Below are 125669 nucleotides of genomic sequence, written 5' to 3' on the forward strand. Positions count from 1 at the left end.
CTAGACATTGGAATGGACAGATTTTCATTAGAGTTCAAAAATGTATCCTTATAGTCTCAACATAAGATCTGATAGCCTGAGGGAACAGTTGAGCAGTAGTGACTAGGAAGGACAGAGTGTTCCTGGAAGACAAATTATAGTTGCCACCTCCACATTGCCTAAAAACAGTTTAACCATATTAAAATGACAGAAATGTTTGCCCAAGAAAAATGCCATGCAGTTCAAGCTACTGTTTTCCTTAAAAAAGTGGAGAAGGGTGATTACTCTTTGGAAACATAGGGATATTAAGAGGTGAATTGAAGTGTTGTGTGCTGTTCACTTTCAAGAAACAACCAACAATTTCATCTGTTCAGTCTTTGAAAGGAAGCATTACCCAGCAAGCTAACTTCCAAAAGCAGCTTTCAAACTACTCCCATTCACAAGCTCTGATAGTGTTGATAGTGAAATAGAAATTCTGTGGAACGGTGAATGTTAGAATTGTTCTGAGTGTGGAAAACATCTTTTAAAAAAAAAAAACTGCATTGTCGGAGAATATAATTATCCACTGAATTAATCTATGATAAGAGTGACACATCTTATCATCCTTCTCTAACTTAGTTACAAATAGACTGGATAAGATAGTTTCTTTTATTTAATGTAAGACTCTTCTATTTTAAATTTAAATTTGTTTAGTATGGAAAATTCTCATTTTAAAAAATTAAAATAGCTTTTATTTTAAAATATTAATACTTATTGTTAATAGTTTAAACAGTTCAGTAAAATATAAGGAAGAAAATAACTATCAGAAATATCACCCCAGGAGATCCACACTGCTAGCAACTTACTGAACTTCATTCTGATATTTTTCCATTCCGCCAAGTATATCGTACACACATAGTGATCAGTGTAAGTTTACCCCGTGGATCTTGGAGCTTCATAACCTGTCTTTACTTGGCAAGGTGCTAAGGACCTCTTTCTAAGTATTGGGGAACTTAGTTATGTTCACATAGAAGACATGCTCAGACCATGAACCTACAGAGCCAATTATCCACAAATATAGATAAATAATGGATATGTTCAGTCTTACACTGTTCAAGCTGAATAAAAATTTTTTCTCAGCCTTATTGAGATATAACTGACATATAACATTGTGTAAGTTTAAGATGTACAATGTGATGATTTGATACACATACGTATTGTGAAATAATTATCACAATAAGATTAATTAACAACTCCATCACCTCAAAAAATCTTAAGTTGAATATATTCAGATGTGTCTTGTTGTATTGATGCCTTCATCTGTGTTTTTACCACCTGGAATGACTTCTCCAGGTTCTTCAAACCCTCTGGCTCCATAGAAGAGCACAATGCTCAGGAGGATATACAGGAGAGCCTTGAGACGCTGATTAGCATACCCAACTTGTCTACTGGGTTTGAATATTTATATCCTTTAAGTTAATAAGCAATTTGTTTGATTATGCCCATAACATATGAAGACAAAATTTCTTTGCTTTGTGACCGTAATTATTTAACCTTTCAGCCCTCCTATCACTCCTCAGTTCCAACTATCATCAATTCCAGCCTGAGCCTCTGCCACAGCCTGTGGACCACCTATAGTCTTGGCTCTTTGGTCCATCCACACAGCCACGGGGGTGATCTTTCTAAAGTGTAAATTTGATCATATCTCTTTAAAATCTTTGTCATCTAGGCATTCAACATCCTACATAATTAAGTTTTTATCCTCCCCTGCAAACTCATCCCTGCCACATCCTCCAAATCACACCTTATCTTTATTTTATGAACTATGAAATACACTTTCTCACACCTTCCTACATTTTCATGTAGTTCCTTCAACATAGTGAGATTATCATTTTCCAAGACTCAGTTCAGGTAGCACTTTCTTTATGAAGAGTTGTCCTGTCTGTGCCAGTTGGGAGGCTCCCTCGTCTCTGGTGCCATCCTCTGTTGTAGAACTTGCCACACTACAGCATAATCAATTGCCTGTCTCCTCCCTCACCAGACTGCTAACTTAAGGTTAGGAACTTATATCCCCAAGAATGAACAAATGCAAATTGCTTCATATTAGTCAGAAGTTATACTTGGAAAAATTTTTATCTTGGAATAATAAAATATGAGAAACAAATTGTTAGAAAATGTTATTTATTGAATAAAATATGAGAAATAAATCATTAGAAAATGTTATTTATTGAATAATAAAATATGAGAAATAAATTGTTGGAAAATGTTATTTATTGTACGAAATCTTTCAAAACAATATCTTTAGAGAAAAAAGATAATTAAGAAGCCTTCAGTGGAGAAAACTGTGAACATGTATACAATAAGTATTCATTAAATACTTGTCAAATGAGCAATTGTTCCTTGTTTAGATTATAATCTTTCTAAGGGAGGGATCTGTATTATACTTTTTTGTTTGTTCTGTTTTGTTTTATTTTGTTTTGTGAGGAAGATTTGCCCTGAGCTAACATCCATTGCCAATCTTCCTCTTTTTTTGCTTGAGGAAGATTAGCCCTGAGCTAACATCTGTGCCAATCTTCCTCTACTTTGCATGTGGGACACCGCCACAGCAGGGCTAATGAGCGGACTATGTCCGCATCCAGAATCCGAGCCTATAAACCATGGGCCGCCAAAATGGAGCATGCAGAACTTTAACCACTTGGCCACTGGGGCCTTATACTTTTTTTTCTTTATCATTTCAATGCCTACAAGAGTACTATGTTCTTAGAATAATGTAAAGTTCATTTTTACTGATTAAATGAGTGAATCCATTCATTATGTCAAAACTAAATCTCAACAGGAATTTGTAAGCCTTGCCTCTTTGAATCTCTATGTATATTGAAATATCTTGTGAGCTGTTTGAGGACAGGGGCTCTACCTTATTGATCTCAGGGCCTAACAGAGAGCACAGAACACAGTGGAAGTTTGATAAACCTGTGTTATCAAGATCACATCAGTGAAATACACATTTGTTTTGCTCATCATTGCATCCCTGTGACCTAAAGCAACGTCTTATCCACAGTAGAAACCTAGTAAACATTTGCTAGATAAACATGATTTGGAAATCTGGCTACTGGAAAGTACAACAACTTTTTCTTGGTCCCTTGGATTCAGAAATAAATTCAGATTAGAATAAGCATAATTCTGAAAGATATTTTACTTAATACTATGAAATAGCTCAACCCCACAGAAGTGGGGAGGGGAGAGTGAAGGAAGAGACGTTGGAAACAAACAAGTGAGACTCACAGGAGAAAATAGCTCCTCCGAGGGGAGCCACATGCTCTGATACCCATGGCAGCCACATGAGGAAGCAGCCTAAAATTAGCAAGATGGGCAAGCCCAGGAAGGGAAAGCCACGGCAGTTTTCCCTGCCCTCAACAAGCAAGGTGAGGGGCCGGGAGCCCCGGGGGAACTCTCCTTAGTCTGTGGAGCTCCACTGCAGTTCGTGCCAGGTAAGGCCCTCCCCCAGAACTCCCCTTGGGAGATAAAGCAAGAGATTTCTTTAGGGGATGTCCGGATGATTGAAAGATTTAATATTGCCTAGTAACGAGGTATCTAATGATTAAGAGAGCAATTTTATGTCCATCCTCACTCAAGATATTCATCTGAACCACCCCTTTTCACCTTGTTGAATTGGGGATCTCTGGGTGTATAGGTACTGTTTTGTTTTATTTTTTTCCCAAGTGTTCGAGTAAAAGGAGGAGGCTGTCCTAGAAAATTGCAAAACCATGTGGAAGAGGAATGAGGAAAGGGTACCTCCAAGTGACATAAAAAAATGGATAAGATACTGCAGAGCCAAAAAAGAAAGATTAGAGATAACATAATTAGGACTCAATGGGCAACAGTGTGCTTTTTTCATGGGTGAAGTACAGAGTTGTTGAAGACAGACAACAGAATCCTGGAGGGGGCAGGATTTTCTCAGTATTATTGTTTCATAAAGAACTAGACCGGTGATTTATTTTGCCATGCACATGAGTTATTCCCAGTTGGGGTATTTATCTATCACTCTCCATGGTTTCTCTAAGTTCCTGTCTTCTGTACTGGAATTCATTTTTATATTACCTATTGCTTTTTGAAGTTACAACTCGTTAATGGTAAAACCCTCCAGTGCTGTGAAGAGGGTGTCTCACAGGGTTGATCTGAAGGGACTGTGCATTCGGTCAGCAGAAATTCAAAACTTCATAAAAATTACAGCTGTGTTGAGATGCAATTCACACACCATACAATTCACCTATTTAAAGTCTACAATTCAGAGCCAGCCCTGATGGCCTGGTGGTTAAAGTTCAGTGCTCACTGATTCAGCAGCCCAGGTTCACTTCCCATTCGCAGAACCACACTACCCATTTGTCAGTAGACATGCTGTGGCAGCAGCCCACATAGAAGAACTAGAAGGACTTACAACCAGGATATACAACCGAGCACTGGAGCTTTGGGGAGGAAAAAAAAGAGGAAGATTGGCAAGAGATGTTAGCTCAGGGTGAATCTTTCCCTGAAAAATAAAAACATAAATAAATAAAGTGTACACTTCAGTGGTTTTTACTATATTTATGGAGGTTTGCTACTGATGCCACAATCAGTTTTAGAACATTTCATCACCTTCCCCACAAAAAACCCATACCAAATAGTAGTCACCCCTCTTTTCCTCCAACACTCCCCTCACCCACAGCCCTAGGCAGCCATGAATCTACTTTCTGTTCCTATAGATTTGCCTATACTGGGCATATCACACAATATATGATCTTTTGTGAGGTTTTTTTAAAAAAAAAATTTTAGGGGAATACTTAAGTGTGTAGAAAGAGATAAGAGAAACCTCTTCTATTAGCAGTATTAACTGTTGATTCATCCTAAAGGGGAACTGTCATTGCCTACAGTCTGCGTTTTAAGTGAGCATTAATAACCCATTACTCTAAGATTATTCAATTATGATGCCATGTCAGTGCTATATATAATTATATGATTAATAAATGCTTTTCAATAATAATGATTTTTAATCTTAATGGATTTAATCTTGGATATGACCCAATGGAGTGAAGTACATCTGTGTAGGATATCATTAGAGAACTTCTATGGTACATATCCTTAGATTTTAGTGAACAATAAATGAAATAAGATGTAATGTGTCTAGAGCAGTTCCTGGCAGGTATTAGGTTCTTAGTAAACAGCCATATTTTCCTCCACCCTACTTCCAATGTCAAACATTTACTCACATTATAAAACATACAGAGGAGGGGCCAGCCTGATGGCGTAGTGGTTAAGTTCACATGCTCCACTTTGGCAGCCCAGGGTTTGCAGGTTCAGATCCCAGGCACGGATCTAGCACCGCTCGTCAAGCCATGCTGTGGCAGCATCCCACATAAAATAGAGGAAGATTGGCACAGATGTTAGCTCAGCAACAATCTCCTCCCCACACACACACACAAAATGTACAGAGCAGATTTAAAGAAAATGTTAACCTAGCAGAGTGCTTGGAACATACTAGTTACTCAATAAATATTTATTAAAGCAGAGAAGAGAGATACAATCATGGATATGCACACTTTACAGCTGTGCTATCATTTCACGAAGGCTGTAGAGAATAGTATCATATGCTGGACTAGGAGACATCAATTATAATTTCAAGTTCGAGCTAATATCAACCACAATTTTGGGTAACTGAATTATTTTCTCTGGTCCTCAGTTTATCTACAACTCCAGACTAAGAATGATATATGCTGGATCATAGCTAAAATGCCATCTCCATTGTTCATACTGTGGAAATATCTCATGGCAAGTTCTCCAAGACACACCTGCCTTATATTTATTTCATGCTAAAGGTCACACATTGAATTACAGGATTGCTTCTTAGGGAAGACCAGTTGGTTAACTGTCATAAGATCTTGCAGCTTGTAATTACCTTGATGAAATCACCAGCTTTCATCATCTAGTCTTCAGCTGTTCAAGCTCAAAAACCTAAGCTGTTTTTCAAAAATTCTCACAATGACCCAGTCCTTTAGCAGAGTTCTTACATTAACCAAACTCCCAAGAGAGTAACGCAGCATCCACAATTCCAATCTGTTAATTTACAGTGAGAAAGATGGCGTTAGAGCAAACCAAATGTCATATTATTTTATCAACTTATTTTTTCTCTACAAGGAAATCTATTTTTTAAAAAATGAAATTGAAATCAGAATGCTGCTGCATGAACATGGATTGAAGCAAGGCAGGTAATTGGTCATGGCCTCTGGCAGTGTTGACCTGGGGCTCTCAGCACCACCATGAGGATGCAATATGGGCTCTCTTAGATGAACACCACTGATTTTTTGATTTCCCTTTCCTGTTTGTCATTCTGATTACTGCCTCAGATATAGATATAGAGGTAGACGTAGATACAGATATAGGCACAAACATTGTATATAGATACATACATATATTTGATAGATAGGTAGATAGATACTATCAGTTAGGGTATAGCCAAATTTTGCTCTTTCTTCTTCTGGTGTCCTTGAAGCTTTCTTTTTTTTTTTGCCTTGCAGGGAGAATTTTACTATCTTTTTCTGTTTATAAGTATAATATACTCTTTTTAGAAGTTTTTAAAAAGCACGGCTAAGGGGCCAGCCCAGTGGCACAGTGGTTAGTTTGCACCCTCCACTTCGGTGGCCCAGGGTTTGCTGGTTCAGATCCCAGGCGCAGACATACACTCTGCTCATCAAGTCATGCTATGGCAGGTGTCCCACATATAAGATAGAGGAAGATGGGCACAGATATTAGCTCTGTGTCAATCTTCTTCAGCAAAAAGAGGAGAATTGGTGGTGGATGTTAGCTCAGAGCTAATCTTCCTCAAAAATAAATAAATAAAAATAAAAAGTACAACTAAGAAAAAAGAAAAATCTCCCATAATTCCACTACCTAGATATAATCATTGTTAAAACCATTGTACTCCACAACTTAAAAAAATAAAACATATTATAAATTCTGTTTGAAGACTTTTAAAAATTTTTATATATCATAATTATCTTTCCATGTTAAAAAAAAGTATGTTGTGGGGCTGGCCCCATGGCCGAGTGGTTAAGTTTGCACGCTCCGCTTCGGTGGCCCTGGGTTTCACAGGTTGGGATCCTGGGCACGGATGTGGCATCGCTCATCAGGCCGTGTTGAGGCAGTGTCCCACATGCCACAACTAGAAGGACCCACAACTAGAAATACAGAACTATGTATGTACCGGGGGGGGGGGGGGGGGGGGCCGTTTGGGGAGAAAAAGGAAAAATAAAATCTTTTAAAAAAAAGTATGTTGTTTCCAATTTTTTGCTATCACAAGTAGTTCTTTATGAACATCTTTATTAGTATGTTGGAATGACAGTTGTTCTTTTCTTAAGGTGCCTAAATTTGCATACATTAGTCACTGTAAGTTGATTTTTCTATTTTAATTTTCAGAGCGTTAGAGGAGCTCTGCTGATGCCTCCATGTGTTTCCTGTAATATGAAATTCTTTCTTATTTATACAGCACTTTCAAAGGTTTTATGTTTTATATATCATATTTAGACTTTTAAATTCCTTAAATATTATCTAAGTTTTATACTCATTGTAATCTCCTGAAGTAAGCAAAACAAACATTTTCCTCGCTTTTCAGTAACTGAAAAGATGAATTAACAATATACGGAATGATTTGCTCAAGGTCATATAGCTAATGAGAGAGAGAGTTGGAGCTAGAACCTGCTTTTTTTCCTTAGGTGAGTGAATTCCAACTTGTAAGAAAGAACCCTAGAAGGGTTATGGAGCAATTGTAAAGGGTCCACAAATCCATGTGTACCTCAAGCATTATCTGAAAATAGAATAAACATATTGTTTATTAGTGTTACAATTAATAAAACATAAATTTGTTAGAAATAAGTGTTAAATTAATGGTTGCTTTTTGTCATTATATATTTTCTAAATCAATAGATAAAATATTATATTTATCATCACTTGGGAGAACCACAACATTTTTTAATGTGAAAAGGCATCTTGGGGCCTGCCCAATGGTCTAGCAATTAAGTTTGCATGTTCCACTTCGGCTGCCAGGGGTTCACTGGTTCGGATTCCGGGTGTGGACATGGCACCGCTTGGCAAGCCGTGCTGTGGTAGGCGTCCCACATATAAAGTAGAGGAAAATGGGCACAGATCTTAGCTCAGGGACAGCCTTCCTGAGCAAAAAGAGGAGGATTGACAGCAAATGTTAGCTCAGGGCTAATCTTCCTCAAAAAAAGAGATAAGGCGTCCTGTACTTGAAAAGATTAGGAACCAGTGCTTTCACACTTTCTGGGGTTCACTGTATTTGCTCTTAAGTATTGTGAAACAGCTTAGAATGCTTGACAAAACCATGCTATAAAAACATAGCCAGCTTTATCATGAATAAAATTTCCCTCTTAATATGTAAATTATGCTGCCCTGAAATAATCTTACTAGGTCTTGTTCTTTAGAACTTTCAAAGAAAAAAAAGTAAGTGATTGTGTTACTGAAACCAAAGTGGGTTCCCGCCTGGCAAGTTAAATCAGACTCTCCACCAGAATTAGGTGTCTCACAAAGTAAGGTATATTTGCAGCAAATAGGAGACCATAAGAAATCATTTCCAAAGGCATGGCTTCCCCAAACAAAGGGAAGCAGGGACCTTTTATTTTGGATGGGGAATGAATATTCAAAACGGAGAGGTATGCATTCGCTTGTGGAGGCTCAGTTGGAAAACCTGCTTCCACATACACTGCAGGTTGTGTTAATAAGGCCTAAGCTCCTCCTGGAGAGGAGATCTTAGCATTAAAATGAGGCAAATGTCACAGGCATAGCTCTTGTGGTGGAGCCTGATCTGGTCCAGGGTGGTTGGTGATTGCATCTCCTTAACATGACAAAAGGAAAAAAAAAACAATTTGGAAAAACAGTTAAATGCTTCCAAACCCACCCTTGAGTTCCTGGGGCAACTAGTCGGTGACAGTTGTAACTGTATAAAGATGTAAGATGTGAAAGGATGTGAGACATGAAAGGCAGTACATGCGAATAACTCTTGCCGTACTTTGCAGAAGTATCCTGGACACTGGCAAGGTAGGAGAACTAATCGTAAATCACATTGCAGACTGGAGGCCCCTGCCTCCCATCTGACGTACTAGCCATTTCACGTGCTACAAACGCAGACTGGCTAGAACTAGCCTAATGTGGTAGAACCCTTACAGAATCTTACTAAAGAGACTAATGAGAAATGAGTAATTTAAGGAATTTTCCCCTAAGCTTTCTTTAAAAACACAAAACATTTTTGAATGTTCATAATAGGTGACCTGGAACTATACGTAGTCAAATTCGTAAGGACAGAAAGTAGAATGGTGGTTGCCAGGGGTTGGGGGTAAAGGGCAATGGGGAGTTATTGTTTAATGCGTATAGTTTCAGTTTTGCAAGATGAAGAAAGTTCTAGAGATGGAAGGTTGTAGTGGTTGCACCACATGAATGTACTTAATGCCACAGAACTGTATACTTAAAAATGGTTAAAATGGTAAATTTTATGTTATGTATATTTTACCACAATTAAAAATAAATAAGTTTTTTAAAAAAGAATAGGTTACCTGGAGATCAAATTGCAAAATAGAGTTTTGATTAGCACCTTTACTCTCAATGTCAAGATAGAACAGAATTATGGTAAGACATTTCCTTTTTCTGGTATGAATTTGATTCAGAGATGAGTAAAAGATACTGATACTTCTAGTAATTCCTAAATCATATCATTCCGTGTGTTGCCACAGTTCATCAAAACTTGAAGATAAATAAAATAGTGATCTATGCAAATACTAACTCTTAATACTCAGATTTTTTTTAGTCTTGAGTTGCCGGGTAACTCTAACTGGTTAATTGTTCTTTCTGTACGTCAGTTTCCTCACATGTAAAACATGAGTATTAGAACAGATCTGCTTACAGGATTCTGATGAGAAAGAGCTAATAAAAAACAATAAAACACTTTTCAAATACAGTGTTAACACATAAAAGCATTTAAATAATAGGATTTAAAACATCACTGTTCTTTGTATTTGACTCCTGCCCCTGTTCATCATCATTATCATTAGCAGTGTTTATTTAGTAGTCTATAAATCTGCTTTATATAATTCCACGTGGTGTTTATATGAGTTCAACGTTAGTCTATCAGACAATTTAGAATCATGGAAAAACTAAGATAGCCCTCACTTCCCTAGACTTCTCCTCTCTAAATCACTTAACTTTAACAGTAGTTTTGTTAACCTAAGTTGACTACCGATCTTATGCTGACATCCTTTTTTAGAACAGATGAGAAATAAGGTATTTACCAATACCCTCAATTATTTATTTTCTTGTCATAAAGCATATATTATAGAGTATGGATATACTGCTCCAATATTTGTCGCCTCTCTACTTATTTGGCTAAGGAAGGCTTGTTTGATACTTGGGTTGTCAGATCAAATTATAATTGAAATCCTTTAGCTATGTTTAGCCCCTTGGCAGAGGCTGAGTTGAGAATTTAGAATTCAGAAGCAGATAGTTCAGGAGCATGGTAACCAGATATGAAGCATTTTACTTCTGTCGTTGGTTTGAATCTGAACTCAGCTGATCACTATTCATGTTCTATACAAGATGTAAGTGGTCTGATTTGAATCTCTAATGAACAGCATCCCCTGCTAGAAAAACTCATCACTCTTGGCACTAATTGGCATTCTTGTTGTCAGCGTCAGGATAGAAGCCAAGGACTGAATCAGTCTGGAAACCTGAACTGCTGCTGTGTCTGAGTCATCAGTCTAGGTGGCCCATTGAGCCTTTGGCCTTTCCTTAGAGTTTATAGCTCAGTGCAACTGTGTATACTTCACTCTCTGTGACTTCACAAAGCCAGATTAAAAGATGTTACTTAAAACACATCTTTTTATGATAAGAATGGTAATAATAAGATAACATTCATTGGCCATTTGCTAGGGGCCAGGTACTGTCCTAAGGGTATTAACTCACTTAATTCTCACAGCGATCCCATGAGGTAGTACTATTATTCTCTCTATATTTTAGAGATGAGGAAACTGAGGTACAAAGAGATTAAATAACTTGCCTGAGGCTTCTCTGATCATAAGTGGTGGAGTTGGAATCCAGCTCTAAATACAATTACTCTCTGCCTAACTATAGCGTTTGTTCGATTTCTTCTTTTGCCATCTTACTGATACATATTTTTTAATTCTATTTTCAAACCAAACAGGGTGAATATCAGTGTCTCAACTTTAAAATTAGTCATCTTCCTGTACTAGTTATTATTATTTGTTTCTGACAGAGGCAAAGGATATTTCTTAAACTTGATTTATATGCATCATTATTCTGAGTTTAAGGTACTTAAAGATCTTGATTTTACAATGACTTTTATGCTCATCTTTTTTGTGTGTGTGAGGAAGATTGGCCCTGAGCTAACATCTCTTGCCAATCCTCCTCTTTTTGCTTGGGGAAGATTGTCGCTGAGCGAACATCCATGCCAATCTTCCTCTATTTTGTATGTGGGATGCCTCCACAGCATGGCTTGATAAGCAGTGTGTAGGTCCACACCCAGGATCTGAACCCTTGAACCCTGGGCTGCTGAAGCAGAGTGCACAAACTTAACCACTACGCCACTGGGCCAGCTCCTTCATTTATTTTTTCATTGTTTGAGCTAAACTTTACCCGAATTTAGGAACATTTTCTGACTTTATCTTTCTAATTAATAGAGGAGAGAATCACATAAAATAACTTTACAGCCAACTACTTCATCCCAACACAAACGTAGTGAATGATCACCAAATAGGCAGTCCAGCTGCCTCTTTTTGTTAACATAGTGATTGAATTCCTTCCACCACTACCTTTCAAAATTAAACAGCAGATAAGAATTTTTTTTTAAATCTGGGTCTCTGTTTTATGAGATTTTCCACAGTAGCTAGGGAGGAAGTTTTTAGTACAGTGAGATAAATGACCTTCAAAATAAAGTTTATGAGCAATTAGATCTTTTTTTTTTTTAAAGGAAGATTAGCCCTCAGCTAACATTTGCCAATCTTCCTCTTTTTGCTGAGGAAGGCTGGCCCTGAGCTAACATCTGTGCCCATCTTCCTCTACTTTATATGTGGGCCACCTGCCACAGCATGGCTTGTCAAGCAGTGCCATGTGCACACCCAGGATCCGAACTGGCAAACCCTGGGTGGCCAAAGCAGAACATGAGCACCCAACCACTGCACCACCAGGCCAGCCCCCAATTAGATCATTTTAATGAATAAAATAAACTAATCTAGTTCTCACAAATAGTTTTCTTAAGACTTAGTAAAATAGTATTTGTTATAATTACCAACTAGAAATAGAAAGTAATCTATAATCACTTTTTATGTTTCTTTTTTTTTTTAGAGATTGGCACCTGAGCTAAAAACTGTTGCCAATCTTGTTCTTTTTTCTTCCTACTTTTTTTTTTCTCCCCAAAGCCCCCAGTACGTAGTTGTATATTTTAGTTGTGTGTCCTTCTAGTTGTGGTGTGTGGGATGCCGCCTCAACACAGCCTAACGAGCGGTGTCATGTCGACGCCCAGGATCTGAACCCTGGGCTGCCAAAACGGAGCTCGAGAACCCAACCACTCAGCCACAGAGCTGGCCCCCTTATGTTTCTTTAGCTGGATCTATACTCAGTTATTCAAAGCATATTGTTACGTCTCATTTGGCACATATTTATTGCTCCAGTTTTGTAAGAGATAAAGTTTAAGATGTTCCCCAAAATAGCTCTTATTAAACTAAATTAATAATGTAAACTTGGCAATCTGGGTTTTACTGCTGATTTATATTTACATATAGCATGGCCATTCTAGTACTTAATTGTCCTATATACAAAATCATCTTAATAAAGACCAAATTCAAGGGCAGTAGTGTTGTTTTCTTTTTGCTATTGTTTTACTGGAGCATAATAACCAATACGTGATTGTAAACAACTTCAAAAAGATGAAATGCTAAGTAAATGTCTACTTAAAATGTAGTAACCATATAGTCTCTCATGCCTAATGTCTAGTAATTTGCAGATAGAGATACATTGAGAGAACTGGTTATTATTTATTGTGCTTCAAATCCTCTAAGCTGTTACTTTGACCAGTCAGAGATAGTGAATCACCCAGATTTCCAAGGACTTGGAAGGACTTTGGAAGAAGTCACTAAATCATCACAATCCCAATATCACTGGAAATCTTCTTGTTACTCTACGTTTTCTGAGTTTTTCTCCGTATTGATTCCCAAAAGCATTACTAACAGGCCTGAATTCTTCTGAAAGCGGGGTGTGGTGTAATAGAGAAGAGCTGGGGCTTTGGCATCATGTAGACCTGGGTGTGAGTCACAGCTCTGACCTTGTGCAAATTTTTTTTCTGATCTTCAGTTTCCTCCTCTATAAAAAGAGGGTAATGATATAGTATACCTCAGACAACCTCAAGGTGTACTTCCTGAGACTTTTTCAGATCCCTGAATTTGCAACAACCACAGTAGCATGTAATTGTTTCAGTTTCATCCTCCATAAAATGGGGATAACTACCCATACTTCCTAGATTGTTGTATTAAATTAAATCATGTAATAAATATGAACAACAAAGCTTGGTTGATATGGACACTGGGCTGAGTCAGCTAGGATCAATCAGAGAGCTAACTAATTCATTCTGGCTATCTACCTTTCAGGAAGTCCAATTGGAGTCATTCACAAATAGTTGAAATCATGATCTAAATTTAAAAATGTTTTATGTGGTTTAAGTGTACTCTTGATTTCTGGGAAAACAGGGAGCTCAGTCTGTGACTTGAGCTGGAATCCCAAAATCGAGGGCATGAAAGTAGATAGGACTGCCCCTCAGCTATGGGCAGTAGGCTCCTGAAGTCCAAAACTCAAGAGAAGCAGTCTATGGAAGCAAAAAAGAGTCTAATGTTGTGGGGTGGACAGAAAACAAGGACTTGCTGTAAAGTGAAGATTGTGCAAAAGTGGGCTGGAAAAATAGTAGTAAGCCAGTTCAGGAGGATGCAAAATTATGAAAGTGCTTCTTATGAAGCACCTACAGAAGAACCCTTGGGCAAGGTGGGTGTATAAACAGCCCCAAGCCTTTTCCAAAAACATGGGTCCCCCGTATCAATATCTCAACCATTGTGAGCCTCCACTGAGCCAAAGCACATATAGTTCCTTACTCAGTGACTGGTGCACGATGAGTGTTCAATCATTTTTAGCTCCGTTTCTCATCTGAGTTGATTACTAACAGTGTTTCAGTGTTAAACTGATATAACCGTTAGTGACAGTTAAATCAGTTAATATTGCTGAGAGTTTAAATCATTTGATCTGTCCTGACGCACAATAAGTGTTTAGCAAATATTTGTTGAATTTAGTGAATAATTTAGAACACCTCAACAGTTAATACATCATTTTTATGGCACGCTATGGACAAATATTTATTAAGTGTCTGCTTTGTGCCGTGCCTTGAGGTTGTAAGTGGGTAGCCTATAAAGAATTGTTTTTTATGGCTCTGATTCTCAAGGAGTTGATCTAGTTAAACAGATAAAGCATAATACATAAATGAAAAATTAGTTTAATTCAGCAATATAAGAAATGTTGCAACCACTAGTTGTTTAATTACATAATAATTGGAAGAAACAGTGAACAAAGGCGGGGAGGAAAGAGAAGGCAAGCGAATTTTGGTGGAACTTTTCGAGACAAGAATTTGTATAGAAGAGTGGCAGGTAAGATCAGAAAGGTTGTTTATAATTTATTGGATCAAAATGATGACATTTCTGATTAAACCAAGACTTTTCTTATTCTTTGTTGTAATTCGCACAATGTTGCCAGTCCAGTGGACTGTCTGCAAATAGATTTATCCCCAGCTCAGTTTACACTGTGGTAAATTCTTGTGTGTAACTTCTCTGTGACATTGTATGTTTACTTACCCCTTTTATTGACATTACTACCTACATTTTGAATTAAAGCTTATTGTCTAGGCTTGAAGATGAAAGGAGAGGATCTCTAAGATATTAACAGGAGACTTTGTTTAGGTTTTAACTCATCCGTTCTCAGTTTGGAATGAAGTGCAATTGGATGATGAGCAGAATGAATGAAAAGGCAAAACAAAAAGGGTTTTCCAAGTCTTCCTACGTTAAAGTTTGCTGTCTTTATTTGATAAAAAGTTTGCTAAAGCGAGAAAACACCAAATGGATAGATCCATAAGAAAATAAAAATGTGAACTTGGATAGAGATATAAAATACAAATTCTCCTTAAATTTTCCGTGGTTTTTATTTCCCAAACTCTTCCTTTGTACTATTCCCACCTTGGCAACAAGTTGCTTCCATTCAACATTTACTAATTTCATGATAAATGTCATGTGATAAGATGATAAATTCTCAGAAACGTGTGTCAGCCCTTGCCATTTCAGTCAACTAATTGTACTGAGTCTCCTTTGAGAAAGCAGCCCTAGACTCAGTCATATCCTGTTTTTCTGTTCTCTTCTTGCTTCTGTTAAACACCAAGTCCCTTAAATCAAAGCAATCGCTTTAATAACTCTTTGCCCATCCACACATATGAAAATAATGGTGAATTTCCTCCTTTGGGTAAGTTCCAATTTTTTAACTAACCTGCATAATTGCTCTTCATGAGAAGGCAATGGGGGCCAACAAAAAGAGAATACACTTTAAACTAAAAGGCCTATGTTTGAATTCACCCAGCTATGCAGCTTGCTGGTTGGGTATGTTTGGGAAAGCTAAACTTTAAGCCTTAGCTTCCTCCTTGTAATGTGCAAATAGCAATACCTCCCAGGGTTGCTGTGAGTATTAAATAAGAGATAACTTAGGCTGTTCCCAGCCTAGAGTACACTGGGAAAAAGTGTTAATTCCCATATCCTTTCCTTCACATCATTATTGCTAGTGTGATTATATGGGTCATGCGTGAGAACACTGAACTTTGTTTTCAGCTTTCTGAGATGTCCATGCTGCCCAAAAATAGAATGTGAGTGGAATCACCCAGAGCCTGGCATACTGGCATTTAAGATATCCAGTGCTAACGTTATGAAGAGAGAATATTCCAACTGTTATTTTCCTACCCCTAACTTGCAAAAAATTTATTGACCCATGTTGATGTGCTGAGAAATAACGCCAAAGCATTTACATTTACTTTCAAAAGAACAAAGCTCTTAAATTGTCTCAGCAAAATGACTATCATAAATAGAAACAAAAAAATAGGTCTGTCAAAGCATCCAGACCGCCCTCCAGTGCCCTACCTTTCAGCATCAATGCCTAATGTTTCCATATACATATCCATTCAGGTTCTCAGCTTGACAGATCGCAGACAGTGTCTATCAGAAAGCATTTGCTTTTCTCCTTCTATATTTTCTCTTCCTTTTGTCTTTTTAGTCATACGAAAGAATTTCAGGGTTGGTTTGAGTCAGCAAAATTATAAACTTAAAATTCTACATGGCATTCCTTTAAAATACTTACTAAAAGAGTATGTTTTATATTCATTTTTACCCTTTTTTTTTCATGGTTACTTTAGAAATGTGAACATTTAAATATTTGCAGTGGTTACAAGCACAGACTTAGTGTCAACCTTAGGTTTGATCCTGGCTCAGTCACTCACTTGTCGTGTGACCTTGGGCAAGTATTTAACCTCTTCTAAACCCCAGGTTCCCTTGTGTAAAATGAAAATTACGACAGTACCTGCTTCATAGATTGTTGAAGGAATGCATAAAATAAAGCACAATATCTTTACAGAGCTCAGCTCAGTGCCTAGCACATAGCTAAGGAATGTTAACATTTCTACTGGGATGATATATTTATAGGCGTGTTAATATAATCATTATATTAATGTGGTGAGAAGTGGAGATTAACTGCACACCTCAGGATTACATACTGTACTTGACACTAATTGTTTGGGTTCTTCAGTAACTTACCGTCAATCACAGATGCTCTTTAAAAAATTCTGGGAACAGATTTTCTTCTTGGAAATAATACTTTTTGAAAAGCATAAACTTTAACATGTCCTCCATATCAAAAGCACAAAGGAAGCCTTATTGTGTTTTCACAGAAACCACATAGTAAAGCCTTAATCTAATTAACCTAAAGTTGAGGGAGCACACATTAAGTATTATAATAATTTATTGCTTTCCCATATTTACTTTAATAAATGTATTGACCACATTCTCAGTTTTATGTCAAATACAGATATTTACACATGTCATATGCATCCTGTGTATGGATATTTTGTGAGTTCCTTATGCTTTATCTTTTAAAATTTCATCAATATTATCCTTTTCGTCTAGTCTAAGGAGAGATTAAGAAAGTCTGTTTCCCAGGGCCAGCCAGCCCCGTGGTCGAGTGGTTAAGTTTGTGCACTCAGTTTCAGCAGCCCAGGGTTTGGCGGTTCGAATCTTGGGCACGGATGTGGCACCTCTCCTCAGGTCATGCTGAGGCGGCGCCGCACAGGCCACACCTAGAAGGACCCACAACTAAAAATACACAACTATGTACCAGGGGGCTTTGGGGAGAAAAGGAAAAATAAAATCCTTTTTTTTAAAAAAAAGGAAAATGCTGTAAAGCAGGGCCTTTGTTTAAAAAAAAAAAAAAAAAAAAAAAGAAAGTCTGTTTCCCTAGTCATCTTAGTCATTATCCACCCCCATCATCCCTCCAGGCTAAGAACATCGTGCAGACTGAGTTATTAAAGCTGATCTGAAAGAGCAATCTGTTCTAAATGACTGCCCCTGGATCTGCCTGGAACCCTGTAAATACCCATCATTACTCTGGCGGGGCAGTATCATGTTTCCTTCGTGCTACTTTTGTGGCAGACACAAGTTAGGCAGTGAGATTTGGACTTTGGATGATCCTGGTTGATTGATATAGGAATGGTGCTTCTCCTAAGACAGGTAACCACAAGTTTACTTTTCAAGATAATATTTTAAAATGGGTATTCCGTTTGTATTTTTTAAAAATGTTTTTAGTTTTTAAAACTAAATAGGTTTTAAACTTATAGCTATTTAAATATTTTTAGTTCTAGTTTTAAGCAAGAGTTTTCAAAACTATTTTAGACGAAAAAGAAATTTCTTAAGGATTTAATTATATTTCTCAATTACATTGTATCAGACCCTTTATAATCCACTATACATATATTGTTTTGGATGGTCAAGAACTTGTCTCTGGTGTGAGTATTTTTCCCATTAACAAAAGTTAGAAAATACGTAGATGTCTCTGTTCTTTAAAAATAAGACATAGAGGGGTTTTATTTCATCTGATCCTGGAGGGGGTTAGCTAAATATAAGTCTGTGAACTTTAAGCAAAGTTTACTAAAACTTTGGTATATATGAGCAATTTCTTTTAAAGAATTAAAATTTATAGCAATATGGAAAAATAGCAAATACAAAAATTTTATAAGCACAGAAATTCTCTCATGCTTATCCTCCAAGTGAAGACTTCCTCTGCCATAGATCTTCTAGATTCTTTGACATTCCCGTGGATCATCTCAATGTGAGTAAATTGTTTCTGTAGCTGAGTGGCTGAATTAAGAAAACAGCTGAAGGCAAGCGCAGGATCATGTTCAAACCACAATAAACACATGTGTTTGGTGAGCCACTCTATTTTATGGGGAAGGTTTAAAACACGTAAGCTTGTATTTATTTGTCACCTTTCAAATTTGTTTTTAACTATGTTGGATTTTTTTTAAGTTTTAAAAATTATTCTTTCTACCAATAAACTGGTAAAATCTGAACCAGTAGATTTGTGGTATAATGTTTGTACAATTACTGTGATGATATACAGGGTAAAGGATTTGTTACTTGGGAGGAGAAACTAATTTTAAAAAACTAGAATCTAGAATATAAGTTTGATGTATTGTAAGTGTGATAGCCACAGTTGCTGAATATTATGTATTTAAAATATTTATAACCAGCTTTTTTTCAAAGAGCTCAAAAACTTTGTACACTATCTGTATTTGAAAATGTTACAGTAAAAATGAGAAGAGAAAGATTACTGCTATTCAAAAATTCTTTGTCTTTCTTCTATAACTCTTTTCTGCACTTTAACTCTATTTTAATTCTTTTCTAATTCCACTGACCAACCAACTCTGTTTTACCTTTCAGCTTATCACGGCACAGTTCGCAGGGAAGTAGAAATGTGTTCACTTACAGTGCGTGTAAGCCTTTCCCTTTGGAAAATCAAATTGTTGCACATCTAGTTGCTACCCGAAATAGAGGTTCCACCTTCCCACATCCCCACCCGAGACCCAGCCCCACTTACATGATTATGCCTCAAGATCTGAGTGGGATAGTCGGGGGAAGATCCTCTCTTCAAATAAAAAGAAATTGTTGGAGCATCTGTATAAATAGAAAATGCAGAAACACAATTAAGTAGTCTTGAGGTTAATAGCAGCACATGATTAGGTCAGAGAGCAAGTGAACCTGTACGTTGAAGATCTAGATACTGCAGTAGTGAAAATGACTTATCCTCGTAATTCTGTTCTTCTTGTACCGTTTTTCCCTCCTCAGTAATAGTTCTTCTGACTTGGATTATTTAAAAGTTTTCTTCAATTCTCTTTTTCATTTTGCCCTATAAATACAAAGTTCCATAAAAAAAGTCATAGTGAAACCTCTGATGTGACCACAATAAACAAAGAAATTTTATACTTATTCAATATTCTATAGAGAGTCTCAAGATTACTGAAAAGGGTAAAAAGATCTCTCAGTAAATTCCATGAGGTCAGGATTCCGGTACATTCTGTGCACTGCTTTATCTCCAATACCTGGGACATAGTAGGCATTAGGTAAATATTTGTCGAATGAATGAATGGGAAGAACTACTACAAGCTGTTGTGATTTAAGTAAGAAAGCTAAATTTAAGCCAATGCATTTCACGCTATCCAGATCCAAGAAAGATCCTTTAAAAAATAACCAATGGCATTTATCTGAATTTTCAAAACCTAGGCTTCTCCCAAGATTAATAATGTTATAGCACATTTACACTGTACTTAAGTGGGGTTAACTTTTTTTCCAAATTCACATTCTGAAAATGTATGAAATTACTATCAAAGAAGCTATACTTTGACAGAGTAGATTTTTGAGAAGATGTTGGTTTGGTTAAGGATTCTTTTTTATTGATTGTTAATGCTTGGGAAAGAAGACATCTGGCATAGACTTTTTCTCAATAACATATATAAAGTTATTCCAGGTAGTAATACATGAATAGGAGTTGTATTATATTATGCTATGTAGTAATTTTGACTTTCAAACAGTATCTGATTAGGTTTTTTCTGAAGACGTTTGTTCAAATTAATTTGTTACTGGTTTATTCTCAGGCTACTGGTTTTTTCTTCTCCATTTTTTTCTGTGATCTTTAATTAACAACTTTTAATGTTAGTTATCTGCTCTACTTTTGCTTAGCCCTTGGAAAAACCGTTCAAAAAAGTCTCAGCTTTAAAATATTAGACCTCAGCTTCATATCGGCTTTTTATAGTTAACTTTCCTAAAACATATCAGTGATTAAGTGAGTCAATTTCCCATTAATTAAAATTAAGGCCCTTAAAAATTAATTTTAATATATTTTAAAAATAATGCCATTTTCTTTGACAGATGGAATGTGGTGTAATGAATTTAATATTAATTTCAAACATAAATCAATAAACAACTTGGGCCTCTAGCTATAAGTGAAATTCTATAGGTAGAAAAACCGATTGACCCTGACTGCCCATAGGTGCTGTCCTGCTGTGGAATCCCTTTGCTCAGTTTTCTCCTGTCCAATCAGGTGGAATGTTTCACAGGCACATGGTTTATACAGCTCAAAATAACTTGGGACCTGCGAGCTGACAAATGCTCTGGCTCCGGTGGTGACAGGTTGTCCAGCTTCTTACAGCCATCTTCACTGAAGCTGAGGTTAACTCCTCACTCTCTATGGACGGCCACTGTCTATTTCCAAGGGCGTGAAGAATTCTCTTTTTCTCCTGTGCTTTCATCTGAAAGTTCTCCTCGGATATTATCATCACAGTGGAGTGCCTGAGCTGAACATCCTCATCCGGGTCAACTAAAAAAAGAAAGGTAATATCCAGATTGAAGTTCTCAAGTGTGTTTTGATAACAGGGCACTGACAATGGGAAAAGGGATATTTCAGAGACCTAATTACTGTTGTTCCGAGTGAAACCTAGGATAACTTTCTAATTATGTATGATGGGATACAAAATTACGTGAAAAATGAAGTTTGCTACATGTAAAGATTTTGGAGGGGATTGATGATTCTCACAGAGATCACAGCCTACTTAGGTCCTAAGGAAAAATATCTCAATAGAGGAGGTTGTAACGTGTTGCATATATCATTGGCATTTTCCACACATTCATTTATTAAAACAATGGTGTCTGTATAAAAAATATGTATGCAATGCCTATTTCCTTTTTAAAGGAAATCAAATCTAAAATAATATGACTCCATAGTTAAAGACTTTCATTTTAAATTTTTTTATCATGTAAAAGGATATGCTTGCTATATTTAGTGTTGGGCGATCTGCTCCCTGGATTAATGTACACAACAGCTGCAAAAAGTCTTGCTCAAAGGACATTGCTCTTTCTTTCTCCTTTCTCTCTCTCTCGCTCTCTCGCTTACTCGTTCTCTCACTCTCTCTCTTCCCCTCCCTTTTCAGCTGCATCAGAAAGACACTTGACAGTCAGTGGCAAGTGTTTGGCCTGGTACATTGCACTATTAGCAGTAATTAGATGAACATCTTGAATTATATTCTAAAAACCATATAAGCAAATAAAAGAGAACATGGGTTAATCTTCATTTCCATCCCCAAAAAGTGAACATTACAGTAATGGTGCTGAGAAATTTTATTATCTTATCAAAGCAGATATTTACCCATACTTGTTAAAGATACTAGCATCAAACAATTTGAAAGAAACAAAACAGCTATATAGTTTTCTTTCTAAAAAAATTATGATTCAATTACTTTCACATTGGTAATGATGGAATGAGTTCTATAACATCTAAATTAAAAATTTGTCATAACTTTTTAGTCTCTCCTTAATAATCACTCTTAAGTTGACATAAAATCCATAATCCTTTTCTAGGAAATTGAGAATGTCTATACTTATAACTATAACAAACATTTTTAAACAAAAATTAAGGTGTGCTATCTGACACGTAACTTGACAACAAGCGAAATGTTTAAAATCAAGGCCATCCCAGGAAGTTTGAAATACATGCACACTATGTTTACTTTGTCAGGAGACAAAATTATAGACATTACAGAATCTTATAATAATGGACTCTGAAACAAACAGTTGGATACTATCCAAATTCTGGAAGTTTGTCTCTATTCCCGCTTATAGACTATTGCTAATGCTATTGGAACTTGTAATAATGTGTTAAAGCCCCAGTGTTCCATTTATCTATAATTTGGAATACAGCCCTTATTACATATTTCTATTACAACGTGCTTACAAAGGCACATATTCAGTGGAATGGACTCAGAATCGCAATTCATGGACACAAGAAATTGAATGAGTTCTATCCAGGCTGTGTTTTGGAATTCATAGAGATGATTTTTCACATTTACTTTTGAAGAAGTGGGACAGCAGGTAAATCAGGTTTCCTTGCAAAAGGACTTTCATGAACTAAGTGTTAGTATACGAAAAGGTAATAGCTAAATTTCCCAGCAGTTAATTCCTATATGTAATAGGAGTAATGAACTCAGCTCACTAACCTGAAAATATAAGATGAATGATATTGCTAACCCCAAAATAATTCGTTTCCTTCATTGGCATTGAGATTTGACATAGGCATTGCTTATCATGTGGTGTTATTGCCTATATATAACAAGACAAAAAAAGAAAAGATTTTCTTAACTTTTTCCCTCTTCTAAGAGATAAAGAAGAATCAAGCACCACGGAGATTTTTTTTAAAACTTCTATGATGCTTCATAGTTGACAAAGAGCCTTTAAAACTACTAGGGCGTTGTGCGTTTGCTTAAAGGAAACAAACCAAGCACAGATAGAATGGTCTGTTGAGAGATTTATAAACATATTTTCAGCAGACACATTTTTGGTGGGTGCAAAAGTTGGTGTGACTATTCACCTGCAGTAACCACAGAGTTATTAGAGCTCATATATAACCAGAGTCACCTTGACAAACTCTGTTCAGGCTGTTTGCTACGTAGACCTCCAATTGGAATCACAATGTACTCCACGCTCTGGGAGGGGCCCAACAGAGCCTTCCCACCAAATGCTTGAACCAGAACTAGATCTTGAGACCCCAAGCCTACTTGGGGCACTTGCTCCTCTCCCAAACTAACAAATATGTTATGTCAATTTAATTATGGAAGTTATCTTTTCTCAAATCCTTAATCACCTAAGGAAAATTGACCCAAATGTTAAGAGGCTGAAGAAGGATGAAAATGTTAAAATTTTTCCTTATTTAAAATGAATCTTTGAGTTAATGGGGATTTCTTCTTTGGGATTTCCTATATAAGAGCTAAGTTAATCATGAATGGTGAGAGGTTGAGAATGATATAAAATCTCTCACCACTAAACTCTCTTTTTGGTCCTAGATTCCTGAAATCTTCTTGCTTGCCTTCCATTACCCTTTCTAGGGGTTGTAGAATTTACTTTTATACTACTTCTTTGCTATCTTTCAGATTAAATGCTAACTTTGGGCTCTGGCTTCAGTATCCTTTACACTAGTGCTTCCCTACATGTTTATCCTCTTTTGCACCGGAAAACACACATAGTATGTTTCATAGTAGCCAATCTCTTTTTGTCCCACTCAAACTAAATCTTTGGTTTCTTTCCTTCCTTCCTACTTTTACCAATTCAATTAAAACGATAGTACAAGAACGGTTTACTCACCTTTGGCCCATTATCTAAAAATCTTTTCATTCCTTTAACCCTTGCCCTTTAGGGAATGTCCCTAATTAAACAGATTCCTACTAATTCTCCTATGTATCACCTCTGCTCTGTCTCTTTACTTCAACATTCTCTTCTAACATATACATTTGTCTGTATTTGTTTTTATCTACTGTTTTTCCTCTTTCACACTGAAAGAGGAATTAAGAGAGTGGTACTTATATTATTTCCATAATCCTACTGACATGTTTCTATATATCTCAACCTCTTATTCTGATAATGAAGTATATACCAATTTAGTAAATTACTAACGCCACTCACACCAAGAATAGACTAGCAATAAAACTAAGATGAGGATGATCACTGTAATAGTGAGAGGATGGAAACTATAACAATGAAGAAGGATTTAGCTCAAACTGCATTCCATCTGCAGCCAAATTTTAAAAACGTGATCTGTACCCAACCCTTCAGCACTAGTTCCTATGTAATGGAATTTAGTTCTTGGCCCAGCAAGAGTTTCTCCAGAAGAACTGATTCAGATACTTTTCCTGTGTGACATCGTGGGCTATAGAAGACAAGACAAACAGGTCAATGCCAGCATTAAAGAGAGGGATCAAAGTCTAATTTTGTCAATTATTCTTCCCCTAAAGAACATTCTAGGTATAATAATTACACATCAGCAGAAAAGGATTACCTTAAATTTGTATAGTGTTCTGCATTTTTAAAGTACTTTCACAAACAAACCTATGAAGTAAGCAGGGTGGTTCTGCTCATCCTCAGTTTAGAGGTGAGTTACTGTAACATGTTCATCTTTTCATATTCCAGCTCTCTAGACAAATAATTTTTAAATATTAGGCTATTTTTGTGCTGACCTAGAAACAAAATTTGCTTTCTCATTTAAGTATCTAAGGAAGTTTATAGCCAAGAAACTTCAGTATTTATATTTGAATCCAAGTTACTTCATATTAGGTTTTGCCAATTCTCCAGTCAATGCCCTAGTTTAAATATTCATATTATAACCAAAAGATGAGTTTATACCACATGATATTTCCAAGAACAAGGTCTTCTTAGAGCCTACAGAAGACTGGTGCTGAGTTAACATGAGGAGGAATATGCTCAAAGTTTTCAGCATCAAGTTTTGTGTTTATGAGCCAGACTTTTACATTTTCAGCAAGTTCCTAGGGCAGATCCTCTTTACAGGAAAAATCCTAGGGAAAAAATAAAGATATTTAGCAAAGTAAAGTAAAGAACATTCAATAAGCTTTCCGTGTGGCCAAATTAGTTTACATGATTTACTAATGTCTGTCTTGATTAACCATACCATATAACCATATCATCTGCTTCTCAAAACTTTAAAATGGTTTCCCATTCACACATTTAATAAAAGTCAGTGTTCTTCCCATGGTCTGCAAGGCCTTACATGGTCTAGCCTTATACTTTTCTGATTTCTTTTCCTTCTGCTCTCCTTTTTTGCTCACCTCCCGGCACACCGGGCCTGACTCAAACACAGCAAACATTCACCTCCCCTGGCCTTGACACTTACTTGTTCCTCAGTGAGGAGCTTTCTTCCCCCCAGAGGGTCACATGGCTCACTTCTCCACTGCATTAGAAGCTTTGTCTGACCTTCCCAGCTAAAATAGCACACTTTCTTCCCGCTCCCGTCATTTTCTATTACCTTGTCCTACTTTATTTTTCTTTTTAACATTTATAACTTCCCCACCAGAATGTTAACTCCATGAGGACAGGGAATTTGTCTTTTGTCCCTTGCTGAATCCACAGTGCCTAGAACGGTGCCTGGCCCGTAGCAGAGGCTCAATAAATATTTATTAGATGACTAAATGAAATCTAGGTTATCCATAGTAGCACTTGAGCTTTTGAAAGTACAAATTTTATAACAGATGGTTTTTACATTAATGCTTGAAAGAGAAAGTGATACATTTTTGTATTTCCTATTTTAGGTAATATTTATCAGTTTAACAATTTATACATCTTCATCTGAGAACCCTCTGAGATGAAACTGTTATTATCCCATTTGATAGATGAGGATAATTGAGATTCAGACACATTAAGTTACTTGCTCAGGATAGCAAAGTTATTTAGAGTTGGGGTTGGGATTCAAACGCAGGTTTCCGATTATAATCAGATGTTCTTTTATACTTCTAGTATGAAAACAAAGCACAATTCCAATTATTTTATCTGCCATCAATAAGTTTTCATTTGAAGGTCACCTCGAAGTTGTTACTTTTATATATTTTCTTTGTGTCTGTAAGTTTTCTTTGTAAATATGATTTCTATCTGTCTTGCTTTACCACACAATTAAAAAAAAAGATAAATATAACAGACTTAGCAAAAAATTCTAACGAACAAAAGAATTCAACAGATATTTATTGATCACCTTCTATGAGCTGTGTATGTACGAGATGATGGTGTACAAAACAAAGAGAGGTAGACAGAAAAGTAAATAGGCAAATTTAATATATTGTAATAAGTGCTGTGTTTGGGGGTAAGGATGGTGAGCTTTAGGGGCACATTGGAGAGGTACTCGACCCAGAGAAAAGAAGAAATCCCAGGGCAATATCTCAGCTAAGAACTGAAGACGATGTAGGACTTGGCCCAGTAAGGTAGTGAAGGGAGATGGGGACAAGGAGCAGCCCAAGCGAAGAGAATATGTACCAAGATCTGAAGGCAGCACAGTTCATTCATGAGACTACACATATTTTAATAGAATATAATAACACTGAATTAACTACAAATTTAGAGTTCAATTTCTCTTCAGAGTTTGTCCTTGGATCAAGTCATTTCACCAGTTCCATTTCCAGTTCTTATCATCATGTGTAGCTGTAGTTATTATGTAATAATAATCATAATAATAACGGTAACTACCATTTATTGAACCTTTACTAAACGCCAAGCACATTTAATCATCACTTCAACCTGTGAGATGACTAATGTCATTATTCCTGTTTTACAGACAAGTCAACTGAGGCTTACAGAGGTTAAGTAAGCTAGGAAGCATCAGAACTGGGATTTGAACCAGACCTATCTAACTCCAAAGTGTAGGTAGTAAATGTTACATTGTAACATTAAAGAAGTCCTCTATTTTAAATCCCTGAAAGTTTTGTTATCATAATAATTTCTAATGCTCATCAGCATCAGAACAGGCACACCTTTACATCTCCGTTGGCTTTTTTCTTTAAAAAAGAGAAAAAAACTGTTGCAGAGAGCAGTGATTAGTCATGTGGGTATTTTCGTTTCTATTTTCCACCATAAATATAAGCTTTTTGAAAGTTCTTCAACATTAACATCACCTTTACCTAAGTGCTGTTTTTCACCAGTATCACTTGAGTGCCCATTACAGTGACTGGCTCTGTTTTAAGAGCTTTGCATTCATGATGTTCTTAATCCTCACTCCTGGGAAATAGATATTATCCATGTTTTATAGGTGAGGAATCCAAAGCCCAGAGAAGTTAAGTAATTTTCTCAAAGTCACGTAACTGCTAAGAGATGAAGCCAGAATTTTTGTTTTTTTTTTAAAGATTGACACCTGAGCTAACAACTGTTGCCGATTTTCTTTTTTTTTTTTCTGTTTGTTCTCCCCAAATCCCCCCAGTACATAGTTGCATATTTTTTTAGTTGTGGGTCCTTCTAGTTGTGGCATGTGGGACACCGCCTCAACATGGCCTGATGAGCGGTGCCATGTCAGCGCACAGGATCCCAACAGGCGAAAACCTGGAGCACACGAACTTAACCACTCGGCCACAGGGCCGGTCCCTGAAGCCAGAATTTGAAAACGGATCTACCTGATTCTAAGGCCAATGTTCATTCCATGTTGCCTCAAGATAAAAGCCATCTTAAAATAAAGACTTAGAGACAAAGTTACGTTAAAACACAATATACAGTATTGTCCAACTAAAAGAGAGAAGACCATCCTAATTTATAAAGCACTTAATTTTCCTCCTCACACTCATATATTTATATGTATATATATAAACTCAAACCAGGCTAATGAAATAGTTGATTTACAAAGGAGAAACATTTTCAGTCAGTATATTAATTATATTTTCAAATAGCATTTTGCAACTTATTTCATATATCTTTAACTGTCCTTCCACATAGCTAATGCACAACTGAGACAAATTTTCAATAGGGATATCAATTACACTTTCATATACTATTTTGTATATCATTTACTGTTCTACAAGATTTAAAGTAGCCCTATAGTTCTATTTAATGAATATACCATAATTTAATTAACTAGTTATTTATTGGAAGTAGTTTCAATTTTTAATATCATCTATACTATGATGAATATTTTTGTAGATAAATCTTTGCACCCATCCAATATCTTTGCGTTTTCAATTAATCTCTTTTTAAAGCACAACAAACTTCGCCCAAAAAATTGACTCTGGTAATGGCAATCTCATGCTGTGGCAAACAAGTGGAAAAATATTTTGCTGTAGGTGATCCTTTTAGCCATCTCTAATTTCCCTTTCAAGGTGACTGCCTACTTTGCCAATTTAGAGGTTAGTCTGCTTGGCACTCTAAAAGTTTGAGAACTAGGGCTGTTCCTAGGAAGCCTTATTTGTGACAAGTGAGGCTATCATACGTAAGGGAAAGGAGAGGAGTGAACTGAAATAAATTTTGTCATAGAATCTTAAAGCTGAAAACGATTTAGGAGATTACTTTCTTCTCTGTCTTCCTAGAACAAGGCCCAGTACATAGTAGCCAAGAATGGCAAATAGTCTTCAGCTCCGTTACCATCTCTGATTGATTGGTGGTGACTGAAGGAGTAAAGTGTTAAGTGAAGTGTTAAGAAAGTCAAAGTCAATGAGAAGAGTACTATAATCAGTTAGCTGCCTTTTTGAAGGAGGAGAGAGAGGGGGTAACAACCCATGGGCCACAAGTTTGCCATCCCTCTAGTAAATGTGTGAATGAATAAATTGATCTAATATTAATAATATAAAATTGGTTTGCATTACCAAAATTTCTAGTCCAGGGGAATTTGAACCAAAGTTATTGTACTATTTTCTTAAGACTTTAAAAATTATTTATTTTTCAAATAGGTAATATACTCATATAATTAAATTTCAAAAGTCAGGAAAGGACATAAAGTGAAAAGTGTCCTGTCTTGCACCCATTTCCTTGTCTCCCGCATCTCCTCTTCACCAATGTTAACATAAGAGATTTTTAAAAACCTGGGCTTCGCTCACATCTTTGTAGAAATTAAATTAACATACTTTATTTGAAAAGGCTAAATCATTATCGTTTTCAAAGGCAAGTTGAGGCTATAAACAACACTAAATTTGAACAACTTGTTTCTAGTCAAAAAACAAAAGCATTATTTATTTTCATGAGCTAGACCAAGTTTATATTTTTAGTAACTAGATGAGACTATGTTGTCAATATCTTTTAATTACATTCAAGGTAAAGAGGAAAGGATGGAGAGCAAATCCCTGTGTGTGAAAGCACTTTATAACTAAAAGCCCTCCATAGATATTTTCAAAATTATGTTTAGAAATTGTATTTAATGTCACTATAGTTACAGTACAGCTTTCACAATTGAACTTGTATTTAAAGAATTTAATAAAATGATAGTCACTCATGCTTTTACTTTCAATTTCAGGCAACTCTCACTCAATTCCTCTTCATTTTACATTTTGAGAATAAGCTTTAAGTCTTTAAAGTAAATTTTGTAAAAGTATCAAAATTGGACAATTTTTTATTTCAAGCTTTAAGTCCTTAAGAATCCATAATCTATAATAAACATAGACTTAGTATTCTCTAGAAATAATCTAAACTTTCTGTTAACATATTTTGTGACAGCATGCAAGACGACAGCATGGAAGCTTCTACTTCCATTTCTCAGCTTCTGAGAGAGAGCTATTTAGCAGAAACTAGACATCGGGGAAACAATGAGAGGAGTCGAGCAGAACCTTCCTCCAACCCTTTCCATTTTGGCAGTCCTTCTGGAGCTGCCGAAGGAGGAGGCCAAGATGACCTTCCAGATCTTTCAGCCTTTCTGAGCCAAGAAGAATTGGATGAAAGTGTCAATCTGGCAAGATTGGCCATCAATCACGACCCTTTGGAGAAAGCAGATGAAGCTCAAATTAGAAAACATCTTTCTTCTGATCCGATGAAGCACTCACCAAAATCAAGTTTTGACTCTAACTTCTGCCAGGATAACTCTCGAAGTGCTACCAGCTCTAAAGAGAGCCCCCAGGAGACAAAAAGGCCACAGTATAGTTCTGAAACCCAGTCCAAGAAAGTATTCTTAAATAAGGCTGCCGATTTCATTGAAGAGCTGTCCTCCCTTTTCAAAGCCCATAGCTCCAAAAGGATTAGACCTCGTGCCTGCAAAAACCACAAGAGTAAATTGGAATCTCAAAATAAAGTTATGCAGGAAAACAGCTCCAGTTTCTCAGATCTATCAGAAAGACGAGAAAGATCTTCTGTTCCCATCCCTATCCCTACAGATACTAGGGATAATGAAGTGAATCATGCTCTTGAGCAGCAGGAAGCGAAGAGGCGAGAAGCTGAGCAGTCTGCCAGTGAGGCAGCTGGTGGAGACACCACCCCAGGGTCTTCACCTTCATCTTTGTACTATGAAGAGCCTCTGGGGCAACCTCCGCGGTTCACTCAAAAGTTACGGAGCAGAGAAGTTCCAGAAGGAACCAGAGTACAGTTGGATTGCATAGTGGTAGGAATTCCACCACCTCAAGTAAGGTAAAATTGTCCCATTAGTGTCGTTCGGTAATTGCTTTCCATCTACCATGATCCCCCCAAGTTTACCTTTTAAGTATGTGGTGTCAAAAATTGTACATTCCCTTTGAGAAAAACAGTCAGAGTTTAAAGCAGACTGTCCAACAGAAATATACTATTAACCATATGTACTATTTAAAATTTTCCGATAACCACATTTTTGAAAGTAAAAAGAACGGGGTGAATTCAATTTTTAAAATATATATTATTTAACCAATATATTAAAAATATTATCATTTCAACATGTAATCAATATAAAAATTATTAATAAGATAGTTTACATTCTATTTTGCATACCAGGGCTTCAAAATCCAGTGTGAATTCTATATGTACAGCACATTCCAGTTGCATGCTAAATTTTCCTAGGAAATACTTAATTTGCATTTAGATTTCAAAAGATTTGTAGTTGAAAAAGTAGATTGACATACCCAAGTTGTTCCAAAGGTACTTAAAAATTTTGTAGTAACTGAGCTGGGTATCAGTTTTTAAATTTAATTTCATTAAAATTAAATATAATTTAAAATTCAGTTCCTCAGTTGCACAGTTCCTCAGTAGCCACATTTCAAGTGCCCAGTGCCACGTGTGGCTAATGACTATGGTATTAGCACAGGTCTACAGCTTGTAGTTTAAAAAAAAGAAAATATTTATGATTTTATTCAATGAATACCTGGGGTATATTTTTAATTTTAGAGAAAGCAAAATAATAGAATACAGGCTGATAGAAATAAAAATAGAATAAGGCTGTGACTAAGGTCAACTTAAAGCTTCATTTTACATGTATTTATTGTAAACTTCTTGAGATTCATTTAATGAACACTATTCTCTCTAATGCTCAATCTTCCCCTAATGTGACTGTTGAGTAGAGTGGATATTCATCTTTTCTGTGCCTACCAGTCAGCTTTTCTGTGAAGCTTCAAGCCTCCTCATTTGCATAGGTTACACCTAATTTTGCGTTCTAATGTTATTTTATTTTTTCAAGGGGCCCTTCCACATTTATGAGATTTAGGCCCCACAAAACCTGGATCCAGCCTTAGCCTCAGAGTGACATTTGCTACTTCTAATATTATAATGTAATAATATGTGAATAATGTGCATGAAGTGTATTACTTTCGTAGAGAATAACTGGTACTTAGAGTCCCGTAAGTGTTACTTTTCAGGTCTGGCCTGGTGGCACAGCCGTTAAGTTCACATCTTCTGCTTCAGCGACCTGGGGATTGCTGATTCCTGGGTGTGGACCTATGTACTGTTTGTCAAGCCATGCTGTGGTAGGCGTCCCACATATAAAGTAGAGGAGGATGGGCACGGATGTTACCTCAGGGCTAATCGTCCTCAAAAAAAAAAAAACAAACCTGACAAAACATGAGTTACTTTTCCTCCCTAACCACCGAATTACTACTAGAATATGACTTCATTACTATTTAACATTTACTCTAGGTATGTAAGCAGAGCCTCATCTTTTTCTTACAGAATGTTCATATTATTGGACTGTAATGGTATTCATAATATTGTAATTTATATATGCATATTGATTCAATGGATTCTAATCCAAAAACATATTCACATATTGAATTTTGCTTTTCAAAGGCAATATAAGGCAATATAAAATATTATTTCTACAATGGCATATACATTTTACTATCTGTTTATCCCAATGACCTCCATGAGGGCAAGGGTTCTGTCATTTTACCTTTCTATCTTGAACACCAATCACAGCTTCTGGCCCATAGTAGTCACTAAGAAACACTGAGTAAATTAATGCATAAAGAAACAAGAAACTCAACTTAGATTTAAATCAGGAGTGAGAGAGTTGGCCTAAGATATGGTAAAGAGTTGGAACTGAACAATCCAGGGCAGTGTCTACCCTTCAACACTAAGGATGCCTGATGACACTTCCTGAGACTCTGGTCAGTAATTCTGATGAGACGTAATCACAGCACCGTAATGAGTAGCACTCAGTGGCATCTGGTCAGTCTAAGTAAGCTGGTGAGCACTCAAGTTGTGGTACATACATGACTTACTTAGAGTAGCCTTGTCCAACTCACTAATTTCTGGACACAGATTGGGCCAAACAAAATTAGACCAGATCATCCAGGATTCATTCTCCCTGTTTCTTGACCTCAACAATCTCAAATACAAAAAAGAATTTAGTGCTGCCGTCAGAAAAATCAGCCAGGAAGAGCTGTAAGGTACCCATTACCCCCAAAAAACAAAGTAATCTGGTAGTCACTCAAAAACTACTGAGTCAACCAAATATAAATTTACAAATTTGAAAGTGAAAAAATGTATATAGCTTCCATGTAGCCACACTAATTTTACCTGGGAAGAATTTCTTTACTGATAGAATTCATGCCTGTATCCCAACCACTAGTTTGGTGCCAAGAAATTAGCAGTATTTACTAAATATTTTCTGAGTTAATAGTACTTAATTTCATGACTACAGTTATATTAAGAAAAAATTTGGAATTTTCCAGGTAGACTATTAGCTGTCATTTTTCCAAGCACAGAATTCACACAACTCTAATCAGAAAGGAAATATTTATTTAGTTTTACTGTGAGCTTAATGCAGTGACAGAAACAATATAAATATAAGATGTGTCCCTGCCCTTCAAGGAGCTTACAATTCAATTGAGGAAAATTTCCTAATTTTTATAGTACAAACCATAAGAGCTATCAAGCTTTAGAGAAGGGATGGAGAACTAGAAAGGTCAAAGAAGGCTTCAGATACATGCGGGGGTTTAGTTGAAGCTTCAAGATCGAGAAGGATTTATATAGAAATTTACTCATTTATTCATTCATTCATTCAACAAATACCTACTGAGTTACTAAAGTGACTCACCAGGAGTACAAAGCAATTGTGAGCTATTGGAGTCAGGGACGTTGTTTTGAAACCAAGTCTAAAACTATTCTGAAAGGATAGCTGACAATCTAACAGAGCAATCAGACAGACACATAATCGAAACATTGCAATATTGTGTAATAAGGGCTACAGCAGAAGTATGTATAGGATGCAATGGCAGCTCAAAGGAAGACGTGATTACTTTGCCTGAAGTGCAGGATAGAGGAAGCATTAACACAGGAGATGCCTCTTTAATTTGAGGAGACCAATGGTGGATGAAGAAAGCAAGCACAAAGGCCCAGAGACAAGTGTTTTCAGGGAACTGCAAGTAGTTGGCTATATGAAGAACACGGGGCACCAGATGAGCAAAGATGAGAGAAAAGACTGAAGAAGTAGGTAGAGGGATGGGTCCTTTTTGGCCAGGTCAACTCAATATGTTTATATAAAGGCACAGATGCTGGAATAGTAATATTTCTATCTGACAGGAAGGAGACTGACCTAATTTGAAAGGAGAGTAGAGCCAGATGATTTTGAAGAGCCTTGAAAGCAAAGCAGAATAGTTCAAACTTGGTTTCAAAACCAACTAGAAACCACTTAAGATTGTGGGTAGGGAGAGATGACGATGAAAGGAAGCATGTATGTAGAATTGGTCTGGAATAATGACTCAGACTCGAAAAGAAAGGAGCCATGAGGCCATTTATGAAGCTGTGGAAGGTATCCCAGGCATCAGTTCTCTGATCAGACTGTGGTGGGGGCTGTGGAAAAGCAGAGAAAAGAAGTGAGGGAGTAATATTTAGAAAAAAAGAAGTCAAGCCGAACTTGGTGATTGACTAGATAAGGAGGATGAGTAAAAAATTTACTCCACAAGTTTGAAGCTGGGAACCTGAGAAAACAATGGGGTCACTGGCAAGGACTGAGAAAGTGGAAGAGGTGGCTGATTTATGGAGGTTGATGATTTGAGTCTGAAAAAATGGAGGGACCATATCCAATAGGCTGACTGAAGGTCAAACGAGAGGGTAGTGGAACTGGAGACATTCCAAGGAATGACCTGGACATGGGGAAGTCTGGACACAATATCTTTGTAATTACAAAGAGACTATATTTACAGGTAACAATTGGAGCTAACTTCCAGTAGTGCTAGATTGGCAGTAGTATTTTCCAACCTTCTTTTAGTGGTAACTCCTCCTCCCATTTTTCTCCCCACAATAAATCTGATATATGTTACCCCAATGTATACTTTACATACACATTTTTTAAAGATAAAATTAGTGTTTTGGGGATTAAAGAGAGTTGGGATGGAGGGAGACTGCAGCCCTACCTGCTTGCTCACCACTGAAACTCCTAAGGCACCTGTATAGAACCCCAGAGCGCAGATTTTGATTCAAAGGATTCCTTTGAAAATGCATTAAAATAGTAATGAGACATTTTGGTTTGCCATATAGGAACATCACAATCAATAAGAAAATTATCCTTTTTGCAATTTTTGCAAGAAAAATGATAAGTATACCTGGCAACTGAAATTTAACCTTGTATCTCTGCTCCTGAGTGCAATCAGTATTTGATCCATGTTCTTGTAACCCTAGTCCAGCAAATTGAAAAATCATTTTTGCATGTATTTGTTGATTTCCAAGTTTTGGGGTAGAAATTGTTTTGTAGGGTTGGCACCAGTATTTTTGAAAGCTTGTTTATCTCGGACATAGCTTCATTGGAGGAGTTGCCTTAGAAAATGAAATACGTTCATGCATTACCCACAGATGAAAGAGTCTGCAGGAATTCACAGCAAATGGCCGTGATCCCTTTTTGTGTCCTGACTCCAAATTCTTTTCCCCGGAATGTACAGCTGGGTCACATTAAGTACGTTTGCTTGTACACAACCTTCTGAAGCAGGACAAATTTACCTTTTATAGATGTCAATGCCTGCTTTGGCTGTTAACTTTTGCTATTGCGACCTCTGGACATTTGCCTGTGAGTGGTGTGCTGAGGAGATAAAAAGGAAATAAATTATTTATAAAGGTGAAGGATATTTTAAATGGTATAGGGGAATTTTAAAAATATTATTATAAATAATTATATATGATATATAATGTGAAATACAAATATTTTTAAATATTATGTTATTTAGAGGCTTTTTCTTATACCTTTTGGGAAAAATCTAGATATTGTTATTCATTCATTCATCCAACAAATGTTAAGTGCCTGTTACGTGCCATGAACTGTTATAGGCACTAAGATTAAAGCATTGAACAAAAAAAATTCCCTGCCTTCCTGAAGCTTAGAGTCTAGTAAGGAACACAGACAATAAACAAAAATTCCACAAATGATTAGATAATTACAATTGTGATAAATGTTATAAAGGAGGGTGCATATGGCAAAAGGACCAACCTTTGCTAGTAGGTTGGGGAAGGTTTTCCTGAAAAGTGATACATAAGCTGAGACATAAAAGTTGACTAGAGGGGCTGGCCCCGTGGCCGAGTGGTTAAGTCTGTGCGCTCCGCTGCAGGCGGCCCAGTGTTTCGTTGGTTCGAATCCTGGGCACGGACATGGCACTGCTCATCAAACCACGCTGAGGCAGCATCCCACATGCTACAACTAGAAGGACCCACAACGAAGAATATAAAACTGTGTACTGGGGGGCTTTGGGGAGAAAAAGGAAAAAATAAAATCTTTAAAAAAGAAAAAAAAAAGTTGACTAGAGTTAGCCCAGCAAAGCGAGGTTTGGGGAAAAGTGTTGCAGGATGAGAGAATAGCAAATTTGAAGCCCTCGAGGCAGCAAGACAGTTGTTGACTTTAAGGAACTGAAGGAAATGATGCCACCAGAACATAAATAGTGAGGAGGAAATGGTTTGAGATCAATCCAGAGAGTGGGGCAGATGCTAGATTTTGAGAGCCTCCTAGCAAAGGCTCCTCAAAGGGGATCCCTGGACCAGCAGGTCAGCATCACCTGGAACCTTGGTGGATATGCACATTTACAGGTTCTGACTTGACCCTACTGAATCAGGATCTCTGGGGGTGAGGCCCAGACACCTGTGTTTTAACAAACTGCTGTTTGTTTCTGTGCTGAGAACGTTTGCAATTTCTTCACAGACCTCTTCACCTGGAGGGACTGTCCTCTGTCTTGTTCCTTGACTCAGATGTTGCAATCTCTAGTTAATATATTAGCATCTGCTCCTCAGTCTTTATTCCAACAGCACATGCCTCACAGACTCTAGCAGGTAGTATTTTGGGGTGGGATCTGTTTTGCGATGGAGAACCAGGCTAATCTCTGTGGTATCCACTTGGCCCATGGGAAAACCCACATCTTCACCCTTGCAAACTTTGGAAATGTAGGCTGCTTCCACTGAAGTTCTCTCTCCTGTTCTTCCCTCTTAAGAGGGTAATGCTAAATATCCTTTTACCTTAAAAGTTTTTGAGGCAAGTGTTGGGTATAAGTCTCTGTACCCCCACAAACTCCAGAGGCTACAAGTCAAGCTCTCCAAGGGGCTCAATAGAAGTCCCTGTCATTTGCCTGCCAATCTTCCTTAATCAGTCTCTCAACCTCCCCATATATACTCCCACAGGGGACAAGGATCACCAGACTGAATTGTTTTTTAGATATGTTTTGAATAGATACTGAAAAATATTTATAAATATATGTATGGTATTAGAATAATAGCACAAACATCTTACCCATATTACCATTATTTTTAAGTCTAGTGTCTTCTTGATCCTGTCTCTTCTTCCCCACTCAAAGGAAACCATTAGCTCAAATCTTGTTTTCTCTCCAAATTTTTCTTGACAGTTTTTCTTCATAGTTTAACAACATATTCTTATGTTGCTAAACAATATTGGTACAGAAATGTTTACAGGTGAAATGACACAAAGTCCTGGATTTACATTAAAATAATTCAAGATGGGGAGAAGGGAGAAATATAGAAGAAACACATGTGCCGTTTGTTGAAGCTAAGTGACGTGTGCATGAGGGTTCATGATACAATGTCTCTACCTTGCGTATGTTTGAGAGTTTTCATAATAAAAAGTTTAAGAAATATATTAGCAAATTTTACATTTTAAAACTTTACAAACGTGAAATCATAATGTATATATTATTCTGCTACTTGAATTTTTCTCTAGAAAGTATATCCATGATGTTGTGTGTAACTCTAGTTTACTCATTTTTGTTGCTATATAGTATTTTACTGTAAAGCTAGTGGATTGTATTATTGATATACATTTGGGTTGTTTCCAGTTTTTTCTCCAATATGAACAATGTTATTATAAACGTTTTAATATATTCTCCTGGTGTGTGAGTGTGTCTAGGCATGGAATTGCTGGCAGAGTACGTGCAACTTCACCTATAATAATGCCAAATTATTTTCCAAAGGAATTGTTTCAATTTACATTCTCATCAACATTCTATAAGAGTTCTGGTTTTTCTATATTATTGCCAATATGGATATTATCAGACTTTTTAATTTTTGCCAATCTGATGAGTATGAAGTGTTATCTCATTGTGATTTGAATTTTCATTTCCATAGTTACTAATGAGGTTAAGAATTTTTAAAAATATGTTTATTGACCATTCAGCTTTCATCTCCCATGAAGGCCTGTTTACATCTTTCACTCACTTTTCTATCAGTTTGTTTGTTCTTTTCTTACTGATTTGTAAGACTTTTAAAAATATGATTAGGATACTGATCACATGACTTGTGTTATAAAAATATCTTCTCCCAGTTTGACTTGTCTTTTTTTCCCTATCGTACCTTTTGATAATTCGATATTTTTAAATTTAGTATCAAATTAAATTTTCCTTTATGGGTTTGGTCTCTATAGTTTATATCTAGCTTAAGAAATTTTTACTAACCTTGAAGTCATAAAAATATTCTTGAATATATTGTCTTCTAAAACTTTTATAATTTTACCTTTCATATTTGAGTTTTACTCCATTTGAGGTTGAGTTTTGTGTACGGTGTGGAGCAGAGAATGCATTTTAATTTTTTTAGATCGGATAACCAATTGTTTCCATTCTGGTTGATTGAAAAGTACATCTTTTCCCCACTGATGTATAGTGCCAGCTCCATCGTAAGTCAAAAATCCCATAAATGTTTGGATCTAGTTCTGGGCTTTCCATTCATTTCCTATCGTTTATTACATTACATTAGAGTTTTCATAGTTCTTGATTTCTAGCTTTTTCATTTTAAGGACTTTTGGCTCTTTTGGCCTTTTGCTCTGCTATATAAATTTCAGAATCATCTTATCAAATTACGCAAAAATTTTTTAGAACTTATTAAGATTTTTGGAATTGCATTGAATCTGTAGATTGATTTAGGGAGAATTTGATGTCTTTAAAATGTTGAACCTTCATATTCAGTTTCACAGTGTATTTCTCCATCTATTTAGGTATTCTTTAATGTCTTTCAAAAAAGATTTGTAATTTTTTCTGAGTCTTACAAATCTTTGGTTAGATTTATTCACAGGTAACTCATTTTTTAGGCTATATAAATGATATTTTTTTAAAAATTAATTCTATGTTTGTTATATATAGAAATGCAATTGACTTTCGTATATTGGTTTTCTAACCAACAACTTTACTACATTCATGAGAATTTATCTACAGATTTTTTGAGGTGTTCTTCCTTTCTAATCCCGTATCTTGTATTTCATTTTTCTTAGCTTATTGAGCTGGTTAAGCCCCTCTAGTACGATGTTGAATAGAAGTAGTGATACTGGGTACTCTAGTCTTGGTTGTGATTGTAAAAAGGATCCTTTCCATTTTACACCATTATGTAGGATTTTGTTGTAAGTTTCTTTTATTTGGGAAGATTAAGATTTTTAAAAATCATGAATGGATGTTGAATTTTATCAAATTTTTGAATATATAATTTTTTTACCTTTGCTCTGTTAATACAGTAAAGAATATTGATTTTTTTTTTTTTTTTTTTGAGGAAGATTAGCCCTGAGTTAACTTCTGCCAATCCTCCTCTTTTTGCTGAGGAAGACTGGCCGTGAGCTAACATCCATGCCCATCTTCCTCTACTTTATACGTGGGACACCTACGACAGCATGGTTTTTGCCAAGTGGTGCCATGTCTGCACCCAGATCCAAACCGGTGAATCCCACACCACCGAGAAGCAGAACGTGCAAACTTAACCACTGTGGCACTGGGCCAGCCCCAAGAATAAATCAATATAGTGTTAAGCCAAACTTGAATTCTTGGGATAAACAAAATCAACATCATCAAAGTGGCTCCATATCGAACAAACAGAAAAATTTATTCTGAAAGAAAACTTAACACAGCAAACAGAAGAAAGGAGGAAATTATATCTTAAAATATATAACATTGGAAACGTTCAGGTACACTGCATCAACGACAACAAAACTAGAAAATTCAATACATTCATTTGTTCATTCATTCAATAAAAATTTATTTGCATTCACCATGCATCAGGAAATATTCCAGCCACTTGGGATTCATTAGTAAATAAAGCAAAATTTCCTGCCATATTCTATTCTAGATGAGGAGGAAATAGACAATAAACAGTGAATTTAGTAAATAAGTAAATTGTGTAGTAATATAGTAGTAAGTACTATGAGCAAAAGAAAAGGTAAGAATTCTAGAAGGAGACAATAAAAAGTTTCCAGTCAGCCCTGCCTAAAATAATTTAGTCCTTTAAAAAATTATTTTAGGGATTTTTTTTTTTTTTAAGATTGACACCTGAGCTAACATCTGTTGCCAGTCTTTCTTTTTTTCTTTCCTCTAAAGCCACCCAGCACATAGCTGTATATTCTAGTTGTGAGTGCCTCTGGCTGTGCTATGTGGGACACCACCCCAGCGTGGCCCAATAAGCTGTGCCATGCCTGCACCCAGGATCTGAACCTGCAAAACCCCGGGCGCCAAAGCAGAGCGCACGAACCCAACCACTTGGCCATGGGACCAGCCCCTTTTAAGGACTGTTTTGATCCTCATGCTTATTCATGCTTGCTTTTATTATGTCTAAAGTTGGCTATGTGGTAAGGGGTGGTCTTGATGTCTTGATATTAGCTAATTGCTTATTTATGCTTTCTTAAGTTACCAAGACGTCTCCACCTGGAAGAACTCAAAAAACTTTAATAAAATCTAAAGCATAGACATATCCTCCCCACTTGTACCCGGACACTTCCGTGAGTGGAATATAGCCACTGGACATGAAAAATTAAGTTTGTTAACTCAGTAGCAGTCAAACAGGACATACGAAACACTGAATTGTGCCACGAAAGCCAACATAACTTTTGAGTCCTGTTAAAAAATGTCTACTATTATCTTATTGTCCAAAATACTCCGGTTGCACTCTGTATATGGAGAGTCGCTCTGATGCATGGAGAGACATGAAGATGTCAGTAAGCAAATATACTGCCTTTTGGCTGTTTCAAGTCTTAACACTCTTCACTTATGAGATCAGGCATTGTTAGACCAAGCTCGTTAAAGAGAATTCAAGGAAAGTTCTTTTCCAGCCCCCAAGCCTTGAAAAATGAAAAAGAAACAGGCTTGAGGCTATAATAATCCTAATTTGAATTCATTCATTTAGCATCCATACAACAAACATTTTTTGGAGCAGCTACAATGTGCCATACACTGTGCTAGGAGCCAGATAAACAAGTGGTAAACAAAACAACATGATAATTTCTACCCTGTGGTGTTTGTTTGTTGTTCAGGAAGGGAGAGAGATATTAAACAAATGAACCTACAAAGGAATATATAATTATAAGTGATATATAGGTTCTGTGAAGGAAACAAACAGGGTATGAGGAGGTAAATAATAAGAGGTGGGACAGGACATTAGAAGAGCTGGGTCAGGGTTAAAGACAGGCTCTGAGTAATCATTCTTTTAATGAGCGTTATTACTAGTGAGTCAGAATAACACATTCAAATTACATTTTGAAGTTGCTAATGTGCTAAAACAATGAGTCATAATATTTATCCAAGCCATATTTTAGATAAAATGGTAACCTAACAGCAGAATGGTAATATGCAGCCCAAAAGTCCACTTAAATCTGAAAAGTGTGTCCCTTCAGTGTCTCCATTCCCTGGTTTGGTAGCTAGCCAGATTAGCAGAGCTGGCCAGCTAACCTTGGTGCAGTAAGGTGGGGTCCTTCTTTATCGTTTGGACCTGCCACATTTCCCCAGCTCACTGGCTCATTTCTGCTGAGCCATGAATCACGGCTGGCACTCGCTGCCATTCTGTGTCATGGGGATTTGGCGTTCTAAAAACATGCAGCTGGTCAGGGCATTTCTATGAAAGCATTCCCTAACATGGATAGACGTTTGGGTAGACTATGTTTTTCTCCTTACCTTCAGAATTGTTCAGGATAGTGGGATAAATTTAAATACTTTTTTGGAAGGCAGCTTGGTGGGTGCGTTATTTCTGAGTGGTTTATTGTGTTCAAGTCAGAGTGACTGTTACTGATTGTTCTTTGGGGCTAGAAGCCATCCTGGCCATCTGAGTAAGGACACAAATGCTTCTGACAGAGAGTTTGGGCATTTGAATCATTCCACTTATCGCCTCTGGCTGTCCACTTGCTCATAGATGTTTCCACTCTCATTTTGGTAAGGAAGAGAAGCGTTATCTAAACGAGATAACCTTATAATGTTTATATAAGGGAAGGTATTTGTTTATTTGTTTTGAAATAGTTATTTATATTTGTTTTATCAAATTGATACAGGTACTTTGCTTAAAAGGTCAAATAATATTAAAGGATAGACCATTTTCAACACTTTTTTCAGTTTCCTATTTATTTACCTCTAGATTTCTAGATAAAATGCCAGTGGTTCTCAAAAATTTTGTTCTCAAGACCCCTTTACAGTCTTAAAAGTTATTGAGGCCCATAAGAAGTTTTGTCTATGTGAGTTACATCTATAATATTAGATATAATATCTAATATCTATCATATTAGAAATTAAAACTGAGAAATGTTTTGAATAGTTTTGTACTTATTAATTTTTAAATAACAATAAGAAACACACTAACATAAATAATTTTATGGAAAACAACTGTATTTTCAAAAAAAAATTTTTTTTTAAGATTGGCACCTCAGCTAATGTCTGTTGCCAATCTTCTTCTTTTTTTTTCCTTTCTTCTTCTCCCCAAAGCCCTCCAGCACATAGTTGTATATTCCAGTTGTAGGTCCTTCTAGTCCTACATGGTACGCCGCCTCAGCATGGCTTGATGAGCAGTACTGTCTGCACCCAGGATCCAAATCAGCAAAATCCTGGGCTGCTAAAGCAGAGTATGTGAACTTAACCACTCGGCCATAGGGCCTGCCCTCCCCCAAGTTTTTTAATGAGAAGAATGGCATTGTTTTACATTTTTTGCAAATGTCTTTAATGTTCAGCTTAATAGAAAACAACTGGAGTCTCATATTTGCTTCTGCATTTGGTTTGTTGTAATACATTGTGTGGATTGAAGTAATTTAAAGTAATTTAAAAATTCTGGCCTTCCACAGATATGTAGGTGGAAATAAGAGAAATATTTTAATAGCCTTTTCAGATAACGTGGCTACTCTTGTTTGATACTACATCAAAATGCAACTCACAGTACATTCTTAAAGCTTAGTTGCAATGTGAAGTCTGAAACCATTCCGATGAACTTCTGTACTCTTCTACGCTAAAACTCTGTCTGTCTTGAACTTTGAATAGATCACATCGCACATTGGTCATTTGGAAAGTGAGTAATGCAGATCTACCAGATACTGACACATTTTATTATATAATCTTTTAAAAACCCACATTTGTTAATATCGTCACTGTTTTCATCAAGAAGTCTTTACGTATTGGGAAGTCCTAAACTCACTGTGGAAATACAAGTTTTCCAAAACTCTAATTTTTCCTTGAAAGCTCAAATTTTTTCATTGGCAACAAATGTTATCAGTTATTTTTACTTGAAATGACAGGCTTACTTCCTTCATTTTGGAGAAAACATCTGCCGAATACCCAAGTCTAAATAACCATAATTTGTCAGTTGTTCTTTCACGTTAAAATATTCTTTCATGCATTAAGTGCCTAGTTCAACTCAAAAAAACCACAAGGGCTCTTCCATATCCAGTGGAAATGCTTTATGCTACTTCCCATTTCACCACTCAGAATGTTAAAAAGACATGGACTCAAAGTTGAGATTTAATAAAAGTCGTGATTTTTACTGCTTCATTAAGGACATCTTTAAGTGAACTGAATTTTTTAAAAAATGTTTTAGTTTTCCTTCTTCTCCCCAAAACCCCCACTACGTAGTTGTGTATTCGAGTTGTGAGTCCTTCTAGTTGTGGCAGGCGGGATGCTGCCTCACCATGGCCTGATGAGTGGTGCCATGGCTGCACCCAGGATCCGACCCAGCAAAACCCTGGACCACCAAAGCAGAGCGTGCAAACTTAACCACTCAGCCACAGGGCTGGCCCCTGAATTTTTTTATTTTATCTGTGAGCATGGTGATGAAGAACATGACCACTAGTCAGTTTTGTGACCCTGCCTTAATTTGTGCTGCAAAAACACCAGCAATTTTACCCACTGTCACTTTTCACCATCGGTGTAAATGTCAACACAGTGAAAAGGCAAATAATATCTTAGTATTATATGAAAGTAGTTTTGTCTTCACAGGAAGTGAACTATACTTCGAGAATTGCTTCAAAATGCTTACACCCTGTTGCTTGGTATGCTGATGTTAGCTATTTTCTATTGACTTCCTGTTCCAGAAGATGGGGTTTTAGCACTCCTCACTAAATGAGCACCTCCATTGTTCCTTCCTTCGTTGCCTCAATAAAATCATATCATACTGTTGTTTAAAAATATTTAATGTTTACCTTTTTGTTACTATATAAGCATTATTCACGGCCAAGCCCAGAAGGGTAAAATGAATGTTTTCTTGCTTGTGTAACTTTTTATTTTGACCTGGAGCTGATTACTGTCTTGTTTTCTCACGTGCTTAGTTCTGTGGTCCTATCACAAATATGTCTTAATTCTCCAATACATTTGTAAAATATCTACTAAATATTCTGTTTCATGCAATTAAGCCACCAGGACCATCTGTTTTTCCCTAGGGAAGTCTCTCCTGAAGCCCTTCTTCCTCTTGCTCCAATACGGACCAGCTGTTCAGACATCTGGCAACTCAGCCTTCATCCTAGGACATCCTCTAAACTGCTCTGAAGAGAGGATGTGACCTGCTGTGGGGATCTAAATGCTCATTTTCCAAACTTGAAATTAGTTTCCCTGTTTTAAGCTCTGTGTATCCTCCCCCGTAGTGTGTCTCCACATCCCCGCACTTGTGTCTCCAAATCCTGAAACTTGCTGGGGTTCTGCCACAAAGACTGGCTTCTTTCGCTGACACCCCCAAGTAGGCACTTGGTTTTCAGATTTTTCTACTCTCCTGACTCCTCAGTCTGCTTTCCACCTTCCGAAAGTTTTTGAGGTCTCAGGCTTGCTGTTGTCTCCCTACCTATTCTTTTTGTCCTTGTGCTTTTATACCATTTTAAAATTCCTTTGTTCTAATTTAAGAGGCATTTCAGGAGGGACGTAAAGGTTAACGCATGTGCTCAATATGTCATGTTTGACTGAACGCCCACTATTTGTTTTTGGAACTATACATGCTCTGAGGGTTTGTTCACACAAGCTCTTTGGGGTCTTGTTGAGATTTATGCTTTGGGAGATTTATGAACCCATTTAAGCAGCTGCACACACTGCTAGTGCCACATCAAATCAAAGACTGGCATAGAATTTGTTGAAGCGAATAACAAATACTCACAAAATATTAACAATCAATTCTTTCCATCATTTGGTCTTTCAACAAACCCAACACATATTTTCTACCTGTACCAGGGCACTGTTGTCGGTGCTAAGTTTATAGTGGTGAATAAGACTAAGGTCTTCTCGGGGCCGGCCCAGTGGCGCAGCAGTTAATTGTGCATGTTCCACTTCGGCGGCCTGGGTTTCGCTGGTTCGGATCCCAGGTGTGGACATGGCACTGCTTGGCAAAGCCATGCTATGGTAGGTGTCCCACATATAAAGTAGAGGAAGATGGGCACGGATGTTAGCTCAGGGCCAGTCTTCCTCAGCAAAAAGAGGAGGATTGGCAGCAGTTAGCTCAGGGCTAATCTTCCTCAAAAAAAAAAAAAAAGACTAAGGTCTTCACATGGACTTTCAATCTATGGGGGGAGTAACAGTAACAAAGTAAACATGTATATAAGATAATTTCAGGTAGTAGTAAGTATTGTGAAGATAACAAAAGCGGGTAATTAGATAGAGCATCTGAGGATAAGGGGACTATATTCGGAAGAGGATCAGGGAAGACTCTCTCAGGAGGTCACATTTGAGCTGAGGCCTGACCGATGAAAAGGACCTATCTTTGTAAAGGTCTGGGGGAAGAAGATTTCAGGAAGCACAAAAATCCTAATGGAGGATAGCTAATGTGTTCACAGAATAGAAAGAAGACCAATGTGATTGGAACATAGTGAAAGAAGAGTGATGAGAGAAGGAGTCCAGAAGTCAGGGCTGGAAAGGCAGATTTGGATGTTATCCCAAATAGAGGCGATACTTGAAACTATGGGATGAGATAAGATGGCCAACAGAGAGAGTACAGAGAACTGTGCTAGGTACTGTGGACGCTACAGAGCATATAATGCGCAGTCCCTACCTTCAAAGAACTTACCAAAATCCAGCGAAATTGGTGAGACAAGACAAATTCCCAAAATAGGGAATAATAAAAGATAGTGTATAATCAGGTCTTTCATGACATAGCACAGGTTTTCAAAAAGTGGAGTTAGAGAAAGTAACAATCATTGAGAATTGATGGTAAAAGGTACTTTGTGTAGGAGGTGATATCTGAGCCAAACTTTGATAAATGAGTTATATTTCCAGTAGCTAAAAGGCAGAGGAAAGGAATCTCATATGAAGAGGAAAACGTGAGCAGAGACTTGAATGTAGGGGTGAATATGACATATTTATGGAACAGTAGAGGAATGTTCGACTGTTGGGAAGTAGCTGAATAGGTGAGTTTTCTTAAATGTGCTCCAGAATGCTGCTTTATAAATGATGGGAAAGAGGGATTAAAGCGCTGAGTGGTTAAATCTGAAACTGCAAGAAAGATTAGCAATTGCCAAGACTGCTTAATTTTTGACATTGAATAGTCGTAACACCTCCCCACTTAATTACTTTTTATTACAATGTTGATTAATAATTATTATTTCAAAAAAGGAAAACAATATAAAAAGAGGTACACTGAGACATCACACTCCTATCTGTCTTCATCAGTCTGCTTTCCCCTCATCCTCAATAGGTAGCCGCTTTTGATTTTCACTTCATTCTTTCCAGTTTTCTTTCTTTCTTGCAAATGCAAACAATATGAATAGACCTTATTTCTTGCCCCCTCTATTCGTTTTCTAGGGCTACGTAACAAAGTGCCACAAACTGGATGGCTTAAACAATAGAAATGTACCGTCTCACAGTTCTGGAGGCTGGAAGTCTGACATCAAAGTGGCAGCAGGGCCTTGCTCCCTCTGAGACTCTGGGCAGACTCCTTCCTTGCCTCTTCTAGCTTCTGGTGGTGGCTGTTAATGCTCGGCATTCCTTGGCTCGCGGCTCCATCCAATTTCTGTCTCTGTCGTCACATGTCATTCTTCCTGTGTGTCTCTGTCTCCACATGGAGTTTTCCTCCTCTTGAAGAATCCCATTCATTTTGGATTAGGGCCCACCCTAATAACTTCATTGTAATTTGGTTATACCTGCCAAGACTCCATTTCCTAATAAAGTTATATTCTCGAGTCCTGGGGGTTAGGACTTCAGCATATCTTTTTGGGGGAGATAATTCAACCCATAACACCTACATTTCTTATGCAAAAGTTATCATTCTATATGCACTATTCCGCACTTTACTGTTCAAATTTTACCTATGCATCTTGGGGTTCTTTCTTCATCAGTACACAGTGATCTTTCTCACCCTCTTTAGAGCTGCATAGTGTTCCATTATTTCATCAGTCTCCTAGTGATATACACTTGGGTTGTTTCCAATATTTTCTTATTTAAATAAGTAACTTGTATATTTTTCATTTTGTGTATATGCAAGTATATTTGCATGATAGAGTCCCACAAGTGGGATTGTTGTGTCAAAGGTTAAATGCATCTATAATTTTGGCAGCTATTGCCATATTCCTTTCATAGAGTTGTAGCATTTTACATTCCTATTAGCAGTGTATGAGAGTGGTCAAACTTTTAGACTTTTGCCAATCTGTTACATGAGAAATGATATTTCCATATAATTTTAATGTCTATTTCTCTTATCACACATCTCTGCATTTTAAACATTATTTTATGTGTTATTTTGTGTAAACTTTTGGACAAAAGGTTATTTTGTATTCCTTAACATAGTTAACATGTATAACCATGTTGTAATAAAAATTTCTAACTTTAAGTTACAGATTTAAAATAAAATACCATAGCATACTTCACTTAGGTTATTCGCCAGGGTTGGGCCACTCCTGGGAGAATATGACCCAACCTTCTTATTCTGATGACTCAAGTAACCAAACAAATTAAGTTTATTTAGCTAGGTCAGATGCATTTTGATAGTAGGGAATGAGTGCGCTCAATTTCACAAACCTTTAACATCCCTCAGACTCTCTCCAAATAAGCTAAAGTAGCACTTATTTAATGTGCATTAAGGAAAGCTGTAAGTCTTTTTTTTAGGAGAAGCCAAGTTTCATATCAAAGATTCTGCTTGTCATAGTTAGCTGTGTTTGCTTTCTCATCCATCTTCTCTCAGTTGTATAATTCTTAACAGGAGCCACTTTCTAATTTCCTGAGTAAAGTGTCAATGTGATTTGAATACTGCCAGCTTTTATCATTGTTACAAGCAAATTGTATCATAATAGTGGATTGTTTAATATTTTGACAATACGTTTGTCACAGTTCTCTTCTTCGGGAACACCTGGAGCCATCTATGTTATTAATTCTCACATTTCAGTCATGTCCAATATTCCCTTCCTCGCAGGTGGTACTGTGAAGGCAAGGAGCTTGAAAATTCCCCAGACATTCACATCATCCAGGCAGGAAATCTGCACTCACTGACCATTGCTGAAGCCTTTGAAGAAGACACAGGACGCTATTCCTGTTTTGCTTCTAACATCTATGGGACAGACTCAACTTCTGCTGAGATTTATATAGAAGGTAAAGCAAAATACTCTTAGATCATGGTACTTACTAGTAAGACATATAGTTATAATAAATAAATATTTATGAGGGCCTACTCTACCACACACTATTTTAGGCAGCGGGAATACAGCAGAGAACCAAATACAGTTATGCACCACATATCAACATTTCAGTCAACTGTGGACCACATATACAATGGTGGTCCCATAAGATTAATACCATGTAACCTAGATGTGTAGTAAGCTATACCATCTAGGTTTGTGTAAATACATTTGCACAATGGTGAGATTGCCTAATGGGGCATTTCTCAGAAAATATCTCCATCATTAAGCGACACATTACTGTAGACAAAAATCCCTAGGGGCTGGCCCCATGGCCTAGTGGTTAAGTTCAGTGCACTCTGCTTCAGTGGCCCAGGATTGGTTTCCAGATATGGACCTACACCACTTGTTTATCAGTAGCCATGCTGTGGTAGTGGCTCACATACAAAAAATAGAGGAAGATTGGCAAAAGATGTTAGTACAAGGCGAATCTTCCTCAGCATTAAAAAAAAAAATCCCTAGTTTCATGGACAGATGGAATTTATGTTGTAATGGGAGAGACAGAAAATAAATGAGATAAATAAGTAAAATACATATAGTAGTCCCACCTTATCCACAGTTTTGTTTTCCAGAGTTTCAGTTACTATAGCCAACTGTGGTCTGAAAATATTAAATGCAAAATTCCAGAAATAAACAACTCGTAAGTTTTCAATTGCGTGCTGTTCTGAATATCTTGATGAAATCTCACACCTTTCCACTCCCTCTGCCTAAGGATGTAAATCATCTCTTTGTCCAGCATACCCATGCTGTGTATGCTACCCACCCGTTAGTCACTTAGTAGCCATCTGGGTTATCAGATTGACTGTCATGGTATCTTACACTTGTGTTTGAGTAACCCTTGTTTTACTTAATAATGGCCCTAAAGTGCAAGAGTAGTGATACTGGCAATTCAGATATCCTCTTATTGTGCCTAATTTATAAATCAAGGTATGTATGTGTAGGAAAAATCAAAGTACATGTGGAGATCGGTACTATCTGTAGTTTCAGGCATCACTGGGGCTTCTTGGAATGTACCCCTGTGGATAAGAGGAGACTACTGTAATATGTTATGTATATTAAATGGTTCCGGTCACCAATTCCAATGTGTGTTTTGTTGGGGGAGGGTTCCAACACCAACAACAAGCAACTCTCCACGACACCACTTGGGTGTCCTACAATTTAATTCAATTCTGATGCCATCTACCTGGAGATAGTATCAGATTCCACAGGTTAAGGGCTCAGTCCCTCAAGCCTGCCTGCCCACCCAACTTCAGATGCCAATCTCAAGTAGTAGTTCCCCAGGTTACCCACAGCTTCCGTCCAAGTTGGCTACAAATTAGAGGTCTTCATGACCACCTCCTCAGTTTCGATTGATTTGCTAGAGAGGCTCACAGAACTCAAGGAAACACTTACTTGTGTTTACCAGTTTACTAAAGGATACGATGATGAACAGCAAAATAAAAGATACAGGAGGGTCCTGAGTACAGGAACTTCTGTCCTCATGGAGTTGGGGTAAGTCCCTGCAGGTCATTGCAAGGACTTTGGCTTTTACTCTGAGAGAGATGGGAAGCTCTGGAGAATTCTGAACAGAGACATGACGTGATCTGACTTAGCTTTTACTAGGGTCACTCTGGCTCCTGGTTGAGCATATGCTGCAGGGAGTCAAGTGTAGGGGCAGTGAGACCGTTGGGAGCCTTGGAAAGGCGTTTACATCAGCACCAAACTTGTCTGACTAATTTTAGGGAAGAAATCAATTTACATTCCTTATATAGCTACTTAAGTTTCTGTTGCTATTTATCTCATCCTCTGAGGTTTTTTATGGATACTATGCTTTAGCACTTTTATCATAAATAATACCTTATGGAGGCCTTGGTTTTGGCACTTAAATATTGGATTATTGTGGTATAAATGCCCATTTACCAACTAGACTGTGGGATAAGGATTGTCTCATTTTTCTTTCTACTTCCAATACCTTATCTAGTAACAAGTACATAGTGGGTATTTGATGAACATTTATTGAATACATGCATGAATAGAAATGTGTTGTATGTTTTTATCCTCAGATTTTTCGAGTACAGTAAATACCTCCCGATTTAGCTCTGTTGTGTCTTCCTGGAATTCACTATCTTGAGAAGTAAATCCGGGATCAAAGCTCTGCTAACAGTGCTGAGATTGGATTGCTGATTTTTTTCTTTGTGGTAACAACTTCAAACACCCCCATTCCCGAGATGAAATGTGACTTGTTAATATTAGGACTGGCAGGAAGAGCATCCACCTACACCTACAATGTTCGGAATCCAGTGTAATCCCATCTTTTATTTAATCTGTGTTGGCCAAGTGCAAGAGGATTTATGTTGGATGCCACACACAGCATGTCTGCGGACTGCTCTGTTAGTCCACAGGCATCAGCAGGTGTTTTACTTACAAGAACACTTGGAATATGGGCCAGTTAATTTAAACTCTGTCAGTAACTAGCCATGTGACTTTGAGCAAGTCCTTCAGCTACTTAGAGTCTATTTCCTTATCTGCAAAATTGGGTGGTAGAGAATCACTGAGTTCACTTCTAGGGCTAACATTCTATACGTCTTCAAGTGCCTAGGAGGCAGTTTAAGAAATTTTCATCTTAAAAATGTTCTATTTTATTTTTATTTTTCCAGGGGTTTCTTCTTCTGACTCAGAAGGGGACCCTAACAAGGAAGAGATGAATCGGTAATTCTAATTTTCTATCTTTCTATCTCTGAGCCTTAGCATCCTCAGATCCCCAGAAAGCTTCTAATTGGTTAGCAGAACTTGGCTCCAGGGTGTGACTTCAAAAAAAACTTGAGCAGATTGGAGAAAACACTACTTCTTTTGCTTAAGTCTTGCGTAGCAGGTTCACGTTAATATTTCCAATATTTTAAAAATGAGATATCACCTATGAAATATCATCATACTTATACCTACAGAGTGAAAAACAAATAACCCCAGTGGTTCGAAAAATTTATGTTTCTGACGAATAACAGTACTCACAAGAACAGAAAACCTGGTGATTCCAAATTATACAGAGTGATCTGGGCAAGTCATAACCTTTTGCTAAACAATTGTACTAAGTACTGAACAGGGTTGCATCCATCCATTCATTACTTTCCATAGTCGTTGACAGAGCACTTACTTTGCACCAGGCACTTCACTAGATGCAATAGGTATTAGGGAAAATCAGATGCTTCCTGCCTTCAAAAGACTCAAGTCTAGTAGAGGGAAATATATATCAAATATAGCAAAAAGTGTATGCCAAACATATAAACCAAAAGAGTAATAAGGTGTAATAGATTATGATCTAACCATGTGCAGGATGTATAAGATTTGATACAAAGGACTATTGATTGCTTGGGAAGAGAAAGAGAGATCAGGAAAGGCATCACAGTATTGATGACTTTGAGCTGATTCTTAAAAGAACAGTAGGTGGACACCCCCAAACAAGGGAGGGAAAGGCATTGCAGACAGAGGAGGCTGTGGACAAAACGCATGGAAACTGGGAGCAGACACAATAGCCATTCCTTGAGATTACCTAAAACAAATGGCAAAATTTGGAAGACTAGTTGAAGAGCTGTTAACTGTTGGCATAGTATTCTGACCTCCCCTGCACAGAGTAAATTCCTAAAGGGCAGAAATCAGGTCTTATTCTTCAAAATCCTTTGTGTATGCCTACCTTGGAATGATAATTTGCTTTTAGCTTTTAGTGTTGATAAGAAAATTCAGGGGCTGGCCCTGTGGCCAAGTGGTTAAGTTTGCATGCTCTGCTTCGGCGGCCCGGGGTTTTGCCACTTCAGATCCTGGGCGCAGACATGGCATGGCTCATCAAGCCAGGCTGAGGTGGCGTCCCATATAGCACAACCAGAAGGACCTACGACAGAATATACAACCTATGTACTGGGGGGCTTTGGAGTGAAGAAGAAAGAAAAAAAAAAGATTAGCAACAGATGTAAGCTCAGGTGCTGTGCCAATCTTTAAAAAAAAAAAGAAAAGAAAGAAAATTCATAACCAGAGTAAATGACTTCTCCGTTTCTCTTCCTTATCATTCACAGCACTTTGGTTCAATTCCTCTTCTTTCCTACCTCTTGGTACCAGGCACCTTCTTACGGGTTCTCCTATCTGCTCCAGCCTTTTTCTCTCTTTTACAGTCTCCAGACTACAACCAATTATTATTTAAAAGATAAATGTGATCCTATCATTTCCTGACTTGAAAAAGCTTATTATCTATGCAAAAATAAAAATCAAATGCAAAACCAACAACAACAACACTTTTAAAGAAACTTAACATGGCATTCAAAGCCTTATTCAGTAGAGTAGCAGCCAGGCTTTCTTGCCTCCTCCTCCTTCCTCCCACCTCAGGCTCTTTACACTGCTGCCATCTCACTCAGACAATGTACAGTTCATTCTCACCTTTTGTTCAAGCTGCTCACTTTGCTAGGAGTTCCCTATCTCCTTTTTATTTTTCAAGCTTTCGTTTTCTCTGTTAAAAAACAGAAATCCCTAACTCATGTAAAATAATTCATCAACCCATAAAAAGGAGTATTAAAAAGTCAAATATTAATTTTTGAAATACCTGACACGCTATAATGTGTGTGTATAGTCTCAAATCGTTTAAGACTATCTTAGTATTAAACACCCAGCTTTTCTCAAATTCTTGTAAACCGTGAGTCTCATTTGCCTGCAAACTCCTATTTATCTTTCAAAACGCACTTAAGTTCTAACTCCTTCTCCATTGCACACTCATCACTCCTTCCTCAAGGCTCTCATAACATGGCTTACAAGCCTAATGGGTATGAATTTTGATATGCAAACTTAAGCAAGAAATATCTCATTTGTTTATTTTCTTTAAAACTACTGGCAGAAGTTAGGATTTAGCTTCAGTTGTGTGTAATAGAGACCCAAAATAATAGTGACTTCAATAAGACAGGTATTTATTTCTCATTTATGTATAAATATGAATTTGGCTGGTAAAATGGTTTCACATTCCACTGGGTTCTTGTCTGCTTCTAGCTTTCTGCTTTATCTCATTCTAAGGTGTGGCCTCATCTTCTTAGTGTAAGATTGGAAGGAATAAAGAGTATGCCCTGCTCCCCTTTTAAAGTCATCTCCCTTAAATTACGTACATCACTATCACTCATATCTCATGACCAGAAAGTAGTCATGTGGCCACACCTAGTTTCAATGCATGTTGGGAAATGTAGTCTTTATTTAGAGTAGCCATGTAAAGAAATCAGGGATTCTATTATTGTAGAAGAAGAAAATAGATGTTTTGGGGACACTGGTTGTCTTTGTTATCACTCATAATTCTGCTTCTGAGACCCCATCCTGCCTGGCTGGAGAAAAATTGAATCTGTCGTTACTGGGTGTCCCTTTTCCCCTCCAAGGTTGTGTAAAGATGCCTGGGATATATATAAAATAGTTTGATATCATGCACTTGTCTAAGCATCTCACACAAAAGCCCTATGAGACAGGATTATTATTTCTCCATTTTGGAGACAGGGGAGTTGAGGCAGAGAGAGGTAACATCCAGACAAAAGGGAAGCCCATCCTGTTATCGGTCATCTACCCCCACAGATTATGGGGGAGAGGCCCATGTCCCAGACCTCGAGGTCCCTTCAAGTCCAGTGCTTTGTTGCTTCCTGACGTGACTGGGGACTGGTGTCTTTAGCAAGAGTGGAAGCCCTTCAACCAGAGGGGTGAGCAGTGATGGCATTACTAGCTTTGCTGGAAGAATTTTCACAATGATAGGTTTGTTTTATAATCTATATTTTAATCATTTCCCAGAATCCAGAAGCCAAGTGAGGTGTCATCCCCTCCCACTACCTCTGCAACCATTCCTTCAGCAGTACCCCAAGCCCAGCATGTGGTGGCCAAGCCCAGTGTGTCAACCATCCAGCAGGTACAAGAATCTAAGTAAAACAAAGGTGCCATTGACTGTGACAGGCAGTCACTGTGCACATGACCATCTAGTATGGCATGATTGTGCTCTCCTCCGTTGCAACTTCATAACGATCTTGGGCAACATATTTCCACAATCCTGATAATCACTTTGTACTTCTGATGTATGGTATCAGTGGTTCCTATCACTTTGGCAACATATTCTGTAGCTTCATCTGCAAATTTCATAGGAAAAGAAACTCTTCACAAATTAATCTCTGATATTCTAGCTTTATGAAGGTCACTGATTACATAGACAGTGAACTGCCAGCTCTCATACTGGCCCAGGACAACATGAAACTCAGTTTCACAGAGCTGGAAAGAGTTCTAGTCTCTAAGATGGAGCAACCATGAATTGTTTTTTAGAAAGCATTAAAGGCTCTCATCCTTCAAGTTCATTATGATGATAATAATAATACATGCTTATTTTAAAAACATTCAAAAAGTACAGAAGTATGTTAAATAAAAACTTTAGTCATGGTTCCACTCCTCAGAGGTATCTCCTGTTGATAGTTTCCAGCAGAGGGTTCCAGGCATTTTCTATGAATATATATGTATGCATATGCTTTTAAAAATATGGAATCACACTAATCTAAATGTATTTGTAATATGTTATTGACATATTTATCCATCATCAATAAATATATTTAAATACATTGATCTAAAGCCTTTTCAAACATTTTAAGCAGAGTTACTTACCTAACCCATTTAGTAATGCAGAGGGGTCACATTTTAATCCACATCTAATCCAGTAGTTTTCAAACTGTGTTCTGTGGAGCCCCAAGAGTTCTGTGGAACCACTTCAGGGGTTTAGGGTTAATGACATAGCTCTATATTGTATTTCTAGAAATAAGTACAATCAATTCAGTCTAAAAATTCAAGTGTGTGATTCATAGACTTAGAAAACATCAGTCCTTTGGTTTTAGATTAATATCATACACCAAATTCTGTAGATTTGTTATATCTATCTATCTATCTATGTGTCTATCTACCAACCATCTATCCATCTATCTATGCATCTTATAATTTTAGTGACAATGAATCTATTGTTGGTTCCCTTCTAACAGTGTCAGAGCCCCACCAACTATTTGCAAGGATTGGATGGAAAACCTATCATTGCAGCTCCTGTGTTTACAAAGGTAATCAAAATAGTACTTTTTTCTGTCATGGCTTTAAATGCACCACAACTCCTAGACAAAGTTGTAAGATCTAAGATTTGCTGATTTTACTCAGGATTTTGGTCAAAGTACAGCATAGGAGTTGGGAGTTTTTCGGTGGTTGTTACCGTATCGCCTCAAATCCCAGATTTCTAGTAACAGTCAGCGTAATGAGAGCAATGTCTTCCCCACTGGCCACGTTGATCTCTCTGGCCTTTCCGTTGCTGTTAAACACAGTAGCTGCACCTCTGGATCAAGAGATAAATTTCCAGCCACCTACTACTCCAAAGGTTTCTATGGACTTTCAAAACAATTGGGTTGCAGGTACACATCTTTGGTGCTCAAGGAAATGAAGTTAAATGATCTTAAGAGGCTTAATACAAAGCCTCACTCTAGGACAAAGCTTTCTTTTTTTTTTTTTTTTTAAAGATTTTATTTTTTCTCTCCAAAGCCCCCTGGTACATAGTTGTATATTCTTTGTTGTGGGTCCTTCTAGTTGTGGCATGTGGGATGCTGCCTCAGCGTGGTTTGATGAGCAGTGCCATGTCCGTGCCCAGGATTCGAACCAACGAAACACTGGGCCACCTGCAGCGGAGCGCGCGAACTTAACCACTCAGCCACGGGGCCAGCCCCCAAAGCTTTCTTTTTTAAGTCCATGGTATCAACTATTGTGGTGGCATCAAATTGTGTGTCTCACAGTCTTTGCTTTTAGAACTGGAAAATTTACTCAGGTACTTTCCTTAACAAATGGAAAAACCAATGGAGGGCCAGAGAGATTAAGCAAGTTATCCAATGTCACAGGACTAGTTAGTGGCAAAATCAGGACTAGAAACAAGTTCTCCCAATTCTCAGTCTATTGTTCTTTCTCTTATATAACATAGACTTTGTTATATGTTCCCCAAGACAATAAATTCAAAGGTGAAAATTTGAGTCACACTGGATTTTTTTTGGTATTAGTAAGACCAAACGGATGGAATATATGCCTGGATTTATAGTTTTTGCTGTATGAACGCCAAACTTAGGCCCAAAGAGATTTTTTCCCTCTCAGAAGTATGCTTTAGTTTAGAGCAATGGTTCCCAATCATGGCTAATTTTGCCCCCAAGGGACATTTGGCAATGTCTGGAGACATTTTTGGTAGTCACAATTTGGAGAGTGTGCTGCTGGCATCCAGAGATGCTGCTAAACATCCTACCATGCATAGGATGACAGCCTCCCACAACAAAGAACTATCCCGCCCAAAATGTCACTAGTCATGAGGCTGAGAAATCCTGATTTAGAGCAAAATGGCTACAAGAGTCTTTTCCAATGAGTACTGATCCTAAAGGAAGAGCTAAATCCACAATTTCCACAGAAACAACATTTTTAGAGAAGTTTCACTATATCAGCTCGTCCAGGATGGTTTTCCAAAATCAAGCAGAGCATACGGTGAGACATGTTTGTCACATCCATATTCACATCAGTCAAGCAAACATGCTTATGTGAAACATAAGATGCCTCTCAATTTTTCAGGTTCATTTCTTGTAACCTGCTTTTGGAATTTCAACTTTACTGTTTTCAAATACTTGAAGTAGGAAAGCGACATCTTGTGACTTGGTGAATACACGACTTTGATGATGATTTCTAAGGGGACTCTGTGTGTGTGTAATACAGCTTATAGAGCTACCTCTAGTTGTCTCTTATTTCACTGCTAAGTCACCTAGCCTTAAAACAGAGCTAAAAGTGCCCCAGAAATCAAGACACTTTAATTTGTCATGCCCATCTGTCACAACCTAGAGACAGTGCTGACTATTTAAGGGCAAGTAAACCAGAGAATAATTTAGACCCAGTTCCAACTAAAGTCTCCTCTGCTGTTCTGTTGCTCACCACCGTCTGCCCAGTCAGGCCCAGAGAGGACTCCTCATCTCCACTCAGTTTCAAATCTTCTGAGATTCTCTGTCTTCCCGGCATCTATATCACCTGGTGCATACCTCTGGTGCGACATTTAGCACAATAATAAAGCTGTTTACTTTTCTGTCTCTCCCAAGCCCCTTGAAGGCTGTCTCTGATATCTAGATAGGAGTCCATAAAGGTAATAATAGGTCCAAAGCCATTTTTGTTTTTCAAAAAAAGTCCAATAGGACTTTGACACGTTCTTTACATTTAATTTTCAAGGACTGGTTAGAGCAACAGTTTTTTTTTTTGTTTTTGTTTTTTTGTGCATGAGGAAGATTGTTGCTGAGCTAACATGTGTGCCAATCTTCTTCTATTTTGTGTGTGGGATGCTACCACAGCACAGCTTGATTATCGGTGTGTATGTTCGCCCTGGGTTCTGAACCCACAAACCCTGGGCTACAGAGTGTGTGAACTTAACCACTAACACCACTGGGCCGGCCCCCTAAAGCAATATGTTTTGCTGCTTTTGTGTGGTGACTCCAATTACCTCCTTCTAAATAGATGCTCTGATTGGCAGATACATATATGCCTTTGATAAAAATGGCAAAATGAATTAATCATTAGTATATATTATTTGTTAGATAAAGCTCCAAAAACATTAGCTCCATGTGGGAAAACGGTCCTTAGTAAGACCCTCACTCTGATGAGTCTTTCTCAGCCCTCGGGATGTGTGCTTTTGCCTCCATAAATGGGATGAGGGTTGTTCAGACGTAGGGCACTGGAACAGGCTGCGGCTCAGATTCCAGAGGGACTTATCAGCCATAGTGTGCTTGCGTTAGTTTCCGTCAGTGAGGACGGGGTTGAGGTCACAGTCACCGCCAGCGTCATTAGAAAATTTCTGAGTCAGAGTCACCGATGACGGTAATCACGTGGCATGAGCCATGATAACTGATCATTTGCATATATTTGTCCTGGTTATTCCTGCTCTATTTACTTCTTTAGGGACTTCTGGCATTCCAGTCCCCATGGCTCACTTTCTATACTGCCCAACAAAGCATTTCTTTGCCAGTAATGGCAAGATGCCACTTTTTTAAAGCAACAATTAGAGAGCAGAGTTTTATTGAACTCCTTCTGCCTCCTTTGGTGATAGGGAAGTGCGGATATTATTTTCTTTTTAAAGAAGGTTAACATGAAAAGGAGGGTGCCCAGAAAAACAGTGGTAGAGTTGAGAGAATACTGGGGTTTCATATGCTAGTTCATTGCTCTACTCAAAGGTGATACCTATGTTTTTAAATATTTTATGGAGACAGACTATCCTTTATCCTCTATACAGTATCAAAAACACTTTCGCTCCGCTTGTGAGGGGAAAACAGCGCTCACACTTCTTGAGTGTGAAGGGCGGTAGATGATCAAATTAGAATCTTACTCCTATTGCTGCCCCCACTCCAACAGCAGCTGCTGTGGCTGGCTTTCAAGGCTGCAGCAGCCCTGGCTCCAGCTGCTTCAGCAGTAATTTGAAGAGTGCAAGGGGGCAGGGGAAGTGCGAATTTGAAGTGCACTTCATTATATAATAGCAGAGGCAGGAAACTCTGAAATAACTGAGCCAGTGGCTCGATTCAGATTTCTGAAGATTACATGGGCCCCTCTCCACATCCCGACAGTTCCAGAGACTTTTCTGACTCAACTGTTGTACTGGGCACCTGTGACAGTCAAGGGGCAGAAGGGTCTTCAATCAAACAGTTCTCTATCATTAGTAAAAACTGCTCGGATCCACCTCCAACCTAAAGCCCTATTCACATTCACTGCAGCATCGCCTAAGGTGCAAAAATATCAACTGAACTAAAAAAGGAATAAAACAATAATATGAACCTTGTAGCTGACATCTTTTAACCAATATGGGAAATGCTCTTTCTCAAAGATGTCCCTCTGTTATGCTTGTAGGTATAGATCTCCTAAGCAGGAACTGTGTCCTTCCAACTCACATTTACAGCACCTGGCACATGCTTGTCACAAAATAGGCACATAGTAATATTTATTCTGTGGTGAATAAAACTTCCATTTCAGCTCAGAGGAATTATTGCTTTCATCACTTTGTGGCTTCAGAGTGTCTCTAGGAGGAATAGAAAAAAAAAAATCCAATATCAAATGGCCTTGGAAGACATGCTTCTCAAGGCTCTGTTGTCAAGTCACCCTACAAAGAATGTCTTCCCAGAGGATCAGTATGGTGATGACACACAAGGCAGATTTGCACTTTGGATACTGTTTACCTCAGGAGGTTGTAGACCTTTGGTTATAACGACTTTCGTCCAGATCCATAATTCCTAGTTAAGACTAACTTAATCTTTGCTAGTTGGGGAATGTTTCATTTGTCTTATTTGTGTTCAGTGAAATTGAGATAAATATGATCCAGTCTGTAACAGCCTAATGCCTATGGCTGCATTGAACGTGGCACCACCTACATTATGTTCAGGTGATGTAACTGATTTGGACCCTGAAGTGCAGCAATGTGAGCCTGTTCCTTCTCGTGAGACTTTTGTAGGAAAGCACGGTGTTCAGCAATAACAATTGTTATCCTTCAAATGATGACTTTCAACAACTTTTTCTAAGTAGCTTGTAAGACGACCGTTGGCACCTTTACTGAGTATTGATGACATGTCACACTGGAATGAGCCTCCATCTCACATCACAGACATTTAAAGGGCATATTCCATATACTGTAGTATCTCAGGTATCTTGGCTGGACTCTCAAATAGAACAGAGGTCTGAACCTTCAATGTCAAGTGAACAAAACAACCAACTAATGTTGGCCTTAATTGTGAGCAACATAGTCTCACAAGGAGGTCCTTTTGCAAGCAGGGCTTTGGTGTAAACTTTGCAGATTGAGAACTGGCTCATGTATCTGAAATGAACTGCGAGCCATGTCAGAACACATAAATTGACCTCATTCTGCTTACATCCATTTTTAAAATGTGCCATATTTCATTTATTCAATCCCTTCTGCCTCAGCGACCTTTTTTTTTTTTTTTTTTTGGTTTGGTTTGGTTTTCTAATTTGTTTACCTCAAGAAAAAATGAAACTCCATTATGTACAAATCCCAGGGGTATGTCTGACTTCCATTAAACTTTTCAATAGACCCCGCAGCTGCCATTTTAGCATAGAATTTGCGCAAATATCGGGGTAGAGGGTCTGTTCACCAGCTTGCCAGGAGCACCCAAGATTCATTGATGTTCCCTGTTTACTGAAAGCATACCATTCTCGTCACTAGAAGATGTTGTTTTGGGTAGACAAGAAAGAAAACAAGTTTTTGATAGATAGTCCTTATTAATTCAGAAACCACTCTGTGCAAATCCCATCCTGAATTACTTCAGCAAACAAATCTGGGAAAGCAAAAAAGAACAAAACACTAACATTGAACTACAGCGCCCTCTGGCGGTCACAATATCAACTTACACACCCCTCTGAGGTAAAAGTCTCCTGTAGCTAAAGCCACGTGGTTATCGCAACTCCTTATGTTCTTTAGACAAAGGCCATAAACATAATAGGACCGGGCACAAAATATCAAAGTTGTTCAGACAAGAGTTGTAAACAATCACAAAATATTTATAAGAATGAATGACAAAAGCAAAACAATGACTGGCTTTCCCCTTCTCTGAAGCAAGAGCCAATATTTCCTAAAGGCAGACCCCAAAATTGTAATAAGAGAAAGTTTTGCAGCCTTTGTTACTAATAGAGCTTGTGGAGTAAGTTTAATGATAACCTTTCCATGTTTGTAATCTTCAGGCCAAAATTAAAAGGAAAAATATGCCCACACACACTCCAAAGAAGCATTTCATAATCAAATGAAGTACCAACTGCACAAATGAACATGTGACTTTCAGCTCACAGATCATGAGTGAAAGACTCGTGAAAGGAAAATGCGAGTTCCGTAGAGTCTATTCTAGAATACACCGATGTTCTACAATTCAAAGTGGATTTTGTAAACTTTTTTCCACAGAAGTGTGGAAAAGCATTTAATGATTCCTTCACAAATTTACAACACATTTTACAATGACACAAGACTCCACATGTGACTATGATTTTATAGAGATTGTCATTGTTTATATCCCTCAACACATCATCGAGACTATATTGTAAAGACCACAGAAGGAAAACAAAACTGCAAAATAAAAGTCCATTTCCAGGACTACAGAATGGGCAAAGCCAGGAAGACAGAGTTAATTACTTGGGCTGCAGAGCTATTCCACCTCACGGACAGCAACATTCTTGTGCGGAATAATATATTACTCCTATGCTTACATACCTAGCAGATACTCACTGCTGACTTATTTTATTGTTATTATATCTGGAAACAAAACTCCACTTGGGCATTTAGGAACAGAGGTACTTTACCCAAAATTAGTATTTTTTCAAACACTCCAAATGTTTCGCCTAGTATGTAATGATCTTGTCTGACACCGCAACAGACAGCAAAAGGAAGAAGACAGGAAAAAGTTTCATCTGATCTCAGATGATTCTGTCTTCAACAATACACTCAATGTACTTCCACAGAATTGAAGCTCCTGGAGATGTGAGAGATTTGGAGAAAATCCAAATGTGGGGGCAATGGTATCTTTTTCAAAATTCAACTCTGGAGCTAGATGTCAAAACTGTAACTTTGGGTTCTAACACTATTCTTCTCGTTATAGATGTTACAAAATTTATCAGCCTCTGAGGGTCAGCTGGTTGTCTTTGAATGCAGAGTAAAAGGAGCTCCATCTCCTAAGGTTGAGTGGTACAGAGAAGGGACCTTGATAGAAGATTCTCCAGATTTTAGGATTTTACAGAAAAGTAAGTTAATTGTTTAAAATTATTTTTCCGATAATTTATTTTTATAAATTTATTGTATACATTTATTTTTATAACTTTTTAAATAACTAATTAAAAATATAATCAAAAAGAATAAAATAAAAATCACTTGTAAACATACTCCCCAAAACTGAACACTATCAATATTTTGACACACACCCTCCAAAATTTTTTCTGTGCATGTTTTTTAGATAAAAATAAATCACACTCTTTTTTGTAAATTTACTTTTTTATTTTTTCACTGAACATTTCATGACCATCTTTCCATGTTAATACGTATAGATCTTTCTTACTTTTAAAAATAAATCAATACAATCAATTTCGTATTTATTACTATATGATACAATAATATGTATATATAAGTACGTATTATTATCTCCTTTTGTTGAACATTTAGATTGTTCACAAATTTTTACTGTTATAAACTATGTTTCAGTGCATGTTAACAGAGGAAATCTTTGTGAATACCTATAGAATAAATTTGAATACTGGAATTGCTACTGTAAATTCATATTTTTAGGCTTTTAATATATATTGCCAAAATGCCATCCCAAAAGATTGAACTAAATATAGGATGATCACATAGTTGATCATCCAAACTGGGACACTTTGGAGAATGAAAGAGGCTGCTGTGAATAATTACACAGGGATCCCAGGAATAAGCCAGGTCTGCCCAGTTGAGCTGGGACACATGTTGCCCTGGCTACATTCTACCAAAGCCAGCAATATATGGGAAGGCTCTTCATGTCACACCTTCACCAACAATGGCATTAAACATCTTTTTTAAATCTTCACTAATTTTATAAGCCCAAAATGGGAACACTTGTTTTAATCTGCACTTCACTAACTAGATGTAGGATGGAACCTTTTCTCATATTTATTGTATTTGTCTTTCTATTTCTTTTTTAAAAAATTACCTGTTCATATCCTTGCTCGTTTTTACTGGTTTTTATTCTTTTTTACTCTGAGAATTATTTACATATTCAAGTGGTTAATTCTTCTTTTCTTGTCATGCAGTGCTTTCCCCTTGACTCATTTCAGTCATAAATTACATTGAAATTTGTTGCTTTTTTGTCACTTTGTCTCTGCCAATCACAAAATAGTAATACTTGGATCAGTATTATATATGGGTCAAACCACTGTCAGGTTTAACAGCAGTAGCAGCAACAATAATATATTCTGAATACCATTTAAACTTAGGGGGAAAAAAGTAGTTCTATCAGTGTAGAAGATTGTAACTAAGTTCAACAACAACTCACTGAATGCCTGCAACTCCAGAAACATTAATCGAACACCTGTATTCAGCACCATGCAGGCACTTTCAGGAATGCCAGAGGATTTTAAAATAATGAACCTGCTCTCGAGGAACCTGTCGTCCATCCTGAGGCTCTTAATACTAGGAACCTTAGAGCGGGAGGTACATTCTACATTTTATTAGGATGTGAGAGCCCAAAGCCGAGAATGATCTCTCAGTCTTCACAACCTTTTTTTCCAGTAAGGCTGAATGGGTACCAATAAAAGCAAGTCGTTCCTGAATCCCAGCTAATTCAGTAACTTTTCCTCACCTAAGCATCATGTGTCCTGAGTGGAACCCACGTGTGTCCCAAGACACGGCAACATTGTTTAGTTAGCAGCTCTCTTGCTGCTCTTCTAGGACAACTGTCCTGTCCCTGTCAAGGCCATTGATGCTTAGGTCATTTTAGTTAACATTTACAGATTAACCTTATCAAATCACTGGTGAGTATGCAAGAGACTATGAAATTCTATAGGAAACTTCTGATGAAAATATAGCCTCTCAGTAAAATAAATGCTCAGAATGTTTCAATTTTTTTTCTTTTAGAACCCCGATCCATGGCAGAGCCAGGTAAAGATCATTTTAACTTTAATTTATTAGTATGTGATCAGTGACTTGATGTATATATAAAATAAAACATATCGAAATTACACTGGTGTCAAGAAAAAGTGAAAAATGAAGTTTTAGAAAGAAGATCCAAACCAACTCTAGCTGTTACTGTAAGATAAGGAAAGGAGGGGAGCTTGTGAAAATTTGAAATATATCTACAATGTCTAATATGAATACAGTTGGTTCTTGGTTATTGGGGAATGATTCTCAGGAATATTTTCCTTCCTTTCTTGGCCCCCACTCATGACCTCCCAAAGGTGGGCAGAGCAATTTCCATGATGCTAGATCAGTTCCAGTTCCACAGCCTGTGTGTCTCAAAACTTATGCATCAGATTTTGAAATTTGCAGAATCAGTAAAATGTCCATGATGGTATTAGATTTGGTTGGGAGCATAGTAAGACCACATGGAAGGGACAGTAGGTGAAGATCTTACCTCTGGAAAACACAAGCCACTCACAAACTATAGCATAAACACCTGAATGTCCTCTCTGTGATCATCCTGAAAAATCAGACTGTTTGTACCCCGGGGTAAGAATGACGGTTTGGAATTTCATTATTATAATTCTCTCTTCTGAAGACTGAATGAAAAGGCATTCCAGAAGGAGACATTGAACATCCATGTTGCATAGTCCTATACCAGGCCCTGGGGGGAACATAGTAAAGACCAGAGTGGTCTTACCTTTGCATTGCTTGTAGTGGAGCAGTATTTCTCCCCTTGAAGATATTTCAGGCTTTTGATACTTTCATCCAGAGAAGATTTTTTCACTAGGCAGTCTCATACACAAAATAATTTCAGAGTCACCCAAAAGGGGTCCCCGCCCAAAATAAGTCCTGCATTTCCCAGCTCCATGACCTAAAATTTCACAGCCAGAGAGTTCTTCCTTCCACCTTGTATGTTGCAAATACACTTTGGAGATAGAATACTTTATCTTATCGGGCAGGTATAGTGTAGCGTGAATGAACTTATCAGATCATTTTCTGAGAGCAGATTGCTGAAAGATGAGAGCACAAATGTGTGGGGAAGAGAGAGAAGGAAGTCAAGGCCAAGGGCTCAGAAAAAGGACAGAGACAGCAAAACCAAACTTTGCCTCTCCACCATTTAGGATTCTTTGAACAGCAAGAAAGGAAGACCTAACTAAAAGTGGCTTAGGCAATAGGAAAAATGTATTTTCTCATGTAGCAAAAAGCCCTAAGAAATGGCAGTCTTGAGACTGGTTAATTTAGCATCTCAGAGATCATTGGGGCCTGTTTTCCATTTCCATTCTTCCATCTTCAGAATATGCTCTTAGGCTGGTTCTACTCATATACCCAGGATAGCTGCCACAGTTCTGAGTCTTACACGCATATGACAATATCCTGAGGCAAAAATAGAGAACAATACTCTCTTTTCTCCCCTTTAAAATGTAAGGAAAACTTTCCCAGAAACTCCCAGCAAACCTTCCCTGATATCTCATTGACCAGGTTGTGTATCATATGCCACCACTTAGTGAGAACAGAGTTAGCATGACTGACTTAGCTAGACCAATCACAATTCACCAGCTCAGGCCGGGAGAGGCCGGCTTGCCTTGAAGCCCGTCACCACTCCAAGGAAAGTGGACAAAGCCAGGATTCTGCTAACAAGCAAGGAGGAGGATGAAGAGTTATTGAGTACCATGTCCTCCGGGCCAGTTTTCCTAGAGGTTGTCCAGCTAATTCAGTTCAGTTCTCATGAAGCACTGAGATGCCAAGTCTCCCCTAATACAACTATGCTTTTATGAATGGTGTTTTTAATGTCAGGTCTACTGAGTGATAACGGGAGGTTTATGCTGCCATCTTACACCTCTCTTTATTAGCTATCAAGGAATAGCTAACTAAAATAATTCTAGGCTATCATCTTATGGTTCTATCTGGGAATCACCTCTGTAGTATTCAAAGAGGGGTTTGTGCTATGTGTTGGAGTAATCCCCAAGGATTGCCATATTGTTACAAAGGAAAAAATGCATTTCACTCTACTTTCACCAGAATTTCAAGTTACTCTATCAACTAATTCCTATTAGCTAAGCAGGATATTTATTGTCCAGTTTTAAGTTGTGACCTTCATTTGAAATTACGTCATGGTAAAATTTCCCCATGGAAATAGTGAGCGACCTGGGTTTTAAAAAGTTTTATTAATCCTTTTATCTCACACAAACCTCCTTTTGCTTTAACCTCTAATTTGTTTTTGTGATTTTTAAGTTTATTTTTTCTCAGTTCCATTTTTGTCATCTGGACTGATGACATAAAAACAGAAGAAGATCTGGGAATCCGTGGTATTTAATACATTCTATTATCATAAAATCGTCTTGTCAATACTCAGTCTGTCTGTATGGAGTTGTTGGTTCAACATCTTTTGACTCATTTAGACTTCAAATAAGTCAATTCAATCAAATAATTGTTTTTAAACAATTAATACAATCAATTTCTTACATTGACTTTTATGGAATCATCATCTGATATCAGTAAATTCCATGATTAAGTCAGTAAACATTCTGTTTTACTGGCATTTAGAGGAGATCTGCACTTTGGTCATTGCTGAAGTATTTGCAGAAGACTCTGGGTGCTTCACGTGTACTGCAAGCAACAAGTACGGCACCGTGTCCAGCATTGCACAGCTGGATGTAAGAGGTAAGGGCTCCTTAGATGCCAGAACAGTTTAGACTATGACTTTGAATGTGAGTATGGAGCGTTTGTATTATCCTTTCTCACTGCTTTTCATATGAAGCTAGCTTGGCTCCCCTAAAAAACACTTGAATTATCGGGGAAAGTGTTCTTGAAAAATATCCAAATTTCAATTGTTTTTTGACATTTGTAACCACCACCCAAGTTATCCTGCTGTTACCTATTATACTCCGTAAGAAAACATTTCTTTGGTCTTAAACACACTTCTAATATTCTTTCCAAAATTGTACTTAGCATTTTAGCTTAGTTTTTTTCCTGTATCCTCACCATTCTTTAATGCCCCAGATTATGTTCACTGTTTTTGACAAGCATTTTCCCATTAGCACACTCACCTGGTTTAGATACATGCCCCCACTCAGGATTACCATCCTGTCTCAGTCTTGTCCAGTGAGGCTAATAGCACAGGTCCTGCTATTGTCCTTTCAGGAAATGAAGACGTCAGAAATAATGGGTCTCTTCACTCAGCCAGCTCCACCACCAACCTGGCTGTTATTGAGCAACAGCCATCCTCACCCAACCCAGAGCCTCCTTCTGTGGAACAACCCCCGAAACCCAAACTTGAAGGGGTTCTGGTGAACCACAATGAGCCCCGGTCCAGCTCAAGGATTGGGCTCCGTGTGCACTTCAACCTGCCTGAAGATGACAAAGGAAGTGAAGCATCCTCTGAGGGCGGCATGGTGACCACCAACCAGATCAGGCCTGACTCTTTCCAGGACAGATTCAATGGACAGGCAGCAAAAATCTCTGAGCCTTCTTCACCTGTCAAAGAGCCCCCTCCAGTTCTGGCCAAACCCAAACTGTAAGTAAAAGTTAAAGTGGATAATCAGAGTGCCTGTGAGCTTCTCTGAGTCTGCCCTTCTTAAAAATGATGGAGCTGAAAAAGGAAATTATGAAATGAGAAAACGCACATTAAATGCTTTGCAAACTGTACATCCTTATATCAATGTAAGTGTACTATTGCTATCATCTTTACAATTAACATTCTACCTCCAAGAAATGTTACACCTAAACTAGCTCAAAAAGATGTTTGTCTAAAATTAGAGGGCTCCGGATAAAGCATCTCTGCACTCAAAGAGCCCTTTCTTGGGTCTAATAATCCTTATAGTCTCTAATTTATCCTTATAGTTCCCATTTCTGTTTCAACTTAAGTTTTTGTAGTCACAATGGAAAAGATACATAGTATATTTTGGATAGTTCCTGGCTATTGCTAGATATACCATAGCAACCACACAGTAGGTTTCTTATAAATAAATGGGATAAAAGAAGAAGTCATGATTTTCAGACTCCCCTCAGGAGCCTGATGGGGTTGTCACCTAACTCTCTAGAAAGCTCCCATCAGAACCATGTTGCAATGTTCAATGTTCATCCAAAGAAAAGCAAACACAGAACGTGATACTCCGAGTATGTTCTGTTTGATCCATACATCAAAATGATAAAATATTATGTACATAAATCTTTACATATCAACATTAAAATCCACGGTAGCTGCACATACCCCCATCACCCCCATCACGTGTTTCTCTCTGCTCACCACAAGCTGTTGGTTGGAAGCAGTTCATGTTGTTTCATTTTATATTCTTCTCACTACCAGATAAGGCAAAATTCTAGGCACAAAATTCAATGTTATAAAACATGCTTCTTGGCAAGTCACATCCCGAAATGCCTCTGTCCTCTCAAAGTCCTGCCGGCCGCAGGAAATAGGAATCCACTTAAAGGAAAAAGAGGGGAAGAGGTTATTCTAGGGATACAGGAGGAACAGGAGACAAATGCAGCCAGGCCCTGTGCGGAGGAGAGCTAGAGATTTCAGAGCTGGGACACCTGGTCAGTCCAGCCTCTGTCCAGACCACGCACCTCCTCACTTCTCCCTTGCATATCCGCTCCACTCTTCTCTCTTTGAAGACTCATCAGTTCACATCTGGCCCATCATGGCATGTCCTGTTCTACCTCACAATCTGCATCAAGTTCCACTGCTAACTAAATGGTTCTCAGCAGCTCGATTCCAAATGCCAACTGGTCCAGCCAGGTCAGATGCAGAGGATTTATGTTTGCAGGGAAGAGTCAAATAGATCAAGTCAAAACTGTGGGTCGAGGCAGTTCTCAGAGAAAGGAGTTGTGAGCACAGGTAACTCGTAACAATCCCCTTGGGAACTGCATCCTTGCTGAGTCTCATCTTACCCAGTAAGATGTTCTGTTTAGGGGCTCTTAGGTATGTTAGGATCAGGTTTACCTTCATATTGCAGAAAACCCAAACTAACATTGGGTTAAACACATGGTCACACACACACATACACACACACACATGCAACCTTTATGAATCCACGTACTTACAACCTTTTCTTATTGGTTTTTACCTCATTGGTTTTAATCTTTTAGATTTTTGCATTAAAATGTATTAGCTCTCTGAATAATCTCAAAGGTACGATTTTCAGCTTGTTCCTTCAATTTGCCATTCATACAGAAAGACATAGTTCTTATAGATCTTAAAACTGCAACAGAAAGAGAAACTGTCATTTTTAAACATTGTATCATCAAAGCCTAGATAATTCAGACTTTGAAAGTTTCAACTTGAATATCAAGCTGTCTAGAGCACTGATTCTTCATCCTGGCTACACTCTGGCATAAAATGTGGAGCTTTTCAAAAGTATTTGTGCCTTCCATCCCAATTGAATCAGAATCTCTCCACAGCTTGTTCTAATGTGCTGCCATTTTGGAAACTACTGGTCTAGAGCTGGAGAATCCGAGTTACAACCCTTTATCACCCAACCCCACCCCATAGACACATCCCTCCTTATGCAGGAAAAAACAATAATTAACATTTAAAGTGAGTAAAATGTCAGACGAAAATCAGAATGTATGGGGAAAGCCTGCGCTTTAGGGGAAAGTGGTTCTCTGTCCTGGATGCATGCAAGAATCACCTAGAGCATTGCTGCTCAAAGCTCTGGCATCAGCTGGGAGCTTGACAGAAATGCAGAGTCTCAGGCCCCACTCCAGACCTACTGAATCAGAAGCTCTGGGGGTGCAGCCCAGAAATCTGTGTTTTAACAAGCCCTCCAGTGGGTGCTGAGGCTCAGTAAAGTTTAAGAACCACTGGCCTACATTGAAAGAGATAGTCATAACCATGCCTGGATCCTCTCCCAGGCCAATTGACTCTCTGAGCAGTGGTGCCCAAAGCAGTGAGGCTTGTTTGTCTTTTATGCTCTCTGAGTGATTCTAACATGCAGCCAGCATGGTAACCACTGCTAAAACCACAGCTAAAAGCTGATTACAGAGACACGTTTACTCAAAATTAGTTGTCCTAATCAGTGATGTGCTGGCAAATGTTTAACAATGGAGGGAGGCGGGGAGGCTCTGATTTGTAGCATTTGCCAATTTCCTCCCACCATGGCCAATTTCAAGCTACTGAACAAAGGTCATTGAACTGGGAATTGGGATGAGATATGCACAATCTCCTCTCTAGAGCCATCGAGAGCTGGCTCCAGCACACACTGCCCAAAATTGTTGTTGCCAAAACTGCTTTCAAAAGTATTTGACACAGTGTCCTAAGTTCATTTTGTTCTGTTTGTCATTAAGTCTTGACATTTTATCTCGACAGTTCAAAATCCCTAAGAAATTCTTTTGTATTCCAGAAACCACAACGAAAAGCATTCTTGTAATTCTGAAGCTCTAATTTTCATTCTTACAAATCTTGAAATTGATATTTGTAGCTCAAAAACTAAAAAATATAATAGCCACCATTTATCAATCAGTTATATGTTTTAGGTGATTTATTTATCAATTCTCACAACAACGTTAAGAGATTTTACTTATTTGGAAATTGGGGTCAGAAAAGTCTAGAGATTTCTCAAAGCCGCACAGATAGTGAGTGGCAGAGCCAAGATTAGGACTTAAGTCTGTCTGGAGAACCAATATTCTTGAGCATAATGTTGTGGATTATCTTAAATTAAGTTGTGGCAAAAGAGAAGATATTTTCAGGTAACCTGAGAGAGTTGATAAATCTACAGAAAGAAAGCTTGAGTATAAACTTGATTTCAGAAATCCTCATAGCAACAAGAAATGAGCAGCAGAGCTTATGACAGGCTATTTATGACAGGCTGTTATTTTGAATTAGATAGATAACTGAGGATTTTAAAACTAGTACACTTTGTAATTAATCTTCCCTTCCTTTATTCTTTCATTGCACTTTGTACCTTTATTATTAAATAGTAAGTCCCATATGTTATCTGTAAATAACCATGGTTATTTGTGTTATATGGATGTATAGTAAGATTTTTGAGCCCTGAATAGCTCATGCTATCTCTGGCATATTTCTATCCCCTACAGTACCTAACAAAGTCAACACATAGAAGAGTCAATAAAAGTTCATTGAATAATGGAATTGACACCTCGCCATGATGTAATGAATAAGTGGATACAAACAGCTGTTTTAAATCCCTTCTGAAACAAGACAGCATTTAATAAAATGAAAAAAATCTTTTCAAACAAAAAGAGACATTACTCTAAAATTAATTCTTCCGGAATCCTAGATAATCAAAACAATTTGACACTGAATCTCAGACCTCATCATGTTTAAGTTTCGTGACCCTCTATAATCCAATATGCAGCATAGAATGATAAGGGCTAAGATACCATTTGAAGTCTTACTTACAGTAAAAAACTGGTTCTTGATTTTCATTCAATGGGAACTAAGGAGAATAAGAATCCTTCAATACCAAATGATTTCCTGGCCCCTTTTTACCATCCTTATCTTCCTAAGGTTACTTACTTCTCATATACTATTTTTTTCTATTTCCATAACTACAATAAAATATTTCTGTGATATCATCAGCTTAAAATTTACTCAGACTACAGTATAAACCTGTCCTGAACACCATATAGCATTGTCATTATGCTATAGCAGTCACAGAATAGGACCTGCTGAATATGAGATCCATTAAAAATTTAAAGCTTTTGCATTTTCATACCATTGGGAAAGTTAACACCAGCAGACACAATGTTAATTGTATCTGTTTTCGTAAGGATAATCTAATGACGATATTTCTGCTTCTCTTGATTGCTTAATCTTTCATCTATGATGAAATAAAAAGGTTTAACTAATCTTTAATTATATTACTTTGTTCTCTCAGCTTAAACACTCACTTCTAAAGAGGAGGAGAAGAAAGTTACTGTGCCAAGTGGCTAATATTCCTGAATGCTTAGTTTAACTCAAGACAAGAGTTTTCATAGACGAACAAAGGATTGCACAGTCTGTGGCATTTGGCAGCAGTAATGAAAATGGAGATGAGTCTCTATTTTGTGAAGTTACTTTTCCGTATATCGTGTATCAGAAATGTTAATGAAGGGAAAGGAAAAGTTCTTGAACGCCAAGAATTAAGAAAAATCAAGGTTTGGAGAACCTTCTGGTTCAACTGCATTGCTGTTGGTGTTGACTTTCCTGACAGTATGAAAATACAAAACCTTTCATTTTTAATAGATCTCATGTCCAGCAGATCACCTTCTATGTTCCAGAAGCAACCTCTATTTCCGAATAACATAAAACCACAATGGCCTTGAAGCCCTGTGGTCTCACTTGCGCATCTTCCTATGATTACTTATTCAAGTATAAATTCTCCTAAACAGCAAAGTTTGACAGCCCTGAAAACTTTACTCATATATGATTTTTAGCATTTTTGTTTTCCGTTTTCTTCCTTAAAAAATAGTTAACTGTTGGGGGCTGGCCCTGTGGCCGAGTGGTTAAGTTTGCGCGCTCCGCTGCAGGCGGCCCAGTGTTTCGTTGGTTCGAATCCTGGGCACGGACATGGCACTGCTCATCAAACCACGCTGAGGCAGCGTCCCACATGCCACAACTAGAAGGACCCACAACAAAGAATATACAACTATGTACTGGGGGGCTTTGGGGAGAAAAAGGAAAAAAATAAAAAATAAATTTAAAAAATGAATCTTTAAAACAAAAATAGTTAGCTGTTTTGTCAAGAGAAATTAAACAGACTGTGGGACTGAAGGCAAATCATACGCAGTAATACTTCTGTGGCTCAGGTGCTATAAATGGAGAAAATGCTCCCAGCTTGATCTTTCTCCTTTTAGGAACAGGAAAAGTCTAAGGCAATTTTTATAATTAAGGTGACCATATAATCTCTTATTCAAACCACAACATTTTTTAGAGTGAAAGAGCACTATTAATAATTATGCCAGGAAAACGGGCATAAACCAGGACTGCCTAGGGTGAATCGGGATGTATGGTCACTTTATCTATAAAGCTTTGTTGTCAGGAAAGGATGAGAAAAACCAAGACACATCCAGCTGCCTTCTTAAAGTTCGTTCTGTAATGAGGCAGAGGGAAGAATACAGCACATTCTGGGAGAACTCGAGCCCTTCAGTAATTCACATCAGCGTGTAGCTCAGTGCCTTCCATCCTGAAGCTGACATACCATCTGCTTGTCTCAGAACTTTGAGCATTCCCAACAAGAGGAGCATTGTTTCTCTTTCTTTTTTCTAATTTGTAAACATTCTGAAATTGGGCTGCTATGTTGTATAACTCCAGGGTCCCAGCACAAAGAATACAATGTGAATGATACCTCTTGGAGTTGTGTGTTGTGGGGCCTTCTCCTTTCTTACTGACGATGAAACAGGCGTAGAAAGAAGGAGAAACAACTCACAAGGTGATTTTGGGTGACTCTGGTTGTGTGTTCTTAATCAGCATAAAGTTATAGACAGCCTGTCTGTACGTTTGCTGAAAGGTGAGGCTGATGGTGACGGGTTTCCCTTCTCTCTCCCCGTTCTCTCTTGTTGCGTGTGCAGCGATTCCAGTCAGTTACAACAGCTTCACAACCAAGTCTTACTGGAACAACAGCAGCTGCAGAACCCACCTCCTTCATCTCCTAAAGAGCTCCCCTTCAACATGAGTGTTTTGAACTCCGTGGCTCCTCCAACAGTGACAATGTCCAGCAAGCAGATGAAGGCCCCTTCACAGACATTCAGCTTGGCCCGGCCAAAGCATTTCTTTCCCTCCATGAGTACCACCGCAGCAGCCGTGTCCCCTTCCAGCTCTCCAGTGTTCACCCTGAGCAGCACTCCTCAAGCCATTCAGAGGACAGTGAGCAAAGAAAGCCTCTTACTTTCTCACCCCTCTGTGCAAACCAAACCTCTAGGAGGGTTTTCTATCCAAAATGAGCCACCCCCTCCAGGTCCAATAGAACCAGCACAACCGCCACTCACATTTTCCATCTCCAGTGGAAACCAGTTTCAGCCCCGCTGTGTATCCCCAACTCCTGTCTCTCCCACCAGCCGGATTCAGAACCCAGTGGCTTTCCTCAGCTCTGTTCTACCTTCTCTCCCTGCCATCCCACCCACCAATGCCATGGGGCTGCCTAGAAGCGCACCATCTGTGTAAGTGTCACCGAGGGTTCTTGACATAAAAGATGTTACTCAAGAAGGGACATAGCGTAGAATAGCTTGGTCTGGGACAGGACTCTCATTTAGTGTAGTCCTAGACAATCCTCTCTCTTAGACACAAAATGAATATTGGACTCCTTAGGACAAAGGGTACCGATTACTTTAAATAATTTGTAATAATTTAAATATTGAAAACACCTCTACAAACACAGATTCTCTGCAGGGCTCGACTTTTGCACACAAGAAGCCCTCCATTAGTGCCTGATGACTCCTGGCGTCTGGCTGCCATTTCAACCACTCTGATTTTTAGGCCTTTGTACACTGGCCAGTGCTTTTCATGGGTGTGTCAGGTGTGAATTTATTTTACAGGCCATCCCAGGGACTAATGAAGAAAAATACAAAGTCTGCCCAACCAGTGAGTGATGATTACATTCGTGAAGCTAAGAATGCAGTGATTCTAGACTTGGGGAAAAAAATGAATTTCAGTGATGTCAGATCAAACCAGCAGGTAAGATTGTTGGGTTCAGATGGTTTATTGAAATTTCGTTGTAAGGAACATAATTTTGCTTAATTCAGTCCTTGAATGCTCATTGACCTCAGTGAGGTGGACACTGCAGTCTTGGAAGGTAGAGCACAAATTAACCAAGAGTCACGTAGGAAACTCGCCCACATGGATCTTCAGTTCTTGATTACCCCAGTACTTAATTCAGTTTACCTGTCTCCATGCATTTACCCAGAATAGAAAGAAAGAGAGACTAGATAGTCTGTTGTCCGTTCCAGCAATCCTCAGCTCAGTACTGGCAAACACCATCACATCTTTGAGATATTTCAATACCTGGGCCTTGGGATGAGCTAGACTTTAAGGAACTGAGGTTCCAAGCCGTCCTTTATCTGACTCCTTCAATGTAATGAGCCTGGAGGTCTGCTCACCAGTTCCTCTCAATCTTTACGTTAGGTCGAAACATGCGAAATATCTGTTAATATCTGATAATACCGTTTGGTTCAAACTGTACAACTCCTTGCTTACTAATGAGTGTTCACGCTGAAGGAGAAAAAAGAAGTCATATGTGAACATCAAATAAAAGAAGACTATTTTCTTATTTGAGCCAATCACTTTTGCTTTTTCTAAGTTGGTTATTTTTTAAATGCAGATTTATATTTTAATAATCTAACCCTTGGTTGATTTCCCAAGGTGGGAACTAATAAAATCTATTTTGAAACATACCATAAAATTTCAGTGAAAACTATATGCCAAATATTGTGGAACTTTTGACACAAATGACCCCTGGAAACAAGGCTCTAGAATTTCCCAGACCAAATGCTATTTTCCTTCATTTTTCTAGTGGAGCCGTGGGTATATAGGATTTTACCATTGTGTTATCTTGGGCAATTTTTACTGAATGGATTCTTTCCAAAATGTGCTGCTTAAAACCTTTTTAAAATTGACTTTAAATTATTGAATTGAAGCAGAATATTTAAGCTTGCCATAATTGAGTACACTTTCCATATATTCTCTCACCAAATTACGTATATTTCTGGAAAGCAAATACCAAGGCAACTATTGTTCTCTTCCATCTTCTAGATGGAGAAACTGAGGCATGGCTGTCAAACTGTCAGTGGTAGAACTAGAACTATAGCCCTGGTCTCCAGGACACTTGCACATTTTCCCTGAAACTCTGCAGCCTTTCCCAGTTTTATGACAACACTTACCTTCAAGCCCCATAAATGTTGCTGTAACACAGATTTGTTTTCCTGTAATACTGTCATCACCTTTGTGGTTGTTAATCCTTCTGAGTATCATCACAATCAGAGCTGTGTTCAGCCTATGTCTTTTACAACTCAGACAGGGAGCAATTAGAACCCTGTAAAAATGATACCAGGTTAGCACACAGGCTGTTTGATTTTACTTTTATAGTTACTCTGTAGGTAGAATCCATGCTAATCCATTGCCCCACTCAGGGGAAAGCCAGGTTTTTCTCTTAATCGCCTGAAATGTGACTACATGTAAACATGAGCTTCCACGAGTTGCGCGCCATAAACCCGGTAGAACTCTTTATGAAACCTCCATCATGAGTTAGCTTCAGGGCTAATAGCAGGAACTGGGAGCAGTCTCAAAAATTATCTCAATCCTCTCCATCTGAATATTTGTGACATGCATCAGTGTTGTTCTGAGAGTTACTATTCTGAGAATTATGATGCATTGATTACAGAATTGGTCTCAGACAGCAACCTTGTCATGGATAATGAAAGCCAAGCTGCATAAATGCAGTTCAGAAAACTAAGGAGCTGTCTGAGATGGAATGCTTGCCTTAGGTTGGGAGATATTGGTTTTGAGGAATAAAACAATGACCATATTATAATATTGTTTTGTCCATTGCTGCCTTGAGAAATGATAGTGAAATGTCATGAAGAACTGTCTAAAACGTACTATGGCCTGTTGGTGAAGTTAGGAAGAAGCAAATTTGCTTAGAAAAGTGTAAGAACAATAGAAAAGTGGAGAACAATCATAAAAAGCACGTGTATTGATAGCCATCTATACCTGCAGGCTGAGGACACAGGAATCAAAATAATCTATTTTCTCATTTTCGTAATAGCTCCCACATTACAGGGGAAAGTAAATGATTCCTTCTGAAGAGTACGCCTTTGTTTTGCTTTATTTTGCTTTGAAAACTTTTAGGTCCAGAAAGTTGAACTCTTGCCCTATCTTAGTCCTAAGAAAATGAAGAGTAGTAATCATCCTAGAACATTTATATGGTCTAGCATCACCACATTACACTGAGCATGAAAATAAATCAGAAGTCCTTAAACAATGAGTATTACTGACTATAAACCATTTCCTCCCCAGAACTCAAACTTATAAATTATGCTTTAGAAAATGAGTTTTCTTTGATGTATCTCCCACTTTGTATTTCCCTGTTGTAATATTTCATTACAACCTTGATCCTCTTACTCGTTTCATATAACATTTTCAATTAGCAATTAACACTTGTTTTTTGATTCTTAAGACTTTGTGAAATATAAAGGTATCATCCCTTCAGATGTTCATATTGACTAAAATTCTTAGCTTTCTAAACTGACAACGAAGTTTCTTTGGGTTCGGGATAAGCCAAGAGAAAGGCAACCGATTTCAACATTTTAGGATGCATCATTTCTTATTTTGAAGAAAATCATTCACCCCCAGTGGATCTTCATTGGACAGCAATAAAATTTAAATGGTTTAGGTTAGCAAGGTGAGTCTGAGAGGTCAAAGGAACCCAGGATCACAGCATGTAATGGAGCCATCATGACCAGCGATTCTAATTCACACGTGACTTTGCATGATCTTCTGCACCCAGTAAATATTTGTTGACTGTTAATTTCTCAATCTACACTCACTCACACACACACACACACACACACATTTAATGTCCTATTTCAACTTTCCTCCTTGACCTCATTTCTCCGGAAACCTTCCCATCTGTTTATTCTGCTCCTCCTTCCCTTTTTTAAAATGAATGCTTTTTAAAACTGTCTGTGGTTCCAAGATACTGCCATGTACGATGGAGGGGGAAAGAAGTACGTAATTCTTGGTCTCCCTTTTGTTCCTCTAATCCCCTTCTTCTCTCAGCCGCTTAGTCATTTCCTCCATTTAAATCTTACCTCTTTCATCTCTTACCATGAATCCTTTATGAAAATCCTCTCTTGTGGGCAAATAGTCTTGCCATTCATTCCTTTTCTAATAAGTCTTCCACACAGCCATGGGCCTTACGTTGCACGCCTTGGGTGTGTAGAACCCTGGTTAGGGGAACAGTGATGTCCGCTGGTTAGGGGAACAATGTCGTCTCCCTGGCCACACCCAGGATGCTAGTCACAAGCTAATCCTTGTCATGTAGGTGTTCAGTGAATATTTGCTGAATTAACACACAACTTTGGGATTTACACTATTTACAGATAGGATACTGAAACTTTTGACCAAGTAGAAAAATTTGGATTTGTTTCTTATCTATGGAAAATATCTCATTTGACTATATATCTTCTGATTATACCTAATTATGGATACTGCTTGCTATGGTAGCAACCTATTTTAATCAACTGATTAAAAAGATGAAAACTTTCAAAAAGACACTGAAATTAAGCTAAACTCTGGTGTTAACTGAACATTTAAGTGTAAAGCAAATCTGTGCATCTTTTAGCAATTATTTATTCTTAAGGACAAAATTTGGATTTAAAGTATTTTTATGCAACCTCCTTGAAGGTAAAGTCTGTGTTTTATAAAATGTTGTATCCTTATTGCCTCTCATAGTATTTAGCACATAGTAGGTGCTTACTAAGAATTTGACAACAGAGACAGCAGGCAGGCAATGAAGCCCTGTTCTTTCTATTGAAAGTAGCATGTAATTATTAGATAAATAGTAAAAGAAGACATCCTCTATATATGTTCACCTCCAAGTTTATCTAGGCATCTTTTATCTGCTCTCCAGACTGTGGCTGTCCTTGGAACGAAGGAGAACACTTTCTTTAACACATAAGTCTTTCTTGAGTGAACATCGTACCCAGAGTTTTTTGGGACCCCTTTGAGCAGCCTCTTCCAACTGGTTTGATTCTATTTGATTATCTGAGCCCTAAGCCCAGACTCAGAACCTAGAGTAGAGGAAGCCAGCAGTGAGCTGAGGGCAGTAAGTGTTGGATGATGGCCCACATTCTGGAAATCCAGAGCCTTGGAAATGCCATATCTGATTGGGATGTGTCATTACCCTGTGGTTCTCAGAAAAAGGAAAGCACTCTCCAAATTGAAGAAAATTTCTGCAGATGTGTCCTAGAAGTCAAATGTCTCAAGTTGTCACATCATCAGCCTTAAGAGGATTATCTTTAAAGAAAAAAACAGAATGATATTTCCAAGTGGCATAGTCTTCTGAAATATTTTTTTCAGCTTTTCATTTTCTTTCGTAGAGCAACTAAAATTCTATGCAATTCAGTTTCACTTAAGGTCTTTAACATAAGCCTGGGAAGTATGGGTCATATGTCATTGATTTGATTGCCATACAGGCCAGATTTACACACAAAAAATATTCTCTCCTTTGAGCACTGATATCACCTACGGGCAGCTGATGCTGAAACTCCCGCTTTTACTCACAAAGGGAAAAAGGCAAGGGAGAGTGCAGAATGCAGCGTAAACCAGTTCTGGAAATTCAAAGTGTGCATCCGCTCACAGTGGATCAGTAGTGCAGCCTTTGTGCAGAACAGTGCAGAAAGCACCTCCCAATTTAACTGAAACATATTGCTTGAGTTTGCAAATTCCCTCACAAAGTCTGAGTCCCATCAGTCATAATTTGGAATGACAACCTTGATTTATGTAATAAGGGTAATCATCCTTGGAATAACCAACTCTTAGTTGCAAAGGACTATAAAAAACATAAATTCCTGTTTGGGGGATGGTGTACACTTTGTCAACAACTCAGATGTAAAGATTCAGTGCTTTAGTGACAGGCCATATATCCCTGCCACACAGTTGCATGGTTTCCTTGTTCCTGACATTCAATTTCCCAAATATTTTATGAAATCTTTCATGGAAACTCCTTGATCTACAGTCTTCTTATTTTGTTGTTCACCTGCAATTTATACATTATGTCATATAACTGGTACATTAAACAAATATGTATAAAAAGAATTTTTATTTTTTCTCCCATTAACCATTTATTTATCCAATGGGACTAATTCTTCTCCTGTTCCTGGCAATCTCGAAACCATTTTGGGGCCAGCCCCAGTCGCCTAGTGGTTAATTTCAGTCTGCTCTGCTTCGGCGGCCCAGGTGCAGTTCCTGGATACAGACCTACACCACTCGTCTGTCAGTGGTCATGCTGTGGGGGCAGCTCACATACAAAAAAGAGGAAGATTGGCAGCAGATGTTAGTTCAAGGCAAATCTTCCTCAGCAAAAAAAGAAAACCACGGCAACATTTTGGCCATTTTTCGTTCATAAAAAGCTCTATGGTTTCCAGCCCTTGTAGTAATCAAGACTCCAATCCTTATTCAAAAATAAAACCCCCCACACAAACACCCCCATTAGCACCCTACACCCCAGGGACTGCTGCAAATGGTGAACCTAAAGCCAGGAAGGGAAGTATGGCCAACTTCTCTCTTTTTTGCTCCCTTCTCCCCCACCTCACTAACTGCTGTTCCTGACTCCTTCCTTTCCCAGCCATGGAGAAATAAAACTGACCCCACACTGGCTTTGTCTTGTATGTGGCCCATGCAGGCATGACAGGAACCATCACAGGTCCTCTGCCCTGACACAATGCAGAAGGAGTACAGGCTACCCAAAGCAGCCTTCAGCTTGCCCACCAGCAAAAAGGTGCCTCGCCCCTCACTCTAGATTTCTTAGGCAGGAGTCAGACACCAACGCAATGTGGAAGGACAGCAAGCTCTCCAAATGGGTTTATATAATTTCCCTGGCTAGACACGAGGTGAAAAGCAGGTACCCTGGGGCTGGACGTGGAGGTAGGAGACTCATAGACATTAGCATTTCTCTCCAAAGTCCTCTCGCTGGATCTCCTCTCTCCTGACTTGTATCTCTGATGGAGGTGAGGGATTTAAATCACTTAACGTGTCCTTAAGCACCTGCTTTGAAATATCTGGAAGGTAGTTTGTCTCCTACACCATTTGTTTTCTCATATCTAGTCCATCTTGATGCCTCAATAGAAACTTCCAGTTAAGATCTGGTTACAGAGCCAGCCCTGATGGCCTAGTGGTTAAGTTCAGTGTGCTCTGCTTTGGCGGCCCAGGTTTGGTTCCTGAGTGTGGAACCACACCACTCGTCTGTCAGTAGCCATGCTGTGACAGCAGCTCACAGAGAAGAACCAGAAGAACATACAACTATACACAACTACGTACTGGGGCTTTGGCAGGGTGTGGGGCTCTAGAAAAAGAAGGAAGACTGGCAACAGATGTTAGCTTAGGGCAAATCTTCCCCTGCAAAAAAAAAAAAAAAAAAAAAAATCTGGTTACAGCTGTATCCTTAGTACCTAGTTATGAACTGTATATTTTAAATAACTCACTGAATTTTCTATTCTCATTACCTCCCAATCTGTAGTACTGGTAAAATAATAAATATATAACTAATATGTATACATTTATGGTGAAACAAAATGTGCATATTTTCATCATATTGTTTCTGTAGTCCCTTTGGCTAAATCAATTCAAACGTTTATAAATTCTGTAAAATCAGGCCCCAACTTGATAAAGTCAAGTTCCTAAAATTAGCTGTTTGGAATACCTAGAGACAATGTGGTATTTATATTCTCAGGCAGGCACTTAAGACCCTTATGAATATCACTCATCACACTCCTGAAGTATAGGTGTAATCAGAGCTCACCACCATGTATAATAACACTTCTTTGGAAAAATTAGTTCATACTTTCAATATAGAATTTCAGGAATTCATCTCCCCCTATAATAACTCCGACAATGTAATTAGAGAGGAATTTACCAGCCCTCACCTGTCATGTAGTAGGAGAAGCTGCAGAGAAAGTTCTTTAGCTTGGAGCAAGGACCCCATTAAAATAGCGGCTAGAGGCGGCATGGAACGGACTGGGAATTGGGAGCCTTAAATGAAACAAGCTGAGAAACCATAGACGGCCAGGACCTCCTGCCACCCTCACGAAAAGTCTGGAGTTCCCTGAACTCTAGGATCTGTGTGCGAGGTCTGAGAACTATGTGAATTATTCTTTATGAATGTAATTTTCAAAGTAATAAAGCTACCATTTAGAACCTACCTCATATGGTAAAGGAATAAAATAACTCTTCGGTTTTACTCCTACACATCCCAAAAAATAAACAAATTTGTGAAAAGGAAAAATAATGCCAATTTGGAAGCATGAATGCAATTCAACAAAGAAGAAAAATTTAAACTGAAAAGACTACAAAATATTTCAAATTTTTGGGATCTTCTGAATATATCTATGGAAAATGTTAGGTTGAATCATATGAAATTGGTTATATTCTACCATTTTTGACCTACAAAAAAATGGCAATTTCGTATAGTCCAACCTAATAGGTGGCTAGTTGGAAGCTCTAATTATTGACTTTGTAAAAATTCTATAATGTAGAAAAGTCTTAGCACTTTTAAACTAAACTAGGTTTCAACTTAGTAGAAGTGAATAATTTGTTACTTTAACTGGTTTCAATTACCTGATTAAAAATTAATAAGCTTAACTGGAGATTAATCATTTTTTCTACCCCAAAAGAGCTGTGGATTTTTTTTGCCTACCCAGTGTGAGACGTGTCTGAGAGGGACAGATTTATGATTGGTTCCAAGAAACTAAAACCAAGAAATTGTTGGTTTCTGTGTTTTCTAAGTTCCAATTCTACACAAATTCAGGTGATAATATGCATAAGACAATAACTAGAAGACATGAGTAATGTGATTTAATAGCTTGAGAACACATCATATGAATCCTGTGTGCTTCCAAATTCCATGTCAGTGGCATTCAGGTACCATTTCCATGGAGCCCACCTAAATTATAAAATTATGGTTCACTAGAGTCACAAGTTTAACCAGAGGTCTCACCCTCACTCCAAGCACCTGGCTCCAGATTCCTTAAAGATGTGGTAGTGTTGGAATAAGTGATTGCCCCCATATCATTCGAGTATTCACTCATTCTTCAGTTAGTCATTGAGTGCCTGCCATGAGTCAGGCATTCAATATTCCACATATTGTTGATATAGTGGGGAGCAAGATAAAGAAAATCTCAGCCCTTGTGGAGCTAACATTCTAATGTTGAGAAATATTCAATCAATAAACAAACAAGAAAAATACTAGATAGCAACCGGTACTATGTAGAGAATTAGAATGGAGAGTTACTTGAGATGAAGTGGCCTGGGAAGGCTGCTTTGGCGAGATGACGTTTAAGCTTGATAGCATACGGCAGGGAGAGAGAGAGGAATTCGGGCTAAGTACTAGATTTAGGGTTTAACTCGGTACACTCAAAGTGTGGTCTGAGGCCCTGTGGCAGTCTGAAAGCTATCACCTCTCCACCTTGCGATAAGTATAGAAATTGAGAGTAACCATTAAGAAATTTTAATGGATGAATAGTGGCGCCATTTCCTGAGATGAGGGTGAGCAGGGTAGCAGCATCTCTGGGGGACAGACATCAAGTGTGTCGTGTTTGGACCATGCTAAGTTTGAGATGCCTATTGGGCACCCACACCATGATGTAGAGTAAATCGTTGGTATATGACTCCCAAGATGTAGAGTGGACCATTGGGTATATGAGTTCTGGGGAAAGATCAGGCTTGGAGATGTGGATTTGGAGTCATCAGCACACAGAAGGTATCTCAAGCTATGAGACTGGATGAGATCACCTACCTAGGATTAGGAGCTAGCAAAGGAGACTGAAAAGGAGCAGCTAGAGAAAGAGAAGGAAAACCAGTTTGGTGTCATGAAAACCAAGAGAAGAAAATGTTTCAAAAAGAAGACAGTAGCCATCTGTGTCTAATGCTGCTGAGAGGTCAGGTAAAGTAAGAACGGATAAGTGACAACGGGATATGGCAAATTTGGAGACCCTGATAATAGTAATGTTGGTGGAACGGTGAGAACACAAACCTAATTGGAGTATGTTTGTGAGAGAACAGGCAACAAGGCAATGATCCCATAACAAGAGAAAATTATTTGAAATAGTTTAGTTGTGAGGGGAGCAGAGAGATGCAATGGAGGTGAATGTGAGGTCAAGGGAGATCTGTTCAAGACAGGCTCCCCTCAAGCATGCAGATGGGAATGTCCGGTAGAGACCGGAAGTTGGTGATGCAGGCATGCATCAGAATGCAGTTCAGAGTAGCTTTGCCAAGATACCATATGGGCGGTTCTACATATTGAAATGGACATGAATAATAGTTATGGAAATTACATTCCATCTTCATTCCATTCCCTACAGGATTCTACTGGGGCTCCATGCTCAAGGTGAGGAATCAGGATTCACTAAGGCAGTTTGGGATTATAGTAGAGACACTGAAATCACCTTTAGTGCTCCATGATGAGGAACTGGAAATGGAACATGCCTGGTTTATTTGAGTTTTGTGATATAAATCTAACATCTGAGTCTTAAAAATGAGTTGCATCCTCAAGTTATACTGATAGACAACTTCTTCCTCACCTATAAAAATTGAAATTGAAACATGTTTGCCATTTTGACAGGAGTACAAAATTTCAAGCTTTGAGCAGAGGCTGATGAATGAAATAGAGTTTCGTTTGGAACGTACCCCTGTTGATGAATCAGATGATGAAATCCAACATGACGAGATCCCCACGGGCAAGTGTATTGCTCCCATCTTTGACAAAAGACTCAAGCACTTCCGTGTCACAGAAGGCTCTCCAGTCACATTCACCTGCAAAATTGTTGGGATACCTGTTCCAAAGGTAGGGGAAGATGACTAGCCAGCTGGCCGACCAACTGTGCAGGACTGTAGACAGCGCCTTCAGGAAAGTCTTATCAGACCCTAGTGAAGCATCTACAGAGAGAATGAAAACCAATAACAGAAAATTGACAAAGCCCAGATAATTTGACTGAAAAAAGAGACACTCAGGAATAGGATTGTTAAATAGTCAGGCCAGAAATAAATCAGACTTATCGGTGTTAGAATTTTAATAAAAGCTTAAAATAAACTTCTTAGTCATGATCTTCTATTTTGGGCTATTGATTCTGTCAGCCATCAAACTCACCAAATTGATATTTTTGTTCCTATTTAACATCTATTGAATATCCACACAGTTCCTGTTGTTGTACAAAGTGAACTATATTTGTATCATTACTCTTAGGTTGGTAAATGCTGAAAATGTCATGTCATTATCACTGACTGCTGAAAAATCTTATGAGTCACCAGATTTTCTGGCAGTCAGCTGAGAGAAGGATTGATACTCAGTGCGGCTGCGGCAGAGAATCTCTCCACTCTGCTCTCACAAACGTTAGCCGTGGCGTTATCACGTATGGTTAGGTAACCAGGAAATGTAGAGGACGGCAGCTGCAGCCAGTACTTTCTCTCCTCCTGTCTTTGAGAAATCTCCTTGATACATGCAGAACTTAATCTGGAAAATATATTTATTTAAATTTTAGCCAGATGAGAAATTTAGTTGAGTGAATCCTGGCTTCATTCCACTTGGTATAATAAACCAAACTACCTTTTCAAGCAAGGTGGGCTATTCTAGGACCTGAGACTCTGTGACTACAGAAGACTTAAGCTTGTAAACAGGATGAAGGGAAAAGATTCAGCTCTTGGTTTTCATTATTTTGGCTTTGAAGACATGTCTGGTCCTTAGGGTGGTTTTTAAAGTAATTATGAAGTACAATAAAAATAGGCAAAAGCTTTATCTCGATCCTAAATTTTGTAGAATTTTTGACTTAAACATTGTATATGTACAAGCGGAGGAGCATATTATACTGCCATTTTTATCACTTTTTTCTAAGTACTTTATAAGGGATGGGTCACCTGTAGAGATGGCAATCAGCCCTTGCCTCACTTTACTCCCTACTTCATTTCCCTCTAAAGATAGACAGAACAGTGTATATTCCCTTGATCATCTTTCATTTCAGGTTTACTGGTTCAAAGATGGGAAGCAGATTTCAAAGAGAAATGGGCATTGCAAAATGAGGCGAGAAGAAGATGGGACATGTTCTCTGCACATTGAATCTACCACCAGCGATGACGATGGCAACTACACCATCATGGCTGCCAACCCCCAGGTGGAGACGCAGGGCTCTGCGCTGTGCTGCACTCGGAGGAAGGAGCAGTAGATGTTGTGAATGAGACCTTGAGAAGTGCGAGTTACTAAGGATTGCTGAGGAAAATGAATGAGAAGCATTGTGATTGTGTGTAGTGAGAGCACAGTATCACAGCTTAAAAGATCAGTTAGACACTGATGGATCTCTCAAATCTTCAGCCTTTGTCAAAGGACATTAGTATTTCTTCCTTATGTCCCAGATCTCTTGGGCTAAATCTTGTGTTTATCAATTCATTGACTTTCTTGAAAAGTCAATAAGTCATTCTATCAAAGAATGATTTCTTATTTTTGTTCTTTTGAGAATAAGCAAATTACTTTATAAAGGCTTGTGACTATCCCTCAAACTCATATGGTCCTTTTTCGTTGGTAAAAATTAGAAAGTCATAATCTTTTACTTTGCTTTTCTGAATGAGATCAAGACTTAAAATTCCCCTAAAAGATATGGCAGAATAAAATATCTTCCACTACTGTTAAATAGGAAGTACAAAACCATAATTTCTAATCTCGCCCACTCTTCCTATTAAAATGTTTGTTAGTTTTGAAGATAATCTCTATTGAGTAAAGTATAAAAATAGTTGGCCATGATCTCTGCATGTGGCTGCAGATAAGGTTAAGTTCACAATAATTCAAATTTTTTTACATTTGTGCTCTGTTCATTTCTCAGCTTAAAAATGAAAGTCATCACAATATTCTTAAAAATCCTTCCCCCTGGAATACTAACAGTTATTTAAGAAGTCACATTATATTGTTTTCATCCCCTGATCCAAAGAAAAACTCATAATAGTTAGCCAAAAGCTTCATAATGTTCAAGTCCAGAAAAATTTATATATTGAAAAAATGTGGAATTCTTATTGAATCTCATTCCTTTTCTGTTTTTTCAGGGGAGAATCAGCTGTTCTGGCCACTTGATGGTACAAGGTTTGCCCATTCGCAGTCGACTAACATCCGCTGGTCAGTCTCACAGGTAAAGACAATAAGAACTTCCCCCTCTAGTCTCTCCCAAGCATCCATCCCTTACAGTGTACACCAAAGTATTGAGTTCACAGATTGTTGCTTAAGGGTAGCCCTCCCCCTGCAACATCAGCATCACTTGAGAACTTGTGGCAAATACAGAATCCCAAGCCCCACCCCAGACCTTCTGAATCAGAATCTTAATTTGAATCAGAATCAGAATTTTAATAAGATCCCCAGGTGATTCATAAGCACACTGAATTTGGGCAGCACAGATCTACGGCACGATTTTAATGGTTCAAAATTTGCAACCGTCAGTAGCACCTGTGCACATAATATCTAAATTGGACTCTTTGAATTAAATTACCATCTTTTCTTTAATGAAACAGAAGCCATTAACAGTTATGTGTATATAGATCAAATATTTTGGTTGTGGTTGTCTCCAATATAGTAACTGGCTTTCTTCCTCTCTGGTTTTACTAACCACTAAGAAAAAAGAGCCTGGCTTTCTCTTGAGTCTTGTGGTGCCACAAAGCCTTAGCAAAGCATTCCACAGATGCTGACGTGGATGAATTGAATTTGACTTACCAAAGGAACAAAAATAGAGACCCACGTTTCAGATACAGTATTTCACCATCATTGCAACTATACTTTCATCTTCATTTTGTTGTTTCTTCTTCAAGAGCAGCTGTTACTGTTGGTCGGTTTTAACCAGTTTTAGTTCATGATCATCTCTAATGGTCTGCCATAATTTATTAGCCAGGTTAAATTCTATTACTCACAGACACAGGGATTATCACTGCCTTGTTCTGGGTAATAAACAAGACTTTGCTTTTGGCTCTTCTTTGAGGTTCAGATTGAATACTGATTTATTTGTTTATTTTGAAACTTTTGAACAACTGGTCAACCCAAGATAAGGGGCGCTGAGCCACTTAACCCAGAATGACTTCAGAGAGAAAGAAGCTAAAGCCTGTTTATTGGATTTCAGATCTCACAAGATAATCCTGCAGTGTAGGAGATGCTTACCACTTTGTGTTTTACATCATTATTTATTATTTATTATTTGTATTATTATTTGTTTGGTCTAGCAACCTCCTTTCTCTCCCCCCACAAAAAAATATCTGTTCTCTGGACCCTATAGCTGTGCCTAAATGCCTACTGTCGTAAGTTTGTAAATTAGTTTCTATGTTTAATTCCTGAACATGCTTGTTGTTATAGAGGAAGGTCCCGAGTGCAAGAAAGAGACAAAGAGCCCCTGCAGGAGCGCTTTTTCCGACCACATTTCCTGCAGGCTCCTGGGGATCTGGTGGCTCACGAGGGGCGCCTCTGTCGGCTGGACTGTAAGGTAGACTCTAGCACCCATCCTTGGCTCCAGATCTGTTCATATTTTATACTGGTTTATTTGTTTGCACTTATTTTTATTTGTTTTATGGTTTGTTTGGTTTGGGTTTTTTTTCAAGGAAAGGAGCACTGGGGAAGGGAGAAAGATCACTTTTTTCCCACAAGGCCCTTTGGACCGCTTAATACCAGACGAAAGGATTTCATGACATTTTTGTGTTTATATCTTAATAAAAATTACATTGGTTCTCTATGAAGTTAACTCTGCACTCGTAAAAGACAACCAGAAAGGTGATACAATTCAGACATTTTCCATATGGAGCCTGGAAAGTCTTTATTACTGTAAAGCCGAAGGTGTGATTTTCGCGTCCTCGGAGTGAATTGCTGTGAGGCATAGCCTTTGGAAAAATTACAGTCATGAAAAAATGGCTCCAGGGCAATTTATGAAAACAGAAGCTGGTTTCTCATCCTAATCAGCATCCATCTCCTTTAGCTGTTCTACGTTCCGAGTCTTTGACCAGAAACTAGGTTCAGTTGAGCAGTGTGGATATCTCTCAGCATGAAGAGAAACTTGTCACCCCTTCTGCCCCAGACAAAGATGCAGAATGCTAAGGGAAATTTAGACGTAAATTAGTAACAGCTTGAGGTTAAGCATGTATGAGCCAGTTCTCTAAGTGGTTCTCATTCTCCCAGTGGCTGCCTAAACAATATTCAGGACTGACCGTTACTTCTTCTACCCCAAACCCTAAAAGATACCCATGGGTCCCGTCCCCAGAGGTTCTGATTTAATACAGTCAGTGGGCATTGGGATTGTCAAATACTCCTCCTGTGATTATATACACAGCAAGGTTTGAGAACATTGGCTTAATGTCTGCTTTTTTCTTGGCGACCTCTTGCTTATTAGGTATGTAAGCAAATATCATCTCTGAAATTGACACTGCAGGCCTATGTTATTAATCTATTTAGCTTTTTAATTGTCATTTATTCTAATCTAGAATATAATCATGACCTGAATTGGGGTCAAAATACTAAACAGTTTAAATTCAGACCCCTCTTGTCCTGATGCCCCCACAGAGAGGTTTTTTACCACCCCATATTTTCTCTCACTGTCTGTTTGGTGCCAGACAAGGATGAAGAATTCAGCCACCAAATAAATCTTCCTGTCATCAGTCTGTCATTTGCCTCAGCTGTCCTGTTGTTTATTAGGTGAGTGGCTTACCACCCCCAGAGCTGACGTGGCTGCTCAATGGCCAACCTGTGCTACCAGATGCCTCCCACAAGATGCTGGTCAGGGAGACCGGAGTCCACTCTCTGCTCATTGACCCACTCACTCAACGCGATGCAGGGACCTATACATGCGTTGCTACCAACAAAACCGGACAGAATTCCTTCAGTCTGGAGCTCACTGTAGTAGGTGAGGTTTGCTGCTGGGACCCCTAAACATAACCCCCTCCAAAGTTATTGCCCAAGTATGCAGAACGTCTGAAAGAACTCCTTAGTGCTTTGCCCCACCAAGTCTAACTTCATTTTTCCCTTCCCTGTAGTAAGGGCCATATTTCCTACATTGCTTTCAAAAACAAATTAGTAAGCTAAAAACATAATATGGTACCTTGTGCATATTATGCATGCAATAAGTAGGAGTCATTGTAATTTGTAATAGTTAATTAATCAATTAATCGATTGATTACCACTGACTTCAAGTCATTGGCCCTGCAGTTCGTCACCCTTGGAACACACTAAGCTCTGCCCTGACCCCAAGCTTCCACGCCCTTGCATCCGTGATTCCTCTACCTGGAATGGCCTTCTTTGCCTAGCAACCTCCTACTCATCGTCAAAGGCTCAATCCAAAGGTCACCACCAAGGCACAGTGGATCCATCAGGCATCCTCCTCTGTTTCCTTAGCACTTAGAAAAGGAGAGACTTTTAGAGCACTTACGGCCTTCTGCGTAATTGTTTACTCCTTTGCCTCCCTGAGGAAACTATGAGCTTCTAAGGTCAGAGATTCTGACTTGTTCTTCTGTGTATCTCTGGTGTCTGACTCAGTGCCTGGAACACGGAAGGTGCTCAACAAACGTTGAGTTGATAACTAAACTAATGAACCTTCACCTTATAAAATGATGTGAACAAAATGCTGTAATGCCTACCAACAAGGACAGAAGTCACCATCACCTGGGGGCAGTAGTAGAGCCAGAATTAGACTTCTGAATATACGAATTCTAGTGCTAGGCTTTCTCCCATGTGTGGCACCTAAAGGAAATCAGGGTAACCAGCATGCTAATCCTCGCTAGAGGCCAGTGGCTGTTTCCCCCATATATCTTTTTCTTTTTCTCACTCTTAATTTCCTCTTACCAATAGACTAGGAAAAGCTCATTGTGCAAGCATATATTGATTGCCAGCTTTTACTTTTTTCCCACTATTTTAATAAAATATTGACTCTGGATCTCTGAAATATGAGGTATCTTTGCCTTAATTGGTTCTGGCCAGAACAAAAATGCCTGCTTGGGAAGCATAATTCATATTTTTAAAAAAAAATAGTATACTTCTTTCAAATTTTCTGTAGCTATAAACTCTTTTAAAATAAAAAGTTGAGGAAAAATTAATATATCTTCCTCAAAATAAAGTCCTCTAAAAAAGAGAAAGGATATATTCAGTACATAAAATGTATTATTCCTCAAAATTGACTGCTGAGCAATGAAAGAAACTCTTTAAATTCCACACCTACCATTTGCATCCTCTGTGTGGGACCCAGGTCCTTGAGTGTCATCTCTCATAAGATGTGCAGACAGTCTCTTCATTTCTTTTTTAATCATTTCTGGAGCTTTTATCAAGCCAGTGATCTTCACTTTGAGGCCTGGGAAGTGTTCTGAAGAGGCGGTAAGGTGGGTGGGGGCCCACTCCACTAAACTCCAGAACCATGATGAGTCTGAGGCATGAACCCCAAGGCACTTACTAGTCAAACTAGAACTATTCTTCTCTCATTCAGCCAAAGAGGTGAAGAAAGCGCCAGTTATCCTGGAGAAACTGCAGAACAGCGGGGTTCCCGAAGGCCACCCGGTGAGGCTGGAGTGCCGCGTGATAGGCATGCCACCACCTGTGTTCTACTGGAAGAAGGACAATGAGACCATCCCTTTCACCAGAGAGAGGATCAGGTACAGCCCCCATCCATGTTCAAAGGCACTTCCAAGCTTAGTGGGGCTTCTTGGGCCACCCAACTGAGTCTGTAGCCTTTGGAATCTGCCTTCTTTCATTTAGCATAATGCACTTGAGTTTCATCAATGTTATCGTGTATATCAAGAATCTATTCCTTTTTGTTGTTGAAAGGTAGTCTATTGTATGAATGTCCCACAGTTTTAAAAGCTTAATTTAAAAAAAAATTTTTTTTCTGAGGAATATTCACCCTGAGCTAACATCTGTTGCCAATCTTCCTTTTTGTATGTGAGCTGCTGCCACAGCATGGCCATTGACAAATGAGTGGTGTAGGTCTGTGCCCGGGAACCGAACCCAGCCCACCAAAGCAGTGGCATGCGAAACTTTAACACTAGGCTGCTGAGGCTGGCCCAAAACCTTAATTTTTTTTTTTCCTGATGAGGAGAATTTTCCCTGTATTAACATCTATGCACATCTTCCTCTATTTTGTACGTGGGTTGCCATCTCAGCACGGCTGCCAATGAGTGGTATGGGTCCACGCCTGGGAAGCGAGCTCACCAAACTTAACCACTAGGCCATGGGGCCAGCCCCTTAAAAGCTTAATTTTTAAGTTTAAAAAATGTATGAGAAATTTATGGAGATCCTCCTATTTTTTGTCATGTGTCTTCAGTAATATAAGTACCCAGAAAACCTCTGACAGTAAAAAGTTAAAATAGGATAAAGCAAAACAAAATATTAAGGCAGTTACACTCCTTCTCCAGCCATCACTACGTGGTTATTTTTAAAGTAACTTTAAGGATCCAGTTTCTTAAAGTGGGTGCCCCCCTTGATGGCCCTTAACCAATCTTATTTCCTTGTCATTTGGGTTTTATGCCACAAGGGGGCAAGCAAACAAAGGTAGCTTGTGTACAAAAATTTCCACTGAGAATTACTTCTTCACAGTAAACTGAATTTGTGCCAGAGGGTGTTGTAGCTATCAGGTTTTGCAGAATTTTCGCATCTAAGAAGGCTATGTATATATAGGTCAGGATTTTTCTCTGGTAAAACTTAGGCAAGAGCAGAAATGTTCTTGAGTTAACACTTCAGTCTAAATTGACGCAGCATGTTAAACCCAGGCTGAAATTCTGGAGTAATTATCAGGACTGCAATATGCAGCCAAGGTTGAGAACTGCTGACATAAAGAAAACAGAAGGGAGCATGCTGAGTTGCTCCTGAACTGTATTACGGAATGCTGAATGCCCAGTCGGTTACACTAAGAAATAACCCCCTCCCCGCTCACAGTTCACCCATCCCTGGGCTCTCGTTTTGGTCTCCATTCCCACAGCTTCCTAACAAAGTTCTGTTGAAATTTCCAACCTCGTCTGGAAAAGAGATTTTTCTGGGCTTTGGTTGTGACGAGTGGTAATCTCCCTGGTGGAGGAGTACAACTCCAGGAGAGTTGGAGCAGTGGGGAGGGCAAGAGCAGGCCTCAGCCTTGGCTGTCGACCCTCACCTCGGCCTCATCAGGTTCACTGCTGCTCTTTTGTGACTTCTTCTCACCTTCAAGTGTGCCTTTGATATTTGCCTTAAGCTGAGTGCCCTGTCCTCTCCCTAGGGGCAGGGACAGGAGGGGAGCACAGCATTGCTCCACTTGCCCCAAGAGTTCCCCTGAGCCCTAAACTCGACAAGGCTGTTTCTGTCCCCAAATACAATATGAATATATTCTTTCTTTCCTCCAGTATGCACCAGGACGCAACTGGGTATGTCTGCCTTCTCATCCAGCCAGCCAAGAAATCAGACGCTGGGTGGTACACGTTGTCAGCCAAGAATGAAGCAGGCATCGTGTCATGCACTGCCAGGCTGGATATATACGGTAGGTGTAATGGCATTGGTCAAACATCTGTGTATCATAGGCAACTCAAAAATCTTTTTTTTTTTAAGCATAGGTGCAATATGCTTCCATAAATGAATTGGTTAGATTATGTTTTAGTGCTTAAGGGACGGATTTTAAAAGTCATTTCATCCTAGTCACCTCACAGCTTTTGTACACTTTTACGTTTCACTATGAGGTTAAGCTTCTTCCAAAAGAGAGACTCTAATACTAGGAATTAGAGCTACTTCAGAGCGCACGTGTGCTTGTGCTTCTAATCATCCAGCGTCTTCAGGCCGACTCCTTGCTGCTGTGGGCCACCACTGGAACTCCCTCCTCACTGCCTGTCATTTACCCCAGACAGACCTCCCCCTAGCAGAATTTTCCTGACCCTATTCATCTGTTAAATTAGTCCATAAATATTTATTGCCCTAACCCCACAATCAGACTAACAATACAGAGCTGTATAATAATAATAATATCAAATGACATTTGTATAGTGACTTGTAATTTACCAAATTGTACCCTTAGATCCTTTCAAACCCATGAGATTATTGTAATTGTTGTTACTCTCATTTAAATGCTGAAGAAACTGAGACTCAGAGAGGTTAAACGACTACAGCCAGATGCAAATCCAGGTGTTTGTATTGTTCCTTTGAGCTATGTTTCTAATTTTCAACAAGATTTAACAATTTAACCTTTATTAAGGTGTTTGTATAATCTACTCCTCTCCTCTATAATTTTGACATTAACTGGTATTTTTTGGAGACAAATTTCTTAACCAAGAAGGGTGATTTTTAAAAAAATAATCAGTGGCCGGCCTGGTGGCACAGTGGTTAAGTGCACACGTTCTGCTTCAGCAGCCCAATGTTTGCTGGTTCGGATCCTGGGTAAGGACATGGCACTGCTTGGCACACCATGCTGTGGTAGGCGTCCCACATATAAAGTAGAGTAAGGTGGGCACGGATGTTAGCTCAGGGCCAGTCTTCCTCAGCAAAAAGAGGAGGATTGGCAGCAGTTAGCTCAGGGCTAATCTTCCTCAAAAAAAATAAATAATAAGTAAATAATGAAATAAAATAATAATCAGTAAGCTTGATAACTTTCTTATTCATTACATACTGGTTAATGATTAACCAAAATAACAAATAAGAGTAACTCTGTCTAGAACCTGAGGCCCCTGCTATTTATAGATGCACATCAGGTATCCCTTTTCTTAGTAGCACTACAGGAGGGGCCGTGGCTTGGCATTTTCTCTAGGTTTAATATTTGGAGGAAATATATAGCTTTCTGGTTATTTTCCCTGATCCTTGGACTTGAAAAGAAATTCAGCTGTGAGGAAGCTGACACTAATGTACTTTCCCCTGGGAGGGTGGGGAGAGAGAGAGACCAGTGATATGTTTCTTAATCTAGGCTAAGTTCCTTAGCCATTTTGCCCACTTCACTATGTCAGAAGGAAACAGGTCCCCAACTAAGGAACTCAGTACCAATAAGCCCTGAAACTAATGAACCTTGTCCCAATCCTGCCTGCCGGTGACTGGGTTCCCATTGCAATTTGTCCCGGCTCACCTCTCCCCAGCTCCTGTCCTGATTCCACAGCATCAACAATAGGGGGCGCTAGTTCCTCAGTTGGGACCTGGGGATGGAGGCAGAGATAGAGAACTTGGGCTAAAATGAATCCCCTATCCCCACCACTTCCTGCCTAAGAAACAGGGACAGTGGGTTCCCCTCTCATTGAAAGGAGGACTTCCAACAGTAGCAATTACAGTAGCTCGGTTAAGGTGTCAGAGAGAGCAGGGAAAGGCTAAGAGAGGAGGGCATGAGGGAGAGACTTGACTAGCTGTTCACAGTGGCCTCACTGAGTGCCTGATTGTTAGTGGAATTTCTTTATGTTTTGTCATCAGTTTTGGGGTGTTTTTCTTTTTTTTTTTTTTTTTGAGGAAGACTAGCCCTGAGCTAACATCTGTGCCCATCTTCCTCTATTTTATGTGGGACATGTGCCACAGCACGGCTTGCCAAGCGGTGCTTAGGTCCACACCCGGAATCCAAACCCGTGAACCCCGGGCTGCTGAAGCAGAATGTGCAAACTTAACCACAGCGCCACCTGGCTGGCCTCTTGTCCTCAGTTTTATAGCTTCCAAAATTTGATTTTATCAATTCACTCAGAGGTATTTAGCATCTGAAAAACTAATTCAAAATAAAGAAATCAACAAAGGGCCAATTTACAAATGGGAACCTGAAAGGGTCCATAGTTTTCCAGGACTCAGAGCCTCAGTGTTTCCCACCCGATGTGCCCACTTCTCCACATCAAGGTCCCTGGAAAACTAATCAGAAGACTGCTCGGTAATTTCTGAGTTGGAGACAACAGCGGGGACTGTGCGGTTTTGATGGATATTTCATTCAGGCCATGTTCAAGCCCAAGGACAGTGTCTGCTGAAAACAGGATCTCCTTTGGACCGTGCTTGATGAACATGGAAACTAATAAATTCTCGTCTGTCACTGAACCATAGTTGATTGCACATAAGTTACTTCTCAGTCTTCTTGATGTAACTCATAAGAACCTGCTTATGGCTGATTGGGGTGATTAGGGTGTGGAGTAGAGACTTCTCAGAGGGCTGGACCTATCTTTTGGCTTCCGCTTCCACAGGTTTCTTGTCTCCACCTTCTGAAGTACCCTCCCTTGAGAGCCTACAGCCCTCACTACACTGCCCCTGGCAGATCCCACACTGGGTCAGCAAGAGGGAATAATTTTCAGAAATCACACTAGTCACCCATTCTTCCTTTTTATAGTCCCAAATTTTACTGGATTAGAATCATAGATTTGGAATTAGGGCTTAAGAGATCACCAACCCAGTTTCCCTATTCCTAACAGGGAAGGAGAGATTTTACGGCTCTCTTCTACAAATGAGGCATTTCAGACCCAGACACATTTCAACGCCTTAGCAAGATGCCACGGAGAGTGTTGGAGTGAGGACAGAGCGCACTCCTGCAGTGTACCTGCTAGACTGTACTCTTTTGATTGTAACATGTTATTTGGTCCATTTTCCAGCCCAGTGGCACCAGCAGATCCCACAGCCCATGTCCGTCCGGCCCAGTGGCAGTCGCTATGGATCTCTCACCAGTAAAGGACTTGACATTTTCTCTGCCTTCTCTTCCATGGAAAGCACAATGGTGTATTCATGCTCTTCTCGGAGTGTAGTGGAGAGTGACGAACTTTAAGAATGTCTGGGTGCCTGCTGTGTAAGGGGGCAGACTGTGGAGGGGGAAGGAGGACAAGCCAGACACGGTGGTTTCCAAGCAACTGGATTTGAGTAAGTTCCCATGCTGCTGGACCTGTGGCAAGGAATGCTTTGAATAAGTCAGCTAGGGACTCCTGCAGTCTTGGCTGAGGGAGAGATGGAGGGCTGTGCCTTTTAAAGATTCCAACAAAAAGTGAGAATACAATACAGATGAACCAAAGATGTCATGCAGCTGCCATCCACTGCTTTGGGAAAAAGCTAACATGCTCCCCTGCCCCCTGCTGTGTTAGGGATGTTTAGGCCCTTCTAGGGGCAATTAGGGGCCATAGGCTCGGGCTGAGAGGAGTTAGACAGTAGTGACCTTAGGTATCACTAACTCAGCGGACAATGCAAAGGCGAAAAGTGGGGAGGTCTGCATCGCCTTTCGTTGATTACATCCATAGCAATGGTTTTTGTGGATTCATTAAATCAGCTTGAACTTAGCATTTAGAGATGCAACTCATATATGTGGAGAAGCACTTTTGATTTGTTTATCCTGGGTGTACTGAGCCACACAATAAGGTGCCAAAATGTGCTTGAGATGCAAAAAATTCATTGAAACACTCAATATTGCACAGTGCACTTATTCTGTAGCCCCACCAGCCTGTCTGTCCATTTTCTTTTGGATACGATGGTGAGTGGTTTCTCTTTCCAACTTATTATATCCCTAGACTCTAGAACTAAAAGTTTGTTAATAAACCAACCAGAAAGAAGTCTTCTACAGGGTCACTTTTAACACTACTAGCTTCAATTGCCACTTGCAATATATGCGCGAGTCATCATCATCTTCCCACAAAATACTGACCCTCCTGCTCCTCCCTTCTCCCCGAAAGTCTGGAGTGCATGAGGCAGTGAGGAAGGAAGAGATGCAAACAAGGAGAGAGGTGATAGGAGAGTCTTGTTTTTCACTTGCCCCAGCAAAGCAGTGGTTGTGAAAGGAGAGGTCTTTAAGAGTTGTGGACTGCTTTGATATCATTACTGAAATTGCATTTTCTACATAGAAAATGTTATGCTAGCTGAGAAAATGGGAGGAATGCGGAGTATGCATCTTTATTCTAACTCACAAATTCAAAATTGGTGCCTCTCAATTTCTGGAATTTTTAGACTTAAACTCACTGCGATATCCCCAGTGCCTAGATGAGTGCTTAGCACACAGTAGACATTCAGTAGATATTTGTTAGATGAATGAATCTTGTAGTAGAAAGAGAATCTACAATTCACACAGCAGTGCAAAAATTGCCCTAGGAATTGTCGCCACAGCATGGTTTGCTCCAGATTCACCAGTGAAATGAACTGGAGGTGGCTGTCTCCGACTCCCTGTGGGCAGGTCTCTGGTGGTCTCTGAGCCAGGCACCCTCTCCTGGCATCTTACTCAAGCGAACAAGTAGTAATTGCTTAGAAAGGCTTGAAACTTTCTTCACTTCAAGGCAAGGATTTCCAGTATAAAAATAAATTCATTCACTCAAAAAATCATTTGTGTTTCTACTCTGTATAAGATGCTATGCTGGAGACCGTGGGTGACACAAAGATATGAATAAAACACAGTCCCGTCCTCAGTGAGCTCACAATCTAGAAGGAGAGGTAAAATACAAGGCATGTAGAGTCTACTTCTCGGGGCAAAAATCTATTCTTTATCAAATAGAAGTTTCCAGTACTCTTCATCCTATATTTTTCATGACTCTAAAATCATCTTATTTTCAATCTTTATTTCTTAATGAAAAAAATGCGAGAGGTTACATTCTTAAGAAATAAAGGTTTCAGTCAATTATTTAACAGAATTATTAGTTTTTTTACTTTTTCATGTATGCAGGAACAATAGTAAAAATATATGCAACTGTAATGAAACAGAATGCATTTCGTACAGAACACATCCTATAAAATGTTCTTTTTGCTATTGACTTTATTATGAAATCTCTTTATGACCAGAGCACTTTCTAATTCTAGGATTGCTTCTCCACAGTTGTGCACCGATCTTCTCCTTACATCTATTTGTATAAACTCTAGACAGTTCTTCTGTTGAACTGTCTGGATGAAGAAAGGATATTCTTCATCTCTGTATGTCTTACCTTTCTAAGTATTTTTTACCTGTTGTCTAGTGTTCAACACAGAACAAAGATAAATATTATATTTGAACACTAGGTGGAGCTGTCCAACCTAAAATATAGCAAACCTAAAAATTCCTGAAATGTGAACTATTGGATTTTGTTAAAGCAGGGTTTCTCAACCTCAGCATTATTGACATTTTGGGCTGGATAATTCTTTGTTGTGGAGGACTGTCCTGCACATTGTAGGATGTTTAGCAGCATCCCTGGCCTCTACCCACTAGATGCCAATGACATAGCAGCCACTCTCCTGGTTGTCTCTCTAGGCCAGGCCACCCGACGTGTCTCCAGCCATTGCCATATGTTTCCTGGGAGACGGGATCTCCCCTTATTGAGAGCCACTGTGTTGAACGAATCAATGCCCTGCTTTAAGAATGCTCTTGGAATTCAATTACAACAAGGGATACTAATACAAGAAATTTTAGTTCCGCTGGATATATTTGGACTCAACGTATCCAAAATCAGATTCATCATCTTCCCTTTCATAAACATTCTTCAGCGTGGTTTAATGATTTCTATTAACGGCACCATCACTTTCCTAGTTATCCAAATAAAAAGCATCCAAGTCATTTTTTTTCTTCCTCTATCCAATCAATCAACAAATCCTGTTCATTCTAACTCTACTATTTCTTTTATATTCAGGCCTTCTTTTCCATCCCCATCCATTCCAATTCACCAGTTCAGACTTTCATTACTTTCTTAATTTCCCTCAGTACTTCCGACTTCAACCATAATAAGAGACTAACTGGTCTTCTGGCCTCTAGTTCCGCTGTTTCTCCCCACTTGAATCTAGCCTGGATCTCAGCATCAGATCATTCTTCCTGAAGTACTGCTCCAATCATATCATTCCCCAATTTTCAACCCCCCGTGGCTCCTTGGAGCCAATCCAGGTACCCGCTGTTCTGCCCTGTGGTATTCAAGGCAAGTCAATATGCTCCCAAAGCTTTTCATCCGCTGCTCAGAAAACACACCTAGTGCACCAGCAAATTTAAGATAAGCCCCTGCTTTCCAGCTACAGTCCACTCTTTGCCTCCATCGGGAAGGCTCTCTCCCCAGTCTCCGCCTACGGAAACCTTAACTGTTCCTTACAGTCCATCTCCAACGCTACTGACTCTGAAATATTTTCTTATCCCCCAGACCTCAATCAAATATAATTCTACTTTCTTTGAAAGCTTACAGCAAATTTCTTGAGGCTGGAAGAAGAGAAGTTTACTTTGTACAGTATTTTATATAAAACACAGCCTCCATATACCTGCCTGTCCCTCTGCTCGCACTAGCCCAGTCTTGCCTGCACTAGATTTTAGCTACTTCTTAGTAAGGACTGTGTCAGAAGTTTGCCATGTGCCTTATACAGAGTAAGCACTCAATAAATATTTATCAACCTAAATTGAACTTAAAAATTCTATGTAAGTCAGTGTGTTTTTAAACAAAGTGAATTGAATTCGGAGCAGTGGTTCTTAACCTCGGCTACACATTACAATCTCCTGGTGAGCTTTGAAAAATCCCGATGTCCAGGCCACAACCCCAAATCGGTGAGCTCTGGGGTCATGGCACAGGCATGAGTAGTTTTTAAAGCTTCCCAGGTGATTCCAATGAGCAGCTGAGGTTGAAAAAAATCATTTTATTACCATGATTTGATCACACAAGCTACCCAGCAAGGTCCAAAGGGCTGCAGACGGCATAAGGCTATACTGTCGGCCTGGATGAAGAGCGTACCCTCCCTTTTTGCACATGCAGTGCGTGCCTGGGAAGTAGAAACAAACACGCTCTTTAGCCTTGTTAGACCCTACTATTTTGCTCTACGCTCATTAAACACAGAGCACTCATGAAGGCCCCAGAGTAAGCTCAAAAACCTGCAGAAAGGCACTGGGGGCAGAGGGAGGTCGGTGCAGCTCTTCTGGCCCTTTGTTTCAAAAAGCAGCCCAGATCCCAAAAGTACCCTTCTCTCCAAACAACTGAAGGTTTTTCATAACTTGATTAGCCATGGAAACGGGGATCAGAGGGAAAATGGAGAAAGAAAACATACCATTAAAACCAAACTGCTTTGTGGCCGGCCAGTGGCGCAGTGGTTAAGTTCGTGCGCTCCACATCTGTGGCCCAGGGTTCGCAGGTTTGGATCCTGGGCGCAGATCCAGCACCACTCATCAAACCACGCTGTCGCAGCACCCCACATAAAATAGAGGAAGTTTGGCACAGATGTTAGCTCAAGGTCAATCTTACACACACACACACACACACACACACGCACACAAACCAAACCGCCTTTTGGAAACATAGCACCCTTCAGCAAAGTTAGGTTTTAATCTGAATTGCCAAATAGTGGGACTGGTTTGAATACATCTTTCTCATTTTATTCCTCACTTAACTTTTCTAGGCATCCAATGAGATTAAATGGTTAGGAGACAAGCAGTTGGGTAGAGCCAGAGGTTTGAATGAGACAGCATGGAGAATAATTCCCGGGGGAGTCAAAGCTGACTTTTGTGACAACAGGTTAATTTGGATATTCCTCAAATGATAAATGGGTTGCCATCTAGATGTTCACTGTAAATTTGTTGTTTAAAACTCAGAATATATTTCCTCACATATCCACATCACCCAATGCTAGATTCCCAAGTGAACCCAAAAGAAGTCTAATTCATGACTGAGTTACAGTATCTATTACACTAGATTGGGTTATAACCCCAAGAAGAGGGACCTAGGCAAAGCAGCCAATAGGAAAAGAGAGACTACTTTCCCCTCCTTTTTTGTGTCTATGATGTGTCAAAGCTGGAGTGATTATGGTCCTTTCTGCATCTATCCCCTGTTCCATGTTTTTCTCCCCAGATGCCCTGTGCCCCATGTTCTGTAATCCCTGCTGTAACCCATCCCTTCACACCCCTTCCCCACGGCCTGCCAGCATGCTTCATGCTCCAAAATAACCTAACTCCAGTTCCATGCATCGTGGCTCGTTGTCCAGAAGAAAGCAGTCCAATTGAACAAATTCTGAATGCCTGAGAGTCTTTTAACTTCACAGAGGTGCTGCATTTTTTAAAGCAGTTGCATTCTTACTCCTGTCAACTTCTAATTGATAGAATTCCTGGCAAAGTTAAAAAAAAAAAAAAGGCTATGAAGAGAGGTCTAGAAAACTGACTGGGTCACACACCCAAGTTGTTCTTGTTGATCACAGCCTCCCCCTGTCCTCCTCTTCCTCACACACTCCCAAACTACTTTCCAAGCTGAGCTCCTGGACTGTGTATACGGGCTATTTATAAGCTGGTTGTAAACTCAAAGGCAAATTTACTCATAATGACCATTATTCAAGGTCACTTCCAGAGTCTTTGGGTAACCTGGACTCAAAGTATTTCTGCTGAAGGTTGAGTTGAAAATCAACGTGCCTTACCAGTTGAACAGTTACTTAGATTGTAATAGGGCTTGTTGGAGTCCTTTTCACCACTAATTGCCTTTTCTAGTTTTAAGCGGATCAATATTTCAGAAAGTTAATTAATGAAGCATTGTTTGAAGAATGTCAAGCATCTTGTAAACTTTGACAATGCAGTGGTCATCAGTATGCTAAAAAAGTTGCCAATACCATGTTTTTAAAAATCTGTGCAGCGCAAAAAAAAAAATTGCATATTTGTTAAAAGTATGTTTGCCTCTTATTTCTGTCTAATTACATTAGTTAGCATACTTGGTATTACAAAACCATAAACAGGCTGCCTTTTGTTAACGCATAAATGATGGCCACGCCACACTCTGAAGAGCAATAGCCTTGAAACTGCAAGGAATAGAGAAAGAACGCACTTTTCAATCCTCTGAGAATTGTGCCAGAAATGCTGAGAATAAGCATAAAGAAAATAGCTGTACTGTGGAGGAATACAAATACTAATTTGCCAGAAGATTTTAACATAAAAGTGAATAGAAAATGTTTTCCTAATAACAAAATTTAAAATATTTCAACATTATTTGACAATAAATATTTTAAGGCTGAAATAAATGTATGTTTCTCTTTAAAATGCAGAAAACAGTTTAGTTTCCAAGTTTACTTTTTTTTTTTTCTTAAAGATTTTATTTTTTCCTTTTTCTCCCCAAAGCCCCCCCGGTACATAGTTGTATATTCTTCGTTGTGGGTCCTTCTAGTTGTGGTATGTGGGACGCTGCCTCAGCGTGGTTTGATGAGCAGTGTCATGTCCGCGCCCAGGATTCGAACCAATGAAACACTGGGCCGCCTGCAGCGGAGCGCGCGAACTTAACCACTCGGCCACGGGGCCAGCCCCCAAGTTTACTTTTTGATGATGATAGGAGCAATTTTTTAATGTACAAATTGATACTTAAAAATGATTTTTAAAAATTATTCTTATTCAAATTGTATAAATTACTACATGAGTTATAACCTGGTTAAATATCTCTAGAGTAACAGAAAGATAATTAGGGTTTGGTCTTCTTAAAACATCAAACAAATCCAGTAGACTTCTCATAGAATGTTCTTTAACTTTCCAAGAAATTCATTCAGCCTCCTAACTGAAAACAGAGACACATTAAAAAATAAGACTTAAAGATGGGAAAGATGCTTGACCAGCGGAGTGGAGAGCTGGACCAGTTTAGATTGGAAATAAATAGAGATCCAAGTATAGTTTTGCTACAATAAGAGGTGTTTTAAAACCAGGAGAAACAGGAGTTATTTTCATATAGTATGGGAAGAGTGAATTGCTTGATGTCCCAAAATTACAAAGAACCTGTTTCTACACAGATCCAGTGAGTTATCTACAAACTAGAGGCAGACTTGTAATTTCCCCGCAATTAGTGGTCCAAGAATCCAGTGAACTAATTTATACTAGTATTGACTATGGTGGTCACACTACTAAAAGATTAGTAAACACCTGTATGTACATAGTTTAAATGGTTTTCCTGTGTATTTTAGGGAGAGTTAAAATCCTGAAATAATTCAAATGAGATAATTTGAATGCCACTGTATTTTTTAATACATATTGGTAAATTAAATTTTATTTTTTCAGTATTTTGATTTCAGAGACAACTTATCCTCTTTTCTGATTAATTTTCACTTAATTTTTGCTATCTTTAGTATTAAGTTTCTTGGCTTACCTTTCTCCCCCATTACCTCCCTGTTGAGATAAAAATTTGTAAAGTATTTAACAGCATTAGGAGAGCTCTCTATTTCTAGGAATTCTTAGGTGAATTTCTAGGTGAATTCTTAGGTGAATTCCTAGAAATAAGGGGGATTTTAATAACTCAGATGAATTTCAGACACATCCTCTAATTTTTCTATAACTCTGGGGTCTCTGTTTCTTCATCTATAAAATAAGCAAAATACTTGAGCATTTACGAAGATGGAAGGTAGGATAAATAAATAAATATTTATGAAAAGTTTACTTCAGGGACCCTAAAAAAAAAGCGGTAGCAGGTGTTTTTTTTCCCCCAAGGAAAATGTTAAAAATACTTTTCTCCAAAGTAAGTGGTTAATTTGTTTTAAAAACTCTCATTTCTTTCCTACCCCACTACTTCATTTTTCCTTAGAAGGATGGTACACACTGATGGAATTTCTTCCAAGATGGCAGGCAGTTAAAAAAAAATCTAGAGGAAAATCAAATGAATTCAAGAAATATCCTATCTGCATTCTGCAGGCAGATTCCAGGGAAACTTATTTCGACCCAGGCAGAATAGCCTAAGGGAACTCTGACTCCCGCGTCTATGATTGAAGCTGGTGGAAATAATGACTCCACAGGGCACCGAGAAATAGCAAGGAAGTCCTGTCTTCTCTTTTGACTTAGGCAGTTCAGGGCAATTCCATTTTACTGGTCCAGACCGTAATGAAGAAGCGTTCCATGCTAGCATGTCAGCAGCCTTACACCAAAATGAATCAACTTTAGGATAACAGATAGATATAGACTTTCAAAAACGAGCATATCCTTTGGTCTCTGTTTCTGCATTCTCAGCTACAGCAAGTCTGAATTCAACCCTGAAGATTCATGTCAGCCATGGGGACTGACAAAAGACGTGCATGTGCCTGAAGGCATGTGCACACACACACACACACACAAACACACACTTCAAGTAAGGAGTCGTGGAGCATCCATAGCTAACTTAATTCAAACCGAATCAAGTGACACCTTTTATGCATTTCCTTTCTCTTCCTGCATAAGTTCTTTCCACTTGAAAACACACCAGGCCCCAGAAAGCTCACAAACGTGGTATGCTTCCATCTTAGGAAGCTTGAGTCAACTTATTTTCTAAAGTCCTTTTTTGGTTATTGAAATCCTAATGGAAAAACCATTAAGATAGCCATTTTGAAATGCGTGAATTACATAAACTGTATATTTTGCCTCTATTGCTAGGAAGCAATTAATGCATCTCGGCTTTTATTCCTGTTCCTCTGCATTGTGCATGTTAGACGTTCTGTGGAACTGAAAACCAGTGATCACTTAAGCCAAAACGTTTGTGAGCATAAACTGTGTCTTTCTTCAGGAGGTATATGGTACTGTATTCTGGTAGACCACGTCATCTCCATGACACCCTTTGCTGTTTCCTAGTCGTGCTTTCTTAAAGATTTGTTGGAGGTTGTGTTTTGTTTGGAAACTTTGCAATTAGAAGAAAAGAAGGAATTAAGAGTCAGTATTTAATTCAAACTGGATGTTTAAAAAAGCAATTTAGAGGATGTGATGGACTGTTTCTTTATTCATTAAATAAAATTTTATTTATTCTCAATTAATTGTTGGGTTTGTTTTGTTTTATATTTTGGTCCCAGACTTTGTACGTGAGATGAGTCAGTTCTTGTTCTCAGTAGTTTTCTTTCAGCTCAAGTATTTTTTTGGATACAATACCAGTTTGAAACAGCAGTCCAAAAGTCCTGTGTCAGTTCCATAAAACACCTGTCAAAGCCTGCACTCACTAGTATATTCATGACCAGAGAGGGGAATGCGTGTGAGAAGGTTGGTCACATATTTATGGTCTTATATGCACTTTGAAATTTCTTTCACCCGTAGGTAGCAAAAAGAGATATCTTTTAGTGATGCCTAAGCAGAGAACAGAGTCTAGCCAAATTCAGTCCAAGAATAGCACTCCGCTTTTACTGTAAGATGGCAAAATTTAAGCAAACTGATCCTTAATTATTGAATCCTGCAGCTCTATTAACCACAATCAAAATACACTCCATCTATTTCATATCTAGCAGAAATTTTAGATCTTCATTAGTATAAAGGTCATCTCATTAACTAAGAAACTGGCTGTACCGGATGTTAAGAAAGATAGCCTAATCCTTCTTAAAATCTGCAAATACAAAGAATGGGAAGTCAATATAATCAGTTTGGGGTAATGAGGTTAATAGTGTCATAGTAGATATTGTTTAACTAAGTGGTTCTCAACTCTGACAGCCCATTAGAATCAGCTGGGGAGCATGTCAAAAATATCTATGCCCAGGCCTCACCGCAGAGCAGTTAAATCAATTCCTGAACTGGGAGCTCCAGGCTTGGTGTTTTTTCCGACTCCCTACGTGTGATTCTAATGAGCAGTCAGGGTTGACAGCCACTGGCTCACATGGCCTTTCCCATCTGGATAGCCCCGTTCACTTTTTATGATTCTTCAAGACTGCTGACCCTGGGGTTTGGGGCCTCAACCTCCAGCTGACACCTAGGGAGAGCTGGCATATACCTAACTGAACTGAAACCCTACCTCGGGGAGGGTGTTCCTTTATAATTTAATGCTCCCTCTTAGGAGCTCTTATGGCACATATTACAAGTACTACACTGTTGAAGCATTCAGCTCCACTCTGTTTAGGACTGCCTATTGATCAGCACATGTGTACTCTTCTTGGCTGCCTACTCAAGGACAAGGATAGTGTCGAGGAAGCCTCGGTGTGAGTAGGCGCTTGATAATATTTGTTGATTAATGAGAAAAGGGAACCCGGGTAAAAGAATATTTTTGAATTTTAATTATGTCCTCTTGTCAAACTAGAAAGAACACACATTTTCAAAGGTGAACAGTATAGAATATTGTAGCAACTTTTAGGTTGCTTGGTGATCTAAACTCTATTATATATAATAATATGTGAATCTTGGAGCTCCCCCGGTGGCACAGTGGTTAAGTTCACACGTTCCGCTTCTCAGCGGCCCAGGGTTTGTCGGTTTGGATCCCGGGTGTGGACATGGCATCGCTTGGCACGCCATGCTGTGGCAGGCGTCCCACATATAAAGTAGAAGAAGATGGGCACAGATGTTCGCTCAGGGCCAGTCTTCCTCAGCAAAAAGAGGAGGACTGGCAGTAGTTAGCTCAGGGCTAGTCTTCCTCAAAAAAAAAAAAAAATGAATCTTAACTTCAAAAAGCTTTTACACTTGCTTTATGCAAGCTCCTAATCCATAAACCGTGATGGATTTCCCAACACACAGTTTGAGGAGGTTTATGAAAGATTGGATTTGGTCACTGCGACTGATTTACATTTCCTTCAAATGTCTTCTAGGAAAAAATGGTACATTGAGTAGGGTGGAAAGCATAGGGATTTGGTAAGAGCTAAGGTGCTTCCAGAGATTTCCAAAACACAGAAACAGGCAGCTAAAGGCATCATATTTAACAGAATCCCATTCTTTTGAAGGAGTGGGGGAGGGGAAAGGAGAGGCGTGAGATTAGAATCCCATCATTTTAATTCAATTGTTCAATTTCATCAAGAAACTGCTGTTAATAACCAAAAACGAAATATTTATTGACTGTTTATTCTGTCTAAACCTCTGTAGTAAAAGCCATAGAGGTAAAATGAAAACCACAGTTCTCTTTTACAAGGTATCTACCATCCAGAGAGGAGGATGTGAGCCCTGCTTGAAAAAGGACTAATAATCAACACATCTTTGAGACCTTCTCTGATTAACACAAGACTTTTTTTTAGCATTAATTTTATTCACTCTCAAACTCTACAAGCTTACTGGGATTATTAATGAGCATTTTAATTCTAGATCAGGAGACTATTGTGCCCAAAGAGCGAGGAAGGCAGATGCCCTGAGCCTTGCCATCAGCCCAGGTGGACACCGCAAAGTGGAGTATGGCCAGAAAGGGGTCCAAGCATGGTCACTCTAGAGCTGCGCTGTCTGCTGGACTACAGCACCTTCTCAGAGCTGTTGAAGTCAAGAGGTTAAACACTTTACTCTAATGTGCAGTGAAGAAACAAAGTCCTGAGCCCACCTCCGTTTCTCATTAACAGATATCAAAAGGAAAGGGAAACTCAGTGTTAGTTCCTCAATGGATTTCTAGAGATACACTTGTGACTCTGTAAGTTTTAATTTATGGGCTTGGGAAGATACTTCACTCCTTACAAACCAAATGGATTTTGATAATTAGGGATAATAAAAAAGGAAAATTTTTAATGGAGACTTTGTAGACAAATTGCAAGTAGATGCCTGTGTCTGATGTTAGGTGTTGGAATTCATAAAAAAAAGGGGTTGGAGGATGTTGCTGTTTTTGTTGACCTGTGACAAGTTCCAAATGCACAGATAATTAGAGTCCTGCTTTTTCTAATTATTAGTAAGGCATTCTTCCACATGCATGCAGGGCTGTTGACTACCAAGTCACTCTTTACATAAAAGCTCTGGTTTATCCATCCAATGGTTAAGCAAATTTATAAAAGTAATTCAAACCAATACCATGTGTATTATTTTGCTCCCATCTTGATTGGCCTTGATGGTAGTGAACCTCTCATTGTTCAACTTGTACCGATTAAAAGGAAATCACTTCCAAAAGCAACATTTATTATTTCTCTCAATGTCTGTTTCCTACAGAGGAACAAATATATATATTTGTAAGGAATCAGTAGTTACTAATTGGCTTAATAAGGAAAATAAAATATTGAGGAACTGTATATCTACTTATTTAAAAACTAAATATTTCAATTAATTAATCTTTTTTAAAAAACATGAAAAATATATTTATATTTCCAAATTGTTAGAGAAAACTTTCAAATTAATTACTCGGACTTTCATCAGCTTGTCTTTTTGGACCAAGTATTACAAACTAGCACATTTGCCAACCAGTGGGATTAGACAGAAACACTCCACATCTTTCCTCAGGTGGGCACTCAGTGTCCCCACCGCAAAGAGGCCTTTAGTGCCATCAGGAAACTAGTAGGGCACTTCCCATGGAAAACAAACCGACGTTTTTACTTATATTTTACAAAATCTGTATTTTAATAATGTATACACAGTTTTTAAAAACACAGAGCACTCATGCCCACGTACTCTACCAAAAAAAAAAGTCTCACTACCTCATGCATGCACAAACAATGCACTAAGCATAAATGCAATTACACGACAGGAAGATAGCTCTGTTTTAAGTAAACACAAGTAATGGATACTGTAACTTCACCCGAACAGGACAAACTTACAAAGTTTAAGAAAGTCATTATTTCTTTGAGGACTAAAACAGCAGTATAGCCTAATCCTATTTTTTCTTAAGATTGTTTTCCCTCAAAGTAGTCCAGAAAGGGGAGAGGGGGCATTATTTGCACAGCAACCCAAACCATCACAATATCCATCCATGACATCTACAACACACTGATAAGGAGGAAAAAAGAAAGGCAATAAAATCGTTCGTCCGTAGGACTTGGTGCTGCGAGTAAAAGTAACCTGAAAGTTCGCTAATTTTACTCTAAGAATGATCCTAGGCCACCACACGCCCCTGTTGTATCTTGGAGGAGGGCTGCGGCTCGGGAGCGCGACCGCTGGGCCTCTCACCGCGGCGGGGTCGCGCGCCCTAACTGGCCATCTGGAAGGGCTCGGGCTGGAAGCCGAAGAGCCTCTGGCCGTAGGGCTCGCTCTCTGCCGGCAGCTTCGCGCCCGCGAATGGACGATAGTGGTCTCGGCCGAAGTGCTCACAGTGGAGACTGACCCAGTCCCGCTCCGAGCCGAATCGCTCGGCCTCGGCCAGGATGCGAGTCAGAGCCATGATGTAGCTCAGCGCCATCTGCAGAGTCTCGTACTTGGACAGCTTTTTATCCTGGCCCCACTGGGGGACCACCCTGCGCAGGCGGTCGAAGGCCGTGTTGAGCCCCTGCATGCGGCGGCGCTCGCGCGCGTTGGCCGCTAGACGCCTGCGCGCCGCGCTCTCCAGCCGTCCGGCCCCGGGGCACGTGCCCGCGCATTCGGAGCCGCCCGCGCACGGGGCCGCGGCGCGCGCTGCCGCCGCCGGGTTGCTGGGCTTGCAGGACTTCATCCCCGGCGTTGAAGGTGGGAGGCGCGGAGCTCGCTCGCCGGCTAGGACCTGCCCGTGGGCTGGTCTGTGGAGCGGCTCCCCAACGTGCCTCTTCTTAGCAAATAAGTCATACACAAAGCAACCCGCGTGGAATCAAAGTGTACAGTGGACAGTGCGGGACTCCGCCTTCTGTCCTACTGGATAACCAAAATGATGTCTCTTCACTTGCCAAAATTTAGGGGAAATTGAGATGCTGAAGAGAAAGTCATTTTCCCAACGTGAAGTTGAAAAAGAGAAGGGAAGCTTCTCGTAGCAGAATTTGGTGTGGCTGGTTACGGGAGGGCCTTTCAAGTCCTCTGGGGAAGCCTGAGACTTCTTTTCAGGAAGATGAAATCTTTCCCGAAGCTCAGATAGGGAAGGAGCGCTTTTTCCGCAGTAGCTGTCGGAGAGTGCTGGATGAATCTTTGAAGGAGGAGAATTTATAGCAGAGGGCTGAAGGAAGGAACAGGTGGTGGCAGGTGGGCGGGCGTCCCTCGGCTTCCATCTCAGCACCTTCCTACCCTGGGAACTGCAGGGGGGGAAGGGGGACGACGCACAGCAAAATCCTGACATTACAGCCTTCGTCTGTTGAAGTTTCTCCAAAGCTATGTCCAACACTAACACACCATCTGGAGTGGCCTGGCTGTCCCCAAAAGAATAACAAAGTGGGGGGTGGGGGGAGCTTGGTCCATCTTTTCCCATCCCAAGATCAGCGGGCAGCTTATATATCAAAAACTTAACTGAGGTTTTAAAATTATTAGAAATCACTTGTGTGAACACGTAGGTCTCAGAATTATGAGATATATCAGAAATTCAAGAAGATTTAGCTTTGTCAAGATGTATGACAATTTTGCATAATATTGATTGAATATATTAACAGTTTATTTTAGCTATTAAATTGGGACAAATTAGCGGGTCCTAATATTGCAGACCTGGAATTTTACTGTGCAAATAATTTGGCTGTTTTCTGCAGAATAATTTATTATAACGTATCAGAAGATATTAGTGTGTATATCAAAAATTATACTATTCTAATTATATAATTAGATTGCATGAGTTCAGATACTTAGGCAAATTAATTCAGAATTTATACTCCGTTTCCCTTAACACAGGTTCATAAATGTTTTCGGGACATACGTTGAGATGATGATCACTAAATTATTTAATGTGACATTTAAATCTAATAAAATCATAATGCATGCACATATATGTGCAAAATGGAGACACCTAAGTAATTTGTGAAGTTTTTAAAAATAATTCCCAATGAAAGGTTTTTTCCCCATCTCATCAAACTGTAAATATTACATATTACTTGGATATTGCAGTTGTGTGAAGTGACCTCAGAAACAATAATGAAGCATGATTTCCACTAGTATTGATAACGGTGAACCGATTTATACAGAAAAACCATTAACTTGATTCTCTCATCTCAGCTTCTTTCTAGCTCTTAAGGAAGAGTAAAGTGGCAAAGAGACCAGCTCCAACTAGATTCAGGCCAGAATCATTTCTGGATTCTTTAGGAAGATCAGGTATGCTCTTTCTCCTTTTGGAATATGGATTATGTTGGCATTGTTCGCGGATATTTTTGTTTAATTAAATTATCAGCAAGTTCTCACAAATCAGGAGTGTTTTAACTGTGTCTTGCTTCCCTTACCATTGCCTTGGACTGAAGCCCCATTGTGATTGCCCTGATTCCAAGTCCCGTCTTCCCATAAATTGTTGATTAATCCCCCGCTGAAGCAATGACAATGAAATGAAGTTGAGTAACATGAAGACAATGGGAAGCAATTGAACATTAATGATCTCCAGCATGACAGATGTTGCCCACAGACTTTTGCATGGAGCCGCCCAGCTCTGTTACTCTGAGTCCTAACAGTCTTGGTCTGGAACAAAGTCCTGTGACAGGAAAGACTATATTATTTAGTCATCAAAATGTCAAATACATTTTTTTGAGAGTTCATGGAAATCTGCCGTATTAATGCTATTATTTCTCATGTTCATTTATCTCATCCCTTTCTCCCAAGGAGCCTCCCCTGTGCTACTCTTTGGAATATTTCCCCACAAAACGTACTGTGCGCTGGTTCTCAACACTATTCACCAAAGCGATAATGAGAGGCATGATTTTGTAGGCCATGTATTCAGGGTTGGTGAGATTATAGCCTGTGTATCAAGGGACTCGATAGCGTAACTTGAAGAGAAAAAGGAAGCACAGCACAGCTATGTTAGAACGTAAACTGGCAGGTATTTGACATGAAATTGATCCAAGGGTAGAGAGTATTGCTGCAATAAAGGGCCTTGGAGGTATATAGTAATTCATGTCCCAAATGTTTTCTGAAGGACAATTTATTAGTACTACAAAGATGCTTCTGGGGAAAAGGGTTTCATTGTCAATTAAGTCTGGGAAACATATCTGCTCTCTCCTCCTTGGTGAATCATGAAGCAAAATTGACAAAGTAAAGTTTCTGAGAAGTCCTGGAGTAAAGAAACCTGTTGATTCCGGTGTTTCCTAGACCTTCTTGAACACAAAACCCTTTTTTCCTAGAAATAAGCAAATAAGCCTGTTAACAAAGATCCTTGGAACACACTTTTTCAAACGTACTCTAGTACGTTCCATTTATTTTATAGAGGAAGAGACAGATCCAGAGACTAAACACTGTTCTCAGCGGCATTCAGCAACTTAATGACTAAATTAAGACAAGAAATAAAATCTCCTGCATCCTTTGCTTTTAGAGGCTTTAAAATTATGAGATCACTTAATACAAGCCCCTCACTTATACTGGGGCAACTGAGATCCACCACCGACTTCCCAAAGTCAGACAAGTCATGAGTAAAAGTGACTAGAACGGTGCCTAGAAAGTAACAGGTAATAAATGACCCAGACAGAAAGGCTGGAAACACAAATCAGATAAATGATAGTTAGGGAGATGCCAGGATTCCTAGTGAATAACCCATTGGAATGATTTACGTTCCCTCACCTCGTTAAACAACACACACTAGCTCCACATTTTGAATGAGCAATGGATTCTTTCTTATCAAAAAACACATCCATAGCCATTTGAGCCTGAAGAACAAGCAGGTCAGACTAATTTCTACAGTGTTTCTATACTAAGGGCATGATCCCACCAGGTGAACTGGCAGTTACTGTGTGTCTAGGGGTTGGCCAGAAATCAAAACTGGCAGATGGAGATGGAGGAGGGAGGAAGGTGGAAGGAGCTTACACCTGTAGGAGCAGAAAAATAGGGGAAATATTGTTTTAGAGGTAAAAGATCAATGGCTGGAAATTATTACATAAAATGTATAGAATAGGTTCAAGGGTAAACAATCCTTTATTATCCAAAACCACATTTAATTTTTAAAATGGAAACTCTCCAAAGAAACATGCAATTAAAAAAAAGAGAGAAAAACACTTGGCAAAAAATGTTCATTCTGAAATTTGCAGAAAAAAATATGGAAAATGAGAAATGGGCTTGCTTATGGAAGGGGTAGTAGTTGGTGGCTCTGGAATCCTGAAAGATTAAGAGGTAAGCCAGCAAAAGATGAAGGAACGATGAAGTTGAGTTCCACTTACATTTCGTTAAACAACAGAAGTGTGAGGTGTTAAAAGTTCTTGTGACTTTATAATGTGCTATGTAGTTACTAAGGGGGACAAAACCCATAAGAGAGTTTATGTGTTTAGAGAAAGGAAAAGAAAGGCAAAGTCTTGCACCTGTGTTCCCTGCCCCTCAAAGGTCTGGGGAAGAGAAAAAGCAGTGGAGGGCAGAAACTAAGAAGGGGCCAAGAGAAAGAGGACAAAGATGGGGGACCCTGCCCCAGGCCCCAGAAGTGATCACTCACGTCCGGAAAGTATGAGCTCAGGTGAGTCTCCAAACCCCAGTCACTTCACACACTGCTTGAGAATTCTGGCTCTGTGGCTAGCCACCATGAGCCAGACTGACTTGCATGGTTTGGACTCTGTGTTCAACTCTTCTCGATAGTGGATCTCAGCCTCCTCCTAGAGTCTGGGCTAAGCACCATCTTCAAAGTCAGTTTTGAATCCTGGATCTCCTATCAACTACAATGTGCTCTTGCACAGATCATTTCTCCTATTTCTCCATCTGCAAAGTAGAATCCTAATACCTACCTCACAGGGCAGTAGTGAGCATTAAATGGGACTGTACCTCTAAAGGACTCTGCCTGGTCCCTAAGAAAGTCACTCTGTAATGATGGCTAATACTATATATTCTGAATAGTTTTTACAAGTGATAATGAAAATGAGCTCATCATCGGTTTCTGCAGCTTTTTAATATAATGCAGAATCTTTGAACTTTGTACACGTAAAGCTACAGTTAGTCATGATGTAAATTCCAGCTGTGTGACCTTGGGCAACTTACTTAACCTCTCTATGCCTCTTAACTTATCTATAAAAGATAGTTAATAATAGAACCAATCTTACAGAATTGATGTTAGGATTGAATTAGTTATTCTTTGTAAAGCATTTAGATCTATGCCTGGCATACATTAAATGCAATATAGGTGCTTGTTTAGATAAACAAAATGACCTGTTGCAATTATCCAGGATGTAGATTAGCCACTCTCCTTCTGCCCACGTTTGCTTTGTCTCCCTGCTCTTCAGTGCTTGTCCCATAGAGTGAGCAGGGACAGGGAGAAGGAGGATAAATTCAAAGGAGTTCCTTTTGCCTTTGATATCGGAGCATCTAAGTTTGAAATATTGGAGACAGAAGGCAAAAAAAGGCTGCTCAGGGCCTTACTGGATAGTAAATTTGATGGTTTCATTGTAATTTGAAGTTCAGTTTGACAGTTACAGACACGTATTTTAAAGTGTTAATTTCCAGGGGATGCTTCACTTTTCCGGTGACTGAATATTTGCATTCACTATCCAGGACCCTTCCCTTCCTAGTACTGAGGTATTTGAGAAGACAAATTAATAATCATGATATTTCCTTCCAAGAACATAGAAGCAGAACAATATTCCTCTACTCTCTAGGTCCTTCTGGATGGTCTAAGAATTAAATTGACATGAGACAGAATAGCAGGAGAAAACCAAACAAAGTTTAATAACATGTATACATGGGAGAAACCCAGGAAGACTGAGAAACTCACCAGATTGGCTGAAGCCACCACCTTAAATATTGTCTTCAGTGAATGACAAAAGAGGATGTTGGGGTTATGTTTGGGGACTTCAAAAGGGAGGAAGATGGAAATGCAAATATTCGTTAAGCAAGTGTTTGCTGGGCCATCTAGAGAAAATGTGACCTGAGAGACAGAACTTTGATAAAAATAGACTTGCTTGTGCCTTTCTACACTTACTCACACTTATTTTACATTATACTATAGTTATCTTATGGTATTAGCCCGTTCCTGGAACAGGCCTTCTATGTTAAATTCTTTTAGGCTGTTAGGGGGAAGGTCAAAGTTTCTTTCAGAGTCTTTTGTTCTTAAAAATAATCAAAGCAAAGGGGCCGGCCAGGGGGCATAGCAGTTAAGTTCGAATGTTCTGCTTTGCTGGCCCGGGGTTCGCCAGTTCGGATCCTGGGTGTGGACCTATGCACCGCTTGGCAGGCCATGCTGTGGCAGGCGTCCACATATAAAGTAGAGGCAGATGGGCATGGATGTTAGCTCAGGGCCAGTCTTCCTCAGCAAAAAGAGGAAGATTGGTGGCAGATGTTGGCTCAGAGCTAACCTTCTTCAAAAAATAAAAAAAAAAATAATCAGGGGGCCGGCTCTGTGGCCGAGTGGTTAAGTTCACTCGCTCCGCTGCGGCAGCCCAGGGTTCGGATCCTGGGTGCGGACATGGCACTGCTCCTCAGGCCACGCTGAGGCGGCGTCCCACATCCCACAACTAGAAGGACCTGCAACTAAGATATACAACTGTGTACGGGGGGGTTTGGGGAGATAAAGCGGAAAAAAAAGATTGGCAACAGTTGTTAGCCCAGGTGCCAATCTTTAACAAAAAATAAGAAAATAAAAAAATAAAATAATCAAAGCAAAGAGACACATTTTGAGGTGGCCAATTCTGATCCCCTACACCAACATTCTCTAAAGACCTTTGTAGGTTAGAGGCCGTGAGAGGTGCCCATGGATTCACGTTTGTCCTTGCTCTTTCTCACTGTGTATACAGGGGTCCCTCCCACCCACGCTGCTGACCAACAGCAGCCCCAGGACCACTATCAGGTGCTTCATGCAAATTCTCAGAGGGGATAGCTACAAAGAAGCTGCCTTCTGTACCAGCCTCCCTACCCAGGCTGCTCCAGCAGCTGGACATGCCTGGCTTCCAGACTCTCCTGCAAACTCTGACTCATTCACTCAAGCCAGAGCTGCTTAGTGACTGTTCTCTGACCTTCAACAACCCTTGTTGGGCCTTTACGTCCCTAGCTGCTTCCCCTATTGTGTAAGGCCTCATTCTTGTAATAAACTCCTTCTTCCGTAATATTCACAGTGGCTGTGCTTCCCTGGTTGAACCTCGACTGAAACAAGGAATGTTTCATCCAGGCCACAGTAAAGCCACCGGAGCTACCCCTGCCAATGGCCCACACCAGTGCCTCATTGTCTGTGGGCCCGTGAGAATTAGAGCCTTTGTCTCTTACACAGTAGTTTCTATTTCCATCTGTTCATCCCTCTGCCAGGTAACATCAGGAATAAGACAGCCTTTAGCCTAATGCTATTCACAATCCAGTTGTGGAGATAAGACCCAGCACATCAAAAAACTGCCTCGATGGGGCTGGCCCCATGGCCGAGTGGTTAAGTTTGAGCTCTCCGCTTCAGCGGCCCAGGGTTTCGCCAGTTCAAATCCTGGATGCAGACATGGCACTGTTCATCAGGCCATGCTGAGGCAGCATCCCACATGCCACAAGTAGAAGGACCCACAACTAAAAATACACAACTATGTACCAGGAGGCTTTGGGAGAAAAAGGAAAAATAAAATCTTAAAAAAAAACTGCCCTAAGTAGTAAACCAGAGCCATGCTCCCCAAGAGGTGCACATGGCAGGCAGTCCATTAGAGTATGGGAAAAGATTAGAAATTTTGATGATATTTATTTTATCTCATTTTTTAAATTTCTATCTTGGGGTGTGTGATAGTGTACAATATATGAATATATACATGTATATGGGAGTATATACCAATGCTTTTTTTTTTCTGATAGGAGCATGTGGTTAGAAAAGTTGGAGCCACTGTCCTAGGTATGAGGCAGTTCAAGATTAGTACTGTTGGGAGCTCATAACAGGGGGATTTTACTGTGCTCTGGAGGAAGAAGGATTTGGGCTGGTGGCCCCACCTCTCTGAATCACCTCTTACTGCTGCCCCCTCAAAAGTCTGCTCCTCCTCCTCTGCCCGCAGTCCGCGCCCCCTTTCTTCCCAGGGTTCTTCCCTGGCTGCTCCCTGGGCCTCAGTGCACTTTTCCCAGATCTTCCCTGGCTGGCCCCGTTGTCGTCCAGCTCCTGTTCTCTCCCATCTTTGTGTCCTTGGTTGTTTGTTTGGAAACCCCAGGAGTTCAGGGGCCTCCTGTGTACTGTTCCTAGCTGTATCTCCACTGCCTAGAATTGTGTCCAGCACATAATAGATGCTCAAGAAATATTGGTGGAAAGAAAGGGAGGAGGAAAGGTCTTTGGAGGGACTCCACACGCAAAGAAAGAGGAGACACTGCTGCCCTGGCAACACAGCTCTTTTTCCTCTTGCTCATGGACTCTGGTGGGATGTTGTGCCCTCCAAAAGCAGTGGCATCAGGCCTGCTGCTTTTGTCCCTGCTCTGAAACTGTGGTGTCCGCTCTTTCGCAGTGAGCAGGTGGCTTACTTCCCCAAGGGTGGCTCTCATTTCAACCAGGTTTCAGGCAGTACCTGAGTCAGCTCGGAATAGAAGCCTGGAGGCCTCACCGGCCCAGGCCAGCCGCTCTTGTCGGCACCATGCCCCAGGGGGAAGCGCTTTTCTGTTGATTTTAGTTGGTGTTGCTTTTTTGTCTCCTCATGCAATTTCAGCAGCTTGGCTGAACAAGTTATTCTAAATGTCCAGACACCCAGATCTTTTAATTCTGAGGTTGTGTCCTGTCCCTCCGCACCATCATGTTTGATCCTTCCATCCGGGCTGGTGCCCCAGCCTCCTACTGCCCTCCACTGAGCAGGGAGCAACAATATATCACGCCTGGCTGACCGGACATCTGTACCGACCAGATTCCTAGACTATCTCTGAGTGGAACCTGACACTGGTAGCCATATGAGTATATACTCTTTTCCATTAACTTGGCAACCATATACCAACTTGTTTCATTGTTTCAAACTGATTTTCATTCATTTGCTTAATCAGCAAATATTTATTGTGCTTACTATGTGCCAGGTACTGTTCCAGGCACTAGAAATAGAGTCGATAACACTGCAAAAATCTCTACCCTCGTGGATATTAAAAACTGGTATTGTTGGTGTCTTCTTATGAATTTATTTCCTGTTTCTCCTAATAGGTTATAAATTCTTTGAGGGAAAGGGCAAATTTTAGATATCCGGGTCTTGCTAGAGTGTTCAATAAATACATATCTGCTGCTTGATAGTCTGAAGTCCTTACTCAGGCTGACCTCAAGCTAAGGAAACCAATATCATCGCCATAAAAAAATTAGCACCTTCAGGAAACACCAAATGCTTACCAGGTGTTAGCTCCTATCTTCACAATACCCTTTGAGTAGGGATTGTGATAATCTTCATTTTGTGACCAAGAAAACCAAGCGCCCTGGTTAAACTGAGCCACACAGCCAGTGGCTAGATTTGAAACCCAGTCTCTTTCTCCCTAGAGCCCATGCTCTGTGCTGCACTGGGTCTTGTCTGGAAGAGCTTTGATGTCAGGGACAGGGCCTTATTCACCTCTGTGCCCTCGGTGCCTCGAATGCTACCTGGCTCGTAGTAGATGCTCATTAAACATGCTGAGCCATGTATGCAGCGCTGTGTCAGTCCCAGCCCACCTCAGCTCAGCTAAACAGTAGGCAACAGGGCTGGTGACCTGCGGGCAGAGATCAGCCTATTTCTGTGAACCAAGTCTGAGTTTCCTTGGAGCGCCATCTCCCACTGGTGGTTTAGAATTAGTCCCTAGCCCTGAGCTCAGTGTCGGATGTACCTGGGGGTGAACCAGAAGCTCCTGAGGACTCATTGACCCTTACCCTTCCTCTTTGGAGCCTCCCACAATCCCCTCACTGTGTGCCCTCCTCCTTAGGTTTCTGGAGGCCTGTCCTGACCCTTAGTCTGGCTGGTGGGGTCCCTCATTTACCATGAGCTCTCTCCTCCCAAGAGCTGGACGCTCGCTCTTCTCTCAACAGCGGACCAGGGGCCTGCTTCAACCTACACACACCTCCGTAGCCCTGGGACCACCGCTTGATCATTTCCACGTTCCCCCTTACTTACAGCCTCCTGCATCTGCATCTCTTCACACAATATCAGATCTTTGGAAGTCAGTACCAAAAGAAAGAGAACCTGAGTTTACAATACCCCTCTGACACTGAGCTTCTGACCACGCTCCTCACGGGCCAGTTTCACCACTGAGTCAGCTCTTCCAAACCCAGCCTCCCATTGCTTGCAGGTTCACCTCCCTGCCACTGCCTGCTCTTGAGGCTTCAGTAGACCAGACAGCTGAGCACCCGACACTTTGTCAGTCGTACAACACTGCTGACTGCAGTGCTCAGTTGACAGGTGACACCCAGAGCCCCTCCTTAAGCACATTTGCCCTGTTCCCTGGTGGCTAATGCCCAGTTACCATATACTTGTCACTCTAACTCACTTGATTAATCCTAGCAAGTTTGCTTTGCTGCTAACTAATGAACAGTGAATTGTGGCCAGGTTGGTTCATGCCTCCACACTCCCTGGTGGCATGTAGGATGCTGGCAGGTCATCTCAGAGGGAAGCCAGAAGTTTACTTAAACACTTCATGACTTTAGGCCAAGAAACACCTCTAGAACATGAGTTTTCTGCAGAAGCCCATTGTAAAGAACCTCTTACCAAATCGATCTCCCAAGTGTCCAGAACCAAGTGGGTGAGAGAAATCCCAGCATGCTGGCTCTAACTCCCAATGCCCCCTTTCTCCCATGCCTTACTTTACCCAGAAGATCAGGATTATTGGTTCCCCAAAGTGTTTTTCTCAAAGTGTGTCCTGAAACTGTTACCCTTCAGCAAACACAAGGAAATTCTGGCTAAACAAAGCTATGCAGGCTCTTTACTGCAGGACTTTCTATGATCCTGGTCCTTCTCAGGATGGGATATGCAGAGTTTCCCAAATTATGTGGCCGTGGAAGCTCTTCATCTCAGAGGATAGCCAAAGAACAGTTTCCACAGAAAATGTTTTTGGAAAACACAGGCTGAGTCCATACTCTTACATTAAGGAGAAGGCCATCTTAAAACATTTTAGTGGTTGATTTTTTTTTTTTTTTTGAGGAAGATTAGCCCTGAGCTAACATCTGCTGCCAATCCTCCTCTTTTTGCTGAGGAAGACTGGCCATGAGCTAACATCTGTGCCCATCTTCCTCTACTTTATATGTGGGGCGCCTACCACAGCATGGCTTGTCAAGTGGTGCCATGTCCGCACCCGGGGTCTGAACCGGCAAACCCCGGGCCGCCAAAGCGGAACGTGTCCACTTAACCGCTGTGCCACCGGGCCGGCCCCTAGTGGTTGATTTTTAAAAAAATATCCGTATGCCTTTAAACTCAAAAGTTTTTTAACTTGCTATTTTGAAATTAATGAACCAACTCCTTCTCCTCTCCATTCTCGTCATTCTTTTGAGTCCTGAAGATTGCTCTTGTAAAGTTACCTGTGAGCAAGCAAATTCTCCAGGTGTTGCCAGGGGTGAGGTAGATGTCGGGGAGAAGCATGCTGGGGCTGGGAAAACTCTCCAGGCAAAAAACTGGCTCACCAGGAGGATGCTCAGAGGCTCACCACTCAGTTCGCAGCCAGCCCAGAATTCAACTATGTATAAAGGGACTCAGGAAAGGAAGGAAGTACCAGTAGAGAAAAGGGCATTGGAGGCAGGGTCAGATTCAAACTCTGGCCTAATCCACAGTTTCTTGCCCAAGGCCTGGTGGTAGACAAACGCCTGTGAATAACCTACCTCTGCTATTTGAGTGTCTCTAATTATTGTCCAGTTAACTCACTAAAAAGAGAGAGACAGACAGAATCAGACATTGTATGCCTACTGATGGAAAAACACAGTACCTAGTAAACCTACTAAAAAATTGAACCTGAATCTTATTAGGCCTCCATATCTAACATTCAATTTGCATGGCATTCAGGGGACAGACAACTAGATTCAAGCCAGAATCATTTCTGGATTCTTTAGGAAATCAGCAAAATTCAGAATTGAGAATCTCTATAGGACATATACTGCATGAGAAAAAAAAAAGTGAAGAGGGAACCTATGGAATTAAAATAAGAGACTAGAACCATATCAGCTGTGTGCAGTGTGTGGATTTGTTTACATCCTGATCCAAAAAAACCAACCCTAAAAATATTTATGAGGCAATGAGGGAAATTTGGACGCTGACTGCATATTTGATAGTAAGGAATTATTGTTAATTATTTTAGGTGTAATAAAGATATCATGGTTACATTATTTAAGTCCTTATATTTTAGAGATACATACTGAAATATTCACAAATGAAATTATATAATGTGTGGGATTTGCTTCAAAATAATCTAGGGCAGAGGGTTGAAGTATAGGTAAAACAAGATTGCCTATGAGTCAATAACTGTTGAAGCTGGGTGATAGGCATGTCGTGGTTTATTATACTGTCCTTTCTGTCTAAAATTCTTCATAATACAAAGTAAAAGGTTGGGGGCGGCGCGAGTTGATCACGCCGTATGAGCTCCTGAAATTAGAAAGAAATTAGTCAATAGAAAATTTCAATTTCAGGGTCATATTTGGTGATACTTCAGGAATGGGGACATAATTCAGAACAGGAACAGTGTGTGTCTTCAGGTGCCCACGATCAGCACCAGTGTCTTGGGGTCAAGGAGTTGACCCCCTTGCAGTTCAGTCAAACCACTTCTCGGTTCCCAAAACCTTTTCTGGTTTTACCCAAGACCTGCCTGAAGATACGCCTAGCTGCTTCCCCTGGTCTGATCCCAGTCCTTTTATCTACTGTGTGGGGAGGAAGGGGAGAGTGGGAACTTAGAGAGACAAATGGAAGAGGCAAAAGTCCTCAAGGAGAGAGCTCCATAAGAAGGCTGTAACTGCTAATTCATGACACAGAAACATGAATATTCCAGAGGAAGGAGGAAGTTTTGGTGAATCATGTGAAATCTATCATGAACTAAAGCAATGCCACTGATGCTCTGGGTGGCTCCTGCAGAAGTGAGGATGGGTTCTGCCACGGGTAGCTCTTTGGGAGGAAGCTGGTCATGGCCATGGGGAGAGGATGCAAAATTGAATGGGCCCTAACAGGGACTTGGGTCTTTAGCTCTGCTAAAGTTACCCAATGGTTGGTGACATCATATGGACCGTCTCCCGTTTTGAGGGAGCTAGGAGAGAGACTGATTTTGCCTGGCTTCAGAGTGTCGCTGATAAATGGACCCAACGTCACATTTGGATCCTCAGAGGAAGCCCTTTGGAAAAGATGAGGCTAGAGCCTTCCCAGTCTGAGTCAGTGCCCAAACGTGGATTAGAAGGAAGGATCCTACAAAAGAAGCTATGTCCAGTAATAACTGCAGGAAATCTTGGCCAGCTTCACTGGATAATTGCCATAGCTGAGGCTATTCCAGTTAATCACTGAAGGTAATATTGTAGCTCATAAGGGGAAAAAACGTACGTAGCTGTACAAGTTTGTGCAGCTTAGATGAGCTTGGGGCCTTTTTTCAGAGACCTTCAGCATTTGAAGAATTAATCTTCCAGTGTCACCTATTCTCGAGGAAGCCCACTTGGTCATTTTGTGTAGGCACAAATTTAAATCCTGGGTTGCCAGACATAGATGTAAATCACTTAGCCAAGGAACAGATCCACCTGGCTAACCAGCTGGCGCAGGCATCTCCAGGCAGACTTAGAGCTCTTGTGGTTGAAGATGCCTTTTATGGGGGGAATTTCATGTTCTAATGATGTTCTCAAGGTTGGAGAACCCAGAAGTTTTGGGTTAAACCACCTGCAAACATCACAGGCCTATTGGACAAATCTCACCCCTGCCATTTTTTTTTTTAAGTTTTTAATAGGAAACATATCACTTAAGTTCTTGCAGAAGGAAAAAGAAAACAGAAACAGTTTTCAGTTAATTTAAGCAAAAAGGAGATATGGAATGATATGAGGAGTAGCTCACTAAATCAAAGGAAGCTTAAACAACCACTTCTCTGGCAGGACATGAATAAAGCTGACTTGGGACCTTAGGAGCCATTGTTCTTGGCCCTGGAGCACTATCATGAGATGACTCTGCTCCAATCCATTTATCTATACCAGTCAACTCTCAAATACCCAGGGGAGAGAATCGGACTGGTCAGTTTGTCAGGTGTCTTTAGCCGTAGCTAGGAAACAGCAACATGGTCACTGGGGGGTTGTTGGTGAGCCAGAAGCCACTGTGGTTTGTATCTGTTAGAGAAAGGATGTACCTTTCATACTGCGCCGATGATGGGGATCCAGCTGAAGCTGTAGATAAAGGAAAAAAGTAACGAGGCATCTCTCAGAGACTGCGATTCTGGCTGTAGCAGAGTTCTCCAACAGCCACTGCTCTCTACTCATCTGGGAGGACTGGCCCTTCCTCTCGAGGCCCCCTCACCCAGCCCCGCTCAGAAGCAGGGCTCCTCACTTCTGTTCCCTTGGGGTTCACTGCAATGAAACTGCCTCTGACTGGGGCACATACGGTCAGGCAGGCCCATACTCCATCAGAGTGACTGGCCCTGAAGAAAGAAACCCCATCCTCAGCTATAGAAAAGGTCTTCTTCCATGAGTCATCATTTGATCTTAATTATCCAACTCTCTCCTGGTAATGATCCACCTGAGAAACGGGACAGAAGCCGTTGCCATGACTACTGCTGGCTTCCCTGGAGTTCTGGTTCTGATCGGACCCAGGGACTGGCGTGACGTATTTCTAGGTCAACAACCCACTCATTACAGGGTGCATCAAAAAATGAACCCATTCATACGGGGTGAAGATGCCTAAATCTTCCTCTCTTTGTTGAAAAACAAGAAAGATTAATAAGTCAGAACAAGGGAGAAATGAGCAAGTTAAAGAATTCCCATACAACTTTAAGACTACAGAGTTCAATGATAAAAATGTTAAAATTCAAGATTTTAAAACCAGCGCTGCTAATTCATGTCTTCTGTTCTTGTTAATTTTAACATGCCTATTTTGTTCACATTTGGCTGGAATTATCATTATTATCTTTATTGTCATTTTTAATACCCGAGATTTATTAAAAGTACATTAGCATACCAGGGACTATGCTAAACACTTTCAACATATTATTTTATTTCATCCTCTCGGCAGCCCAGTAAGGTGGGTGCTATTATTCTCCTTATTTTACAGGTGAAGAAAGTGAGGCCCAGAGAGGTTAAGAAAGTTGCCTCAAAGTCCTTCTGCCCCAAGGTGAGTGGTGGAAACTGAATTTGTCTGACTGCAGAACATAACTTCTTAACCTCTATAAAATCTTATGTCAGTCCAAAGAAAACTGGCCTGCTTAACATGAAGTCGGAACATTGAACATAATGATTCAATATTGCTACATACCAAGGAACCCACATGTCTCCCTCAGGCTGGAGACAGTGTGGTAAGGCTTTAGGGGCTTACATGTACTGCATTTGTGCTTAAGCCTCCAGGCCCTGGATAAATAGTGGCTAACCCTACCGTTAGCCTGACTTAGCCTGACAGCCAGGCTCCAACACTAGCCTCTAGTAAACAGACTCTTTAATTCAACTTATCGATGGGCTCAAAGACATCAGACTCCATTGGAAGAATGCTAGGAGGATGCTCTGAGCTCTGCACTGCCCATTAGGGGCTGTAAGTTTGTGCAAACAACCATAAAATTAAACCCACCCAGGGCGGGACATTGATTTCCAATTGGCATAGTTCGCCAGATGCTGTTTGGTCTAAGAACTACTTGACCTCTACTAGTGACGCCACCTGCCCTTGGCTTTGCAGGGTGTATTCCCAGCAGGGAAGGCCTCTTCACTAATGTTGCTGCTGGAACTTGGGCTGAAGGCGTGGCAGGGTCCCCATATGTTGCAGGGGACAGGCTGGCCACGCCTGGGGTTGGATTCATCCTCTTATCCAACCCTGGAGCTAAAGCTGCCCCCAGGAGATTACAGGCGCTCCCACCCCCAACTAATTAAATAGGTGGCCTCCTGCAGCTAAAAGGGAATGGGGGCGGAAAAACAGGATGCCTGATTTAACTAGGACCTGGGTAAGTAGCTCACCAGCCGGACCCAGAAATCACGGGTGTGTGACTAAACAGCCTCTAATGGGCCCGGGTGGGTCTGTGCCTGAGGCCTGGAGTCCTGTTTATTCTCAACCCCGTTTGTAGTTTTCAAATCTTCTAGTCCGAAACCTTTGTCATAGAAGCTTTACACGTTATTAATAATAATATTATCTATTAATGAGTATATCTTACAACTGTTATTATTACAACCATTCCTGGTGTTAAAACATTGGAATAAAAGTGACTATTCAAAGACACTATTTTT

At 39.4% G+C, this 125669-nt stretch overlaps 2 protein-coding genes across 4 annotated transcripts; one reads left to right on the top strand and one right to left on the bottom strand.

The window, feature by feature from the left end:
• The first annotated feature begins 3336 nt into the window (after positions 1-3336).
• Positions 3337-105548, top strand: MYPN (myopalladin). 3 transcript variants are annotated; one of them, XM_008537177.2, is made up of 21 exons: positions 3337-3446; positions 20725-21014; positions 29634-30533; positions 48387-48562; positions 51285-51336; positions 54424-54538; positions 55644-55715; positions 62292-62433; positions 64292-64315; positions 66881-66997; positions 67478-67850; positions 73847-74434; positions 74810-74948; positions 84607-84828; positions 86000-86149; positions 87069-87151; positions 88357-88483; positions 89683-89890; positions 91460-91625; positions 93342-93475; positions 96519-105548. In XM_008537177.2, exons 3-21 carry the CDS (start codon positions 29635-29637, stop codon positions 96686-96688), a joined length of 3957 nt encoding a protein of 1318 aa, XP_008535399.1. In that variant the 5' UTR covers positions 3337-3446; positions 20725-21014; position 29634; the 3' UTR covers positions 96689-105548. The 3 variants fall into 3 exon arrangements, with proteins under 3 accessions (XP_008535399.1, XP_070419951.1, XP_070419958.1); XM_070563850.1 differs by lacking the exon at positions 3337-3446 and adding an exon at positions 17794-17858 and having other exon boundaries at positions 18417-21014; XM_070563857.1 differs by lacking the exon at positions 3337-3446 and adding an exon at positions 17799-17858 and having other exon boundaries at positions 20741-21014.
• Positions 105549-107467: 1919 nt separating this feature from the next.
• On the bottom strand, positions 107468-115381 carry ATOH7 (atonal bHLH transcription factor 7). Its single transcript, XM_070564233.1, has one exon. It carries the CDS (start codon positions 110028-110030, stop codon positions 109572-109574), a length of 459 nt encoding a protein of 152 aa, XP_070420334.1. The 5' UTR covers positions 110031-115381; the 3' UTR covers positions 107468-109571.
• Positions 115382-125669: the final 10288 nt, after the last annotated feature.

The sequence above is a fragment of the Equus przewalskii genome, chromosome 1 (assembly GCF_037783145.1).
Source record: "Equus przewalskii isolate Varuska chromosome 1, EquPr2, whole genome shotgun sequence".
Classification (NCBI taxonomy): Eukaryota; Metazoa; Chordata; class Mammalia; order Perissodactyla; family Equidae; genus Equus; species Equus przewalskii.

Bases quoted from the DNA above. Each gene is read 5' to 3' on its own strand.
- MYPN (XM_008537177.2), top strand. From the start codon at position 29,635: ATGCAAGACGACAGCATGGAAGCTTCTACTTCCATTTCTCAGCTTCTG. The intron at 62,434-64,291 runs GTAAGTTAATTG...TTTTTCTTTTAG, and splicing joins TTTTAGGATTTTACAGAAAA to AACCCCGATCCATGGCAGAG. The intron at 64,316-66,880 runs GTAAAGATCATT...ACTGGCATTTAG, and splicing joins CCGATCCATGGCAGAGCCAG to AGGAGATCTGCACTTTGGTC.
- ATOH7 (XM_070564233.1), bottom strand. From the start codon at position 110,030: ATGAAGTCCTGCAAGCCCAGCAACCCGGCGGCGGCAGCGCGCGCCGCG.